This window comes from Theobroma umbraticum, unplaced genomic scaffold, assembly GCF_002168275.2.
Source record: "Theobroma umbraticum cultivar Fairchild unplaced genomic scaffold, ASM216827v3 scaffold_146.0, whole genome shotgun sequence".
NCBI lineage: Eukaryota > Viridiplantae > Streptophyta > Magnoliopsida > Malvales > Malvaceae > Theobroma > Theobroma umbraticum.
Window position 1 is genome coordinate 7570814 of NW_018397265.1, and position 109586 is coordinate 7680399.

The window sequence follows — 109586 nt, forward strand, 5'->3', positions numbered from 1 at the left end:
TGCTTTCCTTTTCAAAATCCAGGTGGCCACGCAAGGGGTAACCGCCTTCTTTATAAAGCCAAAACGACAGGCTTCCCCCCTTATAAAAGAAAAAACAACCAGCGCCCCATTAGTTACCCGCCCACCGCCATCGCCTTCCTTCCTTCTTCCGCACTCCTCGAGAAAAAGTCGGCTTCGTTAGTTTTCCCCTGGTATCTGTATATAAGCAAGCGTTCCGCTTTATATCGTTTTGCTCTCTTCTCCAAGTAAACCCCATCTTAACCTTTCGTCTCAGCTAACAACACGTCGAATTCTTTCAATCTCTTCTGTTTCTTCTATTCAATTCTGTCCTTCAGAGACGTATAATTAGATTGTTTGTTTGTTTGTGTCTTTTCTTTTCCTGATTTTTTTCTGGGTTCTTTCGACTTGTTTTCGTTAGATTCTTTCTGGGTACAGATTCTCTGTTTTTCTTTTTTGCTTAGGACTCGATATTGGTACATATTCTGATCCAAAAGTAGAAACTTTTTTTCTCGGTTTGTTTAAATTATTGCCACTATGGCTTTTAACCCAAACGAATACGACAACAATGACAACTTCCTTTCTGTCGAAACACGAAACTCTGGGAAGACTCACACGGCAACTTTAAATTCGACTACGTTAGACACGGTGAATGATCAAGAATCCATTCTTTCCGATTGCGAAAGCTGCGTTTCTGGCCCCAGTTTTGATCAATCTCCGCTGTTTAACAATGGATTGGTTCGGTTATTCCCGGGGGACAAGGCGCATGACGTGATCATGAAAAGGTTTCTTTCCAATCTGGGTTCTCTGGCGGCTCATACTAAGGACTTGGCAATCCATAAAAATAGTTTTCTTGGTGTTACTTGGCAAGCAAGGCTTCAATCTTTCCAGATTTTCATCAAAGCAATGGAGCAAAAATGTGGGGGCGACGCCAATGTTAAGTATGCTTGGTGTTCTGCTTCTAGAGATGAGATTTGTCGGATTGTTGACCATGGTTTTGGTCATTGCGGGTTGCCTGAAAACAGTGGATTGTATGGTTGCGGCCTCTATCTTTCCCCTGATGATTCTCCCATGGAGAGGTAAAAAAACATGACCGAGTCATTATGTTCTTATTGAAATATGTTTTTTTTTTACTGTTTAGTATTAGATATTCATCGCTAAATTTGATTGTTTTGTTTCAGTGTGAAGAATGCACTGGTTGATAAAAATGGGATTAGGCATTTAATGCTTTGCCGTGTGATATTGGGGAAGGCAGAGGCGGTGCAGCCTGGTTCTAAGCAATGTCATCCAAGTTCAGATGAGTTTGATTCTGGCGTTGACAATCTGTCGTCGCCGAAAAAGTATATTTTATGGAGTACACACATGAATACTCACATCTTGCCAGAGTTCATATTGAGTTTCACAGCTCCATCGTCCTTGAAAGGTAAGCAATCTGAGTTGTATGGCGTTGAAAAACCTTTGAAAGTCAAAGGGATTGGTTTTGACTTTGGTTGCTTATTGCTTAGGTTTCCTTGGGATGCAAGATAGGTTGAGGATGCCAACCTCGCCTTGGATATCATTTCCAGCTCTCATATCTGCACTTTCGGAGTTCTTACCTCCTACTTCCGTCAATTTGATCTCCAAGTATCACAAAGATCACAGGGTAAGTTTTGTTTATCTGGTTTTTTTTCCAATGAAAGTCATATGGTCTTGTTCTTTATTTACAATCTGCTGTTATTGGAATTTTGTTCTGCAGGATAAGAAAATATCAAGGCATGAACTGATACAATTTGTAAGACAAATAGCAGGAGACAAGTTGTTGGCTGCTGTCATCAAATCCTCCAGGACCAAGGTACTGATAAACTAGATGTCTTATGACTATCCTAGAGTTGGTTTTCTTTTCTTTTCTTATTATCTATTTATTTTGTTGAGAAAAAAAAATGTGAATCACATAGCTTTCTGCACTTCTTGCAAGTTGCTATGCTTAAATAAAGGAAAAGAAGTTGCAACACTTATTAGATCTTATGAGGAATGATTAATTCTATTTTCCTACTATCCAACATACTTAATGGGCCACTACCACATGCTGTATGCTTATTCTCGTGGAAAACATGTATCTGACTCAATTGATTCAAGGAATTTAGATCCCAAAATCCTTATCCTTGAACCATGTGCTGTCCTTTGAAATGTTTTTTTAATCCATTGAAAAGCTTATTAGACCTTTTCAGCCTCATTATAAAGACATCACATCGTTTTTTATGTGTATCTAATTCACTGAAACTATAGCTCTAGCTTTGTCCATGGAATGAACAAACTGTTATGCAGCTTTTCATTACCTGCAACTTTAGTTTGTGTTAATGGAAGTAAAACTGAAATTGGATGTTTACTGACAGCCTAACAATTAGGTGGAACACTGCTGACAACCTAACAATTGGGTGGAAGACAAAAAATTTCTTGATTGAGGAAAAGCAAGTGGAATGAAAAAGGCTTCTTGTCAATTTTTAAACCTTGTCTTCCTATTCAAGCAATTTCCATGCAGCTTTTTTTCATTACTTTGCTTTTTTTCCTATCTACCATCTAGGATGTTATCTCACTGCAAGGAAACCTTTTTATGTTCTGCTTTGCAGCAGCCTATTCCATTTGGCAGCATTCAACGAACAACTGAGCATGGATCCAGGAGCAGGTTTCGACATCCTTAGAAGGCTGGCTATCTAGGTTGACTCAATGTTTAAGGGGATGAGAATTTTCTGTATATAAGGAGAAGTAGCGATCACTGAGCGGGGATGAGAAGGCAAATCACACAGACCAGGCAGATAGTGAAAGCTTGAGGTGGAACTAAGGTCCTGTTTTGTCAAAAACCAGTTGTGGAGTGTTTGGTGTCTTTGCTTTACAAAGCTGTCACTTCTTCCTTTCAAATTACACTAGTGAGAATGAAGTTGGTTCCCTGTTTTTGGTTTATTGAGGAAGTAAATACTATGGTTGCATTGACTTAGAAATTGTAGAATGTCCAAAGACAGCTTAAAGATCAGATTTTTGTAGTCAGCTTAACAATACAAACTTCATTTACTTTCTTCAAAATCTTGGTGTTTAGACAGATTTACTAAGCAAGTTGGTCCTTTGCTGAATATGAAAAACTGAAAAGTAGCCTCTTTGATTAGTACAAAATGTCTGCTAAATTTATACTCTTAATTCTCACTTTGCAAAAGAAAAGACAGCTTAATCTTGGGTTATTTCCATGGAACCTGATACTTTCTGCTAATCTTAATTCCTACTTCTTTTCAATTCAATTACAAATAAAAATTAGAGAACTGTAAGGCATCAAACTGATGTGGGTTGGGATTTCATTGCCAAAATTGTATATGTATCCAAGTCGAAGAACAGATGAGCCCAAACCCAGTAATCTTCTGACTAGATATTTTGGACTCCATGGATTCTAACCTGGGCCTAACTGAACCCTGAAACCTACTTTCATGGCTAGAGTTCTCTCAATTCAATTCTATTCCTTTTCTCTTTCCAAGTCAAGGATATATCCACGCAGGTTAAGCTGCATTAAAAATGTGAATTTTGCCACAATATGTTTTCCTTCTAATTTATAAATCCCAATCAATCACCATTGGGGACTTTGGGTCATTAAGAAGTTGACAGATTGATTGGTCTTTAGCTCTAGAGGCAAGTACTTTCCCCTTCAATTTTGTTTGAAATTAATAAAAATATAATTCATTTTATTTTAAAAGAAATTCTCGCATATGAACGTATCGTAAATGTATAATATTCAAATCAATATAGTCGATTTAAGAACAAATGATATTTTTTGTATTCACAAATGAATGGCATAAAAATAAAATAAATTTATGAGTTCCAAACACATTTGAGAAGAAAATTTCTGTAGAAATTTGGATGCCAAAGGTAAATAGATTATTTGAAGATGACCCAAACTCAAACAACCCTTTGTAGGAGGCTTTAGGTCCTAAAATATTCAATATAATTCACACAATTATGGTATATGTACCCCACAAAAATTGAAAAAGAAATAATTAAGGTATGGCTGGTAATTCCCCCTTAATCACGCTGCTGATGCACACTCGATTGCAATCACAGTTCCCCTTTCCTTACTTCCAAAGTTTACTTTGCCTTTACCAATTTATTCTGCAAAAGGAAAATAATAATAATAATAATCGTATGTGGATTATTGGATAATTAAGTTAAAAACTAAGGATTAATTACTGTTAATGATGTAATAACTCAACCAACAAATTTTCTCAAAAAAAAAAATTGTAATGGAAACATATCATTGGATTCATGGGATATATATTCATATATGACCATAATCATCAAAATTCAGCAGCTATGGCATCCTTTTTTTACATTGAACTATAGCATGACTAAAGATGAACAAATATTTAATTCAATAAACAAGTAAATAAATTACCCATGCCAGCTCGATTTCATCGAGTGCAAAACATTGTCGATCATAATTTTTTCTTTTGTACATATGAGAGATAAAAAGAGGAAGTTGAGTCGAAATCTTGTTCCTCAATTCTTTTAAAATGAATAACAATCGTTAAATTAAACTTGAATTATTTCGATGATTATAAGTTTTGAATTATCATAATCTTAGTCAATTTGATTTGATGCCTTGGTAAGGGCGGCGATAATTACATATCAAGTCAAATTTAATGGGTTTGTACCCCAATAGTATTATGTAGTGAACAAGAAAACAAAAAAACTTTGATGTCATAACATATGAGGTAGAGAGTATCAATCACTAATTATGAACAAATACGAACATGTTAATTTTTAAGTTTTTCTTTCTATTTGATCAAATGGTTTATTGATGATTGAAAACTTATAGTAAAATATTAAGCCCTATGATCTTGCTAGCGCACATTATTTTTAAACAGGATTCGATCGCGTAACAAAATACATCCCAAGTAAATTACACGTGATAAAATAAATTTTTTATTTTTTATATTAAAAAAGTTTGAATATTTATATTATTAAAAAAATTTAAAATTTAAATATAAAATATATCAAAATCGAAATTACGGAACGGAAAAGGCAAAATAAAAAGTGTCAAAATCATGCAAGTTGCTACGTGAACTTCCACCCTTTCCGGTTGGGCAAAATCCTTTTCACATGAAATTGCGTGGCAGCAAAACAGGATTGCAGCCCCCTGAGGGGGTTTGGGGATTATGAATTCGAGACACGTGTTTGGCGTCGAACTTCCTACGTGTCAAGCACCGGCGGCGGAGATTGCGACGGGAAACCTCCACATTACTGGTTTAGTTACTGCCCATCGCTGGCCAAAGCAAAGGAAACCAAGTCTTTTAGTTAATAATTTAGATGCCAATTCTGGCTGTGTGGCTCACCTGCCTTAGCCTCTCCCCTTTGCAACAAAGCAAGTGGCCGCCATGTGTAGATGTAGGCCAAAGCCACCTCCTCTTGGTTGTAGTTGAGTGCTTGAACCCTTATTTTTAACCTTCTAACAACTTTAAAGATGGGAAATTAAAGCTGCATTTTCAGCTGTGAAGAAAGAAAAAAATTATTACTATGTACACCTAGGATGAGATTCGTGATGTTTTATTTCATTTAATTATGTAATGTTTTTATTGTATTCATTCTTTCGTTTTTATAATTCTTATGAAAAATATATATAAATGAAAAGTTACGTAAATTTTGATATGATTTGTCACGAATGCATGTTTTTGACTTAAAAGACATTTCGGTTTAACATCAACATTACTATCAAGGGAGCGGACTGCCGCAGCATCCAAAAAGGTGCATTTAATTTTGGAAAATGTTGTAAAAGTTAAGGCAAAATGGTTCTAGGTTTTGATGTGCACGTCCATGATCAAACATCAATTCAACAAGGTCTTGTATAGGGTTGAAGATTTAATGCCCCCAACGCTTAACCCTCGTTTACTCCCATCGTTCTGAAATAAACAGCTAAGCAGACTAGGAGAAACAAAAACAGAGGAAAAAGGCAACCACCACAATTACAAATGTACACTAACCTCCCATTTACTGTCTCGTTCAGTATTCTATTTATAGTTTTATATTATCGTCATTTTTATTGGTAAATTATTCATTTCTATTGTTAGAATTTGTAAATTAAGATTTTCAATTTACAATATAAAACTGAATACATGACGTTGAATTACCAAAGAAATATTGAAGAGGAGACGGAGGAATTTTATTCTGGTGTGAAATCATGTACTCTTCCACGTACAAAACAAAACCCAGCTCATATTTTCGTGTGAAAGAAGCAAAGAACTTTCCAAGATTAGGAAAGAGGAACACCCTCTAGAATTAGACCATAAACAATAACAACAGGAAATTTGTAAAGAGAAGCCAATCTATTGGTCACATTCACCAAACGTTTTCCGCAATACCAACAGCACCCCCCTTCTCTCTAGAAAGCGCGTCTGCGTCCCCCACGCCTGCCCCTTTCTTCGAATATCACTCCATTGCTTTGGAGCTTTGTTTGTATGTTTCCTTTTCTTTTCCTTTTCCTAATGCTTGGAGGAAATGGGCAGCTCTTTCTTGAGGAACCCATTTGATTTTGAAGCCCAATCCTTTATGTCTATAACCCGAACTTGACACCCTTTTCTTTTCCCATTTCGACCAATTCCATCTCCTCTTGAACTATCAAATCTTCCTCTCTTGTCTCTCACTCAACAAAAGAACAAGAAACAGAAGGAAAAAAAAGAAAAGAAAAGAAAAGAAAGAGAAACCGGGTTGTTTTTGATCTCTTTTTACTTCATAAGTTTATCGTAGATATGCAAATGCAGGCAAGTCCACTTCTGTCTCTGTCCCCAAGCTCTCCAAGCTTCGACACTTACTCTTCAGGCAGGCTTGCTGCAATCGCTGCTAGAGTTGTCGAAGAATTCAGACAGGAGTCGGGTAATTCGTGTCAGGACGACATTTACGAAACCTGGCCCCCGCAACAAAAACAAAACCAGCAGCTCCAACAGCAAGTCATAGAAGAGGAAGACAATGAAGAGGAGGAGGACGATGATTTCGAGTTTGCTTTTGTCTGTAGAGAGCCGGAGACTTGTCCAATCTCGGCAGACGAAATCTTTCACAACGGACAAATCAGGCCAACTTATCCACTTTGCAACGCCAACTTGTTGGTCGGCGATGATCAAACCCCTGATAGCAAAACCGTTGACTCTACTCATCCCTTTGTATCGAAACCAGGACCCCGTCGTTTACCATTGAGAAAACTCATGAGTGAAGAACGTGAAGCGACTTCGTGTTCGTCCTCGGAAGCTGATGAATTGGAAGGAGTAACGCCGGGGTCTTACTGTGTCTGGAAACCGAAAGGAGGGTCAGCAGGGAATGACCAAGAATCCCCTGGAAGATGCAAGAAGAGCAATTCAACCGGGTCATCCAAGAGATGGAAGTTAAGAGACCTGCTTTATAGAAGCAACAGTGATGGTAAAGACACGTTTGTCTTCTTAGCACCAAGCAAGAGAGAGAAAACCACTAACACTAATGGTAACAAGGCCATGGAAATTCCAGGAAAGTTTCAGCCAGCTGAAGAACATTGTGGTGGTACCAGAAATATGAAACCAGGGGACAAGAGAAGGTCCTTTTTGCCATACAGGCAGGACTTGGTGGGGTTATTTTCTAACGTCAATGGCTTGAGCAGGAATTTGCATCCATTTTGAAGATATATCTGAATCACTGTGTGAGAGGAAATTGAAAGGTGGGCTTATTTCTCCTTTCCCTGTTCCTTTTTGTTTTCCTTTTCTTTTTAATTTCCCATTTTTGTGTTTGATAGTTTTTTCTTCCTTTTCTTTGAGAAAGTAAATATGATTAGTTTGCTTAAGATGGGTTTTCCATCTGTTGTGTATAAATCAATATATATACAAGTGCTTGAGTAAAATCATCCACTCTTTTCTTCTGCTTCTGTTCTTCTTCAAAGGTCCATGAGAAAAACTGACAGAGCAAAAAGCTTGTCTGTTAAGTGTGAAAATCTGCATTTTGGGTAGGAAAAATTATGTAATTTTGAATGTGAAGGCTGTTGAGAATTGAATTGAATTACAATTTACAAAGCCGAAAGATTATGTCAGTCTATTTATTTATTTTACAATTATTTTAGATTTAGTAATGAAGACTAAGGATGGCAGTCTCTTTCAGGATCATCCAGGGCGCCGATTTTTGCTTACCATAGAGAAAGATTGATACATTTGAAATTGAATCTTCTGTTCTTCATTTGACATAGTCTAATGTCGGCGAATTTTGGCTACTTAAAAGAAATATTATAGGGTTTGTTTCCATCTTCTTTTCATCAATCATACCCAATATTTTATAATTAGAAATGCAAAGAAGTCAACAAAAGATTTGCATTAATAACTTGGGAGAGAATGTGTCTAAGGAAACATCTGCCCTACCAAGTCATGCAATGCAAAGGGGTTATGGGGTTTTCATTTTTTAACAAGAACAAAGGAAAGTGATGCAATATAAAGCTATTTTTATCCATTAAATATTGAAATAATATCAAATCAAATTAGGTAATAACTATTCTCGTCTTAAAGAGATTTAGGTTAAAAGTCAAGTACTCATCTTCCAAAGTTTGCAGCAAGAAAACAGGTTGTTGGTTGGTCAGAATCTTAACCTTTTATCCTGTTTGTTTAAAGAACTTATCCCCTTCTTTGGTTAAAATTAAAAAAGAAACTTGTCAAGATCATGAGGAGGCTACCTCTATTGAGTTTTTTCTAATTGGAATGGAACATGTGCCGGTGGTTCACAAAATTCTTAATTTTCTATCAAATCAAGGCTTGAAGATGGCTTACAAGCAAATGGAGTGGATCGTAAACCTGACGTTAAAGTATCCTCAATCAAACCAAACCAAACAAATTAAAATTATCTCCTTAATAAAAATTTTCATATGGCACCCCCTGGCTAGGATTGCTAAACTTTACATCATTACTTAATCATAAGTTGACAATTGAATATCTCATATCTCATTCCCAATTTCTTTTTGTTCTAAGGATTGCCAGAGGGGCACGAGGAGAATGGAAGTAGGTAAGAGGAAAAACTATGATAGCAGATGCAACTTTTTTTCTTTTCCAAGTGAAGATAAATATTAATTAATGTAAAAATTAAAGGAAGGTGAGAATTACATTCACAAGAAAAGAAAAGAAATAATGATTGCTATGCTGGCATGCTTTTATGGCCATATTGTTGAAATAAATAACCTTGCCCTTTGCTGATTCACAAGTGCAATACCTCAAGAAAACTTAAGATTATTAAACTTTCCATCTTGCCTCATCATTTCTGGAAAACCCAGAGTCCCAAGTCTAAAGTATTAACCAAAAACTAAGAAAGAATCCTGGAAAACTTTTTACTCCAGGGCAGCTCCTCCAGGGTCCCATAAAAGGGGCATACTAAGCTCTTTTGTGATTTGTGGGATGGGAAACAGTGGGGGCCATGATCTTAGTCCTAGTTTTCTTTTGTTGGGGAACAGAATTTTTAATTTTTTCCACTTGCCAAGGCTGTGTGGGTTGGTCTTGGATCCATTGGGACAGCAGCTGTAGAAAATGAGAACGAAAAGCAAGAGGTTAAAATGATGCCATTGGCAGCAAAAATGTGTGTGCCGTTTGGGAGCCCTTATGGTCTTGGTCTTGGTCTCTGTCTTTGTTTGTTTTTTTGTCATCTTCCTCCTGATGGAGTCCGTCCAGCCCATTTTTACTGCAAAAGCTTCCAGGGATTGTTGGAAATTGTGTAAAGCTAGAAGAGGAATCCTCCTTCTGCATTCCCGACCTCTTCCAGGGTTTTGACAATTGCCAGACAAAATGACCACACATCAAGGAGCATGCAATGCATTTATCAAAGACTCTTGCTGTGGTTAATTTTCTTCGCTTGCTTTGGTTTGATGCCTCTCCTGTATGTTTCGTTTCCCCACCTGTTTGCAATCTGGTCTAAATTTTCCTTTAGAATACTACTGCACTAGATATAAAGAAATAAAAGCAAATGAATTAATCTCTTAGGGGGGGCATCCGATGAAATTGGAGTGATATAGAATGTTACATAAGGAGAAATTTTATGTTGTGGTCTGCATATTATTCACATATATAAAGAAAATCAAGTTAACAATATTGTAATTATAATCTAACATATCATTGAGTTAATAGTATCGTAATTGTAATTTAACAGAATTTTACTGATTTTAATTATAATTTGTACAAGTTAACTTAGAGAATGTAGATGAATTAGATTCATCCAAATTTATTGGTAAACTATATGAGTTGAGAGAGAGAGAGACAGGGTACAATCTAGCAAATCTAAGCTTTTCCTCCCAAAGAGAAAAAAAGATAAAAAGGAAAGTAAATGTAGGGTGTCAATGTAAGATTAAAGAAAGGATCACAATCTGCAAGATTCGTTTCAGGTACCAGGACCATTGAGCCTTTTCTCTCTCTCCCTCTCCTTTAAAAGGACACTAGGAAACAGGGAAAAAATAACAGTAAATGATTGAATCAAGCTTTATTCTATCTTCTTCTACACATTTTCATAAAGAAAACAGGAGAAGGTAACTAAGAAATAGCAGAATAGGGCATCTTGGGTCTTGACTGTGGGGCATTTTTCACAGTTTTTCTTTTTACCTCTTCTAGAGCATACCATATGCCATAACAGTCAAAGCCGGCATACTCCTCAGTCACAGCCAGGCACCCTTATTTCTTGGGGTGACAACAGAATCTGCATTGAGTCCCTCCATGACTCCCCACTTTGCTAAAGCTATTTTACATTTCAAAAAGGCTTTTTCCAGCTTTTTGTTTATCAATTATATTTTTCCTCTCCCCTTTGAACTCTCCAAAGAGAAGCAAAACTAATGTTACAACTCTAATTTGGTAATATTACTTTAAATCCAATAGGTTAAATTTTACTTCTATTAGTTTGAGTTTTAGCTTTTATGCTAGCTAGTAGGGAAAATGATTGCAACTCTGCAATTTCTTTTATTATCATATGGAATATGTCTCAAGCATGGTAGCCCTACCATTTGCTTTGTCCAAACTTGCAAAAAGGTTCACTGGCATTGGATCTGTGTGACCAATTTAACAAGTCATTGAGACTGCATTAAAGCATCCAGCCACCCTATATGCCATATTCCAAAAGGAAATTTAGGTGCAGCCCATCACTATGTTTAGCCATCTTCCTAGAAGCTATGCCATGCCAATTATCCCATATCCAAACATTGACTAAACAACAGTTTGCACCAAAGGTTTTTTTTTTTTTTCTCTCCAAAAATCATAAATATGGATACTGTTTATCTTCATTGGATTCATGTGGTACAAGGTGGTAGGTGGATTTCTTAATGAATAGCTGGCCATGTTGATGAGAACCCCAGCTTTAGAGCCACTTTCCTCAAAATGGCAGACCAAGTTTTTCCCATCCATGTCCTTGCCCAATTGCCATGTTGCTTCTTGATTTCCTTCATGAAAACAAAAAAAAATGGCATCTCTATCGGCAGCAGCAGCGACATGTTAGCCAGCATAGTATCTACAGTGCAAAAAGGATGAAAAAAAAGAGCTTGCTTTTCCCCATTTTAACTGAACTTTCACACATCCAACATTGTAAGTTGAGAGGATTAGATGCTTTCTCTGTCTCTCTCTAAAACTTGGGTACTTGCCTAGTACCTATTAGCCAATGTTGGCCTAATCTGCTCTTATTCTCCTGATATTTACAGCCACCTTTATCTTTTCTTTTTCCAGGGAAATAAGGGGCAAATTAGCAAAATAGTTATTGATAAATCTTTCTATTTCAGAATTTCATAAGTAAATTATAATCCGAGTAATATTTTAAATGTATGATCAAAGGGTTTGCAAGAGATTAAGAGTATGACAATTTAGATTTAAAATTTCCATCCAAATTTGTTTATTCTTGTCGTATTTATTATCAAATCTTACAAAATTAGAACCTGCAACCCTTTGGAGCACAACTTTTTCTTGATATCTCATACTGATCATTAATTATTGCTACTAAGGAGAAACAAAATTTGCTCACCTCTTAAGCTGAATGGTTTCACATTGAGAACAGAAAATCAAGTCATTGGTGAAGACACCTAATAGTTTATGGATGAACCAAAAGACGGATGAGAATTGTCAAAGAAGGAAGCTGGATATGTACAAAGTTTAACCCCCAAAATGATTCAACTTTTGACACCACGAAAATGGATTCTGACGTTTTGAAGGATGGGAGATTGTGACAACCAGACAAGAAAATACTAGAGAAAAACAACCGTGTCTAGTGGAGATTGCTGCTGATTGGTCGCATTGTCCAAACTATTTTCCCACCCAATTTGTAAGTGTAGCTTCAGGTTCGGAAATAATGCTAGTTTTCAGTGGATTCCAGATGAATCTCTATCCAACAACCAACACTTCGATAAAAATGGCAAAACCCTGGGGAGAGAACCTGGAAATGAGACTGAATTTATGTTCACACTGTTTTCGGACGATTTCAGAGCTCTCCAACCTGAAGATCTCGTGCTTGTCTACAGGCACAGTAGCCCATCAGAGAATCCATTAAGTTAGTGTTTGTTTTTAAGTTGTGATTAAAATTGGGTAGTGATAACTGTAGAAAATGAAACTGTCAGTCTATTCATTAGCTTCAAGACGTGTATCAAAATGAGTAGAGACATAAATCTCGAGATTATGGTGCTGGAAATGTACTCTTTTGCTGTCCAATTGTAAAGTTTTTGGACTAGACAGAAAGGATTCAGACTGGGTGTAAGCTCCATTTTGAGGTTTCATAGCAGCGGCCCATGCAGTGGGCCTCTAACTCTCAACCCAATTCCAGGCTGGAGCACTTAAAATGAACAGATGAAACTCAATCCAATCAAAAATCGGAACTGACCCAATTTCAAAATTTCAGGTTTCATTCATGGGCCTCGTCTAATCACTCACCTTGTGCTCGCTGAACCCAATGTCCAACTCCGATGAAAACCAGGCTTTCTATTTTTAGGGCAGAGAACAAGACAAGGATCCAAACCCAACTACCCCGTTTACATGTTATCAGGTGAACCATGGCTCATATTCCTCAAGAGCCATATAACATTTCTTGGCCCTCAACACAAGGAAACATTAAGGCAATCGGAAAATGAAACTTTTTGACAGCCAAAAGCAATCTTCATTGTTCCCCCTTCCCTTCCTCCCCTCTTTTTTTTCCTCTTACTTAATCTTCCCCTCTTTTTTGATAATAATTTTAAAGCTACCAATATGCTTGGGATTGTGTTTGAGAATGTTCAACTAAACAGGGGAAAGTTATTCAGGAATATATGATACAATTGCTAAATGCCTCCATAAACCTACCGCCAGACGCCAGCCTTTGGCATAAATTCAAAACTTCCGAGTCTTCCAAATAGAGTCATTGTTATCCTGGCCACAATGAGCGAGCCGTCAATCATGCAGGAACAGGACTTAGACCGGAAGGGCATTGCAAGCTAGCAGCATAGTCTCGTGCCCACAAGTCATAATGTATAATTTCCTCCAGGGAAGGAGTGGCCACCAATTCGTCCCGGTGCCTCTCACAAGTTAGTTCCACCACCTTGAAAATATCCAAATAACTGATCCTGAAATATCAAAACTATTTATTAGCACCATGTAACCAAGTTCTTATGCCAGGCAAATGCATAACAGTAGAACGAATTTATTATTGGTGAGAAGCACATGCATCAGCTGATGTAATCCTCAAATCATGATAACAAAATGTTCAATAATCACCACTGTATATTGACTTAACCTAATTCCAGAGACTGGGAGATTATCCAAAATGCCAGTAGTACTTTTTCCAAAGAAACCATTAAGCCATGCAAATATAAAGGAAAAAGTTTTCGAGGAATGGTAAACAGAAATAACCACAAAAAGATTCACGTTCAAAACAATGGAGGTGTGTGAAGGTGTGGTTTTGAGGTGGGGATAAGAATCATTCTTCATATTCTTCTTTAGAAAAGGGCCAATCATTAAATTTTCCAATGTATCTCAAAATGGATTGGTTGGGGAATAGATAATACTTTACGGTTCTATATAATTTTAGATATAGAAATTCATGTTAAGATCAGAAAATCATCATTGGCTTATCAAAAGAAAACAAATGTATTTCACTTAATAAAACAAAATTCGAAAAATAAAATTATTTCACTTGTTTCACAACATTTATGATTGTTTAAAAGGTAAACCATAAACAATAAATGCAGGATATATGCTGGCCAAAATCTCAAATATTCCCATGAAAGGTATTCCACGTTGTCATAACTTCAACATGATTAGAAATGTGTAGTGGATTGGAAGAAATTTTAGTTTGATTTGATGTTGCTCTAACCTAATTGGTTTTATGTTCCTTATTTATAAATTATAATCAGGAAAAGAGGTTTCAACCATAAAAGCCATCAAGTATCTTTATCATTAAAAAAATCAAAATTCACATCAAGGGGGAAGGCAGAACCCAGAAACAAACTGTAAAGTGAAAAAACATTTTCTAACAAGATAACATCTAGAAACCAAGCACTTACTTTTCATTGATGAACAGCTCTACAGCTTTTTCATTAGCTGCACTAAGAACTCCTGTCATGGTGCCTCCAGCTCTTCCAGCAGCGTAGGCAAGACTCATGGAGGGGTATTTCACATTGTCAGGAGCCTTAAAAGTTAGTGAACCAAGCCTGTTTCATCCATCAACCAATTAAACTCAAGAATTCCAGTATAGTAATTATGAATTTGAATGAAACCCAATCAACTTTTGAAAAACTAAATTAGTAATGAAATTAAAATTTGAAAGGAGACAAGCCAATTACTTGCAAAGATCAAGGCGAGGCCAAGATATTTCAGAGCAGTAAATTCTTTCTGGCCATGACATAGTGTAGAGGATTGGCAAGCGCATATCTGGCCATCCCAACTGAGCCAGGACAGATGAATCCTGAAAATATGGAAATACAAAAATAATGCTGAGAAATGAAAATTCAATTCCAGGCCGTACTCTCAACATCTTGCCAATCAAGGGCACGGCTGCGAGACAAACTAAACAGTGAACTATATGCAACATCTATGGCATCATCAAGCAGTAGCCGACATGATAGAGTTTAGAGTAAAACCTGTGTTTCAACCATTGAATGTATAATAGATTGTGGATGAATTACTATCTCAATGTTATCATACTCAGCTCCAAAAAGATAATGGGCTTCAATGACTTCTAGACCCTGTAAAATAGAGACTCTGCTTAATGCTTGTAATTCAGACCAGAGTAACATTTTGAAAAATAACATACTAATTTGAACGGTATGCTGCTTGTAATTTTGAATGAGACATTTGATAAATCTAAACCTTATTGAAAAGGGTAGCAGAGTCCACAGTAATCTTTTTCCCCATATTCCAGTTAGGATGCTTCAAAGCATCAGCTACTTTAACTTCTTTCAAATTTTCAACAGGCCAATCCCTATGAGAAACAAAGTGAGCAAATCATTCAAATAGCTTCTGGATTAGAGATACCAAAACAAGTTATCACATGTTCAGTAATAAATACTATACACTTGATCCTCAAATGAAGGCATTTATGTGTGTGTGTGTGTATACACACTCACGTGCATGTTCGAATACAATTTCAACAGGAGAGCAGGAATGTGTACAAATAATGTTTTTTTTTTTTGAAGATTATGTGTACAAATAATGTTAAAAGCCTAAGTTTTAATAATGTCAACTTCAATTGCCTTACGATTAGAAAAATAAAGTCAGGCGAGATCAGCAAGTAAACAGTTCATAAATTCAGATTTTCAACTTACGAACTTAATCATTCTAACTTAAATTATGATTCCACACCTGAAAGCCCCACCAGATGCAGTTAAAATAATACGTCGAAGTGCACTCTCTGGTAGTCCCTGAATACACTGAAGAAACAAAAGATTCTATGAGCATGTTCTGAAATTATCAAGAAAAAATTTGAGGGACAAAATGACAGTCCAAGCAAGTTGACTAACAAGTTACACCAAGAAAAGTGTGAAAGATGCCCAACTACCAAGAAGAAAACAACATAACTGACAGAGAATTTCTGAACTAAGCAATTTTCAGGCAATCTTATTCATCAAGTTACAGTTCCAAACCTGAAATATGGCAGAATGTTCCGAATCAGCTGGAAGGATTTTTACTTTATGCTTGTGAGCAAGAGGAAGGACAAAGGGACCACCAGCAATCAGGGTCTCTTTATTGGCCAAAGCAATATCTTTCCCTGCTTCTATCGCAGCCACTGTGGGCTGCAAAAAACAAAAAAGACAGACATTTTAGCAAGCTAATTAATGCAATATAATAAGCAACATACTCTTTCCTTCTCTTTCTAATACATATTCTAATTCTTGACAGTAGACTGTAGCTCATAATTTCTTCAATATACATTGTTCAGTGGATGCAAAGGAAACTATACATAGAGGAAGTAGAAATAGATCTGCACATGATTCTCTCTGGTTTGTGCACAAATGAGCACTACAATCCACTCATAAATTTAAAAAAGAAAAATTGGAACATCTAATTTTCTTCTTTCAATTAGACTTAACTATCAAGTTTTAATATTACATTTTACACTAAATCTAGGCAAGAAATCTTACATGCAGCCCTTATGGAAAGCTCCTAGGTCTTATGGATGACAGGGTTGAAAAGGCAGCATGTGGAGCATGACCAAATGAAGGGACAAAGTAAAAAGATGAGAGAGTACCTTCAATCCTGCACAGCCTACTATCCCAGTAACTACACTGACAGCATCAGGATGGCGAGCAACCTGTAAAACTTTTTAAGCTTAACCATCTAAATAATGAGAATTGCTCTATATATTTAAACAAAAGAAACAATGGACTAATATAGGCTACCTCAATAACTCCTTGCTCCCCAGGAATAATCTCAGGCTTTTGTTCCATATCAGCCAAAGCCTCTTTGAGTTCACTTACCAAAGACTCATTTCTAACAGCAACAATTTGAGGTTTGAACGTCTTCACCTGTAATAAGCAGAAAAATTATCAGCCCTCAAAGCCTCTACACCCTATTGTACCAAAACTCAATTCATATTTTAAACATTTACCTGCAGAAACCACTTGATATGGTATTATACTATACAAACCACATATGGCCAAAGTATCAGTGGATAATGACACAATCATGTTAGTGCATGAATCAAGTTACTCCAGTCCAAGTTTGACATTTATAAATTTAAGAATTATTGGAAATTGGAAAAACTAATGCATTACAAGTTGCCATAACTCGGTAAAAACTGAATAATTACCTGATCAGTAAGAAGCGTCACATTTGAACCAGCAGCCAGCCCCACAACTCTGAATTTATCTGGATTTTCTGCCACTATGTCCAACGTCTACAAAACACCAAATTATGATTCTAAACAACTTGATCAAGTCCCAAAAACAAGCATGCAAGCCCAGAATTAAAGTTCAATAGCAAAACGGGACATGACCAGATAGTTATCAAATGGTAAAAAGTTAAAAGTTTTTCTTTGTTCCCCTTTTCACCTGAGTTCCAATGGAACCAGTTGAACCAACAATGGAGATAGGCTTGGGACCATCCCAAGTCCTGCATCCAGGCTCCGGAAAAGCTCGTCCTGGCCAGGCCGGTGGTGGTTGTGGAGCCTGAGCTGAACATTGAACTCTCCTCCCAAACGTCGTGCCACAATCCTTCCTCTTCAAAACAAACCCCCCTAAAATTCACAAAACACTAATCTTTAGAACTATAATCCGAACCCAAGTAACCAAGACACAAGATTTATCAGGGCTTTACACAAAAAGAAACAAATTTTCTGGGTTTCCTCAGATACCGAGCGTAGAACCAATCAAGAAAGAAAGAAGTAAACTTGGAGTAAGCTGAGGCACAAAAACCAAAAAATAAAAAACAAATGGGAAACCTGGAAAAAGCTTGGGGAGGGAATTGGACTTGGACTTGGTGGAATCCAAGAAGGATATAGACTTAATATCAGGAGAAGAAATCAAATTCAAAGCCATCAAAACTGTGGAAAGGAACTCTTTTTAACTCAAAAAGAAAAGTAAAATTCCACCAGGCTTTGGAGAAATGAAATGTGTGGTGTCAAAAATTATGGAAAAACTCATAAAAACAGAGAACTTTTAAAGAGATGTGTGGTGGGATTGGGAAGTGGCAGAGACTGGGAAGTGGGGTTGCACGGGTGTTTGTTTTGACATGGTAAGCTGAATAAACAGTAGAGTTAGGCAATGGGACAACTGGGACAGTAAATAGTTATTAATGAACTAATACCGGTGTATTAGTCAGAGTTGGATCATTGGAGGATGATGAGAGGATAAGACCATGAGGGAATCAGATTGCATTTTGGACCAGAGTGGTCGACTGGTGCCCTTTTGTCTTTGTTGCTGCTCCATTTTCTTTCTTGGGTCAACTTAATGTTCAGTCTTACGTCCTTAACTTGTTCAGAGCAATTGCAACGTGTCCCGCACCATTAATTTTTCAGCCCCTATCCCCCAACCGGCCAACCCTCCCAGGCCCCAGCACTTTGCAGCTACCAGTTAAATTCAATGCCCTTTCACTTCTTCTTTTCTTATTCATTTTTCTTGATTTTCTACTATTTTTAATTACAAAAGTTCTAAATTTAATTTCCATTTTAGATGGAAACATATCAAGACAGATAAAAATAAAATTTTATCCAACTTAAACTCAATTAACAATTTAAATACCTTTATTGAATCTCACTTAACTCGATTCAATTTTTCTTTTAAATAACAAACAATGCATGCTTAATATACAATTGAAAGATTTAATATCAACGAGAAAAAATTTCACTTATGTTTTGAGTAAAAAATTAATATAAAAGGAAAGAAAATGGTAAGATTTAACAATGAGACAAATTACATAATTGATAGCATGTTTCCCATGAACCATTTATCTCAATATAACTGATTTTGAATTAAAATTTTAAGTGATTAACAACAATTAATTCAATCGAAAAAACTAATCGTTTTAATTTTAAACGATTTTGAGTTTCAGAGACCGTTGTTGTATTCCAAAACATCTTATAATAATCGAGATCCCCATAATGGAAAGAGAAAGAAAAAGAAAAACCTTTGACAAGTATATATATATATATATATATGAGAGGGTGGAAGGTGGAGATAGAGACCCATTATCCATTGTCCAATTTTCCATATGGTTTAAACAGAATCTTGGGGACTGAATCATCAGTTGTTTTGAATTGAAAGAAAGACAAAAAGGATCTTGAATAGTTGTGAAAACCCAAGATACTCTTTATCTCATGAAAGTTGGCCTCTTCTCTTTATACCTTAATTTGCATTCAAAGCATTTGGAGCTGCCTCATCAGCATATTATTCCTTCTAACCTTGCTTTCTATATATATATATATATTATATATTATATTACTTTAATTATATGCCAAAACTTTGAACATATTCCAGCTGAGAACAACACAACTCATTGTCCAAGGACAATGCCACTACATTATTTTTATGACATGGTTAAATTTCATTATTGAAACAAAGATATACGAAATTTCAAAAGGTCTAATTAAAATTTAAATTTATTATAGGATTTTTAATTTTGTATAATTAACGGTTATGAATCTCACGTTATAAGCGATCGATAAATACTATCTAAAAATATTTTATAAAATTAACCCGACACCTTAGTATGGATCTTTTTGTTCATTTTTTTTCAAAAAATTAATTTATGTTTTAATAATAAATTCAACATGCAAGTACAAGATTGAATAATTTATAATTTTTTTTAAGGTGAAATCATGGAAAGTGAGTGAGGAAGATTGAAAGCAACAATTCTTGTTTTAATTGTTAATCAAAATATTGGGAGCATTTAGTAACTAAATATGGTATTTGTCATTTCATGCAAGAGCATCTCCCTAGTTTTGTGCTGATTACTACAACAAAATCTTAAACCTAGAAAATCACCTTGTTTAAGACAACAAATGGTTTTGTCACATTGTGTTTCTTTTGGAGCAGAACCTTTGATTTTTTTTAAGAATGCTTTTGATGATTATAATGTTTTATTGTTGGACTTCACCAAAACAAAATACAACAAAGTTAATGCCCAATTCACATCTGCAGCCACTCAAGAATCCTACTGGAATATTTCCTTTTCTCCCTCTATATATAATTTGACAAAATGTTTATATACATATAATATTATTAATCAAGATATCTTCTAAACCGACTTAATACACTCAAGATTTTACTATTATAATATATCTCTGTCGAATCTTAATTGATAAAGAAAGAGAACTCATTTCTTTATCAACTGGGTTAATTCGTATTGAGTAAAGGTCGTGAATGTTGCTTTAAAGAATACTTGTCTTATTTTCGGGATTAATTGTCTTGTATTACTAGTCAATTGGCCCTCTCCAAATTAATTCAACATCTATTTCTAGGACACCTTGGTGAGAAAAACGTTTACGTTTGATTGGAAAAGGACAAATTGGTTGTTGTTGAGACAGATTTTGTGGATGTAAGAAAAGAGCATGTTTCACATGCATCATGGATTCACATGTATTTGAACAATTTGATAAGGAGAAGAAAAAAGAAGGAAGAAAATTGTTATAGCTTTAACTCATTAAAGATTTGATTAATTAATAGTTATCTACACCAAACAATATTAATTTTACATAATAGTCGATATAGAATGAGTCACGAGATATTATCGTCATTTAATTAAAGTCTAATTGAAGCGTTATGGTAAGTTCTTAATCGTCATAGCATAAAAGATACTCACGTTTCCTCAAGTAGACAAGAGTAAGCCTCTGATTTATTTAGAGGCGTGGAGGTTAGTGCAACTTATTTTCAATGTTATCCCTACATTTAACTAATACTATACATACTACAATTTGCTTCTAGATCATCCTTATTGAGTAGATGAGTGCCACAAATACTATAATAAGGAGTGGGATGTGAAGAGAAACGCGTGGATGTTTGGTTCCAGAAGGAAAGACTTGATAGAGTTAGTGGGGTGGGCAAATGTTATACCTAAAAACACAACATCATATGCTAGTTCTTCAGTGCAATGCTAGAATTTTGGAATTTTTTTGACATATGGATGCAAACAAAAGTTTTCGGCAGTTACAGGGCCAGCCCGGACCAGGTCGGACAATCACTTACCGTCAGGGTGTTTCTTCATCAAACAATAACTAGACTCGGAAACTGAATGATGCAAAGAGACAACCTTGCACATACCTTAACAGCCCGTTGAGTGCTTTTCATGACTACTTAGGTAGGTAAGTAGATAAAAGGCAAGATGATACTTTCAATAACTAGCACAGAATAAATTGTTATTTTTATTATTCTACATACAGAACTTGTTATGAAAAGAAAGGTCTTCCTATACTCCAAGGATGCTCAATTTTAAAGCACAGTAGTTTAGATGTTGACAGAAAATATTCTTTGGTACTTTTTATCATTTTTAAACAGATGTGTTGGTAAACCTTAAATCAGGCTTACCCTGGAAAGTTTATCTGGCTTCAGTTCTCTTAGTTGCTCTGTTCTTGTTCTTGTATCTCAGTGGAGCTCATGCCCGGAAAACCCCCATTTATGTCCACTACACCTGCAGACTCAGATATTTTTGTGATCCTCTGTAACTCATCAGTTGCCTCTAAAGGGCGAGCCACTGACTGATCATCAGCCAATTCCTCCTGTTTAGCAGCGTCTTTCAGAGCAGACGATTTTGGGCGTCGAATGGCTTCAGCAGCTTCTGGCATTGCCACAGGTGGTGGCTGGGGAGGAACCCATGTACGTTGAACTGGTGGTTCATTGGTTTTCACCCCATAAGGTCCAGCCTTAAGTTCATCTTCATTTTCAACCTCTGTGATTCTGACATTTTTCCGTTGCCACCAAGGTGTCGAGCTCTCATCGTCAACCAAATAGTTTAACCCATTGTCTTGAACTTTTTGAATCAAGCCATCGCCACTTCCATGAGACTGGAGTACCTGGCTGGAGCCATTTTGGGCCTCCCAAGGCTGCTCATTTAAAAACACAAATAATACTCACATTTGGGCAAATTAAAGGCACCTTGGCAGGACCCTTTATAAGTCATATTTCTCAGCAAATGAAAGCAGTAGTACCAATATTTTCCAAGAATTCTAACATTCTAATGGCATGAATACAGTGGCAATTTCAAAATTATCCCAAGAAATAAAACATGGTGACCAAGATTTGATTATATTTCTGTAGATTGACCCTCCCCAGACCCTGAGATGCAGAAACCTGATCCAGAGGGCCACTCTTTTCATCCAAAGCATCAAATCAGTAACTATTTGGTAAATAGATTAGTTATGGTCCCATATAGGTGATCAACAAACTCGTCAACTATAATACTTAAAATATCCAATTTTTCCAAGATTTTAAGTAGTTAACCACATTGAAGTGGAATCCTAGTAGTCTATGTATATAATGCAAGAGGAAAATGACCCAAAAGATTAATGAAAACCTCCAAAACACACCTTAGTTCTTGGTGCTATGCGAGGATTTGATGGTTGCTGGTTAGGGTTGGGAGGCATATCATTGATTTCCTGCATAAGAATCAGAAATGGCAGAGTTACCATTGATGCAATAGACAAGCTAATATCAACATAGAAATGTAAACTGGTTTACTCTGATATTTGAAGGTTTCTCCCCTCTCTGGACCATGGCCATAATCTGCAACATAATTACAAGTCTCAATTAGTAAAATTGCTTCAAAACCTATCCAAAAATATAATTTTTGTTTTGAAACTGTTAGAGACAGACTGTAAGACCAAGTAAATTAAAAATTCAAACTCAGTCATAGCTTGGACTATGTGAATTAAGGATAGCAAGTAAACTATGCAATACAGAGGACTGTGGAACATTATTATAGTACTTCTTTTTAAGGATGTCTGAGTAGCAAAAAGATCAAGAGAATTACTACCTCCATATATGACTTTGGGTGAGGTGGTTCCGCAGATGCAGGCGGTGAGGCAGATCTCACTGCACAGGAAATCCTTGTTATATGGTACAGGAATTCAAACTGTTTAACAGACTACATAACTAACTTCCAGAATATGAATCACAGGTAAATTACCTGAGCGCACATCAGCATCTGCCATGCCATTCACATAGGATTGCTGCAAAGTCATTTTTTATTCAGTAATAACTCATCTTGCACACCTCAAACAGGGATCAGGGAATTTATTTTCCAATACAGATATAAAGCATTCAGAGTCAACACCTGGTTTCAGCATACCTTTGTACTTGAGGCAGATACTCTGTGATCTTCATGATCAACAAATGTTCTGCTAGAGCTATTAGCTTGTCCTAATGGTTAGGCAAACACGAGAATTTAGTAATGAACTTAAACAACTAATCAACCACCATTGGGGGGTCTTATGCAGAAATCTAAACTACATTCAGGCACAAAAAGCTAACAATAACACTATTTATCATAATTTGATAATAATAATAAGGCATAATACCTTAAAAAGTCCCTAAATTATTCAAGAAAATTCAAATAAATCTTTATTTTTTAATTGTATTTAATCAAGCTGTTATACTTTTAATTTGAACCAAATACATCCTTGTACTTTCATTTTGAGTCAAATAAATCCTTCTAACTAATAGTTAACGCAATCAAAATGGCACTTGTCATTCTATGCCATGTGCAACTGATGTGGCATACTGACATGCCATAATGGATGATGACATAATCATGTGGTATTTTTTACCCTCCACATCAATGCCATGTGGATATAAAACGATAAGTGGCATTTTGACTAATGATAATTAGTCAACCATTAGTCATAAAGACTTATTTGACTCAAATTAAAATACATGGACTTGATTGAACGCGATAGAAGAATAAAGATTCATTTGAAATTTCTTGAATAGTTAAGGGACTTTTTTGAGCATTTTGCCTATATATTTATTGCATAGCAACAGGAGAAAATCAGACTTAAAAAACCAAAACAAATGCATTTATTGCATCATTGTATTGTCTAGTTTACCACGAGTTGAGAAGCTTTTGTGGGCCAGAAACTTGAGAGAATGCTCTACAAGTCAGGTATCAACATTCACAGCTGAGATAATTTCCAGCATGATGTTTATTAACCAAGGACGTGGTACAAAACACTAGTATTTCCTCTAACTAGTGTTCATTTAATAATTTCTGGGGATCAATTGTTGGTAATGCAACAATTCAGATATAAGCAAGGGCATAAAAGGAAAAGTTCAAGAATCAAAGTCCACGAATGTTTCATAGTTTGACTAAAAGTAGGATCTAAGCACCTTCCAATTTCCTTATGGCATTACTCATTGACTTCATTTCTTGTACTTGCACATCTATCAGATTCATAAACTCCTCAAAGCGCCTTCTCTCTGACAAGGATCAAACTAGGTTCAGTAAATCAAGAAGATAATTACTTAGGCATAAGGAAAAAGACCAATAACACATAAACAAACTACTCAGTAAAACAAAAAGGTCATTAGAATCCCACCTTCATTTTTGGAGTTCAACATTTCCTGGCTTGCTCTTGCAACATCAGCAGCTGCAGCTGCAGCTGCTTTTGCTGCAGCAGCTGCCTCTTCTGCCAAACTTGGTTTTGCATCACTTTTCTTGGCATTTTCATTCTCTTCTTCCAACACAACTTTACGAATCCAAGACTTCAACCTTGGGATAATAGCATTCTAAAACAAAAAAGACATTATCTGAACATGCAATATAACTGTGAGAAAACCCTAGGTTATGCAATTTCACTTGAAGTGGGATATAAGCAGTTTGAAGAGATGGCAACCGAATATGTAAGTTAGGCTAGGCATTAACATATGATATATCTTACTAAATATGAAATGATAGAAGATGTACTATTTTTTTGGATAATGATACAATAGAAGATATTGATACCTTGATTAATACAGCTGTGCCAGCTCCTGAAGCTGCCAGTACCCCTACAGCAAAAACAGCGTGATACCAGCGAAACTGCCTCCGTGCAAGTGTCCCGGCAGACACAATACCAGTAGGAGCAGCTGCTACAGGCTGGGGAGTTTGCATTGTGGCTTGAGTTTGAACGCTAGATGAAGGCTTCACTTGTCCATCTGGTTGCAGTATGATACAGTAACAAAACAGCATCAGTGATGCAAGGATAAGAAAAAAGGCTTGGCTCCCACTTTACTAATACAATGTATTACCATGGTTCGAACTAGCAGGCTGTGTACTAGGAGGAGGGTCCTGTTAAGAATCAATGAATGCTTCATAAGAAACATATCATGAGAATAAAAATATCAAGATAATAAACCAAACCAAAACAATTAGTATCTTTCTTACAGGCACACGCCGAAAAGCTTCATCAATTTCCTCCTTTGTAAGGCCTTTCCTCTCGAGAAATGATCGTCTATAAATAACAGGGGAACCCCTAACTTTGGGATGTGAAAGAAATTTGACAGCATTCGAAACCTGGTCCTCTCTTATCGGTTCGGAGTTCACAAACACAGATGCTGGAACATTCGGCTTAGCAGCCTCTGGCCTAACATCTTGTTGAACCTCATTTGCTTGTTGTACAACCTCTGCAGCAATGGATTTCTAAAATTAGAATCATTCATCTATCCTACACATACAATTTTTTTTTCTTCTTTTTTCCCTTTTAATTGCTTCCAATTTCTCACTTTCCCCAAGACCCAGAGCTCCTTTTTCATATAATTCAGCTTACAAGACCGCTTCAAAGTAAGGAAATTCATGTAAAAAACTTGGGTTTAATTCTACGTTAATAGAATGTCAAAATTATCAAGTTTACCGACTACAAATACAAAAAAAAAAATCTTGAAGAAAAAGGAGAACGTAATAGAGAAATCAGACCTGGAGTAGTTTGGGGCTTATCTTCGGTGGAATAGGGAGGAGCAGGGGACTGAGTCGTCGCCATAACAAGCTCACTGAGTTAGAAAGAGAAAAAAGTTATACAGGTGAGTATAAAACAAACTAGAATCAATAGTAACAGAAAGAGCCGAAGTCGAAAACAAAAGGTGATTCCGGAAAACAAAGCTTACAAGGTTGGTGACGACAGATGATACGAAAAGAAAAGAGTCCGAAGAAACGGGTTTTGCTTATATCGATGCTGCTGCCACCATCATCTTCTCACCATCTATTTTATTCCAACAATCTCAAGCTCAATCTCATCTTCTTCTTCGTCGCTGGTGGCTTTGGGCCTTGTGATTGCTAATACGTAAACGTGGAAAAGAAAAGGAAGACGCCAAATTTTTGGTCCGAAAATCGTATAATATGATTTCTTACTGCCCTTGGTTTCTTGGATTGGGCTTCCTTTGTTCCCTTAAAATCTTTACTCACCTTTTTGGGTTTTTACATATTCATCTAAACCCAACCTTTGAAATAAAATATTTGATCGATTTGTTCGATTCGGTTTTAATTAATTAAAATTTTACAAAAATAATTAAAATTAATCAAATTATAATTAAAGTTTGAAAATAATCAAAATCAACTTATCTTGATCAGTTTTAGCTATTTTAGATAGTAGGGTTTTTTTAATATGAAAAAGGGATTTCAGACTTATTTTTTGAAGTTTATTGCCAAATTATTAACAATATTTATGTATGTAAAATATTTAAGACTATTATTAATGGTTGGTTTTTCAATCAATTCAAATAGACGTCTTTCCTAACTAATATTTTGTTCGAAATTGAATAATATGATTTCTCATTGTCTTTGGTTTCTTGGATTGGTTTTTGGTTCTTCAACTAAAACTTGTTCTAGTTGTGAAATATAATCTAAGAAAAAAAAAGTAATAATAAAGTAAAAGGATGTTATTGGAGTGTGTTTTTATTAATCAAGTGAGGGGTTATTTATAAGCTAATAGCATAGATAGAATTTATAACAGGATATAATTTGAATAATCTAAATAGAATTTATAACGTAAGATAATGTTAAAGGATTTGATTTGGATGGATAATATTAAAATTAAATCTTAATCTTAATCTTAATTCACTTTAATCTATATCCATATTTAAATATGCATAATTAAATCTAAAAATTTAAATCAAATTGTATTTTTATGTTTGGTCTATCAAGCTATTCAACCTATCAAACTTAGTCTAAACTCTTAAATTTCACATAATAGACATTTTATACATATATTCATAACAATACTCACTTTGAAACTTTATAGCTTTCTATACTCACTTTTTTTGGGCTTTATGCTTATGGGTCAAAGGGGAAAGAAAGGTGTCCAAACTTGACTGTTTAATCAGTATTTTGGGTTCAATTTTAAAATTTTGAAAATAAAATTAGCCAAAATCTCATAAAAAAATCAAAAGTGAATAAATTATAACTAAAAATTAAAAATAATCGAAACTAACTTATCTAAATTACTTTTAACTATTTTAGGGACTATGTTTTTTTTGGACATGAGAGGTGTTATCGAGGTTTATTTGTAAATTATTTATAATATATATAATTATATTTAAAACTATTATTATTGATTGGTTTTTCGATACCAAAAATAGAATGAATTTTCTTTAACAGTTGATTTATTGGTTGATGCATTATTTCTCTGTCTAAAAAACAAAGTTCAAATCTCATTTTTTCTAATTATATAAAAAATATATTGATATAAAAATTAAAAAAACTAATAAAAAATCAATTTTAGTCTATTATTTCGAATTTAAACTCTTCCCTACCAACCTTGGGTCGAATTAGGATGAATGTAATTGGATCATCTAGCCTACCTAAAGAAGGGGCTGATATTTGGGGCCAATCCAACAATTTTGGGTCAGGATTCCTTTGCTTGGATATACTATTTGTGACAATGGCATGAATATATAGAGCTTAATTATCATTTCTTTTTTGAAAATAGAGCTTAATTATCATGTTATACACTTAATTGTGTATTTTATTTATTAATAATAAAACTCCACTCAGTTGCTATTTTTGCCAATTTTTTTTTTTTACTTCCTCAAGCAAATACTTTTGTTAAAGAGTTATAAATAAAATAAATATTTTTAAAATAATAAAATTTGATATTATACTTTTATATGCTAAAAATGTTATAATTAGGATCACATTTTAATTATTTATTTATTTTAATCCATTATATGATTATGCATTTAGTTTCTTTCCTAATATTTTATAGGAAATGTATAAAATAAATAACAACACATAGCAAAAATAACAAATGCAAATATCAAAAATAAATTTAAGTACTTTGTTATCATAAACATGTAAATATTTTGCATAATGCATAAAAAACTTTTAAATTATTTAAAAAATTCAAATAAGTGTTTTTTTTATCATATTCAATCAAATTCTTGTATTTTTATTTTGAGTCACATAACCTCTTGTAACTAATAATTTACTAATTATTATTAGTTAAAATATCATTTATCATTTTATATCCAAATAACATTGACATAACATTAATGTAAAGGGTAAAAAAAATTACATGACTATGTTATCATGTCACATCAATATGTTACATTATTATCAATTATGATATGTGAATATACCACATTATTATTAATTATGAAATGTTAGTCTTTCAAGTCAGCGTTACATAATATACAATGACAAATGGCATTTTGATTAAGTCAATCTTTAATCATAAAGACTTATTTAACTTAAAATAAAAATATAAAAACTTAATTGGTTTAAAGCAAAAATACAAAAATTTAATTGAACATAATAAGAATATAAGAATTTATTTGAATTTTTTAAAATAATTTAGGGGTTTTTTGATATTATGTCTAAATATATAATTCAAGGATAAACACATTATATTTGACTTTGAAGAATTAGGAATTAATCACATAAATAATTTTATGTCTATGCATATAGTGTCATGAGTCTATGTCTTCAACTCATAACACGTGTCTATTAAGTGAAAGAAAATACTTATATATAAATTTAAGACTTATCTTATCCCTTATTGATATAAATTCGTGACATATAATATATATTTCTTGAAGAACAAAAAGTTAACAAAAGGTCAACGCTTCAATATTGATTAATGGATAAAAGTATGTAAAACAAGAAGAGTTGTTTGGAAAGAACAAGAAAGAAGCATTATTGTTAGGTAAAGTTTTTCTTAGTCAAGTTGCTAAGTTTCTACCTAACGTTGATTTTAATATAAATTAATGACTAAAATGTCAAAAATATGATTAGACATGATTTATACATAAAATTTAATCGATAATTATTAAACAATGAAATTTATGTTAAATTTTTAAAATAAATATATAATTTTAAATTAATTAATAATAGGTAGAAAGATCATTATTATATTTATATATTTAAGATATACTTTTAATTTAACAAATATAAATTATTATTATTATTATTATTTCAATACTCTCTTTTACTTGTAAGGATCATGGATCGATTACCTAACATGAATCAATTGATCGTAGACAACAACGAGAGAGGCGTGTCTCGATTTTAGATTGGATATAAGTTCTAAAAATTCAACATGATTTCAAAACACCGCTTCAATTATTTATTTATTTTAATTATAATAGAAAATTTATAAATTTGATAAAAACAGCTGCATTTAAATCTTACACATTAGGAGAACTAGATCCCAAAGAAATATACTTGAATCTATTTATGGTATATAGCATTCACTAGAGTTAGTAAACTTTCACGCATTAATCGGATAGCAAAATTCACAGTTTTTAAGATTCCGTTTAATTGATATTTTCATTTATTTATTTAAAAAAACAAAAAGTAAAAGTATTAATCATTTGAAGGAATATATATTTTCATTCTAAGTCCATTTGCAATAGCTTAATGATTAAAGCAAAAGACAAGTCCACTGCAAATACTAATAATTGTCTTCCATTTTGGACTTGTGATATCTTATTTCCTTCAACCTTTTGTAGTTTCTGTCTTGCACTTTCCCTTTTTATTTATAACCTTTGGACCCTATATTGAAAGCACATGCATGGCTTGCATTCAATGATACCTTTGAAACCCAAATGACTATAAATAATATAAAAATTGAATACGTTCTTATCAGCTTAATAACCTATTGGAACTTTTTATTTGATAATTTGTAATCTTTATGACATTTTATGTGTAATTATTAAAAAAAAAAAGGATTAGATCCAAGGGCAGAGGGAAAGGGGCGACACCATCAATTTTTAATTAATTAATTTTTATATATAATTAAAAATATCTAGATTTGTCGCTACTACACAAATCAAATGTGTTGTTTTGGAATAGTGGTAAGAAACTTAAGTTAATCTTTAGTGGCCTAGGTTTAATTCTTTTTAGGTCTAAATTTTGAAATTATTTTTCTTTTTTTTTCTCTCCTTTATAAATATACTAAACCTTTTCTTTTAATTTCAACTTTTTTTTCCTTTAAAAGCATGAAATCACGTTGATTTTTTTTCTTTCATGTCAAGCACAATCTACAATGCTTAATGTAAAAATCTAATATTAATTTTTCTTTGTACTTTATGTCTTTTATATTAGTGAATCTGAAAACTTATATAAATTTAAATTGTTAATAAAATTTTATGTTATAATTTAATCAAATACAATTTACGATACCTAATGTGCAAATCTAATGTTAATTTTGCTTTCTACTTTATGTCTATTTATATTGGTGAATTTGAAAAGTTATATAAATTTAAATTGTTAATTAAATTTTATATTAAATTTTAATTTTATATCACAAATGATTATTTTTTTACTCAGAATCGAATCATTGACCTGATCCATAACTCAATCCATGTTCTTGTATGATTACTATGTAGCCACTCTTCATACAAAATCTTCGATCTACCATTGATTAGATCCAAAACATACAATAGCAAATAAGAAATTAATTATTAGGATTAGGTGGTAGATCAATCCATAAATATTAAAGAAATAATTAGAGATCGAGGGAAGGTTTTTTCTTTTGAACAACCTCGAAGTAAAGTAACGATGGAAAGATTCAAATTTTATTGTTTTAATTAAAGAATCATGCACTAACAGTTCTTTTAGTTAATTATTGTAGTATTAAAATATTTGCTTTTACTCATGGTTGGTTGGCGAATGTTTTCAAAGGGACCATGTGATTAACTTCATAATTAATTAGAACCCTAAATTAAGTTCTTAGACAAGAGCATGGTAAACTGTGTGTTTAGGTATTAACCCAAATTTTTTAAATCCTAGAAGGCTCCTAGGAAACAATCACATCAATTTTTTTGTGCATCAATATGGTGACTATATGCACGAAATATTTAACTATATTCTCATAATTAATTAATTTTGAGATGTACCAATACTTGGTAATGGTAATAAAATATGCATTGATCTTTTGTCTCGTTTGTAAAATTAAAAAATTTCAGTCTCGTAATCATAATTATCCTTTATTCATATTATATAATAATAAATAAATAATTATAAATTTATATATCGCATGCCCTTACGGTCGAGAAAATCCAACAAAAAGTCCAAGATAGTTAGTGAAGTAGATAAAGGATCTGATGATTAAAAGAAAAAAAAATAAAAAGGAATAATAGGATGACTTGCTCATAAATCTCCATAATTATTTACCAAGAAATTATATATTGGAATTGAATTTATTTATCAAAATTCCTGGGAAATTATTAAACTGAGAAACTAAGAGGATAGGCATAGAATTTTGTGAAGTCTCAAATATTTTTTCCTCCACATTCTTAGATGTATCGAAATATGGAAGGGTTTCTTTGACTGAATCGTTCAACTTGCAGCACCTCGATATGGAAGCTTGGACGACAAGTCTAACATTAACCATTTGATTCCCAAGATTCATTTCGATCCAAACTTTACAATTACATTAGTTTGGATTACATGTGAAAGGGTTGAAGTATTGCCAGAAAAAGCAAAAGCCAAGTCTACCTAGTACAGGAAACAAAGAAGAAGAGTAATATAGACAAGTCTTAATTAACCAAACCTCTGAAAGCCAAGTCTATCTAATACACCATTAATGGAAAAAGGCTGACCGGCCTCTATGTGTAAGCAGGATTCTTGGCAACTGATCAAGAGGTTCAGACTTTCTAATAAAAAATTAACGATTATCAGATTTAATATTAACTAATTAGTTTCTTTCAATGTGACATATGACATGATTATGTAACAGTTAAAAAATTAATGTGATTAAGTCATGTTAATTGATATTGAATGCAAGAGTTTGTTAAAATTAAACATTTATTCTTTGAATACATTAAAAATATAAAGGCTAGCCTGTATACAGAAGGTTTGTGTACAGGTTCTATTTTGTTGATGCTTAATCTGGTAGTGGAGGTTCACTTTGGGAGGTAGGTTAGGCTAACCTCAGGGAGGTGAACGAGTTGGAAAACAGGTGGAAGGGGACTACCAGATGACACTGCAGATTATTTTTTAATGGAGTGGGTGCACGCTGTTGCTATATATGCCTCCTAGCTTATCTATATTTTATATGTCTTCTTATTATAATATAATCTCATTAGTTTTCCAAAAAAAAAAAAGAAAACAAAGGCTGTTTTAATATTAATGTCAGCCTTCTTTTATTACTTTATTATGCCTAGATTAATTAACACGTATGACCTTAATAAGCATGAGCTAGTTCTAGGAATGTTCTTGTCAAAGTGATAAAGGAGATTCAATGGTAAATGAAAAGGTGTAGTAAGTGGAGAGGGCAGTTGGATATAGAGAGGAATTTCTTCTGATGAAACAAACACGAAATGAATAATAGGAAAAAGTGAGAAACGTGTTTGATTTTCTAGCTAATTAATAATACATTGTCGTGACATTAGAAACAATGGTATAGTCTAGAACGTCATTTTTGAAAGGACGACCATGTCTTGGAAGCCTAAACTCAGTCTATAAATAGCAGCTTGAAGCTGCATGAAGGATGTATCATTTAGCTCTAATATCTCTATTCGTGTTAGCTGAAGTGTTTAGGAAACTAAGCCTGTTTTCTTCGTAAAAGTTCACAGCATTGTATTGCGCCTTAGACAAGGTTAGTTCGTTGATTGATTTTGAGAATTGTAGAAAGTGAGCAATTACCGACGAGTTAATTAACGTAAAGATCTTATGTTTTCATTTCGTGAGATAAAATTTTTCTCTGGAATTGTTGTTTTGGTGTTTCCAACTGTCTTCCTAGCTTTGGCTAGAGGAACTTACCCTTTCACTTTATTTAAATTTTTAATCAAATTATTTTGCCTTTGAAAAGACAATAAAAAAGAACTTTAATTTCTTGATTGATATTCTTGCATGTGGGTACATATTCCATGCATGCTTTTTCTCACTCCAAAAGGTTATGAATCCATTGCTGGTTTAAGTTTGTCATGCATGTTTCTTTTAACTGTAAATTTTGTAACTTTTTTGGCAGTAAGAAGTCATGGAAATGGCAAAGCACTCTGCTGAAGTGGTTGTTGAAGGACTGAAGAAGATCCTCATCAGGTTTCAGTATCCAATATTCGGTTATCTATTCAGAGAAAATAATATTAGGTTTATTAACCAAGGTCTGAGAATTGCAACTAATGGTAGATAGGACTAAGAAAATATTTATTTGTTAGTTGCAGGGAGAGAGAAGGCCTGGATCAGGAGGTTCAAGGAAAAGTTGAGAGGCTTATTGCTGAGCTCCAAGGGAAAAGGCCTCCATTCGACCCAGATGCTCGAAGGATTGAAGATGGCTTTGACTTCTTCAAGAAGAACATATATGAGTAAGATGGCAAACTCTGACTAGAATTCATCCCTATCTGTAGCAATTTTGAAGAACTTAATGTAGTTTAACTTTTAACCAAACATTGTTTTGACTTTGTTAGTTCAATTATTAAAAAAAAAAAAACATAAATTTCTATTTTTTTAAGTTATAGTTCAATACAAACGAAAGATTCAGAGATCAATTTTGTGAAATCAATTATTTCTAAAATTAATTAATTATTAATAACAAGTGTAGTTATCTTTATGTGTCGACTTTAATCAACTTATCTATCATGTTATATACAATCTGAAAGATATATCAAATTTATTAGCTTTCCACCTAAGTTTTTAAGATTTCAATGTGGAGGGTAACATTCTACCTAGATGCATGCTTGAGAAGAACCAATACTTCTAATGCTCATGGAAATTGGAAACAAGATGTAGTGGAGAACTTAATCAATGGATACTGACACTAATTTTTCTGCTTTAATGCAGCCAACATCCTGATTATTTCAGAGAACTTGCAGAAGGCCAACACCCGAGGGTAAATCACTTTCCAACCCAAAGTTCTTAATCACTTTTTTTTTCTAATTTAATAATGATTAATTAAGGTTATGTAATGCTAATTTATTAATTAATCTGCTGTTAATTCATTGTTCAGTTTTTGGTCTTTTCATGCTCGGATTCCCGAGTAAGCCCCTCAGTTGTTCTTAATTTCAAGCCAGGAGAAGCTTTCGGTGGCCGCAACATTGCTAATATGGTTCCTCAATTCGACCAGGTTAATTTCCCAAACCTTTTTCTTTCTTTTGGTGAAGTAAATTCTTATTTAAAAAAATAAAAAAGTCCTTTTAATAAAAGAAAAATTGTTCTTAATTAATTCTTACATCTATGGTCAAGCAGAAAAATTCATACTGATACTAATTTTATATTTTATCACATATCCCTTTAATAATAAATGAACAGATTAATTATTATCAAGCTACAAATTTAAATATTTGATTCAATAATAAATACATATATTTTGAAATCTACATTTCTCCTAATATTGTTTATTGCTTATATTGCACAGCTGAGACACACCGAAATTGGTTCAGTCATTGAATATGCTGTTAAAGCTCTTGAGGTGAAACATCTAAACTTTAGAATTCAACTCTTGTGTTCATTTCTCTTTATTTTTCCCCTGCCCTTCCTCCCCAGTTTTGTTCCTCGTATCAGAAATTTCTGTGTAACAAATGGAAGACAAAATACATTTACAGGTACAAAACATCCTGGTCATGGGACATAGTCGTTGTGGTGGGATAGAGAGGCTCATGAAGCTTCCGGACAAGAGTACTACTTAGTAAGCCTGTGAACTCAAATTTTTTGTTCTGAAAGATCCCACAAGTTTTTGTCAGATAAAAAGATTGGATTCTCATTTGTCTAACTTCATCCAACATGAGTTGTGCAGTGACTTCATAGATCAGTGGGTGCAAATTGGTTTGCCAGCAAAGCTCAAGGTCCTGGCAGAGGCTAATGATCTGACATTTGAAGAACAATGCAGGCTGTGTGAAAAGGTAAAATCACAAGCTGCCCCAGCATGTTTCTGTCATCAAATTGAACAAGGATATATTCCATGGCAGACCATCTAATTAACAGAAAAGTAATCAATCCACAAATTGTGATGCAGGAATCAGTGAAGAACTCGATGGCAAATCTGCTGACTTATCCATTTGTGAGAAATGCAGTGGTGAGTGGAACTCTGACATTGAGGGGAGGTTATTATGATTTTGTGAATGGAACTTTTGAGCAATGGAAGATGTGTACAGAACCAATGCCTCCAATGCCTATGCCCTTCTAACAATATTTGCAAGTTTTAGACACTTAAGTCTCGTCTAGAGATACAAATTAAACCTGTATGAATAAGGCAGAGCAGCTACTGTGAGCTTAGTTTGCTATTTAAATATGTTGTATTTGTTCTACTGTTTCACTTTGTTCATTTTCACTTGCTTAATTAACTAATTAATTGGGTAAAATACCCCCAATCCCTTAAGTTTTGATCAAATTACTATCAGTTTTTAAAATACACACCCTACCACAAACATCTAAACGATATTAATATTAAATATAAAATATCTAAAATATCTTTTTTTCATTATTTTTTTCCCTCGAGTCGGCCAACGATGTCACTTGCACCGGCTGACCACCCAACACTCTCCTGGAGAGCACCAAGGCTCCCCAAGGAAGCCTCCGATTGAGAGTTTTTTTTTTAAATTAAAAAATTTTGATAAAATTATATAATAATAATTTGTAAAATTAATAAAGGGTAAAATTATATTTTTAATATTACCACATCATTAAATTGATGAAAACATTAATGATTGATTAACGACTGGACTTATATATCCAACGAAAATTATTTTTTTAAAACGAAGTATTTATTTTGAAAACTAATAAACACGCTTAAAATTTTAATTAAAACTTGAAAGGGTGGAAATATTTTGCCCTTAATTAATTACCTCTCTCTATCATTTCGTTTCATTTCCTTAGAAGGGTAATCAAAACAAACAATCAAAGTCCATTGAAATTGAGTTATTTTGAACATGTAAATGAAAAAAAATATCTCTACACTTATTTCAATTAGCATTAGAGTTTCATTAATTCAATCAAAAAAATTATTTTATTATATTTATTTATGAAATTAAACTCTTATTATTTTATTATACTCAAACAAATTTTTATATTTTGGTTTGTACATACATAATCTTTTAATCTTAATAAAATGTTAAGAATCGTTAAATTCAATACCATTTGACTTTAAATCTGACTATTGTTAAATTTTTGTTAAGATTAATAATTTAGTTATTTGGGTACGACAAAAATATGAGAGCTTTTAGAGCTAAAACAATTTTCTTGCTTTTCCACGTGAATCATTCTCTCTTCTTACATTCTCAAAATCTGTCTCACTAATTGTCTTTTTCCAATCAAACGTAAACGTTTTTCCCACCAAGAGTGTCTTATTCATTTTAGAAGTGGCGAATCAATTTGGAGAGGGACCATTCACTTTTTTTTTCCCTTTTCTCTCCTTTTTTCTTTTTGCTAGCAAGACCTTTTTTTTTTCTACACCCTTTTTCCTTTTTTGTTTCTTTTATTAATGGTTTGGAGGCTTATCATCCATCATTTTCTCTTATTCTCTCTCTTTTTTTTTTTTATAAATCAATCAAACAATTATCATTCGTCAAAATTTAAAAAAAAAATTCTCCTATTCTCCTTTTTCATGAATCAATTAAATATTTTTTTCTCTTTTTTTTCTCTCTAAACCAAATAACTATTAATATGTATTGAAGGATTTGGACTTTTCTCTTATTTTCTTTTTTTGTGAATCAATCACACAACTATCATTCATCAAATTAGAAAAACCCTCTATCCTATTTTCCTTTTTCGGTGAACCAATCAAATAATTTGTTTCTATTTGGCTTTAGCATATATTTTTTCAGATAACTGGATTGACTGACTCTAAACACTTGGTATAACTTTATTAAAATATTTTCTATTATTTTATATAATTTGCTATGGTCTTATAAAAAAAATACGTTACTTAACAATTTACGATACCTAATGTAAAAATCCAATGTTAATTGTTTTTGCTTTATATCTATTTGTATAATTAGTGACTTTGAAATTTATATTTAAATAGTTAATGAAATTTTATGTTAAAATTTAATTTTATTTTAAAAGTGATTAATTTTTGTTTCCGATCGAATCATTGACTTAATCGTATGATTACTTTTAGCCACTTTTTATGCAAAATCATAAATCCACCATTGAATATTATGGTTAATACAAATTAAAGGATAAGTATTTCTTTAGATACAACAAAAAAATTCTGATTTCTTTAAATATTTAAGCCACATATTTATTTATTAATTAAACACATCTCACGTCCTATACATAGCTCTTTTCCGATCGCTTATGTCATTCTGTTTACATTACTTTATTATGTCTAGATTAATTGAAACATATTACTTTGATATAATAGGCATGAACTGTAAAGGTATTTGTCAAAGTGGAGATGATTACAAAGTTAACAGGTGTGGAGAGAATTCAAGATGGAGGGGAATTTCTTTAAGGAACATCCAAGAAATCAATAATTGAAATAAGTGAGGACCATGTCTTGGAAGCCTAAACTCAGCCTATAAATAGCAGCTTGAAGCTGCATGAAACGTGTATATCTTAGCTTTAATATCTCTATACACGTGTTAGCCAAAGTGTTTGGAAACGAAGCCTGTTTTCTTCGTACAAGTTCGAGGCATTATTGCTCCTTAGACAAGGTTAGTTCGTTGATTAATTTTGAGACGTAGAAAGTGAGCATGCCTGCATCATCCATGTTAGAGTTCAAAGAAAGAAAAACGATATACCCGATTTCGTTGCTTACGTTCAAAGAGACAAATTTCATTGTCGACGAGTTAATTAAAATAGAGATCTTATGTATTAAAGATCTTTTAGTCATGATATTGTTGCATGTGGGTGAGTGCCATGCATGCTTTTCTTGCTCCAAAGGGTTATGACTCCATTGCTGGGTGAGTTCCATGTCATGCATGTTAGAATTTACTTTTAACTGTAAAGTTTGTGAATTTTGCAGTAAGAAGGCGTGGAGATGGCTAAGCAATCTCCTGAAGTTGTTGTTGAAGGACTGAAGAAGATTCTCATCAGGTTTCAGTATCCAATATTCGGTTATCTATTCAGAGAAAATAATATTAGGTTTATTAACCAAGGTCTGAGAATTGCAATTAATAGTAGATAGGACTAAGAAAATATTTATATGCTAGTTGCGGGGAGAAAGAAGGCCTGGATCAGGAGGTTCAAGGAAAAGTTGAGAGGCTTATTGCTGAGCTCCAAGGGAAAAGGCCTCCATTCGACCCAGATGCTCGAAGGATTGAAGATGGCTTTGACTTCTTCAAGAAGAACATATATGAGTAAGATGGCAAACTCTGACTAGAATTCATCCCTATCTGTAGCAATTTTGAAGAACTTAATGTAGTTTAACTTTTAACCAAACATTGTTTTGACTTTGTTAGTCCAATTATGCAAAAAAAAAAAAAATTTATTTTTTCTAAGCTATAGTTCAATGCAAACAAAAGATTAAGAGATCAGGTTTGTAAATTCAATTAGCTGTAAAATTAACTAATCATTAATAACAAGTCTAGTTATCTTTACGTGTCGACTTTAATCAATTTATTTGTCATATTATATATAATCCGAAAGATGTTTCAAATTTATTAGCTTTCCACCAAAGTTTTTAAGATTTCAATGTGGAGGGTAACATTCTACCTAGATGCTGCCCCAACATGTTTCTGTCATCAAATTGAACAAGGATATATTCCATGGCTGACCATCTAATTAACAGAAAAGTAATCAATCCACAAATTGTGATGCAGGAATCAGTGAAGAACTCGATGGCAAATCTGCTGACTTATCCATTTATGAGAAATGCAGTGGTGAGTGGAACTCTGACATTGAGGGGAGGTTATTATGATTTTGTGAATGGAACTTTTGAGCAATGGAAGATGTGTACCGAACCAATGCCTCCAATGCCTATGCCCTTCTAAAAATATTTGCAAGTTTTAGACACTGAAGTCTCATCCAGAGACAAATTAAACTTGTATGAATAAGGTAGAGAAGCCATTGTGAGCTTGGTTTGCTCTTAAAATAAGTTGTATTTGTCCTGCTCTTTCACTATCTTCTTTTCACTTGCTTGATCAATTGATTACCTATCTCTGTCTCCTTTCTTTTTCATTATCTTAGAACAAAGTTGGGTAATTAAAAAAAACATAATCAAAGTCCATTAGAATCTGGATGAGAGGCTGAGGCCTATCAGCTGAGACGAAAACTAGACTGTCACTGTTTCTATTGGGGTTCCATTAAAGCTACAATCCCAGCGCAAGCTTCCACAATTAATATATGCCCAAGAGATTACTGTGCAGTCAAAATGGGCTAATGGCCACCCCACATGAACTCTCGTCTTCCCTATGAAGTTTCTTTGCTTTCGTAATATCAAAGGAGTGATAAAAAAAATCTCACATGAGATAGTTTGAATGTATAAATATAGAAAGAGTCGTTTTACTTATTGTTATTAGTTTCAGGTTGGATGTCTATTTAACATTTAACATGTTATAAGAGCAGGATTGCTTCTCTATTATTGTCTTGTTCCTAATAGATTATTTCGTGATAGCTTCATTGTCTTCATATGTGAAAAAAAGTATTGAATGCTGATAAAGAAATCTCATGTCTGATAAGAATATTCTAGGTATATAAATATATCAAAACATTTTCACCTATTATCAATTGGTGGCCATATATATATAAGTAATCATGGTCGCCATATTTCCATCTAAAATGCCATTACCTAGCTATCAAATACATGGGTAAGTGCAAGCACATGCATGATCTTAATCTGGTTTCCAACCTTGATGTGGACGGTAACTTATCCTAATCAACATGGTTCAATGGACCACCACCTTCCTCTACAAGGTTTGAGCAGCCAAATGTCCCCTCCTTTTCGGTCAGGCACCTCTCCAGTGATTCATAGTATGAGAGAAATTTATGTGCTGCACCATGATTGCCTATCATTACATCAATTAAAAGGTCAAATGTTCATATCATTTGAATATCACTTAACAAAAGTTATCTAATGTTATCCAAAGAGAAAAAGAGATTAATTTTTATTAATTGTCTTATCAATTAATAATATAATATTATTTCGTATGCTTCACAGAATCTAAAACTCTTTACCTTTGTCCTCAAATTCATAATTATGCAATTAATTTACAACAATCTTTATATATATATATATATATACACACACACAAAAAGATGATAATGGTGGGGATAATGTCAAGTTTATTTTTGTGTTTTGTATGCTGATTATTAATCCTCGGGTATTATTGTAGGATTTTTCTCATAATTAAGACTCGTTTTTGTGATTTATCTGTTAAATCGTTTGTTATATATCAATAAACATTGAATTTATTTTATTAAAAAAATAAATAAATAGGACCTTTGTTAAAGGTCGTATTTGATGATATGTGAAAGGACCTTTGTTACCACATGAGCATGTGACTGTATAACCTGCTAGAAACCTATCTCCCTCAAAAATTTATTGTAGTAGAGAGCAAAGAGACAAACCCACTTTATTTTTCCTTTCTTTCTTGTTATGACTTTCTCAGTGCGAATGAGTTTGTCTTTGAAAGTGAAATTGAGTAGAATGAATGTGAGCAGGCAACTTTATGCACATTATTTCAAAAGGAGCAATAAGTTTTGTTGAGTGGTGTAGATGACACATTCAAAAGCAAATTTGTAAACAGGAGCTGCCTTACTTGCCTGTATCAGACAACAAGGTCCATGCCCCATCCCCTTCCGCTGCTTGGCAGAGAGGCCATGGTGGTGTTGATGAAACCTTTTGTACCATGATTTTGATGGGTCCAAGCCCCTTTTGTTGTCTTCATGCAATCCGGGATTTGTACCATTATGTAGAAACAAAAAAGCAAAGATTCCCCCTCTGTCCTCTCAGATTTCCAAAGTAACATTTCTCCTCCATATTCTGTGCCTTTTTATCTATCTCAATTTACTTTGTAGATCATAGAGAGAATGGATGATCACGAGGAGAGGAAATTATTGTGTGAAAAATTTCAACTGTGCAATGATCATTGATGAGGATAGCAACCAAACAAGAAGAAAAAAACAAAGGTAAAAGGAACTGTAAGTATATACAGTGGGTAAAAGCCGATGCCAAGCCTGGAAAGATTGATGTTTTCCTGGTCTATTTGTTATCAGAGGCACTTGGTCTTTCTGCTATAAAAGCTCTGGTGGTGAATTTCAGGGTGGTTCCATGGCAGATAGCTTTCTAACGACATTAATTTCCACCTCTCTTTCAGACTGGTACAATCAATGTGACACATCGACGAAGGATTCTTGGTCAATGAGGGTAGCACCACGTTAATTAATTCCTTCGTGCTCGCCGTTAATGATTTAATTTATTTAAAAAATATATGTTAAAAAGATAAAATTATTCATCTAAAGATTAATTTTTTAAAAAAAAGTGTAACCTTTTATATATTTATACTAACTTGTGACATTTGGCGATGTGTCAAACATTATTTTTAACTAAATACCATAAGTTTTATATTTTATAACAAAAGAAACAACTAGATTTAAGTCCATCTAAAATATGGACGAGAAATTAATTATATTATATTTATGATTAAGTATGGTATCTATAAACTTGATGCAACAAGATCATCTTTCTATCTCTCCCTACCCTAGCCTCAGGTATTTAATTTGCAATAAGATCATCAATAATTGTTGTCTGGAAGGCTATAGCCATGGCTTAGCCCAATCTATGTCGAATGGCATGTAACTAGCACATGTAATTCAGACAAAATAATAGAGACTATATATCTATTTATTTTTTACTTTATAACCTAAGATCATATACATGCATAAAATATTTATATATGTGCACCAATTGGACCTAAAAATCTGTTTTCATTAAGGAGCTTATGAGATTACAAGAAGGGGAAATTGCTGTTTACAAGCCAAGCCAAACAAAATCAAGAGACTCATCTAAGAACTCCATCAGATTGGGTGTATGCGACCTAAGCTCGTTATGGAAAAACCAAGTAGAGCTTTCGTAGTCATCAGTAATGGCAATCAGCCCTTGTGCACCCTCGCAATCAACTGCATTTTGAGAGTCCCCTTCTGATGCCGTAATCACTTTCGGGTTCACATGACCTCCACCATCACAACTATGGGAAAGTTTAGAATTTTGACTGGAAGATGTACTGAAATCCTGCCTTGATTTCCCGATCGAAATTCGTGAAGAAGCGTTAACTTTATTTTTTCCCTTCTTGATACCAAGCTTCTTGCTCAAATGAGTGTTCCAATGATTCTTCACTTGATTGTCTGTTCGTCCGGGAACCCGACCAGCTATCAACGACCACCTTCAAGGTAAGAGTGATTGAATTCAGTATATGTTTGAACAGTAAATGACAATGTAAACAGTCCCCCATTTGTGTAGAGCAGCTGTAACTATATATATTAATTAGGTACACCATGATTACAATGTTTGTAAATGGATGACTATAATTACTGGTGTAGAAATGGCATATATTTGCCAATAATGATCTTCCCACCAACCAACAGCTCATACTTGTAAAGACAGCTTTGATTACTGGTGGAATCCAAAGTGGTACCCAGGATTGGTCAGGAGAGAGAATAAACAAAAGGGGGAGGGGCTAGAATTAACATATACTTAAAAGCACTATTAAACTTTTAGGACGGAAGGACAAGTAAAAAGGACTCTTGTCACGTGGTAACATATCACGGAAGGAATAACAACGGGAAGAACAGTATCTCCTCTGATACAACAATGGGAGGAGCGGTGCTTGCTCTGATATAATCACTCAACAGATGTGGAGGTGTTTAGCCTTCTTTTGGCCTGAAATTGAAAGAAGGAAAAAAAAATGTACGAACCTGTTGCCAAGGAGATTATGAAGGCGAATGATAAGGTCATTTTCTTCCTCAGAGAAATCGCCACGCTTAACACCAGGGCTAAGGTAGTTGATCCACCTCAATCTGCAGCTTTTGCCGCACCTCTTCAAGCCTGCACCCAGAGTGACAAGAAACAGTCAGATTTAGTAAGTTTCTAGCCATACAACACCCCCACCACCGACGCCAACTTAACCAGCTTGCTTCTAGGGAAACTTAACAGCTTTGTTACAGCTAACCTGTAATCTTCGGAATCCGATTCCATTTCCCTTTGCCATGCACCCGTACGTAATCCATTAGAATCCTATCCTCCTCCACTGTCCACAGCCCTTTTTTATAGTCACTACTCTTCTCTTCCATATCCCTCATTGCAGTTAAAAAGTAACCTGGGCTCTTTTCTTTCTAAGAGAAAGAGAAGAAAAAGAGAGGCTGGGAAGTGCTCTTAGATAATTTGGGAAGTTTCATTAGCAGTAGCCTGCTGCCTATATAGTTGTGTAACAGTGTGATAGTGAGGAAATTTAGGAAGGATGATCTTTGTGTGGTGGTGGGTTGGCTTTTCTAGGGACACACTAAGAAAGGGTTGCCAAGGCCCATATGTAGGGTCCGAAGCTAGCCTTTAGTCAGGAACGGTGGAAGGGGGGTATCTTTAATTTTGATGTATACGATTATAAAATTGAATATAAATATTTTACCTTTAACTCGCTGGAGCCCTATTAATAATATCTAACAAAAAATAAAATAAATACAGAAAGTAGATGGGCTTTATTAATAATATCTAAGTAGCTATATATGCACATTGTTTTCTCTGGAAAATGGCTAAAAGTCACTCTCAGGGTAATGCAGCTTGAGGCCATCATCCATCTAAACAAAAATAAGAAATGTGAAATCTAGGTGAATGTTAGTGTTACTTTCCTGTATCTGTGTTCAAAAATGGGATCACATCCCCCACTTTTCCTTTTTATCAATTTACCATGACAATGAGCTAGGGTCAGTACTGCGAGGTAGAAGAAATATTCCTGCCTTTTTGACCTGGTGGTATGAGTAAGGGCAGAAGTGAAAGAAATCTGGTGAATATGCAAAGTTGAAAGACATGACAAGAAATCTGGGTCAGGTGATACAGACAGAAAATTTAATATAAGAAAAAGAGCGAAGAGGCTGCAGCTGTGGGGGATCAGACAGACACCCCATGAAGTCCTAGAGAACAAATTTTGTTGGTACAAGACAACATTTTACCAACTCATTGCCAGTGCTAGATGTAAAGAGAAACGATGAGAAAATAGTTTTACTGATTACTACTCTTTAACTTATTCTACTCAACGGAATTGGATCCTTCTTTCATATGGAAAAACCAGATAAGTTTCTGCAACAATTTTGATTTCAAACCCGTGACTCATCCAAGCAAAAAATTCTTGACTTTGGAGCTTACAACCTCCTGAAACAGAAGTTATTCCATGCAATGTTCTGTGCCTATTGGCGCTTTTCCAAGAAAGTAAAAGAAAATGGTATATGGTCCAAGAAGAAAATCGAAACAATGGAGAGAGATGGATGAAAAACTAAAGGGTATTTAATGCAGGAGCTGTATTGAATGGAAATGGGACAGTTCTGAGCATTGATTGCATGGGGGCAATTAGCAGTTGTTGTTCTGAATCTGTGGTGAAGAACCAGGCGGAGAACCTCCGTTCAGGTTTCGGTTGTCCACTAAAAGATTGACAGGACCTTCGTTTTCGGTTTGTCATAGTCAAATTTCAGTTCATGCGATGAGTTGAAGTGAATAAAAACAGGTAATAATCTATCAATTTCTATCATATGTGTGGAATTTTCGTTAATGAAAATTGGACCAATTTCTGATAGAGATTTTCGTCGAAAATTTCAAGAATTTTCGATATCAAATCTATTCATTCGGCCTCAATTTTTCTTTAATCAATCTCCGATTACAAGGATTTTGCCCCTCTGGTATTTTCCTCTTACAAAGGTTTGGTAGTGTTCGATATGTACAATATCTAGACTGGACTACTGAATGATGTTAAAGCTACAGGTTTAACAATTCACCAATCTAAAATGATGATAATTAGAAGCAATTTAAATAGAACATTGAATCCAATTCAATGGAACAATGTGTTCTTTTGATCAGCTTCAAGCCTCAGCTGCTGCTGGAATACTTTTAACAAGTTCAGAAGCAGAAAACTGATAAAGAAAATCAAATGCCAACAACCAAGATTTCCATGATACATTAACAATAACTCACTCATCGGTCTTCAGTGAGTATATGGGGGGGGAAATAGGTCAAAATGACTGTTTAACTGCTCATTTAATGCAAGTAAGGCCAATGGATTTGGCAGTCATTGCTAACTTTGAATGGTATCTGTCTCTCACATGTACCTAACTTTATCAACCTGACAACTACTGTGTTCTGAGTATGTCCATGGAGTCGTCTAGCTACATGAAAACATTGAGATTTATGCCAGACATATAATGAAGCAAAAAACAAAACCAGATGAAACGGATTCAAAAGCAAGGAAATACTATATACTACAGATTAGGAGTTATCAAAATAAATTTTCAACGAACTTGATCATTGGATGTTCTTAAGCAAATGCTCCACCATAATTATCTGCTGCGCTCCACTTAGGGATTCTGAGTTCATGATTGCGTTAGCAACAACAACGATGGTGTCTGGAGTGGCAGCATTCACCTAGAACAAAGTAAAATTTTTTAGGGAGAATTACTGTTAGTGTTGAGAAATTTTTACTGACTTCTTTTGTTAAAAAAAAAAATCAGTAAGTGAAAAAATGCCTAAATCGAGTTTTTCAGTTGGCCCAATAATAGAAAGGAACTGTAACAAATTAAATACAGAAATTAAAATATTGCTTAACCAAGTGCAATAAAATTGCTGCCTCAAAGATCATACCCAAACCCGGCCATTTAAGCCAGCAGCTATTTCAAAGGAGAGTTTCTTGCCAAGAGCCTCAAGAACTGGACATGTTGGTGAACTTAACAGCCTTCAAAATGGAAAGAAGAAAAAATGACCAAGTCAATTATTATTCCACTCAAATGAAAAGCCTAAAAGCTATCTAGATGCCTGTAAGAGAAAGAGTTAAGATGGACCCTGTAAGAAAGAAAAAGTAAAAGTATCTCAAATGAATACATAGCGCCTCACTTTCTTGATAGACCAGTTGAAGTTTCAAACATGTATCCATCTTTGAGGGGGCCAAATTCAGCTGCTTTCCCACTGGCTATAAATAATAAAGATTTCCAAGGTAATGTCCACAAAATCAAGACATTCACAACGAAAAAAGGCATTTGTTATGACAAATGTAAAGCATGTTAGTGACTAACCATCAGTGCAGGACAGTTCAGGGTTCATGCCAAAGTTTGCCTTTACAACTCGGAGATAAAGAAGAGTACCAACCTGTAACAAGAAGCATTATACAAAAGGAAGCAGGGCTGAGACAAGATGCTACATTACAAATTGAAAACACATGCACACAAATTCAAAAAGCAAACCACTTTCCAATATGTAACTTAAAATTTCGAGAGAATTTATCCTTTGGGTTTTTAACAAAAGCTTCCTTCATTAATCTTTAAACATCGTTGGTGAGCGTGCATAACACTTTTGGATATGATGGAATGTTAATCTCACAGAAGATAATGAACACAGAGTGCTGCAGTGGAGCATTGGTGCCCAGAAAAAGGAAATTCAGTTGAAATATGGTGACTGCATAAATATGCACTCCACAATGCTCAGAGTTGTGCCATCTAAAGCTTTGATAAAGTTACATGTACATCAATAAATCACGGATGCTGTGCATGATTCTGGAAGGTCCAAGGTTCAAATAAGACAAGGGTGCTTGCAGCCTTCTCCTAGCAAGGAAAGTTTCCTCAACATGTAATGTGCCTCTCCCAAAAGATGCAATCCATCAATTGCATTGAAAATGAGATTGAATTATGAAAAGAGTACATAAATTTCAGCGCACGAGTTACTATACAGCATAGGGACATCAAGATGAAACACAATGGCTTTGCAATTAATGAAGATACATATGACCTGAATATGTTCACACCTCAAACTTCGGTATATTCCTCCTGGTCCCCCCTTCAAATGCAAGAACAGGCAAAAAGGCCAACACAGGTCCTTTGATGTCAATAAGAAAATTCTGGAAGGGGAAAACATAGAATAAAACAAGGAATAAGAAAAGGTAATCTGAAGTTCAGAAAAGCATGTGTAGATTTTGAAATTATGAAACACAAGGAAAATGGATCTATATATAAGCAATTTATATCAACATACAGATTGTTACAACCGGAGAGGACATGATAAATCAACCAGATTCAAACCAGGTATAATTATATAATTACTTTGAAAGCAATAATGTTTTTGCTTGTGTTAGGTTACTTCAAGTTGAAGAATAGAACAGAGGAAGCGCCAAATAATCGCCTCCACCTAATTTCATTCTTTTGCCTTTAATCACAAAACCCAAACAATTTACACTACATAAGGGGACTTTGACAGTGGCAAAGCTGTAGCAATTGCCTTGAAAGCTAAGGGGGAGCATTGGGTGGTTCGGTCAGCCTCAGTTCTGGAGGAGGCCACAACCGATCAAGCCAGCCGGGGTGGTGGAACCGACCGCCACTGACCGAGCCAAAGGAGAAGCAGATCAAACTGTGACCAACCATGGTCAATCAGTTAAGCGGTCAGTTTTAACAGTTGCAAAAGCAAATTTGGCATAACAAACATGGCGGTAATGGTCATCCTCTCAAAGCTTTCAGTTGAATCCCTGGCACGTTTCAGTTGTGTTTGAAAGCCTTGGTCTTCTTCGTTCCAAACCTTTGATTTCATTACTAAACATTAAACATCACCAAATCAACCTCAAAAACAACAAGCTTAATCTCCTTCTCAAACGTTGTCATAGCATCATCCTTGATGACATCCATTATTTCTCAACACTTTCAACAGCAAAAGGGGAAAACCTTTTAGTAGCAGAGAACAATCACAGTTCACTTACTCTTTTTTAAGAATTGTTGGTATGCCCTTGTAGTTTCAGGTCCTTGTAATGGATTTCATGGAAGAAGCTCAGCTGAAACCCCTGTGAGCATCATGAGTAGTTCTCAAAGCAAAGAGTGAAGGGATGATCAGAAAGAGGAGGTTAAAGAAAGGTTAGACCTTAGCCTTTCACTTTATAGGGGTCGGTTTTTCAGTTGGTGTTGGGGGGAAGGATTCCCCACTGACGGCTGAACCGATCAACTGCCCAAACTGCCACGATCAATAGACTCTTCAACTGGAGCCTATTGACCAAACCTTTTTTGACCGAAACTGCAAGAAACAGTTGGTTGGGCGGTTTCAAGCACCCAGATGCTCAGCCCTATTGAAAGCACAACACCATGCCACAGGTGCTGCACCAATGGTCAAATTCTCTCTTCATCATACAATAGGAAACAGACTCTTGTTTAATTAAATCTGTCCATCGAGGTGGGAAATGCAAGCCTGGTTAAATGAAAGAAAATCATAGAGGGACTGCTACCAAAATCTGAAAATCAAAGCCAACCTTCCACTTAGTCATGGAACTTATAAGAGAGACGGGAGACCTTCTTGTGAGAAAGTCATAGTTATTAGACAGAAATCTTCATAAGAACTTGCCAATGAATCACTTGTGCTTCTCCTTAAGTATACTCTCTCGACATTCTGGCTTTAATAGGCCTTGAAAATTTCGGCAGTGGTAACAATTTAGTTCACTTCCCAATTAAGTGTGCATAACCCGTATAGCTAGTTGATCTTGGCACTAATACATCTTGGAACCATCAGCATTAGGAAGTGAGATTTGAATGCATCTTTGTTGTTATTTCTCAATAAATTAAATCTAATTGCATATGTCCTCTCTATTGCGTTTTGTCACCATACAAAATACTCCAGTTTTCAGCTTCAAACGTCCTCAACTAACCTCATTGAATGGCCTCACATCATGGTTAACTTTGTTCATATAGAACCAACAGGTTGCTCATGGAGCAAGGCAAACACACATATGATGGGCCTGTTGCCATCTTTGCCACTCCAAGTGCATTCTTCTCTTGTAGTTGAGGAGATGAAGAAGGATAGAAAGGTAAGAGCCAAAAGCCAGTTACGTGATAGACATTCTACTGGTCCGGAGATTTACTGCATTAATAACAACTGATGAAGTGCTACTAAATTCTACCAAAAGACGGTTAAGCTTCTTCACTCTTATAAAATCAGTCTTAAAAATTTCATATCGAATCTGTGGAATTCCAATCTGATCCTTGAGAATATGCTCCAAAATTTCCTGTCAGTGTCTATTAATTGTACATCAACACTTCTCTATGATCATATTAAACAATAGACGAACAAATTACAATAAGGCTCTGTTAACATAGCTGGACTTTCATTTGTCCTTATTCACCTTCAGCTTGTTAATACAGACAAGCATGAGAGAAGAAAAAAAATCTCCAAACTTTCAATTTCCTTGCATAATCTATCCACCCACTGAAATACTTCATAAGAAAAGAACCAAACTGATTTCACTCTCCTGAATATCAGCATGTAATACAAAAGACAACCAATTACAGAACAATTTCACATATAGCTAACAACCAAATAAGGAAGTACTTACATCTGCTTTCGAGTCCACCACAATACCAAGAACAGCATCTTCCACGCAAGGAGTATACTGTGTAAAGAAAGCGTCATATTATTATCCTATTATATTAAAAAAAAAAAGAGGGTCTTGGGGGGATAATCAAAAGCTTTTACTAGCATCAATCAAGAATGCAACATTCACTCATTTTTTTCAATAATTAAGGAATTAAAAGAGCATGAAAACTAACCCTTTTCTGAGAACTTTCAACCCAGTACTTATTTGGTTTTGAGAACCTAAGTGTTCCAGCCTTCATCACAGAAATAGCATCACAATCCTGGGAAAAGAAAACCCACCCCACTCTCATTATCATTCATTAAAGAAACTTAGAGATAGAGAGAGAGAGAGAGATACCTGACGAAGACCACCACCCAGCTTGATGGTCTGGTTGGTCATGGAGGAGAGGTCGAGCACCACATCCCCTGGAACCTAAACACACCTCAGAAACAAAACAGCAACTTACATATACATAAGAAGAAAAACAGGGAGAGTTGAAGAAACAATTAAAAATCGAATGGGAGGTAGAAAAAGAAGAAGAAATACAGAAAAAAGATTACTCACCACTGTCGAATCAATGAGGCTAGCCGGCGAGCCTGACTGTTTCTCTTCCATTAAAAATTTAGCTTCTTTAGAATCCGGTTTATTCTCTTAACACCTCTGTTCCGACGCTGCCGCTACTGCAAAACGAGCGGACCGGAGGGAGCTTTTCTTAGTTTCGGCTTGGAGGGTGAAGCTCTGCTAAGAGGAAACCCCTTTTATGACATACATAAAACGCAGCGTTTTATCACTGTCCCGCCAAAAAGTCAACCGAAAAAAAGGCGCTTCTTTTAGTTTAAGAGTGAACTAGATTTTTTATGCCTCTGAGGAATTCGAGAAAATGGAAGCTATAAACCTATTCAATCGCCATTCATTCAATATACAGCGTCAATCTAAGGATCAAGATAATCATCGATTGTTTTCTGGGCTACCTCATTATCCCAAATATATTTCTTTTATCAAAAGACCATCTTCAGTTTTCAGCAATTCTCAAACTTTCTTCATTTCTCTCAATTTCCTTGAAAAGCCATCTCAGAAACCGCAATACCAACGTGGGTTTTCAAGGAATAAGCTTATTATGGAGTTTACAGAAAATGGATTGTTCGAAGATGCCATAAGGGTTTACCTTGAAATGCTTCAAAATGGTTTCCAAGTTCAAGATTTTAAGTTCTTTCCTTGTTTGATTAAAGCATTTGGTGGGGTTTCTGATGTTAAAAGAAGCAGGCAAATTCATGGTCATGTATTAAAGTTAGGATTTTTAGCTGATGTTTATGTTGTGAATGCGCTTTTGGGAATGTACTCTAAATGTGGGGAAATCAAAGATGCGGTTAAAATGTTTGATAAAATGAGTGAAAGAGATTTGGTTTCATGGAATTCAATGATTTCTGGGTTTTGTCAATCCGAGGATTACTTGGATTCGTTGATGATCTTTAGTTTGATGGTTAAGGAACATGGGATGTTCCCGAATCGGGTAGGTTGTCTCTCTGCTCTCTCATCATGTGCTTCGATTGAGTCACGGATTCATGGGAGAGAGATTCATGGATTTGTTGTGAAAAATGGATTGGAAAGTGATGAGTTTTTGGTTAGTGGATTGATTGAAATGTACATGAAATGTGGAGATGTAAGGAACGCGGAACATGTTTTCAAGAGTATAATTAATAAGGAATCAGTGAGAAGAAATACTGTGATTTGGAATGTGATGATTACAGGGTATGTTTCTAACGAGTGTTTGTCAGAGGCAATGGAATTATTTGTTGAGATGTTGGAGTTAGGGATTCAACCGGATTCTTCTACAATAGTGGCTGTTCTAGTTTTGTGCTCAGAGTTATCAGATTTAGGCATAGGAAAACAAATTCATAGATTGATATTTGCATTTGGATTAGAAAATGACAAAAGAATTGAAACAGCTCTTATCGAGATGTACTTCAAATGTTGTCATTCTGAAGCTGCTATGAAAATCTTCAGAAGATCTCAAAATGATAACTCAGTCATGTGGGGTGCAGTTATATCAAATTCTGCTCAGAAGGATTGTCCCATTGTCGCGCTGGAATTGTTCCATAACTTTTTGTTGAAATATGGCTTCCCTGATTCTCTGATGCTTTTGGCTGTGTTGCGAGCATGTTCGTCCTTGGCTCTTAAGTCTAAAGGCATGGAAATTCATTGTTTAGCTGTTAAAACAGGATCCATCTCTGATCATTATGTTGCTAGTGCCCTAGTTGATATGTATGGAAAATGCAGAGACATAGAGTCTGCTCAAAATGTTTTTTCTAGGTTACATCTGAGAGATTTGGTCTCATGGAGTGCCCTTATATCTGGATTTTCTCAGAATGAGAGGGCTGATGAAGCTTTAGCAGCATTTCGTGATATGCAGTGTGAGGGAATCAGACCAAATAGTGTAACAATTGCATGTATTCTCTCTATTTGTGCTCACTTGTCAGTTAGGATTCTGTGTAAGGAGGTTCATTGTTTCTTAATACGGCAAGGGTGGATGTCCAATGTTCTTGTGAGCAATTCTCTAATTGCTGCTTATGCCAAATGTGGGGACATCAATAGCTCATGGATTATATTTGAGAAGATGCATGAAAGAAATGAAGTATCCTGGAATTCGATAATATCTGCTTTAGGAATGCATGGCCATACGGACAAAATGTTTGTTTCCTTTGAAAACATGAAACAAGCAGGCATGAAGCCTGACCATGTAACTTTTACAGCCCTTCTTTCTGCATGCAGCCATGCTGGGATGGTTGCTATGGGATGCAAATTTTTTGAAAGCATGGTTGAAGGATACAAACTTCAGCCTCAAGTTGAGCATTATACTTGTATGGTTGATCTTCTTGGACGAGCTGGCCATCTAAACCAGGCATATGATCTGATCATGTCTATGCCTTGTGACCCAGATGATCGTGTCTGGGGTTCACTTCTTGGATCTTGCAGAAGTCATGGCAATGAAAAGCTGGCTAAAGTTGTGGCCAATCACATATTCAAACTTGATGCCACAAGCATTGGTTATCGTGTCCTCCTCGCAAATCTTTATGAAGATTTGGGACAACCGAATGAAGTTGTTAAGGTTAGATCAGAGATTAAAGACATGGGGCTTAGAAAACAGCCTGGATGCAGTTGGATTGAAATTGATAACAACATTCATATATTTGTTGCGGGTGATTGTTCACACCAGCAATTAGAGGAGATATATGCTGTGGTAGAGAATTTAACACTAGAAATAAAAGGGGCAGGATATGTTCCTAATTTATCCTTAAGAAGTTGTGTGCCTGATGTGGCCGATTTTTAAGGGCTCTTTGCTAAGAGTGACAATGTTTTTGCATTACTGGCAACATGTGCATAGAAAATTTAACCAGACCAGACCACTGGATAACACTTGTAAACCTAATGGTAGGTTTGTACTGCCATCATTGGTGGCTAGTTGCTGTCTGCCGGTTGAGGGACTGAGATACGAGACTGATGACTGTAAAAAGAACACTAGCTTACTTGAAGGCATTCATGAATTGAGCTGTGACATGCCCTTCTCAACGTATCCATGCTAGCCGTTTTTTCTTGGTGAACTTGAGGGTATATTTTTGCTTGTTTGTTAACCCTTCTTTTTCAAAATTTAGGTGTTCAGTTGGTTTTCCGGAGCTCTCAACCTGCATGCATTTCAAGGACCGAGAGAACAGGGAGCCACATCCTTTTTGATTAGAGGTGGATACCTGATAGTTGAGTGTTGTATTAAGGAAAAGGCAAAAAGCAATTGTCCTGCCTAGAGTCCCCACCTCTGTAAACAAGGGATTGAGTTTCCCGATTAAATGACCAAGGGAAGTTTACATCCTTGAATCTGTAAGAATCCAGATTAAATATGTTTGGAATGTTTTCAATGTTTAACTTATCTCAGGATACCTGTATGCCTACTCTCTTTCCTTCTCTCAGTGCAATTTGTCTTTGGCTCCAAATTTTTTGCTTGTACAATTGGACAGTTTGGGGAATAGAGAGCAACCACAAACTAGAATCAACCAAGTTCTTTTTTGAATGACTAGTTTCCAAAAAACCCAACAGACATGAATTGATAGTCTTTGCCCAAGTAGGAAGCAGGAACCTACATTGACATGAAACACAAGCCTGCAAGACAGGCGGCCCTGGTCTTTAAAAAATTTATAACAGGATTAGCAATCAATCAGCTGAATAAAAAAGGATGAATTACATCATAAGATTTTGTTTGACATTATTACAGCATCTTATTACAGACATCTGATCTAAGAATCTTTACTCTACCACCGCAAGCAGATCCATACTTCAGCTGTTTGAATAGAAATTACTTCACAAATGATAAAAAAAATAATCTAAAAGCAACCTTTAATCAATATAGAATTACAATAAATAATACAACCAAAACCCTGCTAGACAGTTATTTCGTTCCACCTTACCACCCATTATAACCATCCCCATGCCAAAAATCAAACAGAAAACCGATAAACATCTATTCTTTTCTTCTTTTTCTTTCTTTCTTTCTTTTTCTCATTTTAACGAGTCCTATAATACATCATGTTCATCTATAAATACATAAATCCATCCGTATCACACCTTAATTGCCTCACCGTTTCCATTATGAGGATTGTCATCAAGAAGGGTTTCCAATGATCTGGCTTTTCTGCTCCGAACTCTTCCTGCTTCTTTTAGTAATTCAGCCAACCTTTTCTTCTCATCATAAACCTCAGGATTTGCCGTCCCAACCTTTTCCTCTCTCACCTCAACAACATACTCCAGGATTTCAATGGCATCATCCAACCTGTGTTAATAGCATATATCACAACAACACGGTAGAAAGAGCATTAAAAATTGTGCTCAGAATTCATCAGCTGCCAGAATTAAGTAGAATGGTAGTTGTTCAGTTGAATATTGTCTACATTCATATTTCGTGTAGTATACCTAGCATAACTCAGGGAAAGCCAGCGGAATAATAACTTAACTACAAATATTTTTTTTTTGAAAGTTAATAACTTAACTACAAATAAAAGAAGAATTTTGCATATCTTCCCCTTTTATTTCTTATAAAAGGAAAATGCGGAAAATGGGGGAAGTGTGGAGTGTTGTGGATTTTTACAATTATGTATATAACTGAGATTGGCAGGAAAGGAATAAAAGAAGAAAATAAGTTGCACACCTGCCAATAGCGTCATAAGTGCCGGCTAGATTACTACATACCCCGAGTGTATCAGGGTGGTATGGTCCACACTCTTGCTCCAAAATGCTCTTGGCTTCTTCAAACAACTCAACAGCCTCATTTATAGAATAGCGTTGCACACAAGCCAGCCCCATTTGATTGAGAGCAATGCCAAAGAAGGCAGATTTCCTCTCTCCACATGCACGTAGCTTCGAAATGGCACTTTTGAAGGAGTTGTAAGATTCAGAATAATTCCCCAACACGTAATACATTACTCCCATCTGGGCTTCAATTCCAGCAATTGTACTTTGCTGACCAGGAGCATCATTGTATATTTTTAAGGCCCTTTGTAGCAAATTGATTGCCTGATCAAGGTCGTTCATTGATTCATAAATAGCAGAGACATCTGTGAGGCCACTTGCAATCTCCTCTGGAGGGATCCCAGGCATGGGCTTTTCATAGATTCGGAGGGCATTCTCGCAGTATGATTTTGATTCCCTTAATTTCCCTGTCCTGTTATACAAATCAGCCAACCGGACAAAGACAGACCCCATAGCTGGATGATTCTCTCCTTTGGTTGTCTTAAAAGCTGTGAGTGCTTTCTGATATGCAAAAACAGCCTCATCGTATCGCGACAAAGATAAGTAAGTGTCTCCAATGCTGCAATCAACAGAAGCCACCTCTGCCTCCTGGCCATTTGCCACCATGGCCATACTGGCTAAAACAAGATGCTCCAAAGCAGCTTCATGGTCTCCCTTTGTTTCACATATGAGACCCATGAGCCTCCTATCTGCTGCTTCTTCAAGAGAAGCCGGTGAACCATGCTCTCTGTGAATGTCAATAGCCATTTGACATAGCCTCTGAGCTTCATCAAATTGCAGTGCCTGAACATAAGCTTCAGCCAAATACCTGCAGGTCTCACCAACTCTGGGATCTGCTTCTCCCAGAACTTGTTTCTGGACTTCAAAACCAGTGCTGTAACAAGTTATTGAGTTTTCAAGCTGTCCTAGCATGGCATGAGTGTCGCCCAACTGCATATGACCAGCAAATTTAGCAAGGGCGTGCTCTTGGCCTTCATCAATCAATGGAATCTCAATTGATTGCTCAAGAAGAGGAATTGCCTCACTGTACTGGCCTAAGCTGCAATATATTGCCGCTGTGACATGCAAACACATGACCAGTTCTAAACTGGGTTTTCCGTTGGCGCAAAGTTCATATGCTTTTACTGCTCGAAGTGCTAATTCAAGAGCTTTCTGGGGATTGTCTCCTGAAGAAACCAAATCCCTAGCTTGCTTGAGCAAAAATGGTCCGAGATCAGGATTACCTAACCCTGACTCAGATGCATCCTCAGATCCATTTTGCAACTTTGACCCTTTTCCTTTCTTCATGGATCCTGTGCTAGGTTTCTTTAGACTCCTGTTCCGCTTATCGATGGGAGGTTTCTCAGGTGGACTTTTTCCCTTCAGACTGGGTTTTGTCAATGCTTCAGAGTCCAATTGTGACGGAGATGCTTTCTGCGCATGACCTGAAGAAGTAGATTTTACACTTGCAGATTGGGTCTTGTCCAACTGCCCTGACTTTTTAGCATTAGATGAGCTTCCCCTCTTAGAAGAGGAATTACTACGAGTATCATCTTCTGGCTTATCCACATCCTCCGCTTGCATTATCTCAACTTCCCTCATCTCCCCTCCAACAAGATGGCGTAATTCTGAATCAATCCGAGATTCTTCACCATATGATCCAAAGCTCTGCCTCGAGGGCGACTGATCAGAACTCTGCATATCACACACATTCTCATAAAGCTGCTCAATGGAGGTGTCAACCTGAACCATCCCATTAATGGGGTGATCTGCACCATGAGGGCTTCGTGGACTTGGCGTACTCTTAGGGGACTTATTCGAAGCAGAATTTTCCTTGTGTGCGGAAGTCCCATTCACTTCATTCGTCACTGCTTCCTCTTTAATTTCATCCATGATAAGTCCGGGCATCTTCGTGTAACCAAACTCACAAAATTCTATCTGCACCAGAAAGTTTCAAACACAGACCAAACCTATCAAACAATTGAAACGCCAGATCCTAGCAGAAGAAAGCATAAATTTTCACAACATATCCAACTTCATACAAACTATAGAAACCAAAACATAACTAGAAACATATCAACAACCCCATAATAACATCAAAAGTTCAACCTTTTAAGAAACTCATCATAACCTATTTCTGTTGAAACCTCACTTAATACGCAAAAGCATATATAGTTAGAGAAGTCAATGTTCCTCAATCAGATCTTCCAGAACCAAATCCACCCCAACTACTGATTAACTCATCAAGAAATACGGCAAACCAATCATGCAAATCAACAAAACAAACAAAACCCACAAATAATACCACAAAATATCAAAGAAAATATTGCAGTTGACCAGATATAAAAAAAAGGGTATGTAATGGAAAAAGTAGAGCCATGACAATACCTCAAAAAACAGCCATGGAAGATGATTAAACCAACAAGCAAGGTGATATCTTTTTTGGGTTTTACATAATAAAGACAATAGTCAGGAAAGAGAGAAAAAAAAAGATTTATATACACACAGAAAAAATCTACCTTTTGGAGGCTTGGTATAAATAAAAGATGGAGCCTTGGGAAGGAGACAGGAGGAAAATCCAGGGAAAGACAAAGGGCAAAATGAGAAAATCAAGCTGTAAGACAATACTATATAAATGTGGGGGGGTTGTAGATTGCAGGGGTTAGAATGTCAGAAAGAAAAGAGGGACGGCGACTTCTTCCCAAACCCAAAACCCGCGCGGCCTGCAACTGCCGATCTGTTTCTTGTCTGTTTTTTCAGTTTTCCATGGGAACTTGCCACATGGCAAGTTGCTAATAGTTCATGTAGTTTCCAGTTGGACGAGAATACCCTTTAGTTGAGTTGGGAGTCGAGACTCGAAAGCGATTTTTGACTTCTTCATTGTATTTTGGGTGCAATGTTAGCTTTTATATAGACAAAGTGTCACAGTCCTGAAGTTTACTTCCCTTCCCTTGCACTTGAAATCTACTTTCAGCAAACTTATGTCTTTTCCTTTTTTTTTCTCAAATTATGCAAGATGAAATCTAAAGCACAACTCTCTTTGTTCTTTTTTTTTTTTTTGACCTTTTCATTTCCATGGCAGAAAGCAAGACATGCAGCACTGTGGCACCAACTTTAAACAGCAGATGTGATACTGTTTCTTTTTTTTTAAGGATTTGCATGTAGTTTCAGTGTTTCACTCACTCAATTATTCTACCAAAGGGTACATGTACTTTTTTATTTAAGCTTTGGGTCCTATGGAAGTTATATGTATTTGTCGGTGGAGACAATCCCATGAACTTTCCTAGTGAAACCCTGCATTGGAAAATTCTTCATATCAACCCATATTAATACTGTGCTTCTTCTACTTTCTTTTCCTCAAATCCAACCATGGAACATTCAAGGTAGAAAAGCTGTTTTGCCTTTCAGATCAATCCAAAATGGTATGTATATTAATAAAAATAAGATATTTGTACTTTGGTTGATTTCATTTCGTATTCTGAGGATAGTAAGTGTTGGTAAAAAGTTTGAGTGAAGAAGCATTTAAAGGGCATGCAAGAGTGGGTGTGTGTGCTCATCATCACACCAATATAGAAGGGAAAAAGACGACAAACAAAACAAGCTCTTAAGTGCAAACAATCCAGGGTAGAGAACCTGTTTGTTGGTATATTTATTTCAAAATGATTGTAATTTATTAATTTTCACCCACTTTCTCGGGCTCCATTTTCATTTCATGCGTAGAGCATTTATTTATTTATTTTGACTTATTTTGTGAAATGCAAGTCTTTGCCCAAGAAGCAATTGGCATGGCTCATGCACTGCCTGATCTCTATAGAGTAAATGTCCATAATTGGAAAGCAATACTCTCTTGTTTTTAATGAATTTCATTATATGATTGGTATTAGTACTAGTACCATCACAATAATGGTATTGATAAGTGATCATAATAATTTCAAATTAGTGCATACTTGAATATACGGTTTAATTGTACGTACATATATTTTCTATTTAAATAGTAAATCTCGAATCTCTTTATTTTTCATAAAAAAAATTATATAAATGACATTTCTCTTTTTTTTTTTTTACAATTTTATCGTTTATTAATTAAAAATTCATTTGCTATTTTTATTAAATTTGTAAAAGGGATCTCGGAATCACAAGACACCTAAATATTTGGCTTTAGACAACAAACTTTTAGGTCATTATGGCAAGTACTTTTTACCATTCCTTTGAGAATTTCAGATGCTAAAAGCCTAAAACCAAGTTATGAAAAAGGACTATATAGGTGGAAAAAATAAACAAAAAAAGGGTGCAAAACCTTTTGAATAATTATTGGGGTTAGAGAGTTAATTTACAATGTTTAAAAGATGGGAACCCAATGATAATGGGAGTATGGGACTTAGTACCCCCCAAAAAATATATACATATCTCAATGATCTTTCCTAGTGGGGTCTATAAAGATACTCATTTACTTATTGGACCACCTAGACTTAGGGTTTGAACCCTTTTTTTTAATTATTATTTATTGTTCTTTCAAATAATCTTTTGATGATTTTGGCCACCCAAAGTCTTACTTGTGAAGATAAGAAGAGGGAATGTGAAGTAGGTGTTGTGTTTTGGCAGGCCAAAGAATGATAGAGCACCAAGTTTCTAGATTAGCTGAAATCATAGTCAACAGTTGAATAATCAAAACAGAGACCTTTCAACTCTCTCCCAACTTACAAATTAATCATAACTTGCCACCTTGGGTTTAAGCACTTGGTTTCAATTGATGTATAAACAAAATTGAGTTAAAATCATTAATGAAGGAGAGGAAAGGTTATGAATGACTAATAATAATACTATGTTAGGAGTTAAGGATGAGAGTGAATATTTTGTAATTGAATAACCTACTTTATTTGTCTCGACTCAAATATTTATGTGTCAAACTTATGTTTTAATAATATAGATCAATTGGGATTGAGTTCAAACATAATTTTTAGAGGTGTCAACTAATCTTGTCTGATTCGGTTTATTAATGCTTCTATTGGTACATATTAAATTTAAAATAAAATTTATATTTGATGTATTGATTGTGTATAATTTTATTACATTATCCGCTAATCAAATGTTGTCACTTCATGAATAAGATAAAGTTAAAAATCTTTAAACACTTAACCTTAAGTATTAAAAAAAATTTAATAATTAATAAATTCCCTCACAACTTTTTTATTGATTTCCTTTTTTTCATCTCTCCCTAATTGTAATTAAATATTAAAGTTAAAAATCTTTAAACACTTAACCTTAAATATTAACAAAAATTAATAAATTCCCTCACAACTTTTTTATTGATTTCCTTTTTTTCATCTCTCCCTAATTGTAATTAAATAGTAAAAAAAGTAATCCAAAAATATGACAGCTGTGGGATTTGAACCCACGCCCTTTCGGACCAGAGCCTAAATCTGGCGCCTTAGACCACTCGGCCAAACTGTCTCAATTATTTTTGAAGGCATATTAAATATAATAACTCTTCTCACTGCTGTGAAAGTGAGCATTGCACCGAAGTGATACTAGGTTGCATGGAAATTGCCTTTCTGAATGAAAACCTTCATATTTGACTCACAAATTTTGAAGAGAAGAATAGAGAAGGAATATGTGGGATAGAAGCATAAAACATACCAATCAAAAGGAACTACTTCAGTTCCAATATATATATAGGTTTGATTGAACATCTGAAGCCCTACCTACACAGGTAATGAATATGGTACACTGAGCATCACACATCATTTAACAAGAGTTCCTAAGCTTTAAAAGAAGCACATCAATAGTGCCCGGCAATGCATTTCGGTAGGCATCTCAAAATAGCATGATCAGGAGAAGGTTTATAAGTTGAGAAAAATTCCGGATCCTCTTCAAGGGACTCTGCATAGCGTTCCAAAATTGAAACTATCTCATTAAAGTGTGGTCGTTTCTCTGGATTGCTTGACCAGCATCGGTTGATGAGATGACTAAATGCAAGAGGGCATGAGGAGGGTAGCGGTGGTCTTGCATTCTGCATTAAAAACCCAGAAGACATAAGATAAAGAAAATCATTTTACACTATAGGTGAAACTTCATCAGGAGAAGAGCACCAGTCATCCAACACTCCTGCTCATGCCCCCCTGGAAATTCAGGAATGAGTGATATTTGAACTCAGACTATACACATTATGCTGCAAATGAAGTAATAGCAACCAAGATAATTATTCGTAGAAGTTTATGCAGCTACTACTATGCTGATGCTGAAAGGTTCTGCATTTTATCCTATGAGAAGCAGGATAGGAGCTTAAGAGAAGATTCTATGCACAATTCTTAAAGCACTCTAAACCCACACTGTAACTATATGGCAAGACAAATATACTTGGAAACTAAAAAACTACACTTCAGTGTCACCTGTAACATGTAACATACTGCAACATAGAATCACAGGTTACAGTGCAACCTTCCAATTATATTTACTCCCTATTATTTATGGTGCATAATTCATGCATCTTTATTGGGCTTCCATATTTAGAGAATTATATTAATTTAGGTTGAAAGTTCTCATTGTATAAGACATAACATTACAAACTAATCATGATTGGAAAGAAAATCACGGCTTAAATTATAAAATCACTTAATTCAGACTGAATAACACTCAAAAAATGTAATCACATGATGAAGTAAATTAAGTGTCATCCTAATATCCAAGGTCTCAAAGAAGGATAAGACTGAAATATCTTCTGAAGTGTTTGTACAACGTTTATTTTGCCTTATACTTTTCTCTGTTTCTAGATATACCAATGCAGGGAAAATCAGAACATACAAGGGACAAAAGAGCGGAGGGAAAAGAGCAATGCAAACAATGAGGCAATATGATAGGGTGATACGAACTGTTCACTGAGCAAATGAACTGTATTTTGTTTCTGTGTAGTGTCATGCACTCACAATGTATTGGAAAAGATATATCACAGATAGATAATAGAGACTTTATTATCCATGCATGGAATGCAGTCAATGCACCACTTACGGAAGACGAAATGGCAAAACGAAACTGAGCACAATACATCCACCCAGTAAGCCATTTCTTAAATTAAGCACATTACCCTATCCTATATTCAGCAACTCAGTAAGGTTGCATCATTGCCATACGATGGGAGGATTACTACACTGCCCATTTTCCATAGTGAGTCCATCTCAATTCTCACATGCTAACATCAGAAACTAAACGACTAACATTCTGCCCATCCTTACCAACAAAAAGGCATAAAGGCCCCTCCTTTCACATTGTTTAAATTGATTCAACTGAAATAGTCATTTATAGCATGCCCACTGTCTCAATAGTTGAAAAAGCCGCAAGAAATTGCTGGTTATTGGTGTTTAAGATGTTATGGTTAACAAGGAAAAAACAGTGATGTAAAATAAATCTGTGGCTGGAACAGATTTTTTTTTTTTTTTTGACATGTAGATGAATAAGTGAGAATGTGCTCCACTTACGGTTTCACACTGAAGAGAAGCATGTCAGCAATCAGGATAAAGAAAGATTTGTCTCTCATACTCAATTCAACGCCAATTTGAAGTATTGATTTTAGATGGTGCGTCACTGCCTTTCATATTCTTTCTTGATGATCCATGCTACCATCGCCTAATTATAGGACTATAGAGCAATGATTAATTCATGCATAATATGGGAAAAGATGTTCACATGTGGTATGGGATATGTCAGCCCCAAGCAAATAAAAAAAAGGGTACACTGTCCCACAAACTATTTCCAAATTCTTTAATTGAAGTCATATCCTCTATCTAGTTGCATGATTTCTCAGTAAACTTAAAAGGTGTTCCAGGCCTACTTATATTCATGGTACTTCATCCAAATTCAATCATATTTTAGCATCTAATCTTTCTCAACTTCTCTTGCCTTGCCATCATGCCATGTTGTAATCATCATAACACTCATTATTTCAGATCCCCATGTCTTATTTGTTATACCAAACTCCCCAACAATGGGTTCCACGAAGTTAGGTTCTTCTATGGCTTTATCATAATTTTTTTCAGATAGTTATGTCTCACACTACATCTGCGTCCTATATTTTACTGCTCCATCTTAGCTTAAAAGGAAGCAACTATCTTCAAGTCTTTGCTTCCCCAACCACTTATCAATGAAAACATACCAGTGAGTCCATTCAGTAACCAGTATTCGGAAGCAGACAATATTCAGGCATTTACCATTTTCATGGTATCATCTAGCTTGGAAAGGTGAAAGTTTTCGAAGATGAAAATTTCATCAAATCAAAAATTCCCCTAAAGCATATTTCAGCAAAATATTAGCCTATTAAAACTTCCATTATGATAAAAGAGAAGGAAGATGGGGTGGAATCTGGTGTTTGTAATAGTAATCAGTTACTGAGAATGGCCCCCCAACTGTCATCTTCATATGTGAGTTAGATAACCCCTCAACATAAATTATATTGGGTTATCACCATCCAGCTTCCTATTTCCAATATAATTGACAAATCAGAATTAATCCATGACCTTAAAAAAGAAGAAAAAAAGGATTGCGAGAAATAAAACCAAAAATACGGCTAGCCAGTGGTCAAAGGAGAGAATCTTAATAACATGGAAGCTTCATACCAAAAACAAGTCAGGTGCTTTACCTTTTGGCAGACTGCAAATGCAGCCTGTTCTGGAGTCATGTTGTCAAATGGTGTCAGAGCTGTTAAAAGCTCCCAGAGGACTATGCCAAAACTATAAACATCAACTTTCTTCGTATGATGTTTCTCTTTAATCATTTCAGGTGCCATCCAACGATATGTACCTGTAAATCCCTTTGCACTACCACACTGAGATTCTAAGCATGAAATACCAAAATCTGCCACCTTCACACACATATCTTCTCCAAGGAGTAAATTTTCTGATTTGAGATCCCTGTGGAGTATTCCTTCTGAATGAAGGTACCGCATCCCACGTGCAATGTCGAGAGCTAATTTGAGAACTAAATTGAGTGGGACTGAATATGGCTCCTGCTGGTGCAGGTACTTTCTTAGCGAACCACCAGCAAGATACTCGGTGATTATACAGAACACAGGAGGTTTCTTACAAGCTGCAATGAACTGATTGGAGGATAAAGTAACAACAATTAGTTAATTAGAAGAGACTGGAAGCCACAAGCATCTATATATTAAGACCAGCAGTTGCTTGTCGTGCACAAAAAGTTCAGGCTATAAGACTGCGATATATATAGATGATTGCTAGCAATGCTGATAGGCAGTAAGAGGCATGAGTCTGTAGGTTTAAGTGATTCAGGCCTTCTCTTCATTCTTTTTCTGTTTCAAACATATTTCATGATTACCGAGGGGAAAAATGAGGGGGTGGGGGGAATCAGTTGCTTGACATGCAAGTGTATGTTCAACAAATGTAACTTATGTTAACTTCTTCAACAATTTAAATGTTAACACAAGAAGTCAAATATACAAACTTTTATATCTAAAAATTCCCTGAGAGAGCATCAGTAAGCCAGACTATGATAAATGACCCTTAATGATAACAACCAACTGCTAGGACAGGAATCTGCAGTTGAACTTACCAGTCTCTAAAACCTAGATGTAAGGGGGACAGAATTAATAGCTAGATCATAATTCATGCCTACGACTCAAGAGATAAACTTAAATATGCAGCCATACAAGCACATTTGTGGTCCATTCACAGCGTCCACTCATCCACCACCCCCAAAAAAAAGGGAAGAAACTCCTAACCTCAATAATCATAGAGGCTGACCTATACAGAAGCTCAAAGTGAGACAAATATCTTGGGAACTGGTTTGCCCACACAAAAACAATCAATTTAAGATAATAAACAGACACCTCTGGGCATCAGAGTCTGGTTATTCTTTCCCATCTGGCACCATCTCACTAGTGAGAATTAATTTTCCTATCTTATGGCCACATCTGATTCTGATGCCAGACTTTATACATCAGGACCAGATGAGAATCCACATTCTCAGAGTAAGTCAATTCAATGACACAGGCAGGAGTTGTAACCCCTTCTTATCAAGAGGAGTGAAAGAGTAAGAGTAATAAATATTGCACATGGGTAATAAGTCATGGATAGGTATGATAACAAGGCTCAATAAATGCCAACAGAAGTAGTTCAACAGTTTTCATGATCCCTTCCCCCCGAAAAAATAAAGAAGGAACAAAAATCCAAATCTAACCAAACAAAAAAGTGGCTAAATGGTAAGGAGAAAAGAAAAGGGTCACAAATTTGAAAGAAAGAGAGGCTACTTCAGCTGTATCGCTCAATATTGGTGTTGACTCATTTCAAAAGGCTAAGACCTTTACGACCTTTTAAGTTGGAATCTTTTAAAGGGAAAATAAGCACATTCTTCCTTTTCAAGGAAAAGAAGTGTGATTCCCCCAACTATTTTAAGCCAATTCTCATTCCTGGAAAGTTGCTTTCCTATCAGATATGTCATGATCCATTAATTATCAGCAATCTTTTTCACTAAACTCTTACCTGATAAAGTTATGAATGTGATCACAATAAAATCACAAAATCAAATTGCATAGCACTATGTTTCTTTATGTCATCCACATCACATTCTCCCCCCACCCCATCCTTCCTCTCCTCCCTCTCCCACACATTGTACGCACACAAACCACACAGAAAATACATTATTCAACATAAATGGAAAACCATGATCCTTTTCAACGGAAACATAATGCAGGCAAGAAAATATCAAATAAGCAGATAGAACTTACAGTAATAATATTGGGATGCCTCAAATGAAAAAGCAAAGCCACCTCAGAAATGAACTGTTTCTCAAGTAAGTTAGCCAAATTCGCATCCTCCTCAGGCTGGCTTATAAGTTTAATTGCTACATCTCTTTGCTTATATATCCCTCTGTAAATCCTACTATGTCTCCCCGAAGCAAACTTGTTGCCAATAAACAACTGTGACATATCAGCACTCCATTCTTCTTCTCCTTCCCCCTTTATCTCAGCGCCAGAGGAAACCAAATACTTGGACCAAGAAATTGCTCTTTTGTATTCTCCAAGTGAAAGCCTCCTCTCTGACCTAACATTGTTGGAGATTTGCTTAAACCAGTATAGATTCTTCATGGGTTTGCACTAAATCTCAAACAAAATCATCAAATCAACCCAATGTAGAACCTAAAAAGAAGCACTATCCAAATTTTGTGGCAAAACAAAAGAGGCTTAATTTTAGTGAGAGCCAAATGTTTGAAGTTTTGAACTTGGAAATTTAATGAAGGTTTCTCATACAGCTACATTTCAGAAATACGGAAATTTTGTATGTGTTATAAGAATGCATATACACTCATATCTATACAATTCAAGCTACAAGTTTCATAATTTGATTGAATCCGTGTATTTTGGTTTTGTAAGAGAAAAACTTGACAAAAACAAACAAAGCAAGAAGTTTTGTTTTTGCAACTGAAGCCTTTTTCCTCTCTTTGTTTTTCCTGAAAATATAAAGCAACCCCTTTTTTTTTTCTTGCAAAATCCCAAAGCTTTAGCTCAAGAATCAAACGAAAATGACAAGGAAAGACGGCAGAATCCACCAGCTGGAATTTCCTCTTCTTTTTATAAAGAAAAAATTAAAAAAAAAAAAAAACAAAGGAAAGCTAAACCCACAGTTGTGATTGGTTTATTGATTATAGCTGAGGATAAAGCTAATGTAAAAATGGTAGCTTGCTATAGAGAAAACTGAAAAGACCCTGAGAACTATTTCGGGCTGAAACCTTTTTCAGGGCTTGAAAGCTTCAAAAAGCTACTAAGAGAGAAAGAAAGAGTCGGTTGGGTTGTTGTTGTTGTTGGTGTGCAGTGAAAGCATATGCCGAGAGCTCAGCTGGCGGTTTTCTTTTCCTTTTCTTTTCTCTTTCTCAAACCAATCCCCCCAAAACCACAAAAAGCTGGAAAAACTAAAAAGCACTGTACTGTTACTACTGCTAGTAAAATAAAAGAAGAAAATCTCCTTCACTCTCTCTCTGTCTCTCTCTTTCTTTTTTTTTTATTATTTATTACTTTTTCTTCTTTGTGAAGAGAGGGCTATGGCTATGCCGCTGCTTAGTGCTTACTGGCTAAAGACCCTTTGAACTTCAATAACGTGCGAAGATCCACTAATGAGGAGACAATCTGGGGTCTTCCTGATTATGACTTCTGCCCATTCCCTTCTTCTCCCTTGCCCCCTGTTTCTCTACCTATTTTCTTACACTGCCATTTCTTCTGGTTTTTCCCCCCCGTCTGCCTCTCTTGATTTCAATGTCCCATCCTGCCCCTTTCCCATCATCCCAATCCCAAAGCTTATGCAAAAACGCAGAGCATTCACTTGTCAATTTATACAAACTATTATATTTCAATCTTTTTAAGTATAGAACCTAATTTCTGGCTATTAATATATCATCTCTTCAATAGCAACAAAACTACGTAGAGCAATGAAACTAATTTATGTCAATAAAATTATATTTAAATATTTAATTTATTAATTAATACATAATTTTTAATTTAAAAAAATAAAAAACAGAAAAAATCTATATCGGTAAAGTTATATTCCAATAGGAAAGAATGAAAATAACCTTAGAATATAAATCCTGCATTTGAAATGTTTAACACGTTTGATTTGATAATTTGAAAATAATCAAAAAATTTAACTCATTATAATTCTCTAACTTACACGAATTCCTTCATCTTCTCTTTGTTTCTATTTTAATAGAAGTGTTGCGCTTTTTAAATAAGATCTTATCAAATCCGTCATAATCACCAATACCCTTAACATTTATTAGAACAAAGACTTTCATATCTCATGTGTGAGCATCCTTTCATTAGTTGCATCGATTGTATCTCTGATTTAAAAGCTTACCCTTTATTCCTTCCTACTCTTTCTTTCCCATTTCTTGTTCTGCCACCTGTCACACTACTCACAACATTCCCCTGAAGGATGCAATCGTAACTTACGAACCTTAACAAGGGTAATTTGGTCAAGTGGACTACAAATATGGAAACAATAAAGGAGGAATAATAGCGTCATTTCGGACACCAAAAGGGACAAAAGCCATGGTGGGGGTGATGGTGTTACAACAGAAAATTAAAAAAAGGAAAAAAAAAGAGTAAAAAGAAAATAAAATTAAAAGAAAATATCTCCCCTCATTGAGTTTTCCTGTTTTTATCGGGAAGAGAGCAAATGGCGAGTGGGACCACTCGCAGAGGGTGGTAATCCGTGGGTGTGTCGGACAGTGGCCGTATTGGTATGGTCCTCTTCCGTATACGGTCCATCCTTTTTTCTTTTTACTTAATTAATATTTATTTTATTTTTTTCTTAAGTTTTGTGTCATCCTCCCTCGCTCTCTCTTTTCTTTGTCTTTGGGAATCATTTGTTTGAAGGCCCACCCGCTGTTGGAAAACGCGTGGCTCACGCTCTTCCAGGACTTTGGGGAGAGGCTAGCTGGGTTGGGGTTGGCATACCTGCTGCTCAGCCTCCGCCTCAGCCGGCAAGGTTGGGACACTCTTCCTATTGCTGCTGCTTCTTTGCTGGATCTAACCTGTTAAGTGTTCATGTCCACTTCATTTTTCTTTCCCTTTTTAGACTTTAAAGACCTCTTAGTTCTTGAGCCTTAACATTCTTAATACTTGATTTAATAGTAAGTGTTGAATCCGTTCTCCAAAAATAACTCATTTCATTTTTTAGGTTTCAAAATTCAAACTTTTAACACTTGATTACTTAACTTAATCGTTACCGTTAAATCCGTATTCAAAAAATAAAATCAATTTTTTTAATTTTTTAAATTAAAAAAATCGAGATCATATAAGTTACAATACCTAATCTTGTAATTATAGTATTTGTTTGGTGCACTCCAAATGAAAAAAAAAAACAATTATTCAAAGTAATATGTTTCGGATTTGTTTATGTTAAAATATGCATAAATTATTTCATTTGATTTTCATTTATAACCACATGCAAGTACTTTATACTCTAATAATTATAAAATTATTTACAAATTATCAATGAAGTTTAATAATTTGATAATAAACAAGATATTCGTTAATTTTGAAATATCTAAACCCTAAATCCGAACTCAACTATTAAAAAAAATAAAGAAACCATGAAAAATGAAGATCCAAGGAAAAGTATATTTTGAGAAAAAGGTCAAGATTGAATTGTTAGTAATTTACAAAAAGTGATTATGATTAATGAGGGATGATTGGTGTAAAGAGTACAAAGTGTACGGTCGTACCACATGCATGCCAATTTCAACATGGGGTCAACGTCCCTTGGAAGGATGGGAAATTGGGAATGGGATCTAATGATTTTAATTCACCATAATTAATTAAAGAAATAATCACTAATTTATTTGTTATATAAAGCCAAACATATCCACACACTGGCACATGCATTTTTCTTCTACACATGCCACCTCCATATCCCATCTATTTCCCTTTTTTCTTTCTTTCTTTTTGCAATATTTATTCTTAATATTTATTTTTTATTTATAAAAAAAAGAGCATTTAAATATAGTTTTTTAAATAAATGAATATGTTAAAGGTACATGTGTTATTTTCGTTGTAATTTGATTTAAAGAAAGTAATTATATACATGAAATTATATGGAGAGCATATACCGATTCTAACACTATAAAATCTCAAATTCGAATCCAGTGAAAAAGTAAAGAGATTGATGAAAGATGTTTTGTCTTGGTACAATTCAAATTCAAAAGGATTGTACATATACCTATAAAAAAGAAGAAGAAGTTAGATATGAATATGATGATAGTCATGGTAGGTAACTAAAAAAAAAAGTTGAAATTTTAATTTTAGTTTTTTAAATATATTCTTTTCAAATTTAAATGTTACATTAAACCCTTCTTCTAATAGGGAAAAAAATTAAATATAATAAAATTAAAATTAAAAAAAAAACCAAGATGGAATCTTACTTTTGAGGTATATTGATACAAAAAATCACTAATCAAAATCTATAAACATCTTTAATTTGCTTAAGGGAAAGTGACTAGATGCTCATAGCTTTACTTTATTTGATGGATTGGGGTAGGTTAAATCAAATCAAGTCCACTTAAAAAAATTTGATTTTCTTCTTTGGGTGTCGTAGGTGAGAAGTCATTATTATAAATAAATCATCAATTAATTCTATCACAAAATATTTTTATGCAAATCTTATTGATTCTAATCTTCCATAATTTATAGCAACATGCACATGCAAATGGGTACGTTTTGAACTAGACGAAGGACCAATAATTTAAGTTAAATTATCATACAAATTATGTCCTAATCCGTACTTAATCGTGGTAGTTGGTAGGTAATTAAAAAGCTTAGTTTAAAATAATGATTCTGACAGCAGCCTTTAGGTGTAAGGTTTGACACACCCATTATTAATTTTATAGCATGACCATGGTAAACCTAATTGTTAGGTTTGATGTATAATCAAAAGAAACAAATAAGTATATTTATATGCTTTATATGGATCTTTTCTATTTCAATATTTTGGATTTGGAATACCTTACTATATTTAATTTTGTTATTGAAAATTAAAGAATGAAATATTATCAAAGAGTCGACGCAACCATGGATTTGTGATTATGATATCTTTGGAATCTTAGGTTCAAGATTTAAGGTTGGCAACTTTGGGATGATATCTTAAGAAATACCAAAATTTTGGAAGGGAAAAAAATAATAAATTGAGGGTTTCTTTCTTATACAAAATTCGAGAGAAATAAGTTGTTTTAATATGTAAATTATGATGTAGATGTTAATAATTATTTTTCTTGTTGAATGATTAGAAGATAGATTATCAATAAAGCTTGACATGATAATGAAACATCAAATTTCGAAAAGGAAGAAAACCAATTGAGGTTTTTTTTATTATGAAAATTTTGAGACAAATAATTTATTTAAATTTTTAAATTACGACGTAGATGTTAGTAATTATTTCTCTCATTCAATAATAGCAACATAGATTATTAATAAAACTTGACATGATATCTTATGAATTATCAAATTTTAGAAAGAAAAAAGATAACAAGTTGAGGGTTTTTTTTATTTATGAACAGTTTGAGACGAATGAGTTACTTTAATTTATAAATTACGACCCTCGTTTAGATTATTAATAAAACTCGAATCCAATATCACTTAAACTCCTAATAAATCTATGATTAAGGGGGTTGATCGAGGATAGGAACTTATAGGATGAAAGAGTGTGACAGAGAATATTTGTCATGTAGCTGAGATTTGCGAATTGCATGAACATGGGTGATGGAGGAAGCCACGTGAACCCTCTTACAATCCTTTTGTGTGATTGCATAATAAAGAAAAAAAGAAAGAAAGAAAAAATCTTGGGGTCTTTTTCCAAGTGAACATGACTTGCAATCTACTTTGCTTGGTTCCTGTACACGTGGCATATCAGGGTGTCTCTTTCTTACAACAATCAATTTATTTATTGTTTGCTTAACATAATTGATGACGTAAACAGTCTTTGGATTTCCATTATATATATATATATATATATATGACATGCATAATTTGTAGGGTTCCTATACCTTTTTACCAATTAGGTTTTCTAATGTCATTCCTTTCTTTCACCTTTTCTTTTGGTTGGAACTAGGAAAGGGAAATAAGAAAAGCCAAAACTCAATTTCATTAAATAAAGTTTTCTATAAAATAACAGCGTCTGAAAAACGATTCGATTAATTAAAGTTAAGAATGTATCGTTAGTAATAAGCACAAATCGATCAGTATTCATTGTAAGATGGATTAACCGATTCAACTCAAAATATAGTTATGAGTTTTTTAATTATAGCAATTTCAATACAAGTTGTTAGAGTTAAAATTATCTCGACTGTTGACACTGGACTTGATTTCAGAGTTAACAAAGTTTCCTTATCATCAAAAGAAGTAGTAGGAGCCAACAGGGAGCTAAGGGAGTTTAAATTTACAGGAATTGGCTTAAACAACATTTTAATTTTGTGAACATCCTAAGACAAGGCTTTCATTTAGGTGAGGATAAGCATTAAGCATCAATCAATGGTTTCACAAGGCAGATGGCATGTGGCATTGCCTGTGAAATGCACCCCACCATGCACCCAACAACAGGAACACAAGGCCAGGAAAGGAACATCACGGTTGTTGGATTAGGACATGAAAGGGTCTTAAATCACCATTTCCTTTGGTTTTTAATTAAAATTCCAATGTGAGACAACACCATTAGGTTTACTAATAAATAATTATAATGTAAAGAAGGACGCTATTGCATTAAAGGCATCTGGCGAGTGTAAGCCTTGATTAATCCAATAATTAACAATTGTGGACCTTCTTTTTTGTCTTGGTGAAAAATGGATGGATCAAACCAAACCCATTTACCCAATTACCTCAAAGCTTTAATTGTACAATTAAAATCTTGCATTCAGAATTATGAATTGTATAAAATTGAATGAGATATCGACATGTACAAGAAGTTCTTAATAATTTAAGATAAAAATCAAGCTTATAATATCATATTTGTAATAAAATAGAATTTTACCGAACTGAAATCTTATATTTAAAATTATGAATTATATAAAAATGAATAAAAGATATACACAGGAGGGATTCTCAATAAGTTTATAGAGAACCAAAGTAATATTATGGTAATGGTAGTAATTGAGGGTAAAACCTTAGTATTTTCCTTGCTATTCTATGTGTAATTTGGGTAGATGATGATAATATTGTGCTTGAAAATCAAGGTACCAGTTCCACAAAGCTTGGCTCTGGCGATTATGGAGTTTTCAGACATTTTCTGTGTGTGGAAAGGCTAAGAAAGGACAGGACCCCGATCCAGCTCTTGCAGCAATCTGACTTTGTGTTGATAGATTCATGGCCCAATCTTTCTTGGAACAAACTTGAAGAACCTGCTTGGGTGCTTGGCCCCGTTCAGCTTTGACCATAACATCATGGGAATTCAAGATTAAGAATGATAACGAATAAGTTACTTATTTTTTAAACATTCGAACTCGAATTACTTGTTAAGGTGTCAAATTAATATTTGGAAGTTGTTACTTGAATTGTACTCAAATTAGATAAGTATTATCCGTTAAATACTTAAACCCGATTTTTCAAGTCTCTTCAATTCATAATTTTCATAGTTAATTGTCTTAAGTTTGGTTCCTCTCATAAGCATGTATAAATTTTACTAATTTACAATTCTTAGTTGAATAAGAACATAAGTGGATTCAAGAGAATGATACTTGAAATGTACCCAAACCCAAGACGGATATCAAACTCTCTACTTGTACCTAACTTAGGATCCCCAAACCCTATATAATCGAGTTCGATAACTCGAGGTTCTCACCCTAACCAAGATAGCTGTGGGGAACATTTTTATTCTATCTTTTTACCTAAGATGTAGTACCTCATTTCACTCTTTCCATCAACATATTTTTCTTTTCTATACATGATTAATGTTAAAGAATTAGGGAAGCACTGAGGTCAGCTATTCAACCACTAGCAAAGTACAATTCCAATTAGCTGAGATTATTGTTTCCTTTTGTTTGGATTCAGGAATCCCCTGGAAAGGGTGAAAAAGAACAAAAAAAAAAAAAAGAGAAAAGATAACCAACCAAACTGATAGGCCTTTGCAAAATTGCATAGAACCGAATAAATCGATCAAATTGAACTGAATTGAATCGATGAGAAGTTTGGTCTCAATTTCTCTAACAACTAATCAGTTATTTTACATAAACCCTAAACCATGTCAATGCAACATCCTGCTGACAAGAACAGTAAGCAGATTGCACTGATAAAGAGTTGGAAGTGCAGGGTGAAGAATCCAAATGCTATGTAGACAAGGACAGTCAAGCACAATAAAATGGTATATTCCATAAACTCTGAACGTTTACGTTGTTATCTTTTGAAGGGTTAAAAAATCGTATGGAGAAACATGCTATAATATGTTCTTCTCTGTACAATAATAAAAATCGAATTTGCATCTAAAGTTGTACAATAAGAAAAACATGATATAATCCCACAATTATGTGATTTTAATACCACCTATAGCAGCAACTGCCTCTGAGAGAGATCATGGAGACTCATGGGTACAGAGTTCGTAACCAGATATGAGCGAGCTAAATGCAAAGGCAATAAAGGCCAGGAAGGCCATTGCAACTGAGGCACTAGCCATCTCAGTGAACTCGTCCTTGCCCCAATTAGATTGCCAATCATCAACCCGGGTGGCTGCAGCAGACGATGCTGAAATCAAAAGATAGGCTAGTATCTGCAAGATAAACCAACGAAGCAAGCAATTCCTTTCAGCATATTCCTTGGCATTTGCACACATTGATTTAATGCTTTCACTTGAACCCAGTTATCTCAAACCACCCACATTTATACAACTAAATCTACGCCTATAACTTATACCACTAGCTAACATGCGGGGTATTTTACTTGAAAATCAGACAGGAAGGCAGGCAGTACAAACTCAATCTATCACAAACGAGGAATATCTAGTTAACGGAGATGAAGGGAATGGTTGATAGACTGATACTTCGACAAGATGGAACCATATCAGGCCAAGCCTGAAGGGAAACTCAATCATCACCAATCTCTCGAAAAGACTAGTTGTGGTTCAAATACAAACAGTAAATTATACTAATTAAAACAACTGTGATTAAGTTATTCACGGAAAAAAGAAATCAGAGGATGTCATGTAAAGAAAGTTGAAACCACTAGGGACGAAAGTCGAGTTTACTCTGATACATTTAATACCTGCAATTCCAATTGCCAGAGGGGGGGTAACAGCTAACAATCAAAGCTAAGTTGGGTAATTTGCAAATAGAGTTAAACTGAAAAAACTTGCCTGATCCATGGAGAAATTGAAAGGCTGACGGAGGTAATGGTGGAACACATGTGCTTCTGTGATGAGATAGTAAGCTAAATCAAAAGCTTGGAACCCCGCATATACAAATCCAATCACATTTACTGATAAACAATACCTGCCAAATACCAACATAAGATGAAGAAACGGGTTAAGGTAATTCATCTAATTCACATGAAAACGACAACGCGGTGGCCTTGTGGATTATGCAATAAATGATGAATTAAATGATAAAAAAGGGAAACCTGTATTCTTTATAGCGATCGTAAGAGTCACCGCTCCAGCCTTGGGTTTTATCAGCAGCCATGACGGAGAAAGAAATCAAGCACAGAACGACTTCGCTTAATCGAAACGCGAACGCAGCCATCTCCACCGCCTGCCTCACCTTCGATCTCCTCAGCACCTGTGCTACAGCCCTCGCTCCTCCTCCACCACCCGCCTTCGTCCTCGTCGTCACCCCCGGTGCCTCCTCCTTCACCGCACGGTTCACTGTATAATGCGACGACTGCTGCGGCGGAGTAGTCGGAGGAGGCGGCGGCGAAGGAAAAGGAGAAAAACTGGCGTTGAACTGGGTGGACTTATCGACGACGACGACGAGTGCCTTGGAGTTGTCGACTGGGGGTTTTCCGGGGGAGGCAGCCGGGGAAGCATAGGGAGGAGAGGGGTTGTCTGGCTCGGGAGGGTCGGGGTCGCCCTGGTCGGATCGGAGAGGGGAGTGGAATCGGAGAGGTGAGTGGGGTGAGTCGAGGTGATTGAGTGACTCGGAGTTCGAAGAAGAGGATCGCTTCATGATGTCGTTGAGATTTTGATTTCTATTCATCGGGGCTTCGGTTTTCATTGCTTTCTCGGAATTTAATGACTGAATAAAAAGGAAAAAAAATTAAAATTAAAAAGTTCAGTGTTTGGGAAGCGAGAAAATAAAGTCAGATGAAAAGAGAAAGTTGAAGGAGAAGGGACTTTAATTAACTGGTCCACTTCGAGCTTTGGCAGTCGTAGAGACAGAAGCCGCGTGGCATTTGTCTAGAAAACAGGTTATAATCACGTGCATCAATCAAGAAGGAAGTCCATGACGTGTACCAATCAAAAACCTCCACGTTTCCTCATTCATTGACATTATGACGTGGCCACAGACTATTTGTTGACTATGCGGTGAACATTAAATTTGGACTCTCTGTATGGAAACCGCATGGAAGAATCTGAAGATTTTACGTGACACAAATGCAAAAATTTCCGATATATTATCCTCCAAAAAAAAAAATTAAATCCACTATGCCCCCTAATCTTTTATTTTATTCTAATCAGAACCTTAATCTTTTAAAATAATTATATTTTTATCCTTTTACAATTTACATGCCACATATTTTACAACGTGTGAATTATTTTATATCAGTTTTATGAAACAATTCAAGGAAAAGATTCAAATAAAATTATTTTAAAAAAATAGAGATTCAAATGGAATAATTCAAAGATAAGAAATTAAAGTAAAACCGAAAAAAATTTTAATATTATAAGTGAAATTTATTTCCAAAATATTTGTTATTAATAAATTTTTAAAAATGATTAAAAACCCAAAAATAATAATAATTATTTAAAAACTTAAGGAGATAAGGGCAAATTTTAGTGATCACATGGTTTAAGACTAAACTTATGAGCTCAATAAATACAAGTACTAGTACTAAATAAGATTGGCAAGCTGGAATAAATGAGAATTTGTCATGCATTAAGGTTAAAGGAATTTAATGTTTTAAACATATTTATAGATATATAATTGATGAGGCAAATGGTTCCAAGAAAGAGAGGAAGGTGGGAGAAAGGTGAAGAAAACACAAATGGAATTCAATTGCTTAGCTAGATTGATTTTCTTTATAAAGCTAGCCAAAAGTAAAATTCTTTCTGGTTTCTTTAGGAGTGGGCTATGCTTTGTCATATAAAGGCAACCCTCCATTCATCCTACCTTTTTTTCTCATTCATTCATATCTTCTTCCAAACAGATTCCTCCACCACTGAGTCTCACCCACACATGTGCTTAGTATATCGTTTTAGCAAAAAAATTATTGATATTAAATTTAATATCAATTGACATTTTATATTCATGTGATATATCGTATGACGTGATTCACGTCATGTCACAATAAAAAATATAACCTAATATTAAGTTCGACGATGGAAAAAACAATACATGCAAATGCAAAAGGTAAGTAAGAGCAGAAAATAGTAGTACCATTGTATTTTCCATCACCTCATTTTGCCCAATTAACTGCATAACCTTAGGAATAATGGACTGCTGATTGCTCAGACACGTCTTGCACAAGTAGCCCCCAGGTTTCAAAAAGAATATACCAAAAAAAATAAAAGAAAAATGCAAAAGAAACAAGTAAAGCATCTTCCCCTTTTTCCTATAATCCAATGCTTTTCACTGCTTAAACAACAAAAAGAAATCTCCATCAATGTCTGCTTTTCACTGCTTACACAACTAAAAGAGAACCCATCAGTTTCTGCTTTTTCTTTAACTTTATGGAACCACAAGAGAGTATTTTTGTGTCCACTATGGGATGAGGAGTGACACGTTGACACCCATATCCATCATGTATCATCAATGATTTGTTATCATCATTGATGCAATTCTCAGTGCCATGCAATCTGGCTACCAGTTCAACCAATGTCATTTGATAAGGACAATAAAGATACAAATCATTAAAGAGAAGCAAACTATCAAAATGTGCATAAAGGTCATAATCATCATTGTCATCCTGATGGGATAATCATGCCATTGTTCAGTGCATATTCGTGCTCGAAGGCAGGGTGCATAGGGGACTACGCTAAGCAACATTCTTAAAGAATTGTATGACCTTACGGAGGAAGATAATCAAAACAGTTCCTCATTAGTTGTCACTCTAATTGATCAATCAGCAAAATTGATATACACCAACAAAAGGGGTGGGGGATGGAAAGTGGGACCAGAAGCGCAGAAGGTGCAAAAAGAAAATTTCCACCCCTTTCCCCTCCAAAAAGAAAAAAAGGAAAAAAGAAGAAAAAAATACAAGGCTTACATTATATAAGTGGCATTGTCCTCTCAATATGGTACATAAAATAACTCTGCATCACATTCTTGATCTCTTGTTGTGTCAAAGGTGATCAAATTAATCAATAAAAGATGAGGCTCAATCTGGTAATCTTAAACGGTTGAATAGCACAAGGAAACTTTGCTCAGGGACAATGTAAAGGAAACCGAGATCACCACCTTTGACATAAGGTCCAATGCCCTACATATGGCCATGTACGGGGATTATTATTATTATTATTATTATTATTAATTTCTACAAAATATAGTTTGAAAATTAACAAATATAATTTGAGTTGCAAGTTCCATCATATTAGTACAAAGCCCTGAATAATTTCATTACCTTGCCATTGAGTTGGAGGAGCTCACCATCAACCCATCGTGGATTGCGGAAACCAAATTCTGCTATTCTTCCCTGACCTTTGTAACATGCAACCTGGATTATAGAGTTTTTGTGATCAATTGGAAGTCTCAAAAGTCCAAATTAATGTAACCAGTAAGAGGGTCCAACTGATGTCCCTTGTTAAGCAATTTATTTGAATGAGATGTGTGAAGATATTTTAGGCAAAATCTACACCAAAGGCAATATTTCACATATATTATTCGTGCTGGAACACAATAAATTAGATAGGCATTGCTTCTCACAATGCAACCAAAGGAAAAAAATTTGAAGAATTCAATAACTGAGCACAGGCCTTTGTCTGTATGAGTGTACAAATTGGGTTACTTAAAGTCCAACAGATAGACAAGTTTAATAAAATAATTTCTAAGTAAGATGTTCCTTGTAGTGGATATAGGATAACAATTTCTTTCATATCATACAAATGTAAAGTCCCCTTGAGTGCAATATTAATCTTCCAGGTTTTCTGCATTCATATCAAAATGAATTGAGACTTCTCAGTTACTAGGATTTGCTTGTTTTCATACTGCCAAAATCATAGGCAAAGAGTTGTCCAAGTAACATGCTTTAGATATTGGTTGAAACATATAAACCATGTGAATGAGAGAGAGGGAAAGTGAGTAATTACCACTCCTAACTCATCTGGATACATCCCACGGTTGGGGAGGCGACTCTCCCTACCAATTTTGGCACGAAAAGTAACCTAAAGATGTAAAAGGTGTATTAGTTACCACAAGTATGTTCTGTTAACTGAATCTATAAAATTAATACATGCTCACATGCTAAAAATAACCAGGACAACTATCAAAAGATTTATTTAACAAAGAATAAAATGAAAACCTGGCCAGCAGGAACATTGAGATCTCCAGTAAGCTTCACAGCTTCGACATATTCAAAGAACTCAACATCTGAAGTCTCATCATCTGCATCATTCCAGCGGCCATATTTACGACTCAGTTGAACTATCTCAGTTCCATAAGGACCAAATGCACCAACATAGAGGCCTACACTTCAATCAGCTGGTATCAATCAATATGCTTGCAATGTGGAGGAAAAAAAGAAAGAGACACTATGAGAATACCCACCCTCAAATGGGTCTAAATTGCCATTATCACTGCTAATTCGATTAAAATTTGTATACTCAGATAGCCTGCTCCGTCTCCGTGCCTGACTAACAGCAAGTTTGACAATCTCGCGCACATCTCTAGAAACCTAAAATAAAGTTAGCAGTCAGTCATCTAATCATCAAACTCAGTTATTAAAAGTCAACCTATAATCAAATTTGGAGCTTCCACAACATCCATTATTTAAGAAAAATATATGAGAATCCAAAATCAGCATAAATTTCTGATTTGGAACACAGTGGTGATAAAGCAGCCGGTCAAAGCTTTAGTTACAGTCAATACTATATAACTTAAATAAGTTTTAAGGCCTACAGAAGGAAGTTGTTTTCTGGTTTTTATATGATGAACAAGTTTTGGGAATCAAACATATGGTAGTGCTTCACATATGTTATGCTTATCTCACTAAAAGAACCTTAACATAACACCAATGAGAATAATGTTGGTATAAGATTAACATCCCAATCTTAATTATCGAAACTCATTGGTTTAACGCTAAATCTCACCTTTGAAGAAACTTTATCTGAACTCCATAATGCCTTGGCAACATCTGGAGGCATAAGCTCAGAAACACCTTGAGCTGCTATAGCTGCTATTTTCACCTTGGATGCTTTACTTTCTCCATTGTCATTATCTGAACTCCTCTTGGGAACATGTAGCAGAAAAGAATCTCTCTCCAAGTCCTTAATATCAGCTGGAAGACGAACATACTCATCCTTAGTTGGAGTGTCCTCATTATTATGTACAAGCCCACCAATAAAAAGCTTCATATCCAAATCCTTGCCATCTTCTGCAGGATTGTTACCCTCTCCCAGAGCAACTCCATCAGGTTGAATCTCTTCCAAATCATCAGTTTCATCTTCAGAATTCTCAGTTGATCCTGTTTTCTCATCATCTTCTTGCATCAACTGCTTCACAGAATCATTATCCATTACTTCCTCAGAAACATCGACATTCATGACTTTGACTTTCAGTCCTGGAATTTTATTTTTAAGAAAATTTATCACACTTTTTAGCCCTTCCTCAGTTGCTCCCTCAATATTTATTCCCTTCTCATCACTTCTTTCTGCCTTGGCTTCATTCCCCTGAACATCTACAACAGATGCATTCTCAACTTCAGGAGTGGATGGGTTTTTTGTGGGCTTGGAAGGTGAGCTTGTACTATTCATTGAACTTCCTTTTGCACGCTGCAAATAAACTACCTGCCAACAGATGCCATGTCAGAAGCATCTTCCATAAATTGTATTAGAAGGCTTTAGAGCTCTTGGTACAGATATACATCACACTCCTTTAAGAGATGCTGGGAGACGAACATATATTATGCATGCAGAAACAAGCTTAAAGATGTTTAAAATGAGAATATTATGTGATAATTTTACACAGGAATAACATTACATGTCTAAGAATAGGCCATGTATCCAGAGAGATACTCTGATTAACCAAAAAATTTAATCCAGAATTTCTAGACTCAACAGGATGTCAAACCAGGATAAGAATGTCCAACTGCAGCCAGACCCTGATATACAGAACAAGCACCAGAAGCTGTTCCATGATTGGAAGCAGAGACAGTAACATGCAACACTGCACTAAAAGCAATTCAGATGTGGTGTTTGTGGAAAAACAGGCATGCGCGCAGAATACCCAAGGAAGCCCCAATTCAGTTTGCATACAGCATTAGATAGGTGCTTATGAACAGAATATACAATCATGACTAAGGAACTGAAATTGTTGAATACGCTCCTGCCTACATGGAATAAAACAAGTTTAAAGGACATATCAGCCTCTGCAGCAGACATTCATTCATTTGTCTAAATCAGTTGCCCAAACGTATTTCATGGACTACAACTCTAAAGGTCCTGGAGTCACTGTTTTACCAAATGATTCCAACTCTTATCAACCAGCACAGAACCATATTCAAAGTAAATATACCATATGAGCCATTACAAAAAATCTTTAACGTACGGTACTACTTCACCTGCATAAGATATGTTTCTTCATCTTCTTTAACCACAAAAATCTCAAATAGTGGAGTTCCAGGTGATGCACTGACCAACTGCCTGCACACAAACAGTAGTTAATAATAATCAATTACTTTACATACATCAAGCATAAATCATAGCCAGAAAGATTTTTCTCACCTTGGACTGTAACTCCTAGCAACAAATCTACCTACTCCGGGTGTTATGCGTACTAGTCTACCAAATGGATCATCAGAGTCCTTTGAGTAACCTACCCACCAGCCCACCTGCCCAATGGTAACAAAATAAATTTAATTAACACAAAATAGGAAAGGAAAGAGAAAGAGAGATCCTCTAAAGGTCTGCTTTCCTGGGCTGCTACCAATCCTATGTGATTGTGCCAAGTTACACAACATTTTAGCAATCTACAGACCATGCAATTCATTGAATCCATAACAAAAAAATATCATCCTTATGGAATCTATTGAGAAGCTAAAAGATACTTAGTAACAAACCATACAACTAGTCAATAGAGATTTATATGACCTTACCTTCAAATTTTCTATCTTTTTGAAGTGTCTTATTCTTTTAGTTAATCATTACTGAAAAGCGGGAGCATTGAAACTTTTTGTAATTATGCAAGAGTCCTGGATTTAAATATGCTCATTATTCCCTGCTATTCATTTATGATATTACCAGCATCCACTTTTACATATGAAAAACTTGGCAATGTATTTTAAGATTTTCATTTCAGTCATTGCTTGATTTAAATATCGAAAGAGAACACTATTCCAACAGTTATATGATCTTGCAAGTTACCATTATGTGTTCATTCATAAAATACCTTTTCAAAAATCTACACAAGTCCAACCTTGGGGTTCACCAGTCTAATGTTAATTTAACGTTTAAAGCAGTGCACTAGTGACCAGAAAGGAAGATCCTTTTAAAAAAACAATAGTAATACTTGAACACCAGGCCAGCTATGCCAGTAAAGTGTTACTTGGCCATTTTCAATGGATACTATTCACCAGTAGGAACACTGTCCAAGATAAGAGTTAGTAGCAACCAAGGAAATTACCAGTCCACTTCCTGTATGTCTAGACAACCATGAAGCATCATGGTACCGCTCTTCATCTATTGCGCTCTGCAAATAAACAACAGATTAGATTAAAGGTCAAAGCACAGCGCATGCACTCCATGTGGTTTATCCTAGAGGCTCTTACAAGCTCTAACCTTCAATTGAGACATGATTTCAGCTACACTGTCCTTTGAAGCAACCTCTGCAATAGCCAGCTTTAACTTTGCAGCTTCTTGAAAGTCTTCCTTCTCAATTGCATCTTCAAGTTGGAACTACAAGGTAGAGCATTCAATCAGGTAAGAAAAAAAAAAAGGGATTCAATAGAGATGGATATGTAGATATATATATATATATATATATATATATATATATATATTATATATATATATGCAAGCTATCAATTTCTCATTCAGTGATGTTTAGAAGTACTTAATAGCGCAATACATACATAAGGCGCACAAATTAAACAAGAAACAACCAAACGAGACTAGAGAGAGAAACATGAAATGGGTGGTTAAAAATGGAAACTTTAATTGACTAACAAGTACGGATTTTCAACTAATTAAAAACCCAATTAGAAAACATGTAGAAGAAAAGGGAAAGAATTCAAAAGGAATTACCTTGAGAACAGAAGCATAACTCTCAGCCTGTTCAATCTCAGAGAAATGGCGGCTCCATCGATTCCAATCCCATTCAGAAGAAGAACTGCTGTCATTACTGTTTCTGGGATTGTTGCAACAGCACCGCAAAGAAGAGGCCTTGGTGTGGTGCCTGAAAAAAGGCCTGTTTTGAGCAGAAGCAAAACTCCAATTCAAACCCAAAACAAAGCTGGAATTGGAAGACTTCTTGGCCGAGAAATCTATAAAACAAAAGGGTTTCAGCTGAGGCATAGAGATTGATTGCCCAACACCACATACATGGTTGGTCACTAGCATCTTTCTCTTCTCAAATGTAAAGGATGTCTCTCCCTCTCTATGAATTTGTTTTTTTATTTTTGGTTTGGTGGTTTTCAAGTTTCTACTGTGTTGTTATGAATGGATGGATAGAATCGGCAGATAACAGAACTTTGAAGGGAGGGGAGGTCTCAGTCGGATATATCCGGACCCATTGGATATGTAAGGATCCATGGGAATTTCATGTCTTTACATGTACTAGGATTTTATCCTTTTCTTTTTGGGTTTTGCTAGGGTGGCCTTGTCTCATTGGTTTTTTAAAAGCATTTTGAGGTCCACATATTTACGATCTTACCTGAGGCTTAAACAATACACTTCACTAATGCAAAATGAGGTTAGATTAGGAAAGCCAAAAATGGTCTCTTTCAAGGCAGTTTTACCAACATCCAGTTTAGGCTTTAGCTACCTCAAGCTAATTCCATGGTGGGGCTAGGCTTCCATCCCCATCATCCCTGTTGAACTCATTCTACAACCAATAAAGCACCAAGTGCCACTTTCCAACAACGTAGATTGACATGTCAACAATCTTCACTCTTTAATTGGACAAGTGTAATAGATTTGGTTTTGTTAGATATACCCCTGGAGGAGGAGAAAATCAACAAACATCCTTGCTAAAGGGGGGCAGGCCTTCCCTGTAAGCATGGACATCTTTCTTTCATTATAAGATGGGACATGGCGTTTGGTTCCAATATCATCATTATCAACATCTTTTGCATCAGAGAATTTGATATACTCATAGGTCAACGTATGAAATCGTTCGTTACAGTAAGCAACCAGTGCAAGTGTTTAGCAATGGCCATGGACAAACATCATCACCTAGCCTCTTCCGGCTAGAGGTTAGAAAAATTTAGTAAAAATCGTCAGGGAGAATCCAAGAAAAAAGTTCAGTGTTGTGGTGGTGTGGAGTGACCACCAAGCCCTCCTGGTACAGTTTCTGTGCCTGTAGAATCCTGAGCTGCCACATTCAAACCTCCAGTCTCACCAGTTTCTAAAGCAACATCTGCATCATTGGGAGCCCCAGCATTTTCTGTTCGGACTGGCCGGAGCAAACCTTGCAATCTCAGTAAATAACTCTGGCTGGGAGGCTGAGTTCTCACATATTGGGTTGTCGTTACTACACTACCAGATGAACGTTCAGAGTCAGCACTTCGGAGGTTGGATAAGGCACTGAGGTCAAGATTTGGGAACACAGAGCACCGGCATCGAGGGCACTTCACGTTCAGTCTAAGCCACTCATCAATGCATTCTACATGAAAATTGTGTGCACAAGGCAAGCCACGAACCTGCGCCGCTCCATGTTAGAAACTCAGGCTCCTATGCCACAATAAAATGTACTTTTTTTTTTTGGACAACAACAAAATGTACAATTTAATATGTTTTCAGACCACCAAAAGAAATATTTGCAAGCACCTTCAGATGTAAATCATCGAAAGCTTCTTATCATAGTATTAGATGCATTAGTTTTTTGTTTTCTATATGACCTGTGTCAATTGCTCATATGCCACAACAAAAATGTACACTTTAATAAGTTTTCAGACTATTAAAAGAAATATTTGCAAGCACAAGTTCAGATGTGATATCATGGAAAGCTTCCCATCATAGTATTATATGTATTAGTTTTTTGTTTTCTATATGATCTGTGTCAATCGCATTGCTTTTAAAAATCTTATAAGCCGAGCCAGGATTTGCAAGCTGGGGGGGTATTGAGTACAGACTTCTGATCCAATGAACATAATGGATTTAACATCAATATAAATTGCCTGTACAGAGCCAAAATGTACAAAGTACAAATCCAACTCACTTCTAATTGATGGATAATATCCATTTAGGCTCTGTTTGCTGATGATTTTGCTATTTGCCTTTTGTTTTCTATTTATTTTTATTTTTTTGCTTTTTCCTTTCTGTTCATTTTTTGCTAAAGAGCAAAAACAGAAAAAAGTAAAGAGCAAAAGCATCAACCAAACAGAGACTTAGATAAACAGAGAAAGCTTTCCTTTACCAAAAGCAGAAATCTAAAGTATGAAATTAATATAATATAAATGGAAGGCCTTGAATGAAGAACAAGAGTGACCAATAAGGTTTTACCTCATTCCCAACATGGAACTCTTCTAAGCAGATTGGACATTCACTGCAATCAGTTGGAACAGCCTTCAACCTGAATTTTGGAAGTTCTTGAATGAGTGCCTCCACTGCTTCTCTCTAAGCAAAGACCACACAGAAACGAGAAAAAAAAGTAAGGAATTAGAGGTGTAAAGCATAATATACAGTGAAAGTCGCATCAAGACAGGCTGGATGAAAAGGATAGTGTCTAACCACAGAAAATTTATAATGAGTACTGGAATATAGCAAAATGACACACAAGCAGCAAGACAATCATAAAACTTATTCAAAGATTAGTGGCTGGAAACTTTTTGCTTCGACATTTAAAATGTGCGTGTTCTTTTAGAGGGGTGGGGGTGTTTGGAAGGGAGTTGTAGCTTCCTACATTTGACTAATTATCAGTGTTGTTGCCCATTTCCTTAAATATAGACTAAGCCCTGAAGTTCACTTAAACTGCTTCTACATTGTAAGTTTGGATAGTCAATAATGTGAAAACCTATGAGAGGGACCAGCCTTACCTTTCCTAGGTAATTATAATATAATTCAAACAACAAAATTGTAAAATAACGGAAACCATCAATGTGGTTCATCACAACTAAGCACCAACCTGAGCTGGAGTCAAATAAAGTCCAGGATGATATGATGCTGTATCTTGGCCCATGCCTCTCATCTCTTGACCTGCAGCTTCAAATGCCCAATCTGGTACTCGAACCATGTCCACCAAAACCTGGAATTAATTAAGTGTTAAGCTCAGAAGCCATCCTACTGAGGTGGTAGCTAATATGGAAATAATAGTTCCCTGAACACTACTAACAGAAAATAGCTTGCTCATGTTTTACATAGTCATGAAATTGAATTACAATTAGAAACTAAACAAAACAAAGGGGAGAAGAAGACAAACACAAAGGAACAATACAAACAAAAGACAAAACCTGCATCTCTTAAGCTTTAAGAGATATGCTATGAGTGAAACCCTTCTAGGTCCTCACATTCAATGGGAAGGTGGTCAGCACAAAAGATGTCTTACATCACTACAATATCAAAGAAGCTATAAAGGATGTCAGGCACTGAGGAAAGTGAAGTGACTCAGCATTAAGTTGCATTACCTTCTACAATAGTCAATATTCTTGTGTGTTCACATATTAGACATTAGATACTCAAAGATAGATATAATATTATTCTTTGGAACAACAAAACAAAAATTCCAGTCAAGCTTCCTAAAACAATCTCCACGAAGATTGGAAAGAAAGCAAAATGAAAATTAATCTTTAGCACAAAACCTCTGCAATTATTTACGTCATAACAACCCCACCACCACCACCACCAACACACGCACACACACAAAAACTGTTCTATATACTCAAATCTAAACAAGTTAATCTCTCTTTTGTTTCTCTAAGCTCATTAACCTTTCCTTGATAGATTTATCACATAGAGAAGTATATTTTATCATTTCAATATAAACAACACACTTTGCACATGTTATAGTTCCATGAGACTTTCAAATAAGTAATATGTCATAAATAGCAGAATTTCAAAGAAATAACCAAGACAAAGTTTGATGGATACACAACTCAAGATATATTTAGCAAGAGATTCCAGAACTCACCCCATATTCCGAAATAGGAATCCCCTGCTGAGCACGCAATAGATGCGCTTGTCTCCGTGCCATCCACTGCAGAAGACGAATTTCATGAAAAGTGATAAGAACATAGCAGTCAACAGCAAATAGCGACATTGTTGATGCTCTAGGTATGCATCAAGGACACATAACATACAGTAAAGAAACAGAAATAAAGAAAGCCCTTTGTTGTGAGTCCGTGACAGACATCAAGGTCATTGAGGAATTGAATGACAGTCCCCTAGTAGTATAGCTAGCATGACTAACCTTTCCCATAGACATGCAAGCAATGCAAAGCAGTCCACAGTAACTGAAAAGCAGCCAAATCAGGAAACCATATTTCTGACCTTCTTCTGGCAACTGCATGTATTAAGAACATTACCTCTAGCAGTAAGATAGCTTGCACAAGACAAAGATCCTGACAAGCATAAAACACTTACACAGTTCCTTGCACTGGTGAACCATAGAGTGCCAATTATAGTCCAAGCCCAAAGAAATGGATAAAGTAGCAGAGATAGAATTGAAAGAACCACTACTCTTCCACAAAAACGAGCATACCTCTGCTGCCATCCAAAATCCCTAGAAGAAATGAAGTCCAAGAAAAGAGAATTGCCAGTCAAGTTGAAATCAGCTACTAAAAGAATACTTTTGAAACACAAAGCTTCTAAGTAGGAAAAAGCTCAAGCAACTATTATAGAAGAAAGAATTGCAAGTAATCGCAACTGACAATCAAACAGTACGAAGGGAAGAAATAGACTTTTAAATGTATGTTTTCCTGGCTAATTGACATTCTAGTATCTAAGTTGAGTGGCATGACAGCACAACCATACAATTAAAAAGCAATAATTTCCGCTTCAAGAAGATTAATTCTTAGGCCCAAGATCAAATTATGTCACTTAAACTTCTCAAATAGTCAAAGATAAAAGTTCTTACAAACCCATTCCAGCAGCAAGTCCATTATCTACAAACATCAACAGACGAAAAACGAACACGGTTGTGTAATCAACCTGAATGAATAGTCATTAAGTTACCAGTTTAGAACAAAGTTTCCCTATATCAAGAAAATCTAAAAGGAATCAACTTTTCAATCCACAGAAGCTTCTCAAAACCTTAAAAAAACTCACCACAATCCATTTATGCAACGGGTATGTACAAAGATGATAACGCTTCCAGTTGATTGCAACAATGATTCTAGTAGATAACAATTGTCAAAGAACAAACATTTTTCAAATAACCTCAGTCCTCAGTTTGAAAGTTCATAATCTCAAAAGAAAAGGAAAGAAAAAACCCCAAGATTCAGTTTCTTTCTCTTTCCTCCATTTTCCTAGCAACCAAACAGTACTAAGACGAAGATCAAACTAACAAATGGTAATCTTTTTTTACATAAATGTTCAAAACTAGCAAGAAAATAAAAAACCCAAATTCCAAATCATGAAAAATTAAAAGAAAAACGAAATCCCAAATTGAAAACAAAAGAAAAAGGATACACACTTGTCGCCAGCATAGATAAGAAGAACCCATCATACCTGCAACAAAAGAAAGCCAAGAAAACCATTAACAAAAAACCCCATATTTCTTACTTCATACATAATGAAATACAACTTAAAGAAATGAAGAACAAACCACTTGAAATCGACGCCTCTAATAGCCATAGAAGGAGAAGAAGGGGGAGGTAGGCGGAATTTAGAGAGAGTTAACAACCGCAACAGCAGTAAAACTCCAAAGATCGAATCTTCATTTAGAAGACACAAAAAAAAGAAACAGAAATGGATGGAAATCGAACAAGAATAATATTCCCGTACGATAATTACCTTGCTTTAGTTGTTACTTAATTAAATGTAGCAACACTACTCTCAGATTAAAGAGAACCTAAAACTATTTTGGTGAACGGGGTAGCCTTCAGAGGACTGGGAAGTAAACGGAACGGAGACCGTAATTAATCAGAGGTGGGTAAAAAATTAAATTAATTTCCTTTTAATTTAATTAATTAATTAATTATTTAACTATAGTAATAATTATTTTTGGACGGTGGAGAGTGGATGACACGTGTGACGTTTCAGTGACGTGGTTGGTTCTGGTTCGCTTAAATTAGGTAGGAATTTTTTGTGTTGATCGGATAGGGTCTCCTTTCCACTCAACTTCTCTTTCTTTTCTTTTCCAATACTTTAATTATATCATACAATTTTTTTAATTAAATTGTGTTTCAACTTGTTAAAACTATTTAAAAATTATTTTTGACTAAAAAAAATTAGACTCGAACTTGATTCAATCCATTTTATTATATTAATTAATAGTATATATTTGATTTTATCCATTTAAATTTTATCTGAATATGAATATATTTAAAGAAAACTTAATATTGTATCATAAAATTAAATATTGTGATTATTATTATGTTTAGAATTGAAAGAAAGTTTAGATTAAATCATAAAATAATTAAGTTTGGATAAATTTATAAATCACGAACTCACATTCTCAATTTAAAAAACATATTTGATAAATAGTAAAAATTCATATTTATATATAAAAAACATACCCCGATCTATTATTAAAATGAGATTCATGACATTTTACCTTATCTAATTATAAAATTGTTATACTAACTCTTTACTTGTAGAGCAAAGAGACTCTTACGTTAATTTGGGTCTATCTCGATATTTATATTAAAGATCCACATACCACTTGTCACAGACCACAACTTTTATAAATCACGAATACATGTTTGATGGTGGAAAATGGTAGAAAATCCATGTTCACGTACCATGACTTACTCATATCTTATTGATGTGAGATTCTTTACTTTAAAAAAGGTAAATGTATATAATATCCGATAATCTTGATTGCTTATAAAAAATCAATATTCATAAATTTATTATATACCGTTGCAAGATGATGCAGCAGATCGCATGTACTACAGAACTTAATCTTTCTGATGATAATGATCTTGTAGGTAATCCGACAAAAAAAGCATTACTCAATTAAAAAGAAATGTCTTTTTAAGTTCCGAAACCTTTTGAGAAGTGGAGATGGTGAATCTTTTTATCCACTGTACCAAACCCACCATTGATCTATGCATTGGGAGACAAGACACCCAAACTTTTCTTGATAAGGGATATGATTACGGGCCATATCCAAGAAGCCAGGTTGACATAAAAAGGTAAGAACCAATCACATCTTTTGTGATTTTGCAAAGGTTCCACAGGCACACAAATGTTGATGATTGAACCAACAATGGGGGAATAAGGTGGATTATCTAGTCAGGGAAAGGTTCCCCAGAAATCAATTTGAATCAGTACTCCTGCATGAAACCACAGAAAAACTAAACAGTGGCAAAACAAGAACCATCAGCTGAGCAAGAATGAACACGATCTGTTGCCTGGAAGGAGGCTAATTGCAGCTGCCTGAACTGCAGTTATCTGGTTTTGTTAGACCAGGTTCTTTCTTTGAAAACAAAGATTCCGGAAGGTGGAGGGCAATAACAAGTGCATTTGTTTATGATGCCCTGAAAGATATTGATAACGAAATCTACAAAAAAAAGCAGATCCTGACAAAAACAGGCCGGTGGATTATGATGATGAAGAAGATAAACTGTAATGAATGCAGAAAGGGCAAGTAATCAGCAGCAGATACTTTTCTTTTGTGTACCTTAGACTTTGTAATGAAATAATGCTATATCAGTTACAGTTGGGGGGGTTTAAACATTTATACACAGCGGATGCAGGTTGCTTGTAGGTAGGAATGCTACTTGGGTCAACATATCTTACTTCTCCAGGGGCAAAGGAAAGATCTCTGTGCCTGAAAATTAGAAGGAAAAACAAATAAGAATTTTGGTGCTTAGTGGTTTTTCTAATTTTTCTTTGTTGAACAGGATCAGACATCAGATATAGTCACTTTTTACTGGTTTGATGTAGTTAAACAGGTTGAATTTTGGACGAACATTGAATCTAAAACCAATTGGTGATAAATGAAAAGGTTCAAGATACCCCTAATTTAACGGACCTCTTGAAGACAACTAGATTACCTTCGAAGGTCAAGTCCAACTAAACCAGCTTGCAATATCGTCAAATTGTCAGAATCTGGAGAGACTATAATTACAGTGTCTTCAGAGTACTGGGTCTCAAGGATAGACATGAGTTGTGTCACACGAACAAACACATCGGCCACACTCTCATTCGGGGTTCCATCATCTATAGGAGGTGGCTTGATCGTAGAAGAAATGCTATCCGATTCATACACCTGAACCATTTTCAAACAACCAATAAACCACAGTCAACTCACAATAGCTCAGGCACTAAAGGATCAAAAACAGTAGAATCCTTAGTTTAGTGCATGATTTCTTACAAGGAAAATATATACACAGATTGAACATAAATTATTCTGTTATGGAAATTGTCCAAGAAACAACAAAGATAAAACCCAGATAAATCAAGCAAATAGAAAAACACAAGAATTTACTCTGCCTCTTGTCTATGTCCACGAAGTGAAACTATTCTTATATTATTGTGATTTCTTACAAAGAAAATATATACACAGATTGAACAGAAATTATTCTGTTATGAAAATTGCCCAAGAAACAACAAAGATAAAACCAAAAGAAATTAAGCAAACAAAAAAACATAAGAATTTACTCTGCCTCTTGTCTATGTCCACGAAGTGAAACTATTCTTATATTATTGAGAAATTAAAGTACAATAAATTGACTTCTATGTCCACGAAGTGAAACTATTTTTATATTATTGAGAAATTAAAGTACAATAAATTGACTTCTATGGCTCACCAAACTAACCCAAGATCCTTGCACACTCTTTCTCAATAACCTCCCAAGAAGAACACTCACCCCAAAAACACTCACCCAAACCACTCTAGCTCCACCTAGAGCAAAAGACAGAATTACAAAGTGTAACTTCTCTAAAGCTATCAAAGCACTACTTACAATTCTAAAACTATCCACTTTTATAGTATAAAAGTCCAAAATAGAATGTGATTAGAACTCTATGTGGAATAAGAAGTTTAAAACTATACAACTACTTAATGTTGTACATAAACCAAAATTCTAATCAAATAAGATACAGAATTCTAGTCAACCTAAAACTCAACATATTCTTTACAAAACATATTTACATACCAAATGGCTACGATGTAAAGAAAGAGATCTTACTTCTGAAACAGCTTCCAGTTTCTTGCCTTCATATGCTCCCAGCCCACGGGCATCAAGGAAGCTGTACTCTGGAACTATATAACTGCAACAGAATCAAAATTGTTTGGAACAACACATCAACATAAATTAAACTTCAAATCTGCTGTGAAAATAGTGGAATAATCTCGAAAAGTCGTCCAAGATCATATACAATCAATAGAATAAAGAAAGAATAAAATCAACACACTCTAAAAATACAAGAAATTTGCGTGGTTTGGTGTTTTGATGGCTTATAAAACGACAGGGTCAACTATAAAATTTGCCTTTGTCAAGACAAGTTGCATTTGTTCTCAGTTAATTATTGAAGAATCCATTAAAATATGTACTGTTAATTTACCTACGATTGACTCCATTAACAGCAGCAATGATCTCAGCAGCCTGGTAAGCTCTCTGAGTAATTGAAGGCCAAATCCAGCAGTTATTTTCACAGGCCCCCATTGCCCTCAACTCCAAAGCAGCCCTCACTGTCTGCTTCTTCCCCTTCTCTGATAATCCACTATCAACAGATGTTTTTGCAACTGGATTGGTGTTGATTATTCCGAAGCTCTCAAACTCAGACTCGCCAGCCCTTACCAGAAAGTACCTTCACACATAGCCAAACAATTAAACACAAATTCCAAGGAGAAAGTAGCCACAAGAACCACGTTTCACACTATTTGTTTGCTAAGAAGAAGTCCGTCCCACATTCTTTTATTCACATCATATATCTACCCACATAGAGCTAAACCTTAACTCAGCTAAATTTGAACATAGAACGTGATTAAGATAGTGAAAATATGTTAAATTTATTGTTGAATTACCAATTATCTTACTAAAAACTTACTAATTAAGTTAATAGAAAAGGACCCAAATTTTACATTCAAGTTTTAACATGCCTTGGTCTTCACTTGTGCCGTAGAAGAATGGCACAAGCAAAAAGGTTTTACATAATATATATCATCAACATATATTGTCAAATACTATATACTATCAGCATTTTGACACCCAAAGGAACAAAATCCTTCCATGAAATGTACTAGTACCAATTACATGCAGCTTAATTGAGGCTAACCCAATTCATTTATTCACTTACTGATTTACATTCTCTCTTCAATTTCATCAATCCTGTTGGTGAAGGGGGTTGTTACCTGTTGCTGAGGCGAGGTGGGGGCATCTGAAGAAGGCCACGGGCACTGGCAACTGGAACTGAGACCGAAGGAGCTAAGGAGAGGGTGAGGGAAGTCAGAAGCAAGTTGCGGCGGTTGATTGGCTGGCAGGAAACGTGGAGGTTAGGCGTTTGAGGAGTTGATGTTGGTGGTGGAAGAGGAGGAGATACGGAGGCGGTCGTTATTGTCAGCATGTTTTGGCGGGTTTTCCAGGTTAACGACCCGACGCCCCTTTCCTCTTTAGGTAGACGGCTTCATTCCTGCTGTGTGGGGCCTACGCCTAGATTTTTTTCCTTTTCTTGCTTCTTTAACTTTTTCTTTTGATTTTTCTTGCATTTGCGTGACAATTTTCAAATAAAAAATTACTTCAAGAGTGATTCTGTAAATACGATTAATTAAAAATTATTATTAAATTAATTATTTTTTAAATATTTAAATAATTAAAACGAAAATATTAACATATACAAAACAAAAAATTATTATCTAATCATACTTTTTACGTACAATAATTATTAAAATGAGTGTTTGCATACTAATTTTTTAAATTAATTTTAACAAATGCTAATAAACACCATTAGCAAACCCTAATCTAAATGAGTGTACCTAGTCAAGAGAAGTAAGTCTTTGGGGTTACTTTAAACCCAAAATTAGGAACCCCCAATGCCCAAATCTCTAGCTTCATAAAAATTTTGGTAAATTCCAACATTAATCTGCATTAATGTGATAGTAGTAATAAATTTACAGAACTTTGTCGTTTTATGATTCAATGGCACAACTTGTTTAGGTGAATGAAATAAATTCTAGTACTTGGAAAACAATCAATTATGTAAGGTAAAGTTTAATTATGAGATCACCCGGAATCAAAGACATAATTAATATTTCTTCAAAATTCGAATTTTAACTCTTTACTTAGTCCTTGACGACCAAAATTAATTAGTTTAACCTATGCTTGTTAATCAGGTGATTACCATTATATGATAAGATATGAATTAATAAGTAAATTTTTATTTTATTGAATATTATCTCGTCTAATGTTACATGAATATATTTCTATGGCAATATAATAATTCATTTTTCATATAAGATGTCCAGTATGAATAGAATATTAATAAACATTACTTTTTATTATTATTTTAATATAATTTAAGTTTGTAGTATTCGATTGTTATTTTTAAATAAAATTTTAGGGTTTCGATGAAATTTATTTATTTTATAAAAAGCAGTAATTAGCAATGATAGATGTGGGACATTTGGGTTGAGATAAAGTCAAAAGAGAAGCATCTTTAAATTTTTAAAGTACTATAAAAGAAGGTACAGAAATCATCAAAACCACTGAACATTTTCTTCATGATCTCGGCATGCCAGAGCTGCAATTGATAAATAAATAAATAAATAGTATTTATGTATGTTAATATATATTATCAGTCTAATCAGAGGCAGCAAACCCATGATTTTGTCAATTATGTGTCCTAATGAAAATAACAACTTGCCACCCATTTTTGGGTATTGGTGTAGTGTTGTCCCATCGGAATTTGTTCACTCTCTGTTGCTTTAATTTTTTCAATGGAGGCGGCAGGAATTGAGACAAGAAAATATGGGATCCTTGTCTAAGAAAACCATTTCATCTTCCCACTGACCAGTTAGTCTAAACAGTTCTAGATTTCCTAACCCTAACTCTCTTTTCATGGTGCTCTTAGGTCCCTAAACCCTAAACTAATAGGCCAGCACTTTCTTCTTACCCTAATTGAGATTTTTTATTTAAATTATGAGAGGAGAAGAGTTAAAAACTTCAAAATTTAGGTTAAGAGTTTTTTTTTTTTCAATTGGAGGAAAGGGTTTTGAATTTTGTTTTTTAAGTAGGGAATCTCGGGTGTAAATTTGTAGAAAAACAATTAATCAAATACAAATCATGATTATTTTTTTATTACAATCATTCCTGAATCAATATATATGGTAATACATCATGAATAGATGAACACTTTGCATATAATACATCCCTTAACTTGTCAAATTCATTGATTTAATAGGTATATGAAAATGTGATTTTTTTTCCCCCAAGATGAAAGAAAAGTGGAGAAAACAACTAATCAAGTACCAATCATGGTAATTTTGTTATTGAAATCATTCCTAAACCAATAATTATCATAAACAAATCAAGAATAGATAGACAGTTTGCAGATAAGAAATCTCTTAAACTTGTGAAATTCATTGATTGAATCTCAAATGCTAAGCTCTTCCAGGGAAAGGTAAGTGACTGCTGAATTCTTACAAGCTTTTAGCTTCTTTATATCTTGTCATTGTTTGTTTTCCTTTAACCCTTGTTTTCAAACTAAAATCTATATGTTTAGTCAGTCCGACCGACCAGCTTTATTTTCCTAAAGTAAAACCTGTCACAAAAATTAAGGCAAATATAGGAAGAAAGGGGAAGGGAAGCCCCTGCTGGTTATATATCCTCCATACAGACCACTGTCTCTTCCCACCAGCTGGTATTGGAATTGAGAAGAGAACAACAACATGAAGATCTTCTTTCTCTTCTTCTTCCTGTCTCTCTCATCTTCCAATGTAAGAAAAGTTAGAAATTCCCCTGATTTTGTTTTCGCTCCAATATTTTTCTTTGCATTAATGTGGAGTTGGTTTTTTTTTTTTTGGTTTCTATTTTCAGGTGGTGCAAGTTTATTCTACAGGCACAGGGAAGAAGAGCAAGGAGAACCCATTTACAGCGAGAGCCTCCCTGATTCGTTACTGGAACAAGCAGATTTCCAATAATCTTCCAAAGCCGCCATTTCTTATCTCCAAAGCTTCTCCATTGAACGCCATTGACTTGGCGAAGCTCACCAAACTCGCCTCTCAAAAGTCTTTATCTTCCAACATTGAATCTTTTTGTTCATTAGCCAATCTTTTCTGTTTACTTGAGGATTCTTCGGAACCTGACGCTGTCGGCAAGCGTGACCAGAATGCAAACTTCGCTGTCTATTCCAGCAAAAGCTTTGCAGGTTATGGCACGTCAAGACTCGGAGGGGTTGACTCTTTTAAGAACTACTCGGATGGCTTAAATACTCCCAACGAATCGTTCAAGAAATACAGCAGGGGCTCAAACGGCCACAGAGAAGAGTTCACAAGCTATGCCAAGGACGCCAATGTTGCTACTGACAACTTCACCAATTATGGCACCAGCGCCACGGGCGGCTCTGGCGGGTTCAATAACTACCAGGAACGAGTTAACGTGCCAAACCTCCAATTCACCACGTATGACTCTGATGGCAACAACCATAAGCTCTCTTTCACAAGCTATAGCAGCGAGACAAACTCAGGGTCGGAATCATTCGCTAGCTATGGCAAGAACGGCAATGCAGTTCCAGCTGAGTTCACTAGCTATGGTGATAATGCAAACACCATCGGGTCGAGTTTTACAGGGTATGGGGAGTTGGGGAACGCACCAAACAACTCGTTTAAAGCCTACGGTGACTCAGGTAACAATCCCCACAACAACTTTAAAAGCTATGATTTGGCTGCCAACGCGGGGACCAATAGCTTCAGTAGCTACCGAGATTCTGCCAATGTTGGAGATGATTCTTTTCAATCTTACGCAAGGAAGTCAAATTCCGGGAAAGTGAATTTTGCAAATTATGGGAAATCATTCAATGTTGGAAACGATACATTCAAAGAGTATGGGAAAGGTTCCACCGGTTCAACCTCGATCGGGTTCAAAATTTATGGTTTGGACCGTTCGTTCAAAGATTATGCCCAAAAGGGTGTCACGTTCGCTGGGTACACGAACCCAAGCTCTAGAGAAATAGCTTCTTCACGTAGTAGTGGCGTTTCTGTAAATAGATGGGTTGAGCCGGGTAAATTCTTCAGGGAGTCCATGTTGAAGCAGGGGAATGTCATGGTGATGCCCGACATCAGAGATAAAATGCCCAAAAGGTCGTTTTTGCCCCGCGGGATTTTGTCAAAATTACCATTTTCAACCTCCGAATTGCCCAGCCTCAGGGAAATCTTTAGAGCACCGGAGAATTCAACCATGGAGCGCGTGCTTATCAACGCGCTGGCGGAATGCGAGAGGCCCCCGAGCAAAGGTGAGACCAAGCGGTGCGTTGGGTCGGTGGAGGACATGATTGACTTCGCCACAGTGGTCTTAGGCCACAATGTTGCGGTCAGAACAACAAAAAATGTGGAGGGGTCAAAGCAAGAGATCATGTTAGGAAAAATCAAAGGAATCAACGGTGGGAAGGTGACGAAATCAGTGTCCTGCCATCAGAGTTTGTACCCGTACCTAGTCTATTATTGCCACTCAGTGCCCGAAGTCAGGGTTTATGACGCTGAAATTCTTGATGTCAAAAGCAAAGACAAGATTAATTATGGTGTTGCCGTTTGTCATCTTGACACTTCAGCTTGGAGCCCTAGCCATGGGGCCTTTGTGGCACTGGGGTCAAGCCCTGGGCGGATTGAAGTCTGCCATTGGATCTTTCAGAATGACATGACTTGGACAATAGCTAATTGAAAGACAAAATTTCTTGGTTTTGATCATTGGTGGGAATACCATTTAAATGCATTTTTCTCCCTTCTAATATATATGTACTGTTATAATCTATGAAGTTCTTGGTTGGTTCAGTCAATGAAGTTATCACACCAAACCTCAAATCAAAGCATAAAAGCCTAACTACTACCATAAAGTGCAGTTATTTACGCTTTCTCATCACTGCCTATGGACCTCGAGTGATGGCAACAGGAAACAGAGCTATTATTTCCCAGATACCTATATTTATGACATTTGTCTCTCTCTGATGGTAAGAGTAAATAACATTTGGTGTATATTGTTATAATTTAAGGAATGATCTTGCTAAATCTTTCTGCTTACTTGGTTTGTTTTGTTTCTACTTCTTAGCCTTGGTCTTTACCATGTTAATATTTAATCTGTCAGTTTTTCTCACAGATAGAAGTTTTAAGTCCTGTTGAAAATTTTATGATTACTTATTCATTGATTTATTGTGGGCAAATTGAAGAATCCTGGGAGGTGCAAAGATGTACCCTTTTGATTTTACAGTTGAAAGAACAGAGTGCAGAACTAGAACATAACTTTGATTCGGACAAAGATATCCAACAAAAGTAAGATTCCAGTTTCCACAACAAAAGGATGGACAGTTAAAGGCTAGACTTAGACAGAACAAAATCCTTGGCTGGGGGGTGGGGGGAAGGGATGGGGACTTTACTCTCAGGCTGGTCTGTGTTAAATTCTAAACATTCTCCAATCCATCCATCCATGGCCATTGGCCCAATTTGTGTGCTGATTCGTGACTCAGCATGATGAATACTGAAAAGGGTGTGCTTAGCTCCTGATAAAAGGTGCGCGTGTTGTTTCCAACTGATGATACAGTCAAAAGAGCCAGCCAGACAGCATCAATTTCCATTTGCAAGCTTTCAGCTTTGAGTGATGCCCAAGAAAAGGACAAAAACATGCACCATCAAAGTGCTGCCTGCTACTTGCTCACTCACCTTTGCTGCTCTTTTGAGTTTTTGATGATGGCGTAACTGCACAAGCATTGAGCATTACTCCTACAAAGGTTGCAGATTCAGTGCAAGGAGGAGAGCCTGTCCTTGCCCTGGCCCACACACCAACCAATTTTGAGTCCTGATTAAGCCACCCATTCTCCATCATCCCCCTCACAACAACATCTTCATTTAATTTACTCCTTTCCTTCTCCTTTCATGTAGTCCTTTTTCCTTTTCACTGTAACTCGATGGCACTGAACTTTGCTTCAGCTACTTTTATTGGGCTCAGCACCACCCTTCACCTCTGGCATGGAGTTATGGCTAGCTTTTTTATTCTGCCTCATTAAAAATTAACGAAATTTTCGTTGAAAATAATTAAATTTCTGTCAAAAATAACTTTCTGTCAAAACATCGAACAACAACAGAATTTATTTCGATAAAAAAAAAGACATTATTTGTAATATCTTAACTCTTAAGCTTTATTAATTTGATTCATCTACGATCACAATATTACAATATATTAAATCGTGTACATTTGATTTTAAACTTAAACTAATATGTCACCTCACAAATACATTACTTACATTATTACAGTACATTTTAAATATTTAATATGTATATATATACACAATTAAATCAATAATTTTAAGATCAATATTTCTTTATATGCCATTTTATCACTAAATTAATTAATGTCTTATTGATCTATTATCATGAAAGCAATATATGGATATATAGTCGACAGTGAAATATATAAATACCTAGTACATACTGAGGAAAATTCAAAAAAAGAAGCTGGAACATTTTCATTGCCTCTAATTATTATGTGTATAATAAATGTGTCGGGTATGTCAATATCAAATTTTATATATTTTGGGTCTTTTAATGCCCTATTGATGAACATTGTACAAGTATTCAACTTGATTGTTATATGGTTGGTAGGAGAGGTAGGTACCGCTCTTAATTATTGTAGGACTTAATTTATCACTCTTTTAACAGTAAGTATTCGATATATATATATATATATATATATATATTTAGCTACAAATACTAATGCTATTTATCTACTAGACCTACTACAATAACTTCCTTTTGACACTTAAAATCGAGTTTGGTACCACTTTAACAGAGTCCAAGTTGTGATTTAAATGTCCTATAAATTATAAGTGCTCATGAGTTGTGTCAGGTTAGGTCCCAACATGGATGTTCACCCATTTATAGAATATTTATTAGTAAAATAATATCAATATTGATTTAATTAATATTTTAATAATTTAAATATATTTTAAAATTATAATTAAAATATTATTTTATTAATAAAAATCTAATCAAATTGATCAAGGACAATGATTATTTTTAACTAAATAAACATAATTAATGATATGGAATACTCTCAACTCCCATGCCTTCCCATCTTTCCCAAATTCTCATGGTTTGGCGACTAGCAGGCCATTGGACCCTCCGCCAAGCCTCTTGTCTGTTGCTACTGCGTCCCCATGCCAACCAATGGTCACCCACAACCTGCCAGCAAACCAAAAGCTACAGCTGCCACACATTCATGGCTTGCCGCAAGCCATGCAACAAGGAGAAAACCCTATTGTGTCTCCCCGTACCTAGAAAAAATCAATCTTGAGTGTTACGGCAAGAGAGAAAACCTCGTTGATCCCTCTTTCCCAAGAACATTTTTGGTATAAAGATCGTCCGGTTGCAGCCTTTTTTGATGATGAGATTGATGTCCTGGCACAGCCATTCAAACATTCTCTAATCGGGAAATTTTCTAAAATGCCTCGACTATAGGAAATCCACTTGGCTTTTAAAGGGATAAGGCTAATCGGAGCATATGAGATTCGGTAGTTAGACCACAAACATATCTTGATTTATCAAACGAACGAGCATGATTTCAATTGTATCTGGATTAAATAGGCATGGTTTATTGCAAGCCAAAAAATGAGAGTTTTTAAATGGTCTGTAGATTTCCAAGCGGATAAGGAGTCCTCGATCGTTCCGGTTTGGATATCTTTTCCTAATCTAAGGGCGCATTTGTTTGAAAAATTAGCTCTTCTGACGATTGCTAAGATGGTGGGCAAACCACTGTTTGTTGATGAAGCTACAGCTAATGGTACCAGACCAAGTGTGGCACGGGTGTGTATTGAATATGATTGTCAAAAGCCTCCCTCGGATCAAATTTGGATTGTTAGTAAGAACAGACAAACAGGAGCCATTACTGGTGGTTATTCGCAACGTGTAGAGTTCTCAAATTAATAGCCTACTGCACACATTGTTGTCATGTAGGGCATAGTATTTCAACGTGCTTGATTTTGGGAAATAAGCTAGACAAATTGAGAACTGGAGAGTAGAAACCATCGGGGATTTCTAAACAATCTGAAAATTTGAAGGCTTTGGAAAAGGCGGAGAGAACCACCCTAAAGCGAGAAGGAAAAAATCTTCCTGACAATGTGGAAAAAAGGAAAAAACTGAGCCGACAGGAATAAGAGAAACAGAGTATGTAATGGCAAGTCGTGGAATACCCAGGGAAAAGTGGTGCTAAGAATTCCAAAGGCATGGAAATAGATTTACAAGGCTTGAGTGATTTGCAGGTTCGAAATTCTAACAGATTTGCCGTAATCGGGTCTGAGGCGGATGAAGAACTAATTGAAAACATGGAATAGGGGTGAATAGAGAGGGTGAACAGTGGCTGCTTAATAGAAAAAATATATATTTGAAGCCACAAACAGACTCTCATGTAGGGCAAGAAAAGTGCGAGACTAAGAGGGTTGATGTTGTTGGGGATCTTAGCAGCAAACAGTCACTCTTGGAAGGCATTGGTAAACTGAAAATTGATACACAAAACTAATATGTGGCCGGTGGTTCACAAGCTTGGAAGTCTGTTCCGAATAACAAACCAAAAGAACAGCAATATATGGAAGATCATTTGCCTCGAATTGGAAACGGTTCGAAAGGGATTCAAAATGTAGATGCTTTGGTGACTCCTCCAATCCCAATGTTTTCTCATCGAGGATCCAACCATTCACATGCTGAACGTGGTTCTTTTGATACTGTGGAAAATATTGGGGAGCATGATTATGTCCAATGGGTAGTAGAGAATGCATGCAACGTCACGATGAAAAAGAAAAAAAAAAAAAAAGGTAGAAAGAACCTGTAGTAAAAAGCCATGATGTGGAGAAGCTAGGGACGAGGGATCCGCTTGAAACTGGGGTAGCAGAAATTGTAGAGAGTAATGATGAGCGTGCTCCCATTCTCCAATCGGAGCCAATGCTTGGAGATGCTATAAAAAGTGACGTTGTTCCTGAGATGCAAATGGGACCAAATAATTATGTTAAAAATATCTTTCCAAGGACCTTACATGGGCCAGTGGCTGCTATTGCATACAATTTCAGCATTGAAGAGGGTCCAGAAATGGTGGAAGAACAGGGTGCATGTGCTGTTATTAAAGAACATATTAGTGTCCCTTCTGGGGCCATTGTTGGTAGTGAAGACATTGAAGTTCATCCTTCTTTTTCTCGGACGAGTACGTCAGAAAGTGATCTGAGTAAATACAATACCAGCATCACTAAAGATCCGGTTGTGATCTAAATCATCAACAATGGCCTTTTTTTCCTCTCTTTTGAAAGCTGAACCTACAGATTTGTCCAGGTTTAATTCCTCAACCACTTTATCTGAAATTGATAATGAGAATCTATGTGCAGAACCTACCATGCAGTAGGTGAAATAAGCTGTTTTCTCTATTGAGGCTTTTCTTTTTATTTTTATCAGCTTTGCTAGGATATAATAGCACCTAATCTCTTTCATGCGGTCTTGGATTTTTTCCATGGAGCGACAATGCAGGAATTCACTTCCACAACCTTACTGTTATTAACCAAGTTAAGCAATGTGTCAGTTAAAATTTTACTATGTAAGTATACTTATCAAATAGATAGTATATAAGCAAATAGAATATCGATTTTAGAAAAAATTAATCTAAAATTTTACTAAATACTAAAATTAAAATAATTTAATCTTATCCAAACAATCAAAATTAATTGATTAATTACAACTAATTAACTAAAATTTAAACTAAAAAGAAAAATCAAAGTAATAATAACTTGAGTAAAACTCAAATCAAACAAGTCTAAGATTACATTATCCCTCACACTTCATTTAAATCTTAACTCTCTTCCTTAACTTATTTTAATGAGTTAAATTAATAACCTAGAGTCCTCAATTATTTTTAAAGGTTTTTCGACTCATCTTATAAAAATATCTATTTTAATCAAAACACTATATCCCTATGTGAGTTGAAATTAAAATAAATTCATTAAATTCAGGCTCTAATTTGGCTACATAAGGCTTATAGGTATATCCCCATCCTATACATAATACAATTAATATGATCATATGCTATCTCAATTTTAGTCTGCACTAAACTCTCTTTCCCAAGTTTGTTTAAGTTCTTGAATCAATTTAATTAGTAATCATGCAATTAAAAGCATTAAAAATAAATTAAAATAAACAATTCAAATCCCATTAAAGATAAGCAAGAAAAATATAAAAAGTTTAAATTATATGTGAGTTCAATTATAATCCTAGAAAAAAAAAATTTAGCCCATTATATCTAATAAAAACTTCATTCAAAGAAAATTAGCGATTAATCCAAGTCAAAGAAAATAAAAAAAACACAAAAGTCAAGAGAGAAAACTAATAGTTGGAGTTTTGTGATCTTGATTCTCCCTCCAATTCTCTTATTTTCTTGCTTTGTTATTGGCTTCCAATCTCCAAAATAGTTATCCTTCCCTTTTAAAATATCTGAAAAAGGTCCTTTAAATAGGCTACAAATAACCTAATTTTCAAAATCTAGTAAACTTTTTTTATTTTTGAAAAATTGCCCAGTTCTGCTGCGTTATTTCTCCAGCACTGTGGCACTGAGCTCTCTAGAAAATTGTAGTGTGCTTCCTTTCATCAAAGCTGCAGCCTTGTTCTCCCAACGCTATAATGGTCTATTAAATTCAAACGTGAGTTTCACCCTGATATGATCCAAACTAGGCAAAGTGGTAAACATAAAAGTTTTAATCTTATCTTTTATCTTTTCAATGGATTAAGAATCACATCAATTGAACTTCTAGATTGAAAGATATGCTCTAAATACCACATCATATTCAGTCCATGCATACTGCTGCAGTGTTCTGACTTAGACAAATATTTTGACCATGATCTGATCAGAACTAGGTGAATTGGTAAACATAAACATTGTAGCCCTTCTAAGAATCATCTCATTTGAAGTTTTTAAGAGAGAGATATTATCAAAATACTAAAACATATACGAATAAGCCATCTCCATACTTACACTAATTTTCATCAAATGAGCCTTTTTCATCAAATTTCTTACAAAAACAATAAGAGAAATTAGCAATAACTACTCTTAAAGTAATTTAAAATAAAATAACATAAAACTTAATTAAAATAATTTAAATTAACTACTTACTATATAATCTAATTTAAACTAGAAAAATACTTAAGATGCTACGATCTGAACCTACAATCTCAAAAATCTAAGTACCTAAGCCCCCAAAATGTGTCAAAATAACTCTATATAATAGAGTTATCACAATATTGCTAAATGGGGTGACTTTCGACCAACAAGCTTATGCATTGTTCTTAATAAAATAATTACCAAACTCTGGGCTAACCGTCTTGCTACTATTTTGCCAATGCTAATATCAAAAAACCAAAGTGGTTTCATAGGTGGTCACCTTATTAGTGACAATATCCTCTTGGCATAAGAGTTTATGGGGAAAATTGATTACAAAACTCATGGAGGTAATGTAGCCTTTAAACTTGATATGATGAAGGCATATGATTGCTTAAATTGGGATTTTTAATATCTCATGATGGAACAGTTTGGATTTTCTATTCAATGAATTAATATGATTCAGAGATGCATTTCCAATTGTTGGTTTTCATTGCTTATTAATGGTCAATCGGTGGGCTATTTTAAATCGGAGCATGAGCTAAGGTAAGGTGATTCTATTTCTCCTATCTTATTTATATTGGCTGCTAAATATTTATCTAGAGGACTGATATGTTACTTTCTCAGTTTGATCTCTTCGATATAATTCTCAATGCCCATTATCCATAAGCCATCTAGCATTTGCAAATGATGTGTTTATCTTTACCAATGGAAGCAAATCGGCTTTGTAGAAAATCTTGTCCTTTTTGGAGGAATATGAACAAGTTTCCGGGCAAAGTCTTAACCACAGAAAAGTTATTTTATAGCCCATGCCTTTGTTGCGAATAGTAAAAGGTAAATTATTGCACGGACTATGAGGTTTACTTATAAATACCTCCTTATTACTTATCCGAGCACTTCATTATACAAAGGATATAAGAAAATGATTTTGTTTGATGATTTAATTTCGAAGATAAGAGATCATATCTCTAGGTGGGAGAATAAAATTTTATGTCCAAGGGGACTCATTACTCTTATAAAGAGTGTCTTATTATCCTTGCCTACTTACTTACGCCAGGTTTTTAAGCCACCAGTTGATGTAATTGGAAAAATTGAAAGGTTGTTTAACAGTTTTTAGTGGGGAAGCTCGACGGAATCAAAACCATTTCACTAGGCACCACGGCTGAAAATAATCGTTCCCTATGCAAAAGGTGGCTTGGAAATTAGAAAATTGATGGATGTTTTTGGGGCCTTCATAGCTGAGCTTTGGTGGCTGTTCAAACCTTGCAATAATCTTTGGACATGATTTATGCAGACTAAATACCCCATTAGCCTAATCCTTATGCTTTTTCATTCGAAAGCACAGGACTCCCAAATATGGAAACGTATTTTACAAGGTTGTCAACTTGCATACTATTACATACAATGGAGGGTAGCGAAGGAAGAGCTTTTCTTCTGACATGATTGTTGGATAGGTAAGAATCCTTTGGTAAATTTGTTTTCGAACTATGAAGGTTGCATGACTAAAGTCTATCATTTTTATTACAATGGTATGTGGGATGTGGAGAAACTAAAACAAGTGCTGCCCAAGGATGTTATAACTGATATTTTACAGATTCCTATTGACTGTTTAAGTGATAATGTTGCTTATTGGGTACCTACTCCGAATGGGGAATTCACCACTACAAATGTTTGGGAGATTATTCGGGTTCAACAACCAAGTGCTCGTATTGGTAAGTTTCTGTGGCATCCAAGTATTCCTCTCACAATTTCTTTTTTTCCTTTGGAGAATGATTCATAACTGGCTACCAGTTGAATTAAGATTAAAGTAGAAAGGTATCCACCTAGCTTATAAATGTAGGTGTTGTCAGTCGAAGGAGTCATTACTTCATGTACTATAGGAGAATCCAATAACACAACAGGTTTAGATTTTTTTCGTAAAATTCTTTCAAATCTATATTACTAATCCTTAGCATATTATTCAGATTATTTGGGTATGGTTTTGTTCGGGAGATTATACTACTAATGGACACATTCGTGTCCTTCTTCCTTTATTTATTTGTTGGTTTCTATGGGTTGAAAGAAATGATACAAAACACAAGGCCATAGGTATGTATCCAAATAGAGTAGTATGGCGGGTTCTACAACTTTTGATACAGCTTTTTGATGGTAGGCTCATTAAACAAGGGCAGTGGAGAGGTGATATTCAAATTGCTCATGCATGGGGTTACCGATTTCCTACAATTCATCCTCTACCACCTCGGATAATTTGTTGGCACAAGCCATTGATAGATGAGATTAAATTGAATGTTGATGGAAGCTCCAAACCTAATTCTCAAAATGCAGCTGGTGGTGGTTTACTACGTGATCATACAAGTGCAATTATTTTTGCCTATTCTGAGAAATTTGGATCTAATAATTCCCTAAAAACAAAATTATTAACATTACATAAAGGTCTTTTATTGTGTCAACAACATAATATCTCCAATGTTTGGGTTGAAATGGATGCAATAGTTGTCATACATATGATTGAGACAGGATATAAGGGTTTCCATGACATACGGTATTTATTAGTCTCAATTAGATAGTGTCTACATCAATTCTCCTATTGAATTTCTCATATCCATGGAGAAATAAACCAAGCTATAGATTTTTTGTCTAACCAAGGCCACTCTCATCAGCATGTACAAGTATTTACTGAAGCTCACGGTAAATTACGTGGGATTATCAGATTGGATAAATCAAACCTTCCTTATGTTTGTTTTAAATAAATGTAAAAGAATAGTACTCCTAATTGGATTTTTATTATTATTTCTCTCTATTCATAGAATTGGGTAAAAATGAGATAGTATTCTCACTCCAACATCCAAGATATGCAGGTGGAACAAAAACTTTAGACTTTTCTTTAATTTTATACTGTGTTCATGTAATCTCGAAAGTACAGTTTATGTCTCCCTCCTATTTGTATCCGCTTACTTTATTATTAATAAAACTTTAACAGGGTAGTTGGGTTCTACAGTAACTTCCAGCATACAAAAAAAAATTGATCAAGGACAAACTCTGACCTAAAATTTTATATCTAAGTCCAACCCAAAATGGGCTGAGTTTATGGTTCGATCTTTGGACATCTCTAATATAAATTCATAATATATATTTTTAAAAATATTCATAAATATATTAAATTTTAATTTACCAATTCTTGTATAATGTTTACATTCTTATGCAAATTTTATATAGCAAAAGCAAACCCAAGTTCACATTATATATATAAAGGCATGATATCTGTCATCATCAAAACGTCAAATGTATAACTTTAGGGGAGCTTGAAATTTTGAATTGATAGGATTGATAATGATATCCATTTTATTATTTCTTATATATATATATAAAGTTATGAAAATATATGTATGAGATAGAAAGCTAAGATAATTGAAGACGGTCGGTCCGAATGATTGTTACTATACAAATTTGACCCTGAAAACAAGTTGTAAAACCTTGGAATATAGTGAGAAAAATTTCAAGTATTGTGGACAATATTTGTAAAACAGCTCATTCTCATTGTTTTTCCAGCCTACCATTCAAAATAAAACTTGCAGAATGCGACAAATCGAAATAGTTAAATTTACTTCTTTTCGATTTCGATATAAGGTAAGGAAAATAGTTCATTTGATTATTTCAATAAAAGTTTTTTATAGTCAAATTTTACAACTGAATTGATCACAAAACGACTACAATGCTTAAGTCCTTGTATAAGTGTATATCTACCAAGCTAGATTCTAATTCAATTTGTTTCAATTTTCCTTTTCCTGGTGAGAAATGGGAGCTCCGGCCATTTCGTAACATGTTAACCGCATGGTAGTAGGACTTTTTTGGCAGCCAACCCAAAGAAGTACTCAAAGTCTCGATCTGTCTGTCAATAGTCTGAGCCCATCTGGTCTGCTGTTCCTTGTATCATTGATGAGTGACAGACTATAAACATATAGAACGAGCAAGGAAGGATCGGATCATTGATGCCTCTTCATTCAGCGTCACACCGCTGCACGTTTCCCATGCAGAATTCATTCATTTCATTCCTTATTTGAAGTTCTGATCAACCTTTGCTTTGAAGGGTTGATCTTCCTCTTTCCTTTTATGTACAGCATATGCGTGATCTCCATTGATGGGTCAAAGTCATTTGTTTTCCTATTTTCCGTTTGAAGCAAATCAAATTCTCTCTTCTCCAGCTGATAGTTTTTTCAAATTTGGCCTTTGGGTCATAGGAATTTAATATGTCACCTCCAACGTTAATTCAGTGGTCAATGTGCCCTCCCACTAGACAATGGAAAAAGTGTAGCCAATGGCACTTTTTTTTTAAAAAAAAAATTAATATCTATATTTATAAGGGAAGATAAAATTTACTGTTAAAAAAGGGTAACAACTGTTAAGTTAAATTTGAGTTTTTTTTTCCTTAAAAAGCATTGTTTAGTATATTAATGAAAGATGAGATTATACAAAATACCAAATTGAGTCGACGTTATAATTTTCATTTGACAAAAAACAATAGAAAGACTCTAAAAAAAATTTAAAAAAACAATTCTATGTCACTATTGATCATTAAATTCGACTTGTACATAGATGCACTTGAATGTGTGTATTTGTACATATGACAACTTTTATGTGAAAAAGAATTCAAATTGATACTTTATAGAAAGCTATATCCAATTTGCTTGACCTATAATATATATAGTTGAATGAATAGGCGATTTGCATGAAATAGATTGCCACTAATTTGTCTGAAAATATTTTGAAGGGAATCTGTTTTAGGTGTTAATTATAAAAATATCCACAAATTAAACATAGTTGTTTACCCTTAATATTCAATGCATTGATGAATAGCCTTTCAAAAACGAGACATCCTATTCAGAGATGTTTGGGTCGGGTGGCCAGGCTTGTTGGCCCGACCCACCTCCGATCGAGTTTTTATATAAATTTTGAAATAAAACTGATTTTGAACAAATCGAATTGGACTCTTAACTTAGTTTTTAAATACAAAATCAACTCGACTTGTAAACATCTCTCATCTGATTTCGGAACTACAAAGATAAGCATTTTCATGACTTGATAAACATAAATTAAAGATGTTTCTAAGAAGAG

The 109586-nt window shown here is 35.0% G+C and overlaps 15 protein-coding genes, 2 long non-coding RNA genes and 1 other non-coding gene across 25 annotated transcripts; 7 read left to right on the top strand and 11 right to left on the bottom strand.

The window, feature by feature from the left end:
• Positions 1 to 75: 75 nt before the first annotated feature.
• LOC110422864 (putative inactive poly [ADP-ribose] polymerase SRO5) lies at positions 76 to 3054 on the top strand. 4 transcript variants are annotated; one of them, XR_002445778.2, is made up of 6 exons: positions 76 to 1076; positions 1179 to 1420; positions 1503 to 1639; positions 1733 to 1828; positions 2370 to 2444; positions 2604 to 3054. XR_002445778.2 is itself a non-coding variant. In XM_021436881.2 (5 exons), exons 1-5 carry the CDS (start codon positions 535 to 537, stop codon positions 2673 to 2675), a joined length of 1086 nt encoding a protein of 361 aa, XP_021292556.1. In that variant the 5' UTR covers positions 76 to 534; the 3' UTR covers positions 2676 to 3054. The 4 variants fall into 4 exon arrangements, 2 of the variants coding, with proteins under 2 accessions (XP_021292556.1, XP_021292555.1); XR_016351651.1 differs by having other exon boundaries at positions 2607 to 3054; XM_021436881.2 differs by lacking the exon at positions 2370 to 2444 and having other exon boundaries at positions 2607 to 3054.
• A 3137-nt stretch (positions 3055 to 6191) lies between these two features.
• LOC110422594 (membrane-associated kinase regulator, putative (DUF1645)) lies at positions 6192 to 7867 on the top strand. Its single transcript, XM_021436573.2, has one exon. It carries the CDS (start codon positions 6756 to 6758, stop codon positions 7647 to 7649), a length of 894 nt encoding a protein of 297 aa, XP_021292248.1. The 5' UTR covers positions 6192 to 6755; the 3' UTR covers positions 7650 to 7867.
• Positions 7868 to 13090: 5223 nt separating this feature from the next.
• DXR (1-deoxy-D-xylulose 5-phosphate reductoisomerase) lies at positions 13091 to 18166 on the bottom strand. Its single transcript, XM_021436699.2, has 12 exons — positions 17863 to 18166; positions 17474 to 17658; positions 17233 to 17319; positions 16823 to 16948; positions 16672 to 16734; positions 16067 to 16216; positions 15786 to 15853; positions 15294 to 15405; positions 15065 to 15169; positions 14768 to 14889; positions 14489 to 14635; positions 13091 to 13549 (listed from the first exon to the last, which is right to left on the bottom strand). The coding sequence occupies exons 1-12, from the start codon at positions 17957 to 17959 to the stop codon at positions 13381 to 13383; spliced, it is 1431 nt and encodes a 476-aa protein (XP_021292374.1). The 5' UTR covers positions 17960 to 18166; the 3' UTR covers positions 13091 to 13380.
• Positions 18167 to 21224: 3058 nt separating this feature from the next.
• PEX14 (peroxin 14) lies at positions 21225 to 26214 on the bottom strand. Its single transcript, XM_021436739.2, has 13 exons — positions 25991 to 26214; positions 25803 to 25876; positions 25275 to 25513; positions 25139 to 25178; positions 24855 to 25045; positions 24448 to 24637; positions 24239 to 24328; positions 23202 to 23272; positions 23040 to 23082; positions 22887 to 22945; positions 22592 to 22636; positions 22441 to 22509; positions 21225 to 21957 (listed from the first exon to the last, which is right to left on the bottom strand). The coding sequence occupies exons 2-13, from the start codon at positions 25864 to 25866 to the stop codon at positions 21472 to 21474; spliced, it is 1587 nt and encodes a 528-aa protein (XP_021292414.1). The 5' UTR covers positions 25867 to 25876; positions 25991 to 26214; the 3' UTR covers positions 21225 to 21471.
• A 6615-nt stretch (positions 26215 to 32829) lies between these two features.
• LOC110422662 (carbonic anhydrase 2-like) lies at positions 32830 to 35566 on the top strand. Of its 2 annotated transcripts, none has more exons than XM_021436666.1 (9): positions 32830 to 32922; positions 33295 to 33365; positions 33482 to 33628; positions 34104 to 34152; positions 34270 to 34386; positions 34678 to 34731; positions 34865 to 34947; positions 35056 to 35161; positions 35275 to 35566. In XM_021436666.1, the coding sequence occupies exons 2-9, from the start codon at positions 33304 to 33306 to the stop codon at positions 35443 to 35445; spliced, it is 789 nt and encodes a 262-aa protein (XP_021292341.1). In that variant the 5' UTR covers positions 32830 to 32922; positions 33295 to 33303; the 3' UTR covers positions 35446 to 35566. The 2 variants fall into 2 exon arrangements, with proteins under 2 accessions (XP_021292341.1, XP_021292342.1); XM_021436667.1 differs by having other exon boundaries at positions 33488 to 33628.
• Positions 35567 to 37816: 2250 nt separating this feature from the next.
• Positions 37817 to 39260, top strand: LOC149526825 (uncharacterized). Its single transcript, XR_016351648.1, has 4 exons — positions 37817 to 37915; positions 38227 to 38297; positions 38414 to 38560; positions 39023 to 39260. It is a non-coding gene; the product is annotated as an uncharacterized LOC149526825 (long non-coding RNA).
• A 2848-nt stretch (positions 39261 to 42108) lies between these two features.
• On the bottom strand, positions 42109 to 43760 carry LOC110422459 (transcription factor WER-like). The gene is made up of 3 exons (XM_021436383.1): positions 43370 to 43760; positions 43116 to 43245; positions 42109 to 42583 (listed from the first exon to the last, which is right to left on the bottom strand). The coding sequence occupies exons 1-3, from the start codon at positions 43497 to 43499 to the stop codon at positions 42172 to 42174; spliced, it is 672 nt and encodes a 223-aa protein (XP_021292058.1). The 5' UTR covers positions 43500 to 43760; the 3' UTR covers positions 42109 to 42171.
• A 1651-nt stretch (positions 43761 to 45411) lies between these two features.
• On the bottom strand, positions 45412 to 50475 carry LOC110422458 (uncharacterized). 2 transcript variants are annotated; one of them, XM_021436382.2, is made up of 10 exons: positions 50336 to 50475; positions 50129 to 50203; positions 49965 to 50051; positions 49751 to 49807; positions 47192 to 47284; positions 46467 to 46539; positions 46288 to 46363; positions 46039 to 46129; positions 45699 to 45822; positions 45412 to 45562 (listed from the first exon to the last, which is right to left on the bottom strand). In XM_021436382.2, exons 1-9 carry the CDS (start codon positions 50384 to 50386, stop codon positions 45703 to 45705), a joined length of 723 nt encoding a protein of 240 aa, XP_021292057.1. In that variant the 5' UTR covers positions 50387 to 50475; the 3' UTR covers positions 45412 to 45562; positions 45699 to 45702. The 2 variants fall into 2 exon arrangements, with proteins under 2 accessions (XP_021292057.1, XP_021292056.1); XM_021436381.2 differs by having other exon boundaries at positions 45412 to 45566.
• Positions 50476 to 50636: 161 nt separating this feature from the next.
• Positions 50637 to 53638, top strand: LOC110422457 (pentatricopeptide repeat-containing protein At4g21300-like). Its single transcript, XM_021436379.2, has one exon. It carries the CDS (start codon positions 50652 to 50654, stop codon positions 53097 to 53099), a length of 2448 nt encoding a protein of 815 aa, XP_021292054.1. The 5' UTR covers positions 50637 to 50651; the 3' UTR covers positions 53100 to 53638.
• A 360-nt stretch (positions 53639 to 53998) lies between these two features.
• Positions 53999 to 57834, bottom strand: KLCR3 (Tetratricopeptide repeat (TPR)-like superfamily protein). Of its 2 annotated transcripts, none has more exons than XM_021436684.2 (3): positions 57562 to 57834; positions 54963 to 56980; positions 53999 to 54587 (listed from the first exon to the last, which is right to left on the bottom strand). In XM_021436684.2, exons 2-3 carry the CDS (start codon positions 56948 to 56950, stop codon positions 54377 to 54379), a joined length of 2199 nt encoding a protein of 732 aa, XP_021292359.1. In that variant the 5' UTR covers positions 56951 to 56980; positions 57562 to 57834; the 3' UTR covers positions 53999 to 54376. The 2 variants fall into 2 exon arrangements, with proteins under 2 accessions (XP_021292359.1, XP_021292358.1); XM_021436683.2 differs by having other exon boundaries at positions 57431 to 57567.
• A 2579-nt stretch (positions 57835 to 60413) lies between these two features.
• Positions 60414 to 60493, bottom strand: TRNAL-UAG (transfer RNA leucine (anticodon UAG)). Its single transcript has one exon. It is a non-coding gene; the product is annotated as a tRNA-Leu (tRNA).
• Positions 60494 to 60663: 170 nt separating this feature from the next.
• Positions 60664 to 67263, bottom strand: LOC110422762 (serine/threonine/tyrosine-protein kinase HT1-like). The gene is made up of 3 exons (XM_021436775.2): positions 65775 to 67263; positions 63672 to 64127; positions 60664 to 61052 (listed from the first exon to the last, which is right to left on the bottom strand). The coding sequence occupies exons 1-3, from the start codon at positions 66132 to 66134 to the stop codon at positions 60822 to 60824; spliced, it is 1047 nt and encodes a 348-aa protein (XP_021292450.1). The 5' UTR covers positions 66135 to 67263; the 3' UTR covers positions 60664 to 60821.
• An 883-nt stretch (positions 67264 to 68146) lies between these two features.
• Positions 68147 to 72893, top strand: LOC110422865 (uncharacterized). The gene is made up of 3 exons (XR_002445779.1): positions 68147 to 68278; positions 68415 to 68526; positions 72761 to 72893. It is a non-coding gene; the product is annotated as an uncharacterized LOC110422865 (long non-coding RNA).
• Positions 72894 to 73866: 973 nt separating this feature from the next.
• On the bottom strand, positions 73867 to 75847 carry LOC110422557 (CASP-like protein 4A3). The gene is made up of 3 exons (XM_021436519.1): positions 75132 to 75847; positions 74869 to 75004; positions 73867 to 74286 (listed from the first exon to the last, which is right to left on the bottom strand). The coding sequence occupies exons 1-3, from the start codon at positions 75722 to 75724 to the stop codon at positions 74092 to 74094; spliced, it is 924 nt and encodes a 307-aa protein (XP_021292194.1). The 5' UTR covers positions 75725 to 75847; the 3' UTR covers positions 73867 to 74091.
• A 1902-nt stretch (positions 75848 to 77749) lies between these two features.
• On the bottom strand, positions 77750 to 83672 carry EX2 (UvrB/UvrC domain protein (DUF3506)). Its single transcript, XM_021436423.2, has 11 exons — positions 83125 to 83672; positions 82660 to 82776; positions 82505 to 82570; positions 81607 to 81713; positions 81444 to 81525; positions 79975 to 80670; positions 79433 to 79559; positions 79188 to 79351; positions 78976 to 79050; positions 78291 to 78383; positions 77750 to 78149 (listed from the first exon to the last, which is right to left on the bottom strand). Exons 1-11 carry the CDS (start codon positions 83437 to 83439, stop codon positions 78048 to 78050), a joined length of 1944 nt encoding a protein of 647 aa, XP_021292098.1. The 5' UTR covers positions 83440 to 83672; the 3' UTR covers positions 77750 to 78047.
• A 402-nt stretch (positions 83673 to 84074) lies between these two features.
• On the bottom strand, positions 84075 to 89049 carry SIS3 (SUGAR-INSENSITIVE 3). The gene is made up of 10 exons (XM_021436424.2): positions 88802 to 89049; positions 88666 to 88704; positions 88303 to 88369; positions 88112 to 88185; positions 87619 to 87757; positions 87446 to 87538; positions 87167 to 87232; positions 86165 to 86284; positions 85543 to 85656; positions 84075 to 84740 (listed from the first exon to the last, which is right to left on the bottom strand). The coding sequence occupies exons 1-10, from the start codon at positions 88828 to 88830 to the stop codon at positions 84342 to 84344; spliced, it is 1140 nt and encodes a 379-aa protein (XP_021292099.1). The 5' UTR covers positions 88831 to 89049; the 3' UTR covers positions 84075 to 84341.
• A 1259-nt stretch (positions 89050 to 90308) lies between these two features.
• LOC110422652 (Phosphoglycerate mutase family protein) lies at positions 90309 to 93733 on the bottom strand. Of its 2 annotated transcripts, XM_021436656.1 has the most exons (6): positions 93503 to 93733; positions 92713 to 92958; positions 92337 to 92418; positions 91200 to 91414; positions 90824 to 90973; positions 90309 to 90722 (listed from the first exon to the last, which is right to left on the bottom strand). In XM_021436656.1, exons 1-5 carry the CDS (start codon positions 93712 to 93714, stop codon positions 90853 to 90855), a joined length of 876 nt encoding a protein of 291 aa, XP_021292331.1. In that variant the 5' UTR covers positions 93715 to 93733; the 3' UTR covers positions 90309 to 90722; positions 90824 to 90852. The 2 variants fall into 2 exon arrangements, with proteins under 2 accessions (XP_021292331.1, XP_021292330.1); XM_021436655.1 differs by having other exon boundaries at positions 90309 to 90973.
• A 2110-nt stretch (positions 93734 to 95843) lies between these two features.
• Positions 95844 to 98365, top strand: LOC110422526 (polygalacturonase 1 beta-like protein 2). The gene is made up of 2 exons (XM_021436479.1): positions 95844 to 96082; positions 96183 to 98365. Exons 1-2 carry the CDS (start codon positions 96035 to 96037, stop codon positions 98019 to 98021), a joined length of 1887 nt encoding a protein of 628 aa, XP_021292154.1. The 5' UTR covers positions 95844 to 96034; the 3' UTR covers positions 98022 to 98365.
• The last annotated feature ends 11221 nt before the right edge of the window (positions 98366 to 109586 follow it).

Coding starts and splice junctions, on each gene's coding strand:
- LOC110422864 (XM_021436880.1), top strand. CDS start 535: ATGGCTTTTAACCCAAACGAATACGACAACAATGACAACTTCCTTTCT. Junction 1,077..1,178: donor GATGATTCTCCCATGGAGAG/GTAAAAAAACAT, acceptor GTTTTGTTTCAG/TGTGAAGAATGCACTGGTTG. Junction 1,829..2,603: donor TCAAATCCTCCAGGACCAAG/GTACTGATAAAC, acceptor TCTGCTTTGCAG/CAGCCTATTCCATTTGGCAG.
- LOC110422594 (XM_021436573.2), top strand. CDS start 6,756: ATGCAAATGCAGGCAAGTCCACTTCTGTCTCTGTCCCCAAGCTCTCCA.
- DXR (XM_021436699.2), bottom strand. CDS start 17,959: ATGGCTTTGAATTTGATTTCTTCTCCTGATATTAAGTCTATATCCTTC. Junction 16,735..16,822: donor GGGAGCAAGGAGTTATTGAG/GTAGCCTATATT, acceptor AAAGTTTTACAG/GTTGCTCGCCATCCTGATGC. Junction 15,170..15,293: donor CTGCTACCCTTTTCAATAAG/GTTTAGATTTAT, acceptor TCTATTTTACAG/GGTCTAGAAGTCATTGAAGC.
- PEX14 (XM_021436739.2), bottom strand. CDS start 25,866: ATGGCGACGACTCAGTCCCCTGCTCCTCCCTATTCCACCGAAGATAAG. Junction 25,046..25,138: donor GCCTGCTAGTTCGAACCATG/GTAATACATTGT, acceptor TACTGCAACCAG/ATGGACAAGTGAAGCCTTCA. Junction 22,637..22,886: donor ACCCAAAGTCATATATGGAG/GTAGTAATTCTC, acceptor ATTATGTTGCAG/ATTATGGCCATGGTCCAGAG.
- LOC110422662 (XM_021436666.1), top strand. CDS start 33,304: ATGGAAATGGCAAAGCACTCTGCTGAAGTGGTTGTTGAAGGACTGAAG. Junction 34,732..34,864: donor ATGCTGTTAAAGCTCTTGAG/GTGAAACATCTA, acceptor ATACATTTACAG/GTACAAAACATCCTGGTCAT. Junction 35,162..35,274: donor AATGCAGGCTGTGTGAAAAG/GTAAAATCACAA, acceptor ATTGTGATGCAG/GAATCAGTGAAGAACTCGAT.
- LOC110422459 (XM_021436383.1), bottom strand. CDS start 43,499: ATGAGGGATATGGAAGAGAAGAGTAGTGACTATAAAAAAGGGCTGTGG. Junction 43,246..43,369: donor TCGGATTCCGAAGATTACAG/GTTAGCTGTAAC, acceptor CTCTGGGTGCAG/GCTTGAAGAGGTGCGGCAAA. Junction 42,584..43,115: donor CATAATCTCCTTGGCAACAG/GTTCGTACATTT, acceptor CTTACCTTGAAG/GTGGTCGTTGATAGCTGGTC.
- LOC110422458 (XM_021436382.2), bottom strand. CDS start 50,386: ATGGAAGAGAAACAGTCAGGCTCGCCGGCTAGCCTCATTGATTCGACA. Junction 49,808..49,964: donor TTGAAAGTTCTCAGAAAAGG/GTTAGTTTTCAT, acceptor TTCTTTACACAG/TATACTCCTTGCGTGGAAGA. Junction 46,364..46,466: donor TGAACTGTCCTGCACTGATG/GTTAGTCACTAA, acceptor TATTATTTATAG/CCAGTGGGAAAGCAGCTGAA.
- LOC110422457 (XM_021436379.2), top strand. CDS start 50,652: ATGGAAGCTATAAACCTATTCAATCGCCATTCATTCAATATACAGCGT.
- KLCR3 (XM_021436684.2), bottom strand. CDS start 56,950: ATGCCCGGACTTATCATGGATGAAATTAAAGAGGAAGCAGTGACGAAT. Junction 54,588..54,962: donor ACTTATGACGCTATTGGCAG/GTGTGCAACTTA, acceptor CTATTAACACAG/GTTGGATGATGCCATTGAAA.
- LOC110422762 (XM_021436775.2), bottom strand. CDS start 66,134: ATGAAGAATCTATACTGGTTTAAGCAAATCTCCAACAATGTTAGGTCA. Junction 64,128..65,774: donor GGCATCCCAATATTATTACT/GTAAGTTCTATC, acceptor TCCTCCAATCAG/TTCATTGCAGCTTGTAAGAA. Junction 61,053..63,671: donor CATTTGCAGTCTGCCAAAAG/GTAAAGCACCTG, acceptor TTTTTAATGCAG/AATGCAAGACCACCGCTACC.
- LOC110422557 (XM_021436519.1), bottom strand. CDS start 75,724: ATGAAAACCGAAGCCCCGATGAATAGAAATCAAAATCTCAACGACATC. Junction 75,005..75,131: donor GATCGCTATAAAGAATACAG/GTTTCCCTTTTT, acceptor GGTATTTGGCAG/GTATTGTTTATCAGTAAATG. Junction 74,287..74,868: donor TCAATTTCTCCATGGATCAG/GCAAGTTTTTTC, acceptor TTTATCTTGCAG/ATACTAGCCTATCTTTTGAT.
- EX2 (XM_021436423.2), bottom strand. CDS start 83,439: ATGCTAGTGACCAACCATGTATGTGGTGTTGGGCAATCAATCTCTATG. Junction 79,560..79,974: donor CAGATAAAGTTTCTTCAAAG/GTGAGATTTAGC, acceptor ACTTTATTTTAG/GTTTCTAGAGATGTGCGCGA. Junction 79,051..79,187: donor TCAATGTTCCTGCTGGCCAG/GTTTTCATTTTA, acceptor TTACATCTTTAG/GTTACTTTTCGTGCCAAAAT.
- SIS3 (XM_021436424.2), bottom strand. CDS start 88,830: ATGGCTATTAGAGGCGTCGATTTCAAGTG. Junction 87,758..88,111: donor CTTGCTGCTGGAATGGGTTT/GTAAGAACTTTT, acceptor CATTTCTTCTAG/GGATTTTGGATGGCAGCAGA. Junction 84,741..85,542: donor AGTTCCATGTTGGGAATGAG/GTAAAACCTTAT, acceptor GGAGCGGCGCAG/GTTCGTGGCTTGCCTTGTGC.
- LOC110422652 (XM_021436656.1), bottom strand. CDS start 93,714: ATGCTGACAATAACGACCGCCTCCGTATCTCCTCCTCTTCCACCACCA. Junction 92,419..92,712: donor GTTAATGGAGTCAATCGTAG/GTAAATTAACAG, acceptor ATTCTGTTGCAG/TTATATAGTTCCAGAGTACA. Junction 91,415..92,336: donor AACTGGAAGCTGTTTCAGAA/GTAAGATCTCTT, acceptor AAAATGGTTCAG/GTGTATGAATCGGATAGCAT.
- LOC110422526 (XM_021436479.1), top strand. CDS start 96,035: ATGAAGATCTTCTTTCTCTTCTTCTTCCTGTCTCTCTCATCTTCCAAT. Junction 96,083..96,182: donor TGTCTCTCTCATCTTCCAAT/GTAAGAAAAGTT, acceptor TTCTATTTTCAG/GTGGTGCAAGTTTATTCTAC.